Below are 131,088 nucleotides of genomic sequence, written 5' to 3' on the forward strand. Positions count from 1 at the left end.
ATACTTGTGAGGGGCCAATGTCACAAGTATAGTAGAATTTGAGAAACAGACATTGTGGGGGACAATTTAACAAGGCCTCAGAAGAAATGGTTGTTTTATGTTTTTTTAAAAAGTGTTTTATTGTTAGGCTAACATTTGGGAAAAGTTTCAGGTTAGGATTAGACAGTTAACTGTTAGGGTTAGGATTAGACAGTTAGGGTTAGCATTGGACGGTTAGTGTCAGGATTAGACAGGGTTAGGGTTCGGATTGGACAGTTAAGGTTAGATCTGCAAGCTTGCGGATCGTCTTTTTTCGGGGTACAAAAACACATACAATTATAGAAAGTATAATTATATAAAAGTATAAATCACCCTTCGTATTTATGTGAGACACAAAGGCAGTGAGACACAGAGACAATAACAAACGGTCTCTCAGAAAATAACAGACAGCGTTCGTTGGGTGACAAGTTAAGTGTGGGGTTCGCGGCATTATGATTTAGACAGGCGAAAAAGACAGACATAAAGTGATAGAGAGAGACTGAGACAGATGGAGCGAGCAGGCAGAGAGAGGCAGACGGACACAAAGGACAACAGACAGGCGCTTGCATCTCCCTGTCGCCACACTCTTTTTTGTCACTCAAATTCGTGGTGGCTCTGTCTGTGTCTCAACCTCTGTCTAATCCCTGGAGTTATTACTGTATGAGAGTACATACAGTACATGCATACATACATACTGTATGCACTGTATCTATCATCTGCCTGCTGGCAGGCAATCTGTCACAGTGAAAACATCGCTCGTCCTTCTACTGGATTTCTCCTCCTGCTTCTCCTCCAACTGCAGCGCCTCCATTTGTTTTTCTCTATCGACCTTAATTAGTTTCTGTTGCCGCTTTCTTTCCTTGTTCTCCTTAACCACTGTCAACGTGACGTTCCATTATAAGTGCATTTTTTTACAATTTAAAAAAAATTACAAAATCTAGAAGAAATTGCTTGGGGAAAAAAATGAATTTTCAAAAATACCAGAAAATAGCTGATCTACAACCTCAGTCACCACGCATCACAATGCGATGACGTGCTCATACGTTGTGAGCTTCTAGCAGCTATTTGAGCTATTCATCGTACAGTAAAGTTGTATAAGTTAAGTGGTTAAAATATCCACTTGTAGATTTTGGGATTAAGAGATTAAGGTGAAGAAAAGTAAAGCCAGCTCTGTGTCTCCAGGCCCTGCAGGCGTTACAGAGACAACCCAATGCTGCTCAGTACTTCCAGCAGCTCATGTTGCAACAGCAGATCAACAATGCACAACTCCACAACCTGGCTGCAGTCCAACAGGTAAGGTGTGTGTGTGTGTGCGCGTGTGTGTATGCGTGCGTGCGTGCGTGCGTGTGTGTGCACGAATGCTCGCTTGCGTTCTTAGGCCTAAATGCTTGTGTGTGTGTGTGTGTACTGTAAATTGGTACATGTGACTAAAGTAGGGCCGGGCAAATATGACTTCAAATCAACATCACGATTATTGTTATTATTTAAACTTTTGCCTCGATTGTGATTAATGAATGATTATTTCAATAAATAAATGAATAAAAAGTAGCAGATCTACAGCAACTATGTTTGTACGCCGCCACTGTCAATTAAGTGTAATACAGGGGTAAGTGGTTAATCAGACTATTCGATTTAGTAGATTATAAAAAATCTATGAATTTGTTTTCGTGTCGATTAGTTGGAATAAAGGAATAAAATAAAAAAACAACCTGCTTCTCGATGATTTGATGAACCTACATGAGTACGATTAAGTCGGTTAGAGGTTCTAAGTATCGGTCTCGATATATTTTCGGTTAATTGCCGAGCCCTAAAATAAAGTGTTATCTATTGTATTGTATTGTATTGTATTGTGTTGTGTTGTGTTGTATTGTGATGTGTTGTGTTGTGTTGTCCCAGGCCACGCTGGCTGCTAGTCGTCAGTCCAGTCCCTCCAGCAGCACCTCCTCTCAGAGCACCAGCACCACTGCTACAGCTGTACGTACCCTTACAGTACAAGCTCACAACGCCTTGCGCTGCGAGGCGTTGTGAGCTTGTAGATCGCCTATTTTTGCAAAGAGGTATAGGTGTAGAGGGAGCAGACCAAGAGTAGACCAAGTAAAACAAATACGTTTAATCTGAAACACAATTGTATACAATTCTCAGCTAGGGGGTCCTTGGCCTGAAAAACGTTGGAAGACCCCTGGTATACAGTATACTTCTACCACCACATTTACACAGGCATTGATACTTTACTGCTCCGGCATGCTACTGGAAAGTATTATATATATATATGTAGTACTATATATATATATATATACGATATTTCATGAAAGAAAAAGTAAAGGTTAAATCCTCAATCTGCAATTTCTTCAACTGGTTGGCTGTATGTAGAACAGTAAACACATACTGTAGGTTTAGAACGATGATACCTTAACATAGTAATTCTACATATTGTGCTAATTATTTAGGAAACACAGCACTAGTGTGGAGGACTCCTTTAACATCGTTTCCCACATCACAGATTGGGGACTTGGCCTAACAAAAATATTCAGTCGTGAACTTTGTTTTTGCTTTAATCCCTTCATCCTTCAAATTCCAACCTGTACAGTTTCATTCCAACATTTTGCAGGCAAATGTTACAACCTCGGGAGGAGCCAGCACACGTCCTATTGGCCAGGGGACCACCGCCACGTCCACGATCAGCCAATCGGTGCTTCTGAGCGGTACGGCAGGTGGACAGGGACAAATGTACCTGAGGGTAAGGTTATACATCGTCGCTGTCGGACAGAAACCTCATATCCTCAAGTTTCACGCTTGTATGTTTTTGCGTAAATTAAAGCCCTACTTCACCATACAGGAGTGTCACACAAAAGTAGTGAAAATAGCAGATCTACAAGCACACAACGCCTCACGATGTGAGGCGTTGTGAGCTTGTAGATCTGCTATTTGATCTCAAGGACAGTAAAGCAGCAGCAGCAAGGTGATACTACTTCCGCTCCAGACGTCACTGCCTTTAGCATGAGAAATGTAGGGAGCCGAGCGGATTTAGCTGTTCAAACTCGATCACCATAATGTATATAACATATTTATTGTTTATGAGAATGCCAAATTATAACCCAAGGTACATTTTTTTCTTCGTATTAGTTGAATTTCCAATATTTTAAATGATCTGTTGCCATGTCTTTAGAACGACCATTCCTGTTTGTCTGACAGTCAGCTGGGTGGTTGTTGTTGATGTTGATGTTGATTATGGGTGCAACAGTTCATCGAACTAATCAATTTAGACAATGATAAAGGGAGGGGCCCAAATACATATCATTTTGGGGGTCCCTGGCACGAAAAAGTTTGAGAATTAGTTATTTTGAAGGCATTTGTAGAATCAGCCTCAGGTCTTAATGGGTTAATGTTGTTGTTGTTTAGGTGAACCGCTCTCTGCGAGCTCCCATCTCCTCTCAGCTCATCTTCATGCCTGGTAGCACGGCAACCGCTGCCGTTGCCGTCGCCCAGCAACAACCGCAAGCTCACCAGCAACAGGAAGTGACTCCTGCGTCCTCCTCCAGCAGCCAATCAGATAACGACCAGGTGTTTGAACTGAATGTGTGACAGTGGTGACCCAGTCGCATGGTGTCTGGCACATTATTGTTTTCTTTTTTTTTTCTTTGTTAATGAGGTTTTCCACATCCTTTACGTGGAAGAGCTGCATGCTTCACTGTTACAGAAAGCAGAGATCATTATTTGTTTGTGCCTATAATGACATACCCAAACTTGGGATACCAGGGTTAAAGTGTTTAATATCATCTTAATTTCTCTCTCTCTCACTCTGTCTCTCTGTCTCTGTCCCCCCCCTGTCTCTCTGTCCCTTCCTCCCAACCCGGTCCCAGGTGCAGAACCTGGCCATGCGAGGAGTGTCTGCTCCCAAAGGAGTCGGGGTGAAGACTGAAGCGCCAGAGAAGAGTGACTCAGGTGAGGAGGTTATCGCACTATGTCCTGTCACTGGGCTTTTATCTCGGGTATGAAAAGCATGCATGAGCTACGTGTGACATTATGACATTGAAAAATAACGCTGGCGCATAATACTGTATAAGCACTTCCTGTTTACTGTTGGTAAACAGGAAGCCCACAGACCTTTGACACCTCTCCTTCATCCTGTACTTACTGGAGTTGCAAAGTGACTCAAGCTTTGAGCTTTGACATACTGTAACGTGGTTAACATGGTTACAGTATGTCATCCCTACCCACTCACCACATCATTGACGGTATTTGACAGTCATTGACTGTGAAGAATACAGGAAACCTACTCTGAAATTATGTTACTGGTTAAAAAAAATGTCTGGGCACTGTAGCTCTGACCCTTAATGTAACTTTCCTCTTCTAACCCGTATTTGAACCTGGATTCCTGCGCACATGCTGAATTTCTTTTACCATTGAGCTAATGGAGCCTGCCTGCTTGCTCAGGGGATTCATTCAATCTTGACCATCAGGTCAACATTCTTGTCAGATCCTGTGTCTATGTGAGACATGACCTTTGACACGATATAAATGTCTCAATAGAAGAGCAGAGAGACAAAACCCCAATTGTATAAGTTATATTTTATTAACATACTCTACCATACAGATAAGACAAAATTATATTTTATTCATTAAAAAAAAAGTTACATTGTACCACTTTAAACTATAATTGGTTGCATCAACTAATAACTCAAATATAATGTAATATAAAGTACATAGTTTTAATGTATGTGATTGAGGAAGAAGGTACGGCAAGTTTATTTGTATAGTACATTTCAACAAGAAGGCAATTCAATGTGATTTACATAAAACATTAAGCAAAGGAAACATAAACAGACATTAGAATACAATGAAAACAAAACAACTAAAAATAAAACGGAGTAAAATTACAGTGAAGATAATAAATAAAAAACAAAATGAAAGGCAGCAGCAATCAGAAAGGTTTTTTAACTGTGATTTAAAGGAACTAAGGGAAAAGCCAACTGCTTTGCCCAATGGCGTTACAGATGATTGATCAGAAATGTACGTTCCTTTTTTATTTGCCTTCCCCACTCCCCGCAAAGTTGCTGATTCATATTTTCTGCTCTGTGTTTACATTCAAGTATAGGTTGACATCTGTTGATGTTTGTTGAAGAATTCCTTCTTTTTTTTTGTTAGCTGGCGTGTACAGTGCAGAGATATATTGTTTATTTTGCACACCAGCATTTTTGAAGTCACTGTTATGTTTGTTTTGACAATGTTCTCGTTCTTTTATGTTTTCCTATTGGTCCCAGCTCCCTACTCCCTGATCCAGCCCACGCCCCAGTCGCCCACCAAACCCACGCAGCCGCAGCCTCAGCTCCCCCACATCAAGATCCCCACCTACCCGCAGCCCTCCAACCTCAAAGCCCACCACCACCACACCTCCTCCAACACCTCCACCACCTCCTCCATCCCGCTCTCCCAGCTCCTCCTGCACGGGCCCCGGGCCCTGACCACGGTGACCACGGCCGCCACCACCACGCACATCCTGGTGCCCACGTCCAGCGCCGTCTCGCAGGCGCACGGCTACCCGGTGGGCACGGCCACCATCAAGCCGGGGGTCAACGCCCAGACCCTGGTGGTGCAGCCGCTGCAGAAGGCGTCCCTCGGCGCCGCCGACAAGTCGGCCCACCACGGCAACGGACCCATCCCCATTCAGCCCAAGACCCTGCAGGTACTTTATATATCTTCGATCGCAGTTAATTTGTTTTATTTTAGTAAAGTAAAGGGGACGGCCATAGCTGAATGGGTAGAGAGAGCCTGCCTGGAAAGCAGAAGGTCCCAGGTTTGATTCCCGGCCCTGGCAAAGTGTCGAGGTGTCCCTGAGCAAGACACTGGACCCCTAACTGCCCCCCACCCGCCGCGCTCCCCCGAGAGAAGCACTCAGCTGGGTGAAGCTGAAAACTGAATTTCCCCTGTGGGATGAAATACGTCTTAATTCTGTATAATTATTATTATAATTGGATATTGTAAGTAAAAGTACCTCAAAATTGCACTTAAAGGACCACTTCATCCATATAATTGGTTCTCACACCATTTCTGTCTGATTTGTGTCAGTCTGTGTCTCAGAGGAGGGCTAGGGTAGGCAGGTTTTGGTCATTTCAAACAACTTTTATTTGATTTCTTATTAATGCAAGAACAATGGCTTCTATTTCGGTATGCTAACTTCACAGGAAGAGAAAAGCTGTAAAGGTACTTATTTGCTTACCACCACTACTACTACATTGCAGGGTCTCCGCTTGCCCCTGCAGCTGCCCTCCAGGAACCCTCCACCCATCCTTCCCGCCCCGCCTCCCCCCAGCAGCATCAGCAACAGCGGTGGCGGCGGTGGATCGAGCCAGGCCCCGCCCCCACAGCAGCAGCAGCAGCCTCACATCCCCGTCCAGATCGTGGGCGCCAGGCAGAGCTCGCTGGGCGTCAACGGACAGGCGCTGGCCCTGGCGCAGGCCCGCATCGATGCCGCCGCCGGTGGCGCTGCCGGAGGAGTGCCGGTCTCAACGGTAAGGCCCTGTCCACAGTTATTACATACTCGTCTGAGTTGTTTCCATTCATCTGTGCAGACCAGATCAGAATGTAAACCAACATGTTTTTGATTGAGTGATTGAGATTTTTGTGTTAAGGATAACACAAAAAACTCTTGAGGGCTTGTTTCCATTGTGGTCCTATGTATTCAATACATAGGACATATAAAGACACATGCAATACTATACAAGAGACTAGCAGTAGAAGTATATTTACAGAAAACAGTGGGGAGTTTCATTTCTTTTCGCAAGCTAGAAGGTCCAATTGCAAATTGCAGACAGGCCGGTGCTCTTTTAATGGCGGTTTTGAAGGAGGATAGGGAGTCGATAGGGAGACATTTTGGTGACATAACAGTAGAATGAATTCATCCCCATGTTTTCCCCATGGAGTGGAGCTCCCTCTGGTGTTGTGCCTGTGGGCGTTTCTCACTCTTTGGAAGTAGTTAGGTACATGTCCCTTGAGTATCTTGAAAACCAGGCTGTCCTCTGTCCTCTACCCTGAGCCATCCCACTTCAATGCACTTCAATGTAGAGCTGTGTTTCCGGGTAGAATGTCTATGGATATCTACAGAAGATCAAATAGTGTCCGGAACTTTGGCTACTGTATGTCTAACCTCGCATCACCAGTCTTTCCACCTCGGAGGAAAGCCTGGTCTGCGTTCCAGAAGACAACATATGATCCGGTCTAGACCACGCCTACTGAAAAAAAAAAGAAAAAAGAATCCTCTTTCCGGTTCTGCCTATCCGGTTTTGCGGTTTAAATGGAATAGAGTTTCCCCGTGGGATAATACCGACGCTAAATAGTCTCCGGATAGTGCACGCACATTTACATTTAAAAAATAAGCTAAACAATGCCGTATCAAGGATTTTATTAGCACGGACCTATTTTGGGGTGAGACGTCTTTCCGGTTCTGCCTATCCGGCCACTTTTTCTTTTTTTTACTTCCGCTCCCGACCGGATCATATACCCGAAAATGGAATGCTGCCCAGGCTACTGTATGTCTAGTTTGTCAAGCTGTGGATATTTAGAACAAAATGATATATTTCTAATAGTCAATAACAATATCATAAATGTCCTGTTCTTCCACAAATAATACTGTTCCAATGCGACGCTACTGGCGTTACTTATCCAGAAAACAATGTTTTGGTTGTGATGTTGTCATGATGATTTGGTCTATAAGTTTGTCTGTTGAAAAATGTTTGATACATTTTTTTTTAAAGTATTAGATATATTAGATATGGCAGTAACATTTCATGATGGTGCCAGGCGTACTCGTCGGTCCTCAGCAGCTCGTCCAGCCTGCTCACCATGGTGGCCTCCATCGCCTCCCGGGAGGCGGCCGCGTCTGCCGCGGGTCGAGGGACGGGGCTAAAGGGCCTTCAGGAGGCGCTGCCGCTGTCGTCGGCCCAGGTCTCCCACGTGCACCCGCAGGTAGGACCGCAACTGCTGCTTATTTTCTTAACGGTTATTGCAGTGGTTCTCAATCTTTTTCATGTCAACGACCCCCAAACTCATATGTAATATGGACGCAGAGCCCAGGCCCCATCTGAAATTTTTTTTCTTCCAGGGAACCCCAGAAGAGAAGATCTGTGTTCAAAATTATTCATAATTAAAAAAGTATTAAAATTTTTCATTTTGTGCAAATAAAAATAATATATATTTTTTTGAATAGCTTAAGCATAAAATAGGTTAAAAGTAGTTGAATTTGATGCTATGTTAACACATTTTGTTGCCCCCCACGGTTTCCTTTTGTAATTTATTTATGTTTTATGTCAACGAATCAGTGCTAAAAAAATCTAAAATACTTTTTATAATGAACTAAATCGATTCTTAACCACATAAGCCATATTTCACATGAACTTATCGTACAATGCTGTCACACAAACACTAGCTGAAATAGCAGATCTACAAGCTCACAAAGAATCACATCATGAAACCTTGTGAGCTTGTAGATCTGCTATTTTAGTTTGTAAAAGCCTAAATTTCAATTGTTCCCCCAAAATTGATAATATTTATTTATACCCCAACTGCAGGCCAATCAGAATGCGGCTGGCGGCCAGGGTCAGCAGAATGGAGCGCTTGGCTGCAGCCACACCACCTCCTCCTCCTCCTCACAGTCACCCGCTGTCACCGCTCCTCCTGCTCCCCCCACCTCCTCGCTCTCCCGCGCCTCCCTCACACTCCCCCTGGTGGCGGTAGTGGAGGAGCATAGGGGAGGAGCGTCAGCCGTGGCCAATGGAGAGTCAGTGACATCCCAGGTCAGTTCATCACATTAAAGATAGTGTAGGTGATATTTTTTTGATTAAAACAAACGTTTTTATTTGTTTGTTTTTTTCTTAAAAAGTTAAAGCTCTATATTCTGATTGGATAGAATTGGTATCCCAACCAAATGCATTTTCTGTTTACTAAAGAGCTGGAGAGACAGGGAGACTACTGTTACTGAACAAACCCTCTAGCAATGCTTACTGTCAGAATATAGAGATATTTAACTAGTTGGCTATCATTTCTGCACCTTTTTAAAAGCGGAGTTCAAAATATCAATATTATATCGATATCATGATATGAGACTAGATAGAGTATTGTCTGGGATTTTGCGTATCAACATTTTGTAATATGGCATAAGTGTTGTATTTTCCTGGTTTTAATCGCTTAGGCCTTAACCCCAGTCCACACCTGTGATTTGCAACGCAACTAGTTAGAACTTGCAACCAGTTGCAACGGCCTGAATTGACCAGTTGCAGATCGTGCACTTTTGGGATACTGTTGCCAAGTGGTTACAGTTCCAACTTCCGTTGGTAATCATTTGTGTGGAATTTTGTAATATGATTTTATCATCACAATATTGATATCGAGCTATTCAGTAAAAATATCATGATATTTGGTTTATTATTTGACAACACCAGGTATATGAAACATGAATATTATGTCCATAGGGAAAGCAGATGACTGGCTCACTAAAGAGGAAGCTGGAATCAAATTCGGCCAATAGCGAGGATGGCCCCACTCCCCCGCAGCTCCAGCCAATCAGAGACCACCCCTCTGTGCTCTCCGCCAATGCCATCGAAGCAGGTAGAAACCAATCGCGCGCATTGTTAGAAACATTGCTGTGCGATGGTGTCAAGACAATTTTTTTTTTATTCCTATAAATAATTAAATAGCATTTTTAGCAGATATACAAGCTCACGTGCTGTGAGGTTGTACATCTGCTATTTTTGAAAACCTTTGAAGAATATTGAAAACTTTTCCAAATAAAATAATAATTTCGAAAGATATTTTACACAAATCTTCTCTTCTGGGGGTCCCTGACACAAAATATTTTCAGATGGGGGTCCGTGGCTAAATATATATCAATTTGGGGGCCCTTAACTTGAAAAGGTTTGAGAACCACTTGTATATAGACGCTGAACAAAGTCGGATAAAGTTAACTTGACCTTCTCCCTGGCCAGGCCCCGGTGTTGCGTCCCCCTCGCCCTCTCTGTCCCCGGGCCTTGCTGTGACCCGCGTCGGGGGAGGTCACACAGAAAGGGCTCCCCCTCCGCAGGCCGTCGTCAAACCCCACGTCCTCACGCACCTCATAGAGGGCTTCGTCATCCAGGAGGGGGCTGAGCCGTTCCCCGTGAGTATCCCCCATGAGATTGGTAGAGTACAACATTTGAAAGGGTATTATATTTCCTAGTTTCTTGTACAGATCTGCTTAAAACCAAAATTCTTGAGGTCTCATCTTGTTATTTGAGGTTAAGTGCAGTCCCTGAGTCTTGAGTTTTAAGGTAGTATTATTGTAGCACTTCAGGTGCTCAGTAGCTTACTGTTGAATTGGGAGTGCCAAGCGTAAGTTTACAAGTTATATTAGTCCTTTTTTACTTACTAAAGAACAGCTTAAACTGATATATGTCGTCTCCGTCGGGTGGAAACCTCATATGTCTAAAACTGTTACTTTTCAGGATTCAAATTCAAAAGTATCAAAAGTAGCAGATCTACAAGCTCAAAATGAGCTTGTGGATCTGCTACTTTTGATGCTTTTGTGTGATGCCGTAGTGTGATCAAGTAGAGCATTAATTTACAAAGAAACAAAACAACTGCAATGATACGATACAAAATAGATTATACAATCAAGTTTTCCCCTTTTGTGTGTGTGATTGACAGGTGTGTGGTCCAGTGAAAGAGCCCACTGGTGAGGATTTGACCGACAGCCCAGATACCAACCAATCAGAATCTGTCACCCCAGCAACAGGTAACAATCAAACTGCATTGAGAGTGAAGATGCTGCATTTGTTTGCATGTTATTATTATTCAAATGTTATTTTATCACTGTAGAAGTGACTCCTCTATTTCTTGTCTCCATTTCTCTCCCTGTCTCTTTTTCTTTGTCTCTCCTGTCTATTAGTGCTGAAGTGTGAGTACTGTAAGAAGTTGGCCCCGGCCGGTCAGTTCAGAGGCACTAAGCGCTTCTGCTCCATGACCTGCGCTAAGAGGTACAGTATTATCACTTACGTCTGTCTGTAGTGGTGCGTGAAGCTACCCGGTTCTCCTCAGTTTTCGCCTCAGTGGCTGGAGCAATTGCTCTGATTTTGCACACAGCCATTGACCATTACCATCTGCACTTAACTGTGAAGCCCGTTTTTCAATTTCATCAAATCTCAGCTTCTTATTAGCGTTTATGTGTGAAACAATGTCGCCTCCCGGGTTGCCAGATCATGTGCGCATATCCCCCCACGGATGCGTCGACCGGGTATGGTCTAGTTATGTTAGTTCCATTGATCCAATCCGGAATATAATCTGAAAAGAAGATTTTCATGTGGGCCCTGATCCGGAAAAGGTTGAGAACCACTGACTTACACCTTGACATGCATGACCTACAACACGCTACACAATGGTAACCATCTTAAAAGTCACTTAACACTTAAAAACGCGTAAAGTGTCCATGTAATCGCATGGACCGTAGCACCCCTATTCTGTGCATGTCATAATCGGCGAACATTCGGGTGAAAATAGGGTAGCATTCTGCAAAAATAGCTGATCTAATAAGCTCGCCACACGTCACAACACGGTGCGGTGTGAGCTTGTAGATCAGCTATTTTCAGTGAAGAGATTTGGTGAAATGGGAGGGAACCAAGTATAGACCTTAGTCAACAAAGTATATAGGGTTTAAATGGTTAAGTGTTTCTTCTAAGATGGCTATCTGTGCATGTTTTCCTTGCATGTAGTTTTTCTCTGTTTTGTGTTGGTTCTGGGGTGGAAAATAACTAATTACTTAGTATCGGCTATTTTCTTATTTTTTTTAAGATTTATTTTTGGGCTTTTTATGCCTTTATTGATAGTACAGTAGGTACAGATCAGGACTTGAACCCGCAACGCGCTGTCAGGCTGCATACGAGCCTAGGTGCCCGGACTGCCACGTGTTGTAAGCTTGTAGATAGCATATTTTCGGTTGTGCGTTATTTTATGATTAAAGGGTATCACAGATTAGGCCTAACACATATTTGTTTCAGTCATGAGATTTTATTTTGCCTTAATCCATGAGCCTCTTGTAGTGAGTGAATATTCTAGTTGTTTCTCCACCCCTGTGCTTTTCTGTCTTCTGTCATATTTGTGTCATAATGGGTGCTACTGCCTGTGATTCTGGTCCATTTGGTAAAGGTTTTCACATGTTAAGTGTAATTTTTGCACTCGTTTTGTATCAAAAAGCTCTGTCACTGTACATGTCTTTAATGTGAGACATTTACAATCCACAAACAATGCAAAGATTTGCTTTGTTTGAAATGGTAAAACTGTGACAATGTTTTCTTATTGCATCTGTCTGCTTCTGCTTTGCATCAGTGCCCCTTTGCCCACAACACACACACGCACACACACACACACACACGCACACGCACACGCACACACACCCACACACAAAATATATATTTTATTATACTAAACATTTCATGTCAGACAATAACATACGCTGATACCAATATAACTGAGACCCAATGTGGGGCTCTAACACACACACACACACACACACACACACACACACACACACACACACACACACACACACACCTGAGCCAAGCTCAGCACTGTGTACGGCGCAGAGAGAGGAAAGAACTGAAGAAGTGTGTGTGTGTGTGTGTGTGTGTGTTGCTTGCTCGTCCCGGCTTACAGTACCGTATATGTTACCGTCTGTCTACTATACAGTATGTACTGGTTTCCCAGGTACAATGTGAGCTGCAGCCAGCACTTCCGCATGCGGCAGAGCCAGGGTCACGGTCAAGGTCAGGACCAGAGCCAGGGTCACCACCACCACCACCACCACCACCTATCGGCCTCGGACGAGGAAGGGGGAGGAGGCGTGGTGCGGCGGAGGGTGCCGCGCAGGACCAGCTCCGAGATAGCCAGCGCCAAGATAGCGGGCAGGCCCATACCGGTCAAGGTGAGAGTGACCCGATGTTAACACATTGAGTGCCAATCGCGTCGATCTACGCGAACCTAAATAATTGCGCAGCGTGCCAGTCGCGTAGATCTACGCGAAGTGGTCTTTTTTTTTTTTTTTTACTCGCAGGTTCACATTTCATTGTAGGCCTCGTTAGCCACGACACATTTCATTGTAGCACCACCGGAAACGGAATTATCCGTATCCGGAGATTTTCGAGCCCATCCGCCTTCACCCTCTAAAGCGGAAACTAAATCTCCATTTTCTCGGTTGTTGTTTTTCTCATCGCTGATCACTGTTTAACACATTGATTGCCTAGATCGAATTAACTCGTTTTTCAAATCCATCACTTGATTGCCTAGATCGAATTAACTCTTTTTTTTAATTAAATTTGACCCAAAGACCAAGGAGATATGTTTTTTCGAAGATCTAGACTCCTATCCACTTCCTTGTTAACTTAAAACTTTTTGTAAAAATTCTGTATCTCGGCTCCTGAGTACTTTTTTTTTTTCAATGAAAAATCTCTGGCATAAAACTGCAAAAAATCTGAAATAATTCAGGCAGTGAATGTGTTAACATAAACCGCTGTAGCGAAACGGTCTTCGCTGGGCGTCTCACACAGATCCCCTGTGTGTTTACAAACTGTTGAACGCGCGATTTTAAGGTCTGTGGCGACATGAAAAAAACAAAAAAACAACAATAAAACGCTGGCACTGGTGAGGACATTATGATATTAAACTCTGGCGTGGAATGTGTTAATAGAATGGATGTGTTCATGGATTAAAGTTGTCAGTTCTCAGGCACCCTGGGCAAGACCTGGGATGTTGGTTGTCTAGGAAGTTGACAACCGGAAATGGTTCAATTTGGCGGAAGTACCGCCCAAGGAAATGACGTTGATGCTTTACAAATCTGTTAACATTCTCCGTGAATGAAACGAGTGTTGTGATTGGTCAAAAAAATATTGTTTCCGGGGGAAACGCGTACGACGGAAATCCTACCCACTCAGCACTTCCTAGACACTCGCTGCTTTAGGTCGTGACCAGGCTCTTCTTTTCGCAGATAAGTGAGGCTGGGACCGAGGTTAGTTCTCAGGCTGTACTGGAGCAGCCGAGTGGGTCAGGCCTTGCTCAATGGCATAATGCTCTCTTCTGTTTTATTATCTGCACCAAGGTTAACCCATTTAGACCTGAGGCAGATTCTAAAAACGGCTTCTAAAGTTTTCTGGAAAACTTCAAATATTTATTAAGAAATTACCACAAATGTATGTTGCTATATACTGTACATACTGCCCAAAATGGGTTAATATACTTAACTAAAACTAACAAAATAACTAAAACCAAAATTGAAAAAAACATTTTCGTTAACTGAACTAAATAAATAAAAATTAAAACTGAAAACTGAAACTGTATTGTGTGTTTACAAAACTAACTAAAACAAACTTATTATAGAATATTATAGACAAAATGGCCTTTTGTTTGTGGATGGTTGGTGGTTCATCTGTAATTGAATAATTTTAAATTCTATATTTTGTTAAGTTTTTATTACACAATTCTTACCTATTCAATCCTGCACCTTGAATATAACCCAGGGTATAAAAACGATCTAAAACTAATAAAAACTAACTAAAACTATTAAAAAATAAAAACTAGCAAATCCGCTCTAAAAACAAATTAAAACTAACTGAATTCGATTTTTCAAAATGAACTAAAACAAAACTAAAATCCCAAACTATTATATATGTTCTCATCATCCTCTCCTCATCCTCTCCCTCTCCTCATCCTCTCTCCTCCTATCCCTCTCCTCTCTTCTCCTCTCCTCTCTAGTGCCGATCAGAGTCCAGCCACTCGGACGAGGCCTCCAGCGGTGAGGAAGAGGAGGACGACCCCATGTCCTTCTCCCCAGCCTCCTCCATGGCCTCCTGCCACCACCAGCCTCCTCCTCCGCTGGTCCTGTCGGAGGGCTCCACGCCTAGCTTCCTGCCCTCTAGCCCCGCCCAGTGGAGCGTGGAGGAAGTGTCTCAGTTTATTTCCTCCCTACAAGGTTGGAATAAGTTTACATAAATATATCTGTTAAGGGAGATAACTGCATTTTTGAATAGAAATAATGATCTAATATAATAACCATTAAATGTTTTAATATTGGTTCTATAATTTGCATAGTGTTTTATATGACGAAGCGAAAGAAGAAGCAAAGATTTGATTTTAAAATGTCGTTTCAAAGAAATAGATCTACAAACTCAAGCGTGGCACTCGGTACTGTGCTATGAGCTTGTATATCTGCTATTTTTGAATAGCCCAAAGTATAAAATAATGGTTATACAGTAGCTCAAATCTGAAATGAAATTATTGACAAACGAACATTTATTTTTCTGATTTTTTTTCTGAGGATTTAACCCAAAACACCCACCATGGACAGGGACTTTAAGATGGGTACAGTTCACAGAAAGTCCATCATGTGCAAATATTTGAAATATTTTATTACAAATCTTAACCTTTTCATTCTGCCACTCTCTTGTTCGTCCTTGCTCTCCTACTATTCTTCTACTCTTTCTTTTTGCTACCTTTTTTCTTCCCGTCTCCCTGTCTTCCTCTTCTCTCTCTCTCTCTTTCTCTCTCTCTTTCTCTCCCTCCTTTGGTCTCCCTCCCTTCTCTCTCCTTCTCTTCCAGGTTGCGAGGAGATCGCCTCTCAGTTCTTGTCCCAGGAGATAGACGGACAGGCGCTGCTGCTCCTCAAAGAGGAGCATCTCATGTCCACCATGAACATCAAATTAGGCCCCGCCCTCAAGATCTGTGCCCACATCAACAGCTTGAGAGACTGACCGTTAATGTTCTCACAATGCTCCGTTCTAAGCCCGAGTTTAACCCTGAAACACTCATATCCAGAAGAATTAATCCATTCAATCCAGGAAAGCGTCTTTGCAATTTTTGTATTTCTTTGGCTATTCAAGAAATAGCAGATATACAAGTGTGTGCAAAATAAAAACGTGCTATGAGCTTCTATATCTGCTATTTTTTGAATAGCCAAAGAAATCTGAAAATTGCACAGATGCGTTCCCGGTCTTAATGGGTTAATGTAGCGACTGTGTTCTGGGATGCAGGATCAGGCACTTTTTTTCGGTGCAAGAGCAGAAGCAAGGCGTCAGACTGGTTCTAGTGGAAAGTTTAAACCGGTGTGAGATCCACGAAGATCCTAGGACAAAGAACTGCTTTTCTAGAAGAACAACGTGTTGGATGTTATTCTGTGCTTATATCGTGATAATGTGCTTCCATCCCTGTGCAAAACCAGTCGGGGGGGGGGGGGGGGGGGGAATTACCATGCCTTTAGCTTCAACACCACATTTCAAAAAGCCCTGGACCCAGTTGCACCACCTCACACTAAGTTCAAACTTAGTCTAGTTATAGCTTAACCCATTCAATCTGGGGACGCATCTCTGTCATTTTAGATGTCTTTGGCTATTCAAAAATAGCAGATATACAAGCTCATAGCGCGGCACCGAGTGCCGCGCTATGAGCTTGTAGATCTGCTATTTTTGGAAAAATCGTGAAAATGTGTGCAAATCTTTGAATATATATATTTTTTAAAATATATATTTAAAGATTTGCACACATTTTCACATAACAAAACCCCCAAAAATAGCAGATCTACAAGCTCATAGCGCGGCACCGAGTGCCGCGCTATGAGCTTGTAGATCTGCTATTTTGGGAAAAATCGTGAAAATGTGTGCAAATCTTTGAATATATATTTTTTTAAATATATATATTTAAAGATTTGCACACATTTTCACATAAAAAAATTAAAAAATAGCAGATCTACAAGCTCATAGCGCGGCACTCGGTGCCGCACTATGAGCTTGTATATCTGCTATTTTTGAATAGCCAAAGAAATCTAAAAATGACACAGATACTTTCCCGGCTAAATGGGGTAAATGGCTTTTTTTTAAAAGCCATTTAAGCTATAACTAGGCTAAGTTTGAACTTAGTGTGAGGTGGTGCAACTGGGTCCAGTCCCCTACGCAGTCCTTTCTTTTTCTTGACTTTTGCTTTGTCCAAGGAGATTGGACAGTACACTTCTGCTTGCACACACTCCCCCCCCACCCCTCACCCCTCCCCGCCCATTTTCGATAGTGTATAAAACGGGGGACAGCAAGAAGGCACCGGCCGGATCTGACCACCCTAGGCGGCCTGCCATGGGCACATTCACGCCTAGAGGCGGGGGACTATTGACAGCAGGGATGGGACGATATGAACATTTCATGTCACAATTATTGAGGCCAAAATAATTGTGATTAACGATATTCTTGCGTGTATCAAAGTATACTTGAAGCTCTTAAAATGGCACTAAAAATGCTGGAATCACATGACCTGTCATTTGGTTAAATACCGGTAAGTGTGTTGTCTCATAAGACATCATTTGTGAACATCCTTTTTTTTTAAAATCACAATGAGGAATATTCATTTTTATAGAAAAAGACATCAAGCCAATAGGCTATTATTTAGCACCATAGTAGCCGTCTGTCTGTGTCGGTTCTCAGGTGCATTCGGCAACTTTTTTTTCACACCTTCCAATCGACTTCATTCGATTCTGTAGTAGTCTGTTTGGTGGAGAGCTACCTTTAGGAATGTAAACATTGCAAGCCAGCCTACTCCAAAACATTATCCAGTATTATTTTTTTTCACACGCACATACCATCTCCATATCCGATTTTGCGATGATTAGAGTAATATTTATCACGATAAAAGATGATTTTATGTATCGTCCCATCCCTTATTGACGTATACATGTACTGTATAACCATTTCTGATCTGTATGATATAGCATTTACAGGGCAGACCAAATATTAAGGGCTTGGTTTGGATGCAACGAGAAAATCTTGAAGGTAACAATGAAACGAGCTGAAAAAGAAAAGGTTGAGGTGACACTATCTTTTTAATTTAAAGAATCTTTATAACATGCAACGGAGCGCTTTGTCCTAAGTAAAAGAGTTTTGTGAATGAGGCTTGTAGCCTCAATATGTGGACCTAAAAATGTAGGACAAAAAAAATTAATCAAAGCGTGAATGAGTTTGTGTGTTTGAAAAGACCCTACGACTATACTGTAATAATACGTTTATTGTTTGTCTTTATATTTAAATGCACCTTTGTTTTGCTGGACTGCCTTATTTAAGCTTTTTAGAAAGTGTGTCATGTTTTTGTGAACATAGTGGCCTTTATCACTAGTTTCTACAATAACCCTAGACAAGGATTGTCTTGTTTTTAAAACTGCTTTTCATATCATTCCATAAGTGTGTGAGTGCGTGCGTGCGCATGTGCGTGTTCCTTTTTTACAACCGTCATTTCAAGCAATGACATCTGTTGCCTTTCCCGAGAACCTTGACTGAAAAGTGCAGTAGTAGCTTTCCTTTGATCAAGGAACTTTGCAAATAGATGCATATTTGTCTTCCTCATAGCTGTGTCACACATTGTGTACCTACCTACCTACTACGTACATGCCTAGCTAGCTATCTGTCTATCATTGGCTCTCTTATTAGCAGTGACCTGTGGTATTCTTTCTCCGATTAGTTTTAATAATCTCCGCTAACTGTGTCTTTACGTTTTGCCCTCCTGCCAGGATTTCACGAAATTGCAATGACTGCAGCAAATTTTATGTCAAATTTCTGTTTAAAAGTTTTGTTTAAATAACAGCTCCATCCTTATATGAGGCTTAGTTTTTTGACTAAATCCCTGCACTAACCAGCATACAATCATGCTCATGTTTTTTTTTTTAAAGAGCTGCACTTTTTTGTTTTGCTTTTGTAGTTATATGCTGATTACAACGTGTAAAAGAAAATAGCAAGCAGATCACTGCTTGATTTGATCAATCTTGTACATTTCCCACACAGAAAATGGTCTACAAAAGCTATTGCAAACCAATTTTCTTTTTTCTTTCATTTAAATCACAAAACAAAATCCTGGCAGGACTGTTTTTGAAGCATTGAGTTGATGGTCAACAATATCATAATGCAAATATAATAAATAATGTCTACAACTTTAAAAACAGTGATGACACTGCTTGTTATTTGAAAGAGGACTAATGCATGTGCATGTAATGATGGTCTACTGTACTGCATAATGTGTGACTATATTAACCACTTTCTATACTTTTATTTGGCAAATTTTCAGCCAACAAAGAGAAAAATAGGGATGCCAGGGTTAAACACTTAAACACTCCGATCAACACCGTTGATCAGGGTCCACCAGGGGGTTGTACTTGCTCCCCTCCTTTTTCCCCTCTAAGCTAGTGCTGCACAATTAATCGAAAAAAAATCGTGATCTGGATTCAGACACCTATGCAATCTCGATTTTTTTTGCTTAATATTTTTATATTTACAAGAGAATCGTGTGATTATCGTGATCTCAATTCTTATGGAGGAAAATCGTGATTCACATTTGAGCAAGAATCGTGCAGCACTACTCTAAGCCAAATCTCATCGCAGAACATCGCCAATCTACAAGCTCATAACGGTTCATGTTGCGATGCAGGGTGAGCTTATAGACCTGCTAATGTCACAGAATGTTCGCCTATTATGACCAGAATACGAATGCTAGGGTTCATGCGGTTAATGTTGTTAAGATCAGTGCATTTCATGGATTTCATGTATTGACTTGATGCAACATTGCATTACAGAAAATATTAATGTAATGAAATAACTATTTGAAAAATGACATTCTCCTCATGCATTAGAAGGACATTATCAGTCACCAGAACCAGGGGTGTGTGTTTTCAATGAGTGTAACATGGTTAACGTGAAGTTAAATGGGCTTATACAGTATACTGTAGGGCTCTGTGTCTGATCAAGCAACTTATAGAACTGTCTTGGGTGTGGTAGACAAAAAAAAGTGTTATTTAAATTAAAATACATTCAACATTGAATATTTATTAAGCAAGAATTTACAGAAAAAGTGGTCTGTTGCCTGCAATTATAAGTCGGATACTCATGTAGACTCAAATATCATCAAAATGAAAATGATCCAAGAGCTTCTGATTGGAGAAAGTCTGAAGATGGTGTACTGTAAATTCCATGTCATTTGCTGAACCTTATAGGCAGACATATAAAGGCCAATAAACTTCGTTTTTTATTCTGGAGAGTGATTAAGAGTTGATTGGCACTGTGCTCTGCAGTCAAAGTGTGATCACACATTTAACCAGTCCCTCAGGGGTCTATACTAGGACCCCTCCTTTTTTCACTGTACGCCAAATGTCTCTCCACATGAATCTTTTGGATTCATGTGGTCAATGTGTGAGTCAGTTAATGTGAACAGTTTTGTGTGTGTGTGTGTGTGTGTGTGTGTGTGTGTGTGTGTGTGTGTGTGTGTGTGTGTGTGTGTGTGTGTGTGTGTGTGTGTGTGTGTGTGTGTGTGTGTGTGTGTGTGTGTGTGTGTGTGTGTGTGTGTGTGTGTGTGTGTGTGTGTGTTTCCGTCCTGCACTTCCTCCTCACTACTACAAGATTTTGCCAGTCTTGCACTTCCTCACTACTACAAGATTGTGCCAAACAGCCATAGACAGACGTGGTCACATTTTGCTTAACTAGTTAGTATATGTATTGCTTCTGTACTAACCATACTATTGTGATATTGCTAATCAAGACAGAAGACAGGAAAGGAATACAGTCTACTTACTACATAGTACCAATTGTAGTCAATAGTTACTTTTAAAGCCTCTCAGTCTTAAGTAAGATGTCTGCAGATATTTATGCCGTGCCAGACTTGACAAAGAAGGTGAGACAGAGGGATGGAGACAGAGGACAGAGGAGGGACAGTGGACAGGTGGAGGCGACACAGAGGGATGGAGACAGAGGACAGAGGGGGGACACTGAGGACATTGGGCAGGTGGAGGCGACACAGAGGAATGGAGACAGAGGACAGATGGGGGACACTGAGGACATTGGGCAGGTGGAGGCGACACAGAGGGATGGAGACAGAGGACAGAGGGGGGACACCGAGGACATTGGGCAGGTGGAGGCAACACAGAGGGATGGAGACAGAGGACAGAGGAGGGACAGTGGACAGGTGGAGGAGACACAGAGGGATGGAGACGGAGAAGGGACACTAGGAACAGTGGACAGGACGGTGGAGGAGACGGGAGAGCTGGTGGAGCGAGTGGCGCACATCTACGAGAGTGTGGACGATTTCAGAAGCTATGACTTTGTCCTGGGACCACAGAGGGTCATGAGGGAGAACACAGCAGGAAGACGTACTCGGGGTGAGTTGAACAAAGTTGTGAGACTTTGTCAAAGTGATTTCTCTGATTCAACGTTGGAGTAGAGTTTATTGGTACAAAGTATTGTCTTTCCTGCAACATTTTAGGGAGAATGTTAAGTTTCAAGCGCTTTAGGGATATGGTAGCTATGGGGCTTTTATACTCTTGTTTTTGTCAGTTGCTGCACATTAAGTAGCTGTAGTTAATGGCTGTACTGAGTGTGTTCCCTTGTCCAGGACATCGCTCTAAAACAGTGAGAAGGGATCTCAGAGTTGTTGCTCTGTGTCTGGGGATGCTGTGTCTTATGCTGCTGGTTGGGATCATAGTCCTGGCCATGCACTGTGAGTACCCCACCCCATGTCACAACACTACCACATCACTCATTCAAGGAGTTTGTTGCCTGATAATTACTAGCTGTAGCAAATACAAAGGCCTTAACCCAGGCCTTGACTTCTCTTTTTAAACTAATTCTTAATTATTTACTGGAGTTAAGTCTTTTTGTGTGTGTTGTTGCATTGCATCTGAAAAGAGCGGTGAAGAAAGTTGTGTTGACACTTTTCCTCATAAAATAATGAAATAGCTCTTGTGTTTCAAAGAACCAAGGGGGGAACCATCGTGCTTAATATGTGATAGTGTGTATTCCTTGCAGCCTACAGTACGTTATTATTATAATGTGATGAGACCTAATAACATACGTACTGTAGACACAAAATCAGGTTCTTTGGGTTTCTCTCTACTTCTCCTCTTCCACACGGACGGTAGTGACAACAGTCTGTGTTGTCACATTGTTTTGTCCTTTACAGATCATTCAGCCACTGACTGGATGAGAGTCCAGCATAATATCCAGTTAGAGTCTATGGATAAAACCCTGACCCTGGAGAGAAACCGCTCAGAGTCCATATATAACAATCTGACCAAAGCATATGTCCAGTTAAGTAAAATCAACCAGCTTATTGCAGGTGAGAGATGTTACAAACATTTTTATTGAATATTAAATACTTTATTATTATTAATTATTATTATTGTTATTATAAGGGATGTGTGTGACGTTTGTGAACAAACACTCACAAATCTCAATATCATGTTGCTGAACTATGCAAGCTGGCTGCTTGTGTACCTACCTGTCCTAGTGTGGTGATGGTCTCTACGCCTCATTTCACTGATCTCTAAACTACGGATTTGCTAGTAGACGTAAAATCACCTCTTTCTGACCATTTTCCTTGTTTTTTGTTTGTTTTGTTTTTTCACTTTTATGACTGTTGTTCGTTCCATTGCTAAAACTCCTGTTTGATGCTAAAACTCCTGTTTGATGCTAAAACTCCTGTTTGATGTTAAGACAAGACGTGTCCCAATGGATGGAAGAAGTTTGGATGCAGCTGTTATAACAGATCTACTGAAACAAATACTTGGGAGGATGTCCAGTTAAGTAAAATCAACCAGCTTATTGCAGGTGAGAGATGTTACAAACATTTTTATTGAATATTAAGTACTTTATTATTATTAATTATTATTATTGTTATTATAAGGGACGTGGTGTGTGACGTTTGTGAACAAAGACTCACAAATCTCAATATCATGTTGCTGAACTATGCAAGCTGGCTGCTTGTGTACCTACCTGTCCTAGTGTGGTGATGGTCTCTACGCCTCATTTCACTGATCTCTAAACTACGGATTTGCTAGTAGATGTAAAATCACCTCTTTCTGACCATTTTCCTTGTTTTTTGTTTGTTTTGTTTTTTCACTTTTATGACTGTTGTTCGTTCCATTGCTAAAACTCCTGTTTGATGTTAAGACAAGACGTGTCCCAATGGATGGAAGAAGTTTGGATGCAGCTGCTATAACAGATCTACTGAAACAAATACTTGGGAGGAAGGTAGAAAACAATGTCAGAAGACAGGAGCAGATCTGGTGGTCATCAATAGTAAAGAAGAAGAGGTGTGTGTGTGTGTGTGTGTGTGTGTGTGTGTGTGTGTGTGTGTGTGTGTGTGTGTGTGTGTGTGTGTGTGTGTGTGTGTGTGTGTGTGTGTGTGTGTGTGTGTGTGTGTGTGTGTGTGTGTGTGTGTGTGTGTGTGTGTGTGTGTGTGTGTGTGCGTGCGTGCGTGCGTGCGTGCGTGCGTGCGTGCGTGTGTGCGTGTGCACGCCCGCGAGAGAGAGAGACATGGGTGCGCACACGCGCACCTACTGTAGGTGTCCATTACCCACATAGATACATGTGATGTAATTAAATTTTAAAACCTGAATGTAGGGAAAACTAATTACGGTTCAATTGTGCACTAATTATCAGGAATTCATCAGAGGTTTGAGCCCTAGATATTCATCTTGGATTGGTCTGAACAACACTGAGGGAAAATGGACATGGGTGGATGGAACAGTACTGACAACAGGGTGAGACATTATATTATACATTTTCTATTGTAATTCTATCAAAGTCTGTATGTGAGTAGCCTCGGAAACCCATGGCTTTTTTTTTGTTGCAAAAGAAAAAAGCCTGGGGGAAGATCCCAGGAACTGTGGTCTCGGAGCGGGAGTGAACCTTGTTACCTCCTAACCAATCAGAGTGCAGAGGGGCGTCGCTCCAAATTTGGTGACGTCAGTATTCTACAATGTTGCACAGACCAGGGGGGGGGGGGAGTAGGAGGGGGGCGGGGGGAGGGGAGGCGGGGACATAGATTGGTGAAGCAATCGGAGGACGCGCCTTGCTCCAGGCGCCTGGGTTTGGATCCGCCCTTCGAGACCATGGATTGCTCTCGTTCTCTCAGGCTAGTATGTGAGTGACTCAGTGGATGAGGTTAAAATAATGTTGGTTACTCTGCAGGTACTGGCGCAGAGGATGGCCTGTTAACCATACCAAATCGAACTGTGCAGTAATCTGGCATGAGGATGGAAAATGGACAAATGTGGCATATAGGCCTCAATCTCACAAAGCGTGGATATGTGAGAACAACTTCAGTGATTAAACTGCAGGTGGTACAGCTTTACAACAGTCTCCTCCACACTGACTGTTATTGTGTGATGTGTGTTCTGACTCCTACTGTACTCCCTGTCCACTCATGACTGTGTGGCCATGACACAGACACACACAGCTCAAACTCCATCATATTTTGCTGATGAAGACACCAACATCATTGGGTCTGATTACAGATAACAATGAGACAGCCTACAGAGAGGAAGTGAGAGCCCTGACTTTATGATTTCAGGATAACAACCTCCATCTTACCATCAGCAAAAACACCATGCCTACTGTACTTGACCGATCACATCAAACGTGAGGTAGACTCGGGCAAATACTGCGGCATGGTCATGCTGGACCTCCAAAAGGCATTTGACACTGTAAACCACGAAATTCTACTTGATAAGCTGAGGGCGATTGGTTTTGATTGCACATCACTAAATTGGATGAGATCTTACTTGGAGGGTAGAGAACAAGTGGTTGACATCAACGGAACCATGTCCTCATCCCTCCCGGTGAGCTGCGGGGTTCCTCAAGGCAGCATTCTAGGGCCGTTACTGTTTCTTCTATACATTAACGACATGAATGCTGCCTGTAACTGCAAACTGTTCCTGTTCGCTGATGACTCGGCACTCCTGATTTCGGGAGAGGACAAGTTGCAAGTCGAGGAAGCTCTCAGCTCTGAACTCTCAAAAATCCGTACCTGGCTTACCGATAACAAACTGTCACTACACCTTGGGAAAACCGAATCCATCCTATTTGGGACCAAACATTCCCTCAGTAAAATGAAGGTAAATGACTTCAAGGTCAAAGTCGATGACACAATCATCACTAGCAAAGAAGAGATTACCTATTTGGGATGTATTCTTGACAAACACCTGTCAGGTGAAAGCATGGCAACAAAGGTATTCAAAGGAGTAAACCAGAGAACCAGATTTATGGGCAGTGTTTCCTCCTTTGTCAACCCTCAGGCACTCAGGACCCTCTCGGGGGCCCTGATTCAGCCCCTTTTTGACTATGCTAGCTCCTCTTGGTACTCCAACACCTCAGTGTCACTGAAGACTAAGCTTCAAACCTCCCAAAACAAACTGATTCGACTACTTCTCGGACTGGGGCCCATGACCCACCTCTCTCCCACTCACTTTGCCAGCCTAGGTTGGCTCAGGGTGGAAGACAGGGTTATACAACTAAAAATGGGACTGGTCTTCAAAATTGTAAATGCAGATCTGCCCGAAATGCCCCCTATACCCGCATATCTGTATAAGTACCTCGAAAAAGTTAGTGACACCCACAGTCACAAAACTAGAGGGAGCGTAAACAATAATCTGGTAACACCCACCCATAAAACAAACATGGGCAAATTCTCCTTCTATAGCACTGCCACCAAGGAATGGAATAGTCTAACCCCATCCCTCAAAAAATGCAGTTCGCTGGGCTCATTCAAAACAGCCCTAAAAACTCATCTTTCTGGAGGCCTAAAGAGGAGCTAGTACCAGTTTCCCTGTAGACAGACGACCCCCCCCCCTCCCCCTTTTCTTGTACATACTTTTTATTTTATTTTCTAATGTTTTTTTTTTTTGTATATATATTTTTTTGTACATAATGGTATTTCTTTCCCCCTCTGTATTCTTATGTTGATTATTGAACTGTTTGGTTGCTACTATATATGTCTATGAAATTAATTCAAGGACCCCAATGGAAACAAGCCCGCAAGGACTTTTTTGGCCGGACCTTTTAGACAAAAGTATTATAAATGTAACTGTGTTGTTTTACATTCTTTTTGCCTAATAAAAATTTCAATCAATCAAACCTACCACATACATCTCTGCCTGATACGAAAGATGCTCCCCCCATGATCTCTTAACAGATGAAAGGAAGTGGAGACGCCTTTTTAAAAACATCCTGTTACTTAAACTCTCTAAACTTGTGTGAAATTGGCCATTCTGTATGCAGTGGAAATATACTGCTCTGTGTTCCAGTGCTGAAACAAAAGAGAAATAAAAACATAAGGACTGCAGAACCGTTTCAAAGATTCTTCTGAAATTGAATTTGATTCTTGAAATTGTCTAGTGTTTAATCTATCTATCCAGGTAAAATGTTTTGTTTAGCATGTGTAGCAGAGTGGCTCGGAGCCTCTCCCTATAAAGACCAACTGACCAAAAGCCTAATATTTCACCCAGCTAGGGGGGGTTTTCCTTTAGGCTAGTGGTTAAGATGTTTGGCTTTAGTGTTCCTTCCCCCGCGGGAGACCTGACGTTGAATCCTGCGTGTTACACCAAACTGCTTCACATTTGCACATTTACACACGTTCACAAATAAAGAGTAAAATGTTTTCCCTCAACAGACTGTTTAATAAATATTTGGGGTCCAGTGTGTTTGGGTGTGGAAATACAGGCAGATCCCCTGCATCCAGAAGCTGTTCAGTACAACCACAGCTCCACAGCAGATACCTGTAAGTCAAATGCTAAAACATTAACGGGAAAATCTGGTTCTCTTTCCTTGGCATAGACCTCTATACCCACATAAACATATATTACAAATAACACATATAAAATTAATATATTACTCTCTCAATATACAAACAGTTAAGGTGTGTGTGCTTATGTCACTTTCAAGTGCTCTAATGTGGTGTTCTTTTAATCACTTCTACCCTTAGCTAACTGGAGTCACCCAGGGCCCCCTTTAACTCTACACTAAATATCTGACGAAAATAGAAGGTGTACAACCACAATGTGCGTTATATTGTGAGGTGTTGTGACGCAGATCTTGTAGATCTTCTTTTTTTGCTTCATGCGGGTTCATGTGGTTTAACTGCAGTGCATAGTTTCACATCCACTCGGTTGACTTTGCATTGTGATGGGTTACAAACTGAAAATCAAGTAAAAGGGAAGTTGAATCCGGTGGAGCCCACTTGGTTCTGTCCGGTTGTGTTATTTTACGTTCCAACTGGAATCCAACCGAGTAGCTTGCCAAGAAACCGAGAAATGCAACTATCTGAGGAAGATTTTCAGCTAGGTTGTTTTGGACCACCTAGCTGACCACATTTCTTCCCTAATATATAGTATAAAGCCATTCCAATGTATTTGCATGACTTGTTTGGTTCTGACATATTTTGCCTCTGTACATATCAACTCTGGATGAAAATCTTGAAAACATTAAGTAAAAAAAAAAGAGAAAAGAAAACTAGAGAGGAGGCATGAGGCCTCTTGTGATTGGCTGAATACAAAAAAATCCTGAAAACCTTGCTGTGCTCCTCTGTTTAATATGATCAGTCACCATTCATTCAAAGTGCATCGTCAGCAGGGCTTCCCCACCCTGCTGCCTGAAGTTCTGGGTACCAGATTACCATATCCAGCCTCCCTTTTGGTACAATAGTTCCATATGGGTAGTTTTCTGTTCTATCTGCTCAGGTAACCTGAGGACTGTCCTATTATTGGCTGATACGCTTGTAATTGATCACGTTCTCAAGCAATCAGAAGACTGCATAGTTGTACGCCTCTCCGTATCCCGCCTCCCTCAGGTATTTCTCGATGTCCAGTGGCTCAGGTACCCGAAGGACTGTCCTGTCATTGGCTGATCTCTCTCCCGACTGGAGCTTCCTGATGAGTTCAGGCATGGCGGGTCGTTGCTGGGGGTTCCACTGGCAACACGACTTGATAATGGAAAACCTGGAGGAAGTACAACGGATTATAATGAAGCAGTGATTCATTACAAGCCAGTCTTGGGGGGAATGAAGGTTGCACAGGCGCAGTTTTTACAAAACTTATCAGATAGGACAAATAAACCAGAGGTCTTCAATAGGGGGTCCAGGACCCCTAAGGGGGACCTCAAGAGTTACTACAGGGGGGCTGCCAAATCTTTGTGTGATATATTTTTACATTAACCACTTGAATCCTAGCATCCCTATTCTGAGGGGAACGTTAGCTGAAAAATAGCAGATTTACAAGCTCACAATGTGAGCTTGTAGATCTGCTATTTTCAGCAAAGAGGTCTGGGGTAGGGGGGAAAAGAGCAGCCCAGATTTCCAAGTATTGAGGGTGTAAGTGTTTAACTTATACAACTTGTAGAGTAGTGGGGATCCCTGCTTCATCTCTCTCTCTCTCTCTCTCTCTCTCTCTCTCTCTCTCTCTCTCTCTCTCTCTCTCTCTCTCTCTCTCTCTCTCTCAGCTAGAACAGATCTGCAAATTGGATATTTCAAAACTGATCATTATGATCTTTCAGATTAGGATTTGCTGACCCTTCTACCTTTAGCCTGAAGCTTACATTTTGTCCCAGCATCTTTTAAAACATAGATCAGAGTAGTTTTTTTATGGCAAAAATATCTGATATCTTAGAAAGGTGATGATTCATTGTTGATTTATACTATGGCCTTATTTGAAATTGTGTTTTATCTGATGAGGATTTGGGTCAAACACAGCCTCCCACACAGCCTTTATCCACAGTGGATCATTTTTTCTCCCAATATTTTATATATTTTCCTTTGGCTGCAACGTATAGTTATATATATCCTACCTCAGTAACCCAGGGAATACATCTAAATTAATCTGTAATTTTGATACTTCTTTAGGCACACACATTTTCTACACTTATTACTGATCAATGATCAGTAGTGCCATTGTATTATAAACTAATTTCCTACTTGTATTATACCTTGTTTCTATTATTCCTGTAACTTGTTTTTATAGTTTGGACCTTGACTATTTCAACTTTTAAAGCGAAACTGACGCACTTGTGGACATTTAAATAGGTCCTAAAATGAATGATTTAAAGTAGGCTACAAGTGTAACAGGTTGTGTCTGTCTGTGTATTTGGTGGAGGGGTATTTCTAACTCTGCTACACAAGTGTAATGTAAAGAGAAAATTAAGTAAAAGTAATGTATTTTCCTCTTGGGCTAGGCTATGTAATCCTGTTAGTTTTAACTGTTTACATTGCATCCTTTGATTTTATAACACATGACCAAATCTTAAAAAACACCTGTTGATCTACAGAATGGCCTCTAGATGTCGCTCTTAATCCTCTGTCAGGCTAAAGCTGGCTCCACTTCTCGACTGACATGAGTACCAGCTACCTTAGAGCTTTTGTATGACGCTTGAGAGAACATGCACGAGTCGACTTCTGAAGTAACTATTCAATTAAACAATTAAATCATTCAATGCGACGCATTGTGAGCTAGCTATATCGGCTATTTTCAAGAGATGTTGTGAACTTGTGAAATTCTGCACAAGACTTTTACTTTTGGTACTTTATTTTGATGCCGATACTTTTACTCGAGCGCATTTTGAACACGGGAGTCGGGACTTCTACTTGTACCAGAGTATATCTATTGCAGTATTGATATTTTTACTTAAGTAATACATGTATATATGATCCGGTCGGGAGCGGAAGTAAAAAAAAGAAAAAGTGGCCGGATGGGCAGAACCGGAAAGACGTCTCACCCCAAAATAGGTCCGTGCTAATAAAATCCTTGATGCGACATTGTTTAACTTATTTTTTAAATGTAAATGTGCGTGCACTATCCGGAGACTATTTAGCGTCGGTATTATCCCACGGGGAAATTCTATTCCATTTAAATAGGGATTGGGGAACCAAAACAAAGCGGCACCGCAAAACCGGATGGGCAGAATCCGGAAAGAGGATTCTTTTTTCATTTTTTTTTTCAGTAGGCGTGGTCTAGACCGGATCATATGTTGTCTTCTGGAACGCAGACCAGGCTTTCCTCCGAGGTGGAAAGACTGGTGATGCGAGGTTAGCTGGTGAGTGGTGACAGACCAGAAAACGATTACAATTCGTGCCAGGCACCAGCCAATCAATTGACAGCTGTGCGCATTTCGAAGGCGGAAGGCCCCAACTTCTGTTCTCAACCGTTTACTTATCTTTTTACTTTACTGTAGCTTCTTTTCATTATTTTGGTTTTCATTATGGTCAAGGCCTTTGTTCTTTGTTGAACATATGTTGGAGGAACATTGATTTATTTTGATGAACTTCATGAGCCATACATCAAGTCACCAGCTAGCTAGCCTTGGATCAATATGGTCATAATGATGACGGTAACAGGACAGGTGGGCACCAAAACCATCTGGGCACTAGTAGGGACAACTGGGAACCAAAATCTGGGCACTAGGTACATGTGGGCATCTGGACGAGTGGGCACTTAGGGGTGGAGTTAGCCATGGTTCACATGACGCTTGTAATGTTTCAGGGCTGGGGTGGAGTTAACTGGGCACCTGGAGAGGCGGGCACCAAAACCACCTGGACACTAGGCACATGTGGGCACTTAGGGATGGAGATAACTGTGCACCTGGACGATATATGACAGTCACCTGACAAGACAAACCAAGTCACCACCATAACCATTCGGTGAGTAGCCTACTGTCTGTCTGTCTACAAGTGTGTGTCTAAAGTGGCTTTCAGGAAGACATTTAGAAGGAAGCTAAGAATATGTTATAGGCTATTCTATTCTCGTATTCTGCTCTGTGTTATTATTCAGTTCCAAATCAGAATGTAAACAAACTGATACATGTCCTGTTGGATATGCTGCATCCGGTCAGCTAATAGGGCGTAGCAGTGGAGGCCAATTTGTGGTTCCATTCAAAAAAAAAAGCCTATACATTTTTCCCCATAGAGATTTCCATCATAAAATTAAGTATGATTTTTTTTTCTCACAGAATCAAAATCTCAAGGCACATTCTTATCTGTATAAAAGAGACCCTATAGCACTTTATCGTTCATATCGCTGTTGAGCTACTAGATCAGATATTGTTTTTAAAAAAGTTTAAATATTTTAAAATAAATAACAGGTGCTTTTTTTTAGGTTATGTAATTTTCCTCTGTATTAGAAATGAGTGTGCACAAAGTAATGATATAAAAACAAAATCTTAACTATTTGTATAGTTGTATACATTATATTGCAATACTAATGTGTGGTTGTCTGTCTCAAAATCCATATACTGTAGGCACACGTGGACTTGTCTCAGTGTGTGCCTTGGCATTTGCATGCATTGGGGAACGGCTGCCATTTGGCTGGTGTGTTAAGTGGTCAGATGGGTGGACCACAAACACTTTTGAGATTCAAATGGAAAAGTTTGTGAACCACTAATCTAGTCCAGTGGTCTTCAATGTATTTCAGCCCAAAGATGAAGTAGGGACCCCCCCCCTTCCCCCCCCCCCCCGTCAGGTTTTTTAAACTTTTTCATAGATCTCTTATAATAGCTTCATAGACTTGTTTGACAGCACTGCCATTGTAGCGTTGTGTTGGATTCATGTTAATGTGTATTTTCAGACAGTTAACCACTTAAACCCCCAATACTTAGTAAACTTGTATTTGGTCTGCTCTTTTCCCCCCTCTTTGCCAAAAATAGCCAATGGTAAATGTAAGAAAATAAAGAAAAAAACGTCCTATTACACAAACATTTGGCAGCCCCCCTGTAGTAACTCTGAGGACCCCCTAGACTAGCCATGGTTCACATGACACTCGTCATGTTTCAGGGCTACCCCTAGACTAGAGCCCTGCTCTATTCTAAGAAGTTTCTCTATTTAATAGGAGTATTGTAGTTTACAGTATCTCTTCCTTACAGTGTGTTGGAGCAGGTGCTTGGTCTCTTCAACGTCTTGCCTCTCTGGAGGTACTGAAGGAGCTCATTGGCCATGATCTTAGCAAACGGTGGCTCCCCTAAAGACAGAATGATACATTGAATTACAAGGTTTTGTGTGTACACAGCCAAGAGAGGTGATTTTACTGAAAGTTGAACAATAACACAATCAAGCCCCAAGGGAAATCATGTCATTACAACATCAGCCAGTGGCAGGAGCTACGCTATATAGTGCGTGCCAGAAATCCTGAAGGTGGCGTCAACAGGTGTCATTTGGTAGCACTTTTGGTATCTTTGTGGGGTATAAACAGGTTGACGTAACATTGCCCCCCACCAGTATGTCTGCAGCTACTATGCCACGCCCCCCCCCCCCCGTGGTGATGAGACGTTGGCACGCACTATATAGTATGGATCTACACTGTCCACACTAACAATCACTTTGTCAATTTCCACGTGCTTACATACATAAAGAATATGAAATACCGTTCCCCCATCAGACACTTGCAGGGGGGTCCTTAAAGGAGTAGTTCACCCCAAAAATTACTTATTTTCTATCAATTACACACCCCATGAAGCCTTTTTATGTTTCTTAGATAGGCTTGATGTTGCACTGCGAGTGGCTGAGGGGGAACGGTATTTCAGATTCTTTCCCTGTACACAGGGAATTGACAAATAAAGTGATTCTTGATTCTTGACAATAGAGGATATGCGCATGCTTAAAGTGAATGGCACATCAAGTGGCAAATCGAGTGGCAAAGAAACATGCAAAATTAGTTTAACATTGTTTAATGTTGTTTAATGCAATCAGATATGACTTTTCTGTTTGGATGCATGGGCTGTCAAGGCCAGAAATTATTTTTTTAACACTCAGTAGGCATTCCTGCATAACTTCCGGGTTTGATGATGATGTCACACGCATATCCTCTATATAACTTAAACCCAGGATAACACATTAAAGCGTAATGACTACTCACCTAGTGTGACCATTTCATAGAGCAGGCAGCCAAAAGACCAGCTGTAAAACAAATGAAATAGAAGAAAGTCTATAAAGAATGCATTATATGTCCACTTTTCCTTTAATCCCAAATCTTTGGTCTGAACTATAGGCTTAACACACAAAGTCTGCTCTTCCAGCAGGGGAGCGGTGGAAGCGGTAACACTCACACATCACTGCTTGGACTGACGGCCGTCCTGGCCAGTAATTCAGGAGGTTGCCACTTCCTCATCTCCATGGCTTCCATGTCCCCCGGCGCTCCGACCTGAGCTGTCCTGCGGTAGGCGTAGCCCAGTCCCCACAGCTTGGCCGTCAGGTCTCCACCAACCAGCACGCTGCGAGCCCCCAGGTTGCCATGGATGCAGTTCTGAGTGTGAAGGTACTCCTAGATAGTTATTGGACACACACGATTAAATTCAAAGGGCTTTATTGGCTTGAGAAAACATGTACATTGCCAAAGCAAAAGTGGAACAATACAATCAAAACAAAATAATATATGTACAATTAAAAGGGAATAGAAATTATGTGTACACAGATCTGTTATATTTCAACTGAGGGAAGTCTAACTTACAAAACCATACTGTAAGAATTGTGCATTTGCTGTCGGAAATAGTTAGCCTATATCCACATAGGAAAGGTTAGCTTGGGATAAGCTTTTGCAAAGTTGTGCACAAATAGCATAGCAGCTGTTTTTCAAATGTGTTTAAAAAGGTACATTTCTCTGTTTGTATGTATGTACACATTGACCACATGAACCCAAAAATAGCAGATCTACCGTACAAGCTTGGTTGTAACTGAACGTGTAGGTCGGCTATTTTCGACAAAGACATTTGGTGTAGAGGGAAAAAAGAGGGGGCCTAGTAATTGTTTTAAATGAGGATTGGATGAAATGTTCTAATGTTGGACATACTGTGTACTGTTAGCCTGGTAAACCCTCCCTCCGTAAATCTCATTTCCATCAAATGGAAATGAGATTTCCGGAGGGAGGGTTTACCAGGCTAGTGTACTGTAGCCACATTATCCAAATACGTTTATATTGTTGTATATTGTTCACAGTACAGCACAAAGGGCGAACATAGCAAAGCATCACACACATATTGTAGTGCACCCGCTCACACACACACAAATGCAGATAATTTTGGGGGTAAAAATATTATAGCAACATACTGTATGTTTTTTCAGAAAACTGAAGAATTTAGAAGACATTTGCTGGCATTTCGTCTCTGTCGGTGGAAACCTTTCACATGTCCAAAACTATTATTGTTCAGGATTCAAAATTCAAATTCAAAAGTAGCAGATCTACAAGCTCAAAACGTGCCATTCCGTGTTTCGAGCTTGTGGATCTGCTACTTTTTGATGCTTTTGTGTGACGCTGTAGTATGATAACGTAGGGCATTCATTTACGAAAAAAGACAAACTGTTAGAATATGGAGATAAGAGGTTTCTGCCCGACAGCAACGATATACAGTATAAGCTAAGTGAAGGGACAGCCTGGACCAAAGCACAGTCTATCGAACAACCACCGAATAGTTTTTGGTCTAGTAAAGAAAAGAAAATGTCATCAAACACAAAGTGCCACAGATGAGCTTGAGAGACAGATGGTTTGAATCAGTTCATAATCAAGGTGTAACTAACCAGGGCAGAGGCCACCTGTCCTGCCATGATGAAGATCCTCTTCTCTGTCAGGTCACATGGACTCTCACTGCCTGTGTTGTCCTACAGAAAGACAATTACAATGTAGGCATCAGGCCTGGAATTTCGTCATTTTATGGGCAAGGCCACTACTTGGCCTTTGGTGGTGTACATGTTTGTTGTGGGCATAAAGGCCAGTAGCAGGCCAGGCCAGGGCAGTAAGGCCGTCAAATGACACAATGATTTTAAGTCCGCAGAAATAATTAGATTGACACATTTTTCAATACATAGTATTACTATCTGTGCCAGCACAGTATTTATGAACTCTAGTCGAGTGATTCCCAGCCTGTGGACAGATAGGATATTGCAAGTGGGACCCCAAATAATTGGCAAAACACTAATATTTTAATGATAACATAAATATTAAATATTTTATATAAAAAAATAAAAAATCATGGGATTTTTTTCCTTTTAAAACCTTTAAAGATGAGTTTTCATTGTGATACAGATAAATAGGAACTTAAAGTATACTACGTGGGTTCCATAATGATCCAAGGAACACAATCAATACAAAAATAAACATGCTCTGAAAATGCACACGGCACACCCATCTAACCACTTAACATGGCAGCCTTTCAGCTGCCGTGTTAAGTGGTCAGGTGGGTCAGAGGGGAAATAGAAGGTAAATGGTAGAATGGAAATGGTCACAACAATGTAGTGCCTCAGGTACACTTCCAGGTAAACAATGAAACTATCATCTAAGTATCAGTGGTCAGATGGGTCAGGTAATTAGTCACATGAGTAGAGTGCATAGAGAACAATGTAGTGCCTCAAATACACTTAAGTTACCAGGTAAACAATGAACCTACTGTAGCATCTGTCTAAACAACACGCTATCTAAATAACATTCTGCAGATTGAAACTATACGACACCAGGTAAACATTTGTTGTCAAGAAAAAAAAGTTGAGTACAAGTGACCAAGATATACGTACTGTATATCGGCACCGTAAACTAGCATCTATTAACCCATTAAAACCGGTAAAGCGCTTTAGATTTGTCATTTTGTCATTTTAGATGTTTGCGTTGGCTGTTCAGAAATGGTAGATCTACCAGCTCTCAGCGCATCACTTCGTGCCGCGCTGCGAGCTTGTATATCTACTATTTTTTACATTTTTGAAAAATCTTGGAAAGTGTGAGAACTACTGATTTGGAAGGCATTTGTAGTATCAGCCTCAGGTCTTAAAGGGATAGTTCACCCAAAAAAAGACATATCATGGATATTTTTATCGCATTCCTATGCCAATAATTTGATGACCAGCCGGTCATCAAATTATTGGCTTAGGAATGCGACAACAACGAAAAAATATCCATGAATTCAAGTCTCCATGGGGTGACTAATCGATAGAAAAAAAGTAATTTTGGGTCCCCTTTAATGGGTTTAACAAAGGTGACAAGAAGGGATAGAAGGAGAGAGTGTGGGGGGCGAGGCACTGTAGAGTCTGAAGAGGAGGCGAGTCTTAAGACTGTGGTCGGAAAAGTGGGAGTGAGACAGATCCAAACGAAGAATAAATAAATAAAGAATGAAGAATATAATCTCTCTCTGACAGTTTGTGTGTAACGTTAGAACAACTCTACCAGTGTGATTGGATGCCAGCGATGGCTCATTGTTTCTGTGTCCTCGTCCGCCACAAATAGGTTGCGCTCTACCTGTCTACATCTCCACAGGAACCCCAACAGGTCCCTGTGCGGCAGCTCCTCCACCACCGCGACCAGCGGCGTCTGCAGCGACACCACGCCCAGCAGGGCGGGCAGGAAGGCGTGTGGCCCCAGCCCGGACAGGAAGGAAGCGAAACCCAGGAAGTGCTGGCGCTCGCCGCCGTCTGCTGACTCTGGAGGGAAGATAAGACGGAAGGTCGATTCGGTGCGTTGGTTTCAGTAGGTCAGAAGTAGTTTCTATTTTTTGCCGCCCCCACACACACACACACTACGGGAATGCCTGGCACCCTGTCAAAACATTATAGCGTTTCAAAGTGTTTCAAAGTAGTAAAAGGTGGCCGTGGCTCAAAGTAGCTGTGGAAATACTGGTCCAATATAATTTGATATAGTACTATATAGCATATATGGTGCAGTGTTGCATTACATTCACCCATTCATGCACCGACGGTGGAGGAAGCCATCCAAGGCAACAATCTGCTCATCTGGAGCAGTTATAGGGGGTTCAGTGTCTTGCTCAAGGACACTTAACAGAGGGGGAGCAGGGAATTGAACCGGGAATCTTCTCATCTACCTCTTGAGCCGCTACCAAATGCACCATATGGCATACTATTGATATAATCTATATTTTTTCTTCTGAGTTGCTCGACAAGAATATATATATAAAATGAAAAACAAACACATTTTAATTCAGTTGTCATAGTCCACGATAATATTGTTTTGTGTAATATAGTGTAGCACAGGGGTCTTCAACAGAGGGTCCGAGACCCCTGGGGGTCCTCAGAGTTACTACAGGGGTGCTGCCAAATATTTGTGATGGGGACTTACTTTATTTTTACATTTTTTCATTGGCCACTTGAACCCTAGCATCCCTATTCTGTGGAGAACTTTAGCCAAAAATAGCAGATCTACAAGCTTGAAGCTTGTAGATCAGCTATTTTCGGGCAAAAGAGCTTTGGTATAGAGGGGGAAAAAGACCAGACTAAGTACAGAGTACAGAGTGAAATTTCAAATATTGACGGTTTAAGTGGTTCAATATTTGAAAAAAAAACAAAATACACTGAAGATTGTGCTGTCAAACTATGAAACTATATGGAATCTATGAAAAAGTTGTGGGGGTCCCTGCTTCATCTGTCTCTCAGCTTTCCTTGGCCTGGAAAAACGTTGAAGACCCTTGTGTAGCATATAGTATAGTACCTTTCAGGACCCTGAGGATGACATTGCGGTTGTCCAAGAGGGCCCTGTGCAGAGTGACTGTAGTGTCACGTTTGATAGAGAAGGACAGAGGCAGAGGAGTGACCCGGCTAAACTGTCCCTGCTGGAGCTCCCTGGTCTGCTGTGGTGTTGCGGTATTGGTCGGTTTGGCATTCTGCTGGACCTGTTGCACCGTCATTGGCAGTACCTCATGTTCCAATACATTCAGTTCCGCGGGAGCTATAGGGAGAGAAGTACACATATGTGACATATTATCTGGATTCATACTTTACACATTTTATGCACATATTTCTGTACGTACAGTATGTGAGCTCTTATCTTGGGAAATATTGTTTTGTCTATTCTTTGTCATCATAATTATCTCATACTGTAGTATCTCTTCTCATGTTATCTGAATAGAGTAGTGGTAGTAGAAGTTATTAAGGACTGAATGAGTAGCCCTAATTAATTTTAAGTCAGTCTGGACAAGAGTCTCAGCTAAAAGCGTGCCTTAGCCCTTATGCCTAAACTTTGTTGCATTTTTTTTTACTATTTTGAATGAAAAACTATTTAAAATAGTGAAAATAGCCGACCTACATCGACACGTTGTAGATCGGCTATTTGAACTATTTTTAAATCACTTTCAAAATGGTAAAAAGTTTAGGCATACAGTATGCGGGAAGGTGGTGCAGAAGATAGGGCCCTAGGTGTAAATGACAATGAACTTAAGTGTCTAGAGTAATTCAGAAGATATTAACAACATCAACAAGTCGATGAGAAACAATAAAAGTGACGGACGTACTGTAAATAAACAGGGTTGTGAATACGACAGACAAAAGTACATTTCCAGACCGGCGCGTACTCACCATCAATCCCCTGTAGCTCCCGCCTGTGGCTGCGTGTGTGTCGGTGATGTGACCTGTGGTGGTGGTGGTATTGGGGCAGAGGGGAGGTGGCTCGTGCACGCCTGTGCCCGGGGCAACACTTCAGCACCAACACAGCCACCCAGGTGACCAGGAAGGCTGCTAGGAGGAGGGTGGGAACGACAATCACTTCCGTCTCGTAGTCCCGTATCACTGAAAGGGTGGGATGGGAGAATCGTGCTTAATTTATCTCGTCGCTTGCAGAAAATAGCAGATCTACAAGCTCATTACATTCGTCACATCACAATACGTTATGAGCTTGTTGATTGGCTGTTTCCAGGAAGCAACACTGTATGGCGAAGTATAAATGAGGCTTGAATAGTTAAAGACATTGTCTTTAAATGTCTCGATGAATTGAATACACTGGACCTTGATGGAAACAAGCCCTGGGCTTATTTGGGTTATCCTTTTAGCATTCTTTTGTATAAATCTGTGCCACCGTGCCTTTATTTTGCAAACTGTTAAAAATGGCTAGATCAAGGAGAGTGCAGAACAGTCAAAGCCATGAGTGGCCAGACAATAGAAGTAGCATAATGTCCTTTGTCTCCAGAACGTCCGTGCATGAGAAAGGTAGCAATATGAGCCAAGGTAGACCTTTATTTTAAGTGGAAGAATATTTGGATCAAAAGCACATGATTTTGCGCAGTGTTTCTTGGAAAGCAAAGACACACAACAATGCTAAAAACTACAGAATACCATCTTACAAGTTCAAGTTTAGAAACAATATTATACCACTCCAGTTGTTATTGTAATGTTGAAGTAAAGCCTGTCACTTATCTTGTCTATTGCAAAACACTCAAACCCAAGCTCCCGTCACTCTCACAAAATGACTGAAATTAAATGACGACACTGTTGTACTATTTTAATAGTACCATCCACCACCACACCTTCAGTAAAGAACACACACAATGTTCAAACCAGTGAGGAAGCTGGAATGTGAAATGACATTCCCTTTGTAAACCGTACTGTCTGGTCATGAGCCATTGTAGAAGTGTGCTGAGTAATCCACAGCATGGCATAAATTACCTCGTCAATCTCACCAAATGCTTCCTTGAGTTTTTTTAAGCTTGTGTGACTGTTGCTCCACAGTATCACAGTTCAAAAGGAAGTGTCAAGACCAACATCTTAGACTAACAAACCCTTTGAAAGAGTTTATCTTTGTGCCTAATCCTTTACCGTATGCAATATGAAAAACAAATGCTTTTCCGGTGCTCTTGTGAAAGGCACTTACAGTAACGCTGGGTGCATTACATAACGCATAACATGGCATTTAAAGGCATAAGAAGGCAAAAAAGTTTAAATAACGAAATAATTAAACTAATTTAAAACAAGAAGCAAAGCAAAAATGAAGGGCAAAGTGTTTTGGTTTTACTTAGTCTCACACAACCGGAAATAAATTAATAGTAGGCCATCATTTTGTAGGAATTTTACTGGGTAGATCCCACTACCAGATTGTGGTTGTACAGGTCATCCCTGTGTGCCCAACAGCATAAGGGTGCCGTCACAAAGTAATTATTCATCCATTCACTTCAATTCTATGTGAGCAAAGGTGCGGAGCTATCGGTGGGGTAACGTATTCAAATCACATGCCTGCACGTCACGCTAGAATGTGTGACTGTACCCTAAGACTGGTTCTACTGGGAAGTTCCCAGTGGCCAACAATAGAACACGCAGATGGGTGTAACTCTATAAATCAGAAGTATTGTGCTTCTGTAAAGTTTCGTGCTGTAAAAGATCAGTTTCACCTTCCACAAAACAGCGGTTACATAATGGTTTCATTCAAGAATAAATGTTTTGCGCCAAAACGAGAAGCTGCACCCCTCGCATAGAATACAGGAGAGGACAGAAACGACAGATTCAGTCGTGCGTGTCTGACCGTACCCTTAATCAACAACACACGCACGCACGCACGCACGCACGCACGCACGCACGCGTGCTCTGTCTTGTCCCTTCTATTGTCTGTGTGGTGATAGCGACTTTGGGATTTTACTGATACATGGCAATCAGCTGAGTTTTGTTATTCTTGATAAAGATAAAAACCCTGCTGTCATCTGTTCCCTCACACCAAGCCCTGCTACAATCATATCTACTGCACTGCATTGCAGACATTCGTACATACTGGATTACATATAGCTTGATTACAGTAATCCTTATCTGCAAAACCAGTTGTGAATTGAATTTCTTACAAATATTCCAGAATCCATTTGAAGGTAATAAGACAGTGTGATGGTTTGGTTGGATTAGAGAAACAGTCATGGCTTATAATCAGCTTGAAATAATCCTCATTTATAGTTGTACGTGAGATGGTGTTAGTAATGATACCTCAGGGAAGAGCTTATATTAAACACGTAAGCTCAAACGGACATGAGTTTCAATTGTACTTGGTTTTCACTCTACACCAAATCTCTTTGCCGAAAATAGCCAATCTACAAGCTCACAACGCCTTGCAACATGCCACGTTGTGAGCTTGTAGATCTGCTATTTTTGACGACTGTTCCGTTCCCCCTAGAATAGGGATGCTGGCGTTCAAGTGGTTAAATCAGTGAATGCAATATAATCTTCAACTTATACTGGACATTGTTGAGTTTGATGTCATACATGTCAATTTGAAGACATTAAGTCTACTACAAAAAAAGCAATCACACAGAATTAAGTAATATATTGTATTCAGTCCAAAAATATTTCTCCCAGGAGTTTCACTAAAACATGAAGGCATTGTTACTTATTTTAGTAAAGCTAAATGGTGCCTGAACCAGCAGTATCCTAACCATGATGCATTGCATGAACAGCCACAACTGAGTGGAGCCAAATTAAATTAAGGTGTAATGTTAAAAGTGTTTAGCAAATAGGTTATTGGTGTAGGGAGGGCGGTTAGCCATTGAGGTTGTGTGACTACAAACTCCCCTGAGGGTGCAGAATTTGGGTACTGGCTCAGGAGCCATGCCATTTAGTAAAATACTACAATTTGAATTGTGTTGGAAGGAACCACGCTTGATGAATAGGGAAATTATGGAGTGCCAGTGTAAGATCCTGCATCCTTTCTTTTAGGAAAAGGAAGACGTTTACATGCAATCAAATGACAAGTAGCAAGTGACTGTTAATAGTCTTGTTCGTTTTGTAATGTCCTGTTTGTAATGTTGAGGTATTTTTACTTCACTGGAGTGTTTACAATTTTCAGTACTTTTACTTCTACCAGAACATCTGAGACAAATATTGTACCTGTACTATTATTATTACAAAACATACCCACTCAAGCCCTATACATTTCGGCCATTTGAAAATACCCGATCTACAAGCTCGCAATGTGTCGTGATGGGACGCATTGTGAGCTTGTAGATCTGCTATTTTCAAAAGATTTTTTATTTACATTTTTTTATTTTACATTTGAGAAATTGCGAAATGGGACATTCTGAGATCTACTTTTCCCACCTCTGCATTTGAACAGTGACTCGGCAGTTTTTTCCCCAGCTGTTTAACGAGGAAATCCGTAACCATTTCTCCATGTGATTATTTTATCATGCCCCTGTTGCAATGCCATTGGAGCGTTCTGTGTGATATTGTTTGAAGGCTGGGTGGTGTTACTTCAGCCAACACTGCCATTTGGGCTTTATTTGATAACAAATCTACTATTGTGGTGAAGACTGATTACCCTGTCGTGTGTTGTTGACTAGGGACCATGCCATCTACTCTCTGATCTTAGACTTTGTATGTCGCTCTGGATAAGAGCATCTACTAAATGCCTAAATTGTATTCTTGAACTGTGGAGTGATATGGTTGACACACACACAGTACACATAGGTGGTGCTTTGGTGTGGGTGAGCAGTAATAGAGAGAGCCTATCAAACCACAAGAAAAGTGTTATAATGTAAAAACTGAAAAATAAGCTCTGTACACAGGATCATGCTCCCATGGATAATTGCATTGTGGTGTAGTTTTTATTTATATATTTTTTATTTGAGTAGCACATTTTTTTACCCCTTCTTTTCTTCCAAATTAATAATAATAATAATAGTCTTTATTGTACCCTAGGGGATATTCATTAGTCGTTACCTCCTCACACATTTCTGTGTCACCACGACTGTGGTACCCCACTGGCTCCCCTGTCAGTGAGAGCTCCCACTGGGAGGACATAGCGCCTATAGACCCATAGATCGGCTATTTTTGCTACTTTTGTGTGACACTGTAGTATGACGAAGTAGGGCATTAATTTACGAGGAAACATAGAAAAAGTTGTAAAATGGAGATAACAAGGTTTCTGCCCGACAACAACGATATAGGTGGTTAAGAAAACGGCCCCCACTCAAGGCACATGAGGCATATTGGAGAGGAGCATAGTTTAGGACAGTGGTTCTCAAACCTTTTAATTTCAAGGACCCCCCCCATAACTCTTGGGAGTGTACAAATGGAACAAAACAGAGCCTTAGGGGTCTATTTGGTTCCATTTGTACCTTTTTAAAGGACCTCAAGAAAGAACGCTGCGGATCCCTGAACTCTACTTCTAAAACCAATAGTGTGGTGTAGGAGGTGTACTCACCACAGACGGTGTCGCCCGGCAGACACAGATCAGGTCTTTCCATGGAGTGGGTGGAGTTGGATGACATGCTGCCGAGGGGAAGAAGAGAAACACAACTATAAGATCAACATGACCCACAGCCTAGAGGAAGAGATCAGCATTACCACTACTCAGCATCTGCAGCAAATCCTCTAAAGCTTAGAGAGCGCACGGCGCTGAAATCTTGCGTATGAGCTGGGTTAGGTTATACGGGCAGTAAAACCTTAGATGATCCAGGCGTCTTTACACAGTAAAATCCAGAGTGTTAATGTAACTCTGAAAGTGTAAAGAAATGGACCTGTACGGGTAGAAACGGTAATTTTTTACACTTTCAGAGTTACGTTAACACTCAGGAATTTGCTGCTGCGCGCCATACCACAGTGATTTTCCCTGAGGTAGTTCAGATCGAGTGACTCTTAGCTGTCACTTGAAGTGGAAGGCTAAATCCCAATGGAAAATATCACAACACCAAATGTACCACGTGGCCTGTAATGGCCTTTAACTATTTAAGCCACATATACTTGCTCACGTCTAGAGTTCAGGCCACTACGCGGCCCTCACACATACGTCGCACCGCCAATCTGACTGATATGCCCATATAGTATGGCGATCTCTGTATCTGTCAGTCCTTGTCCCCTTTTTGGCTGAGTCATGGTGACATGAGCGTGTCATCAGAGGTCTGCCTGCCGGCCGGTCCTCCCATAAGCCAATTTTAATATAGGATTCCGACAAATAGCAAAAATACGATCTACTGTACACGCTCGCAACATGACGCGTATTACTTTGATCCAGGTCTGTACATCTGGCTCCATACTGATCATCACCTTGGAAAAATAAGTAATGAAGCATTCTTTGACTAGTAATGATAATAATAATATCTGGAATTTATATAGCGCTTTTCTAAGTAATCAGTGACGCTTTACATGTGTGTGTGTATGTGGGGGCCAGGGGAGAGAAGAAAAAACTCAGACAAGCAAATAAGAATTTAAAAGAATAGAATTAAAAGCAATAAAACATTAAAAATAACAGGAGTTGAAATCCTCAAAGTCAACTCGGCAAGACTAGACACTTAAAACTGAAAAAGCATTGGAAAGAACACTATAAAATCATTTAGGATATGTAACCGTTGCCAAACCAGAGCGCTGCAACAGGTGTTTAGCACTGTATATTCAAATGAAGGGATCAGAGGGTCATTATGGGATGGACAGGCACGCTCTCTGAAGCAAGAGACCCTGCGCAATGGCTGCCGTAGCAACCGCTTTGTATGTCTGAATGTCTGCGCTCTTGCCTGCTGAATTTGTTTATCAAATGTAAGCAATATGTAACTGTCAGTCTACCAGGCCCAAATCAGAACCGTAACCCATTCAATCAGGGAATGCATCTGTGTCATGTTAGCTTTTACCTGCCTATAACCATTATTTTATACTTTTGGCTATTCAAAAATTAAAAAAGATTCAAAAGCTTTTAGCACTGCACGAAGTGACGCGCTATGAGCTTGTAGATCTGCTATTTTTTGCAAATCTTTGAATATATATATATTTTTTAGTTCCACTATTTTCAGCTATTTCCACTATCAAAGTATCAAATTATTAAATATATCAGTAATTTCTTTGTATATTTAGGTTATTTGTCTTATTTATTTGCCTTGTGCAACTTCAAAACCTAACACAGAAATGAAATTTGTATTCATATGTTCCAGTGTTCCAACGACAAAAAACATCTGTCTCCTTTGGCTGTCACCTAAAATCCCTGTCGTTGACTGTTAGCCAAGTACTCATTTACTGATTTCATTCCAAGCCGCATCTATGATTTTGGGTGTTTGAGGAAATGGATAAACTGCAAACGCAAACAGATAAGTGGCAAGTGTTGAATGTACTGTATGGTACGCTATCTCTTGCAACAAATTTACACACCATAACCGAACTTCAATAAACAAACACATGCTGTTTAAGAGATCAAAGTGAGAGGGATGTGATAGAGTGAGTATGTTGGCCTTTGCACTGTAGGATTTGAGAGAATGTAAGTTACAGAGAGACACGAGGTGTTCACATCTGGCTGCATACTGATTGCATCTAAATGAAACATTTTGTTTATTTTTAAGTAACCTCGTTAAAATGAGCATAGTAAGCATAGAGCTGGTTATTACAGCATTTATAGCTGGTCCATTTATAGTTAGTCATACCATACAAAGGTATTTCATCTCGTCTGCTTTCAGACCGGCTACTGTGCGACCAAATGTGAACTTCCATATCGTCTCTGTTGGGTGGAAACCTGTCCAAAACGGTCAATTTTCAGGATTCAAATTTGCGTCGTGTTTTTGAACTCGTGGATCTGCTACTTTTGATGATTTTGTGTGAGGCTGTAGTATGATCGAGTAGACTAGAGCATTGATTTACGAAAAAACGCCAAAAGTTAGAATATGGAGTTAAGAGGTTTCTGTCCGACAGCAACAATATATGAACGACAAATCAAACAAGTATCGTTGTTTCCAGGGTTGGATTTGCTCCTCTGCTTTTGGTAATTTTTAAATTTTGTTTATCACCATTGGGGATATGTTATCCCTGCTTCTGGTCAGGCTGAATTAAATAAATGCATTTCCTTTTAGTAAATGATGACCGCCTGATATGTTTGATTAGCCTGGCTCCAGCCCCTGAATCGCTAGCAACGCATTCAGGGTCTGGTGACGCTGTAGAAGACGGGGTTTTCTCGGTTGAAAATCTAACCGGTCCAATAGGGAAGGGGATGATTCGGTATGAAGCAACCGCCAAAGAGTCCCACTTTGGCCATGCCCCCATCTCAGAAAACGTCTGTACTGACAGGGCTTTCAGACTGAATAAGCGAGTGAAAAATTCAGGCCGAGTGTCAGGCTAATGTTTGATATTTACGTTTCATAATATCACCCATGGGCAAATTTTACAAATCTATAACATTTTGTCAAGTAAGAAGAAAGTAGCAGATAAAAAAAGCTCATGACTTGTTGTGACCTTGGTAGAACGACTATTTTCTCTATTTCTTCATGTATGACTTAAAGCTGCACTATGTAACTTTCCTCTTTTACCCTGGATTTGAACCTGTTTTTTGTTTTTTTTACCGTTGAGCTAATAGAGCCTGCCTGCTTGAATTGAATCTTTGACTATCAGGTCAAAATTCTTGTCAGATCCTGTGTCTAGGTGAGACATGACCTAAATGTCTCAATAGAAGAGCAGGGAGACAAAATACAACCACCCCAATTGTGTACGTTATATACTCTACCATACAGATTGGACAAAATTCAAATGTATTCATTAAAAAAAGGTCACATAGTGCCGCTTAAAGAAAATGTACCCCCCCCCCCAATATATTTTTTTAAATATTGGCACGGCTGGGGAAAAAAAGTAAATAACAAAACATGTTCTTGAAACACACCCTCATCAAACCCTGATTGACATTCAGTTTAATTCAGTATCCTGATCTGCCATGACCTGTTGTCTTCTGTTGTATTATGTTAATGAAAGTGCAGTTAGTACAAATAACTCACCGCTCCGCCTGTCAACCATTGAGTTGTGGTCAGCTACTGTGCTGCTGCTCATCTATATTTCAAGCAGACTGCGTGACATCACGGTATTCTGAATGCTGTGCATAGCTTCTTCCAGGGTGTGTTTCAAGAACATGTCTTGTTAATTACTTCTTTTTTGTTTTCCAGCCGTGCCAATACTGCATTGTCATCCTAACCTCTCCCTCAATGTGGTTGAACATGTACACGCACACACACGCACACACACACACACACACACACACACACACGCACACACGCACACACGCACACACGCACACAGTGACATTCTAGAACTGTCACGGAACCAGTTTGTCTACATTGTTCCTTCTCACACACACACACACACACACACACACACACACACACACACACACACACACACACACACACACACACACACACACACACACACACACACACACACACTCACTCCCAAGCATCAACAACACACCCATACTGTGCACATTAACAGTGTACACACAGACGTCCATCCATATACACCGTCAAACACAGACAGACACACAATCAAAATAGTGCAAAGTACCCTCGATAGCCATGCAAGAATATTAACCACACGCATGAGGACACTCTACTGACAACACAGTCAAAATACACTCACTGTATGCCCCCCCCCCCATACACACACACACACACACACACACACACAAACACAGGAGTTCTCAGATTGCCTTGTTCTAGTTAAGTGCTTTGCAAAGTGGAGTCCAGGAACCCTCAGGGTTGCTTGAGGGGGTTCCAAATGGACCCTTACAGATCTGTAACTCATTTGGATAGTCTAGAGCTGTGGTTCCCAAACGTTTTAGCTCGAGACCCAAAAGAGGAATCTCCCCGGGACCCAAAAAGTAGTGAAAATTTGCCGATCTACAAGCTCACAACACGTCTATTTTCACTTTACTTCATAAACTTATTTTTTCTAATTTAGGGAATTTATTTTATTTTTTTGTATTCATGAAAATCGGTGCATTTTTGTGGAATTGTTGTTTATGTGAGTGCAATCCATACGAATTGGGAATGTTCCCAGTGTTTGGGAAACGGTGCTCTATAGAGTTATGGGGGGTTATAGTGTGAGAGAACATTGAACACAGAGAAACGATCGGATTCAGCAGACCTGTCCTCTCCTCACCTGGCATACTGTCCTCAGCTCCAGTCCAGTCGTCTACGTGGCTGCGGGCGGGCGGGTGTTGTTCGCAGTATCCAAGGCGTGCAATATTTCTCTTTCTATAAGCTTCCAAAAAACACTCGGACAAGTGTGAACGTTCATATTGTATGTTTTCTCTCATGGGAGATTCCAGGTGAATGTCACGACGTCCACAGGCTGTCCCATGTCCATCCATTCAGCATTAGATCCATTTCCACTGGAAGCTTCTGTACCTGATTGTAATTAACTCTCTGTTCTTGTGCCTTTCTCTCCCTCTGTCCCACTTCTCTTTCTTTCTCTCTCTCTCTCTCTCTCTCTCTCTCTCTCTCTCGCCCTTGCTCTCTCTCTCTCTCTCTCTCTGGGGCCACACCCTCCAGTCAACAACACCTTTCTCCTTCTTGCCCGTATCACCTGTTGTGTGTGTGTGTGTGTGTGTGTGTGTGTGTGTGTGTGTGTGTGTGTGTGCACGCACACGTGCGTGTGAGTGTGTGCGTGCGTGCATAGGTGTGTCTCTCTGGTTGTGTGTCTGTATGCATAAATGTCCTTGCATTTACAGTATGTGTGTGCGTGTGCACAGGTCTTAGGTCTTCCTCATTTCACTCTGGTTTCTCTGTTCTATCTGTGTGTCTAGAGTTGATCCAGAGCGTCTTCTATACCAGAATATAAAAAGAAAGAAAAGAAAAAAGGTCTATTTGACACCTTTTTATATTTCACTTAGATCACTCTCGTTGCTTTATTTACATACTGGTTTGACTGAACTGGTATAAAAATCACAGAATCACAGAAGCACAACATTCCTTTCCACCTGTGAGGTGTAACCAATGGCAGTGTGTGTGTGTGTGTGTGTGTGTGTGTGTGTGTGTGTGGTCAAAGCAGGTGGTGTTGACTGACCCCTCACCTATAAGTCCTTGACTGCCTCCACCCTCATCATTCTGGCCAAGTGGGCGTGGTTTGACTGTAAGTATCTTTTTACACTACGTTTGTGATCATAGTCACAGACGCCGCCAATTCTGCTCTTATGTCATGCTGTGGTTAGTGTGACACAAGAGCAAAGATTGGCCACCATATGACTATGATCAATTATGAAAAAAATAATAACATTGGATTTTATTTCTTATTGTGCCCTGTCCTGTTGAATTTACTTTAGAATTAGGGCGGCAGATAAGGGACAACTTCTGACATTTACATACTAGTCCATATCTGGACAACAACATCAGTTTAGTTTTTATATATAATTATATTGTTGCTGTCGGGCAGAAACCTCTCATCTCCATATTCTTACTTTTTGTGTTGTTTTCGTAAATTAACGCCCTACTTGATCATACTACCGCGTCACAGAAAAGTAGCAGATCCACAAGCTCAAAGCGCGACACGAAGCGACGCGTTTTGAGCTTGTAGATCTGCTACTTTTGATTTTTTTTTTTTTTTTTTTTAATCCTGAAAAGTAACAGTTTTGGACATATGAGGTTTCCACCCGACAGAGATGATGAAAATGACTTAAAATGTGTTTTTTTTAGAAGCTGACTGTGCAGGTTGCAGGATAGAATTGCACAGTGATGACATCACTAGTGCAGGAAGTTGCTACAGTTTTTTTTTTTTTAATACTTTTTAACAGTGAAATTAAATGTACATTGATGATATAAGTATCCTTGTAATATTTTAGGTTAGTTTACCAGGGTGGATCTCCTGACATCATGAATCTACTCAACACATGATTTATTAGTGAATGTTGAGGGCCGGGCAGATTTAGATGTTCAACTTTTATAAAACATTTATTGTCTATGAGAATGCCAAATTATAACATAAGCACTACAGTACAAGACATCATTAGGATTTCCAGCATTTAAAATTCTCTCACGCTCTTCTTTTTTAACAGCCTGTCAAACAAACTAATACACCATACCATACCGACTGTTGACCTAAGAAATATACATAGATGTTGTGGTGTGACAGTCGCTTGGTGACCATCAGCGTGTAACAGAAAGATCCCTGGTTCAATGTCCACTGAAGTGTGTGTGTGTGTGTCCTGACAAAGTGTCCCTGAGTGACAGTGCAACTTGTAGAATGTTGACGTTGTCGTCGCGGTGATGATGTGCAAACACTCGATGCTGTGCAAACTCTGTCTTCTCTCTAACATGTAACAATGGTCTCCCTAACTACAGGATAGTTAGAAAAGTACGAGAGGAACCGCAGGTTCAGACATTTGGTGCATGTGCTTGGCTGAGGAGCCACTGGGGCGACGCTTCCGTCGCCCCAGATCCACCCTGGCAAACTCTGTCTTCTCTCTAACATGTAACAATGGTCTCCCTAACTACAGGATAGTTAGAAAAGCACAACAATTTAATACCCAAATTAAACTACTACTTTTCTTTCTTTTCAAAATCTTTTTTTACTGAGGTTTACAGTTAACAAAGCATCCCTAGGGGGGTAGGCATATACAGTGTCTAAGATCACATCATTCAAAATAAAAATAAATAAGTAAAGCAGCCATCACACAATCTGAGTTAAACTATACAGAGAGCACTTCTACATAGAAAACGGGAACAAAACGCTTGCTTGAATACTTTATTAAGGGCTTGCAAAAAGTACAGAGGTACAGTTACACAATAATGCAAGGATAACACAAAAAGCACCGAAGGCTTGTTTCCATTGTGTTCCTATGTATTCAATTCATATAAAGACATACAATACAAAACTATACAAAAAAAATCGTCAATACTAGGAGCAGTAAAAGTATATCGACAGAAAAAATGTGGGGTTTCATTTCTTTTGGCAAGCTAGAAGACTTATCTAGGTCCAGTTGCAAATTGCAGACAGGTGCTCTTTTATGGCGGTTTTGAAGTAGGGATGGAGTCACACTTTTTGATGGTTGTTGGTAGGGCATTCCACATTTTGGAGTCATAATAGTAGAATGAATTCATCCCCATGTTTGTGCCGAATCTGGGGGAATGAGATCAGTGGAGCTCCCTCTTGTGTTGTGCAACTTGTGCCCATGGGCGTTACTCATTTCTCTCTCTTTTGAAATAGTTAAGTGCCATTCACACTGAGCACTATAACTATATAGTTCATCACCATTGTATATTGTATAGTCTGTGTGAACTCTGCCATCCACTTGACTATTACTAACTATACTATGATTTTGAGAACTATATTTTTATAGTTATAGTGCTCAGTGTGAATGGCCCTTCATACAGATACATGGGGACTGGTCCCTTGAGTATCTTGAAAACCAGGCCCATTGCAAGTTGCTGTCCTCTGTCCTCTACCCTGAGCCATCCCACTCATGCATAATGAGCAGGGGTTAGGTGAGTCCTAGGTGTGAGCTTTAGACGTAACCTGATCAGTTTGTTTTGAGAGGTCTGAAGTTTTACTTTTAATGCCTTTGAGTTGCTAGAGTCCCATGAGGTGCATGCATAGTCAAAATGACATTGGATGAGTGCTCCAGCTAATAACCTCTGTGCATTCCTGACCAACGAGGAGATCCTGCCCAAAAATCTTTTGTTCTTTGGTTGACTTTCTTCCTTAATTTTGATGAAATCTTTTCACTTGAAAGATTGTTCTCTAAAATACAACCCAGGTAGATAATTTATTCTTTCCTTGTGATAACATTTTCACCCACTCTGACCGTAAAGTCTGTGGCCTTACTGAGGTTAATTTTGGACCCAAAAAGAATGTTATCAGCGAGCCATGTGCCGATTTTACTGATCTCAGACCTAAGGGCTTTTTCAACCTGCAATTTGTCCTTGTCCGAGACCAGGAGTGCCGGGTCATCCGCGAACAAGAGCAAATTGCAGTCACATGCTTACGATGAAATATATAGTGTTTAAGTGGTTAAGTAACTTAGATACAGAAATACGTAACATTGTGTGTATTCCTTCATGCAACAGACACTGCCTGACGAACAAGAGCCCTTTAGAGCCCTCGGGGCTCTCTGCATGAGAGCAACTGGCTTGAGGAAAACCATGCAGTTCATCTAGTTTTAGAAAGAACACTATGCAATGAAGAAAAGGAGAACATAACTGTAACATACTGTATTTAGATAATGTATTATAACCACAACCACGTCACACTTCTGGGACAATTCTGCGCACGTCATAATAGGTGAACATTCATCAAATATAGACAGGTTTCCTGTTAGTAAACATTGAGAGGAATATGACCGCGCAGCTGCGGGGGGAAGCCTATGGGTGCGTTTGGAAATTACGCACCGGAGCACACTCGCCTATTAGTTTGTATTGGCCAGTGCGCTCACTGCCGCTCAGGGCTGTATTTTCGAACGCGCCTTCCACCCCCAGGCATGCGCAGATTGCGCATTCTGCTCTGTGATGACGTCGCTCGAAAACCCGTCTATAGGAAAACATCCTGCAAAAAATCAAGTTAAAGGACGATATTTTTGTTTATCCCGTCTTTGTCTCAGAGGAGGGCTGTGGACAGTTCAGACACCGCCTACCAGTGACATCATCGATGGGGAATCCAAGCTAATACAAACTGCAGGCTGTATATTCCTGGAAAGTTAGCATGCTGGAAGCCATTGTTCTCGCGTTAATTTAAAAAAAAAATCTTGTTTAAACAAATTAATAAAAAAGTTTAATAATGATGTCACTGGTAGGCGGGTTTCTGAAGTGTCCACAGCCCTCCCATGAGACGCAGACAAAAAATTGTACCATTTTTATCATGAACATTAGTGTGGACCAATTATATTAAAATATAAGAAGTCGTCCTTTAACAACGTGCGCTGATCAAAGTGTTGTCAAATAATGGCAGACTTTGGAAAATCTAGAAATGGGTGGACTGAAAGAAATGCATGTTGATTTGCATGTTGCCAGTATATTGCACATGTGCATGTATTTAGTAGATCCAGGGGGTCCCCGGCAATAATTGTAACCACTTTATCCATATATGTTGGCTATTCAAAAATAGCAGATATTCAACCTTGTGCTATTTTTTAACATTTATTAAAAATCCTGACAGTATTAAGAGAGGAACACAAATCCTCTCTTCTGGGGGTCCCTGGCATGAAACATTTTCAGACGGGATCCGTGGCCAAATATGTATCAATTTGGGGGTCCTTGGCATGAAAAAGTTTGAGAACTACTGCTGTAGGTCTATCTCTGTGGTGGGTGTTAATTTGCCTCCATGCGTACACTGTGTGTGTGTGTGTGTGTGTGTGTGTGTGTGTGTGTGTGTGTGTGTGTGTGTGTGTGTGTGTGTGTGTGTGTGTGTGTGTGTGTGTGTGTGTGTGTGTGTGTGTGCTCCTGTGCGGGCCGGGGGCAGGCAGGACATGCTGGGGGGCAGACAGACGGGGGGCTGCAGTGCAGGTTTATTTTTGGGTCAGTGACAGTGTGTCGATGGCCGCAGATGCATCGGAAAGAAAAGCTCTGAGGTACAAGCAAACTCTGGTCAGTGTCCCCCCTCTCTCTCTTTCTCTATCTATCTCTCTTTACCTCTATAACTCCTTTTCGTTTACCTTGTCTCCCTTTCTTTTTGCTCTCTCTCTCTCTCTCTTCCTGACACTCTCCTGTGTGTCTTCTTCGCCGGTGTGTCTCTGCTGCAAACTTTGATCTGTTGACTGTTGCAGACACTCTATTCCTTGATTCGGTCTAGTTAGTTCTGTTCTGCGTGCCGTGACGCACCTGCTGTGTTAGTGCCGTGTGTGCTGCTAGCAAGGATTGTGTGTGTGTGTGTGTGTGTGTGTGTGTGTGTGTGTGTGTGTGTGTGTGTGTGTGTGTGTGTGTGTGTGTGTGTGTGTGTGTGTGTGTGTGTGTGTGTGTGTGTGTGTGTGTGTGTGTGTGTGTGTGTGTGTGTGTGTGTGTGCGCGCACAGTAAAATCCTTGGTGTTATATTAACTCTGAGAAAGAACAAATGGAGTGGACTTAAGTGGGGGGTCCGTTTTCTTTAGGATTTGTGTGTGTGTGTGTGCGCGCGCTCGCGTGTGTGAAGAGGGGAAAGACCTCTTAGCTGCTGGGAACGGGGTCACGCGACAGGTGTCTAAGGAGACATACACACTTCCTTCGCTCTCTGCCACACACACACACACACACACATACACACCAATTTACTGTGCACTTTCTCTGCTGACCACCTGTTTGCTAACCTTTTTCACGACTCATTTCCTAACCCCTGCTTGTTCGCTGTGCTGTCGGAATCTCTGCTATGATACGTGAGAAAGTGTGTCCAATGTGTCTTTATGAGTGAGTGAGACATTGTCCGTTTTCGTGTGTGTGTGTGTGTGTGTGTGTTGGAGGGGAAACTGGAGCGAGCGTTTGAAATGGTGTTAATCTGGCCGGGTCACGTGGTTGGGGTAGAGAGGATGAGTCCCTGTATGAAGGGTTCATCAACACCAGTCCTTCCCAACCTTTTCTGGGTTCACTTGAACATCTTGAAAGTGTCCACCCACCTGACCACTTAACACAGCAGCCCAAAGGCGTTTTCAAATGCATGTTGATTTTAATGATCGATCAATCGATTGCTGATCCGGGCGAATAGGATCATTGGAACTAACGTATTATACATTATTTATTGGTAACACATTTTTCAAGATTTTAAAGAAAATCTACCATTACTTATTTATATATACGTTTATTTATACTGTTATTTTATCATTAACCCATGTAGACCTGAGGCCGATATTAAAAACGCCTTCTAAATCCTAACCTAAAAGTTTTCAGAAAATCTTTTATTCAAAAAGTTAACTAAATTTCCTGTTGCTATAGCAATATCTAAAATGACACAGATGCTTTCCCGGTTTTAAAGGTATAACAACGTATAGGCTTTCCCGGTCAAAATCTTGGGTTAAAATCTTGATTGATTTGGGGGCCGGCCCACTTTGTGGACCACCCTATTATGGGAGACAAAAGGAAAATTTGCAATTTTACATTTAGATCTATTTCCTCTTTAAAAAAAAAAAATGCAGCTATTTCTACTATCAAAACCGTAACTGATCCATAACTTAATAAAACAGATATGCCACACAGTAGAAACCCAGAATGATAACCTGCAGTCCTGCACCGTTTGTGAGAACCAGTGGTGTTGATTGTTTGGTATGTCAGGGCTGCCGATCGGTGTGACCTATAGAATTTACCTCCTGAAACTGGAGACTTGCCATGTGTTGACTTTTAGCTCAATCATACTCTGTGACAAATTGTCGTGGGGGGTCCTGTGTGCGTGGCTGCGTGCGTGTATGTGTGTGTGTTGTTCCATATATTTGCTTATACGTACAGTGTATGCACACGTGCACTTACAGTACATGCTCACATACATTTGGGGGAGGCAGTGGCTCGGGGGGTATAGAGCGCCCGTGTGCTGCGTCTCAAAGTGTCCTTGAGCAAGACACTGAACCCCTAACTGCTCCCGGCGATCAGGCTGGTGCCTTGTATGGTTTCCTCCGCCGTGCAGGGTGTGAATGTGTGAGGGTGGAAATACATTGTAAAGCGCTTTGGAGAAATATCTAAAATACAGTCCATTTACCATTTTACCATTTACAAACCATAGATGAAAGTAAGCCAAACTAGGCCAAATCCAAGCACGCTCCGTAGGAGCAAGGATACATTTTATAATGCCTTTCTGTAAAAATATATAAGCTTTATCCTTGCTCGTCCAGAGTGTGCTTGGAGTTGGCCACTTTGGCTTATTTTAAACAGCAAAATATTACATAGACCCTTTTTATTATCTATACAGTATAAATGCAGTCCATTTACCATTTGTGAATATACTGTGACTGCTATGTGGGGGCCGCTCTGTGCAAGGCTGCAAGCCTGACTGCAAGCCTACGCGGATGTTGTGGATGTTGCGGATGAGTGAGAGTGAGAGTTCGGACAATGGCCCAAGCCACACACAGCTGTGTGTCCATCTACTGGGAAGTGACCTGTGTGTGACTTGTGCAAACTTGTGTGGACTATAGTGTAAACAGCAGGGGGGGGGCAACGTGGGGTGCAGGGGGGTTGCCTGAACACGTGGCGCTGGGTCAACAGCCGTGTGGAGAATTTGTGTAGCTAAAGCCTGTCTATTTTAGAAGACCTTCATGCAACACCGTTGACTTTACGTGAGAGTCTATATAACATCACACCTCCACCGTTACGGTGGTGGCATCACATCACTGCTGCTTTGCCACCACACATCGTTGAAACCTCTTATCTATCTTCATATTTAAACTTTGCGTGTGTTTTCTCCGTAAATTAACACCCCTACTTGAGCATTCTACTGCGCCACACAAAAGCATCAAAAGTAGCAGATCCACAAGCTCAAAAGGCGGCGCGAAGTGACGCGTTTTGAGCTTGTAGATCTGCTACTTTTGATAATTTTTTATTTGAATCCTGAAAAGTAACAGTTTTGGTTTCCACCTGATGGAAACAAAATGAACGGCTACAACTATCAAGTATTTAAAAACCTGTAGAGTATTTTTTTTTATCCTTTATCCTTTCTCCGTCCGTAGTGTGCTCGGAGTTTGCCTCTGTGGCTTCCTAAAAATATTACTACAACCCTTTTCACAGTAGAGGCATTTAGATGTGTAAACAAACACGTCTGAAAGTGATAACGTTAATTGTAGGTGTGCTTCTTGTTAAGTGTTACTGTGCCAGCATGGACAGCTCCTGTATAAATAAACAATATTGTCTTCAGCTGCATTTAACCTAACCAAAAAAACTAAAACTAAATGTTAACCAATTGTTTCTCACCCTGTGATTGTTACCCTGTAAAATCCTCAGTGTTAATTTAACTGTGCAGGCTAATTACACATGGATGAATTAACACTTATACAATACAAAATAAGCCTGCACACTGCCAGTATCCACGGTACAGGAGCACAATTGTTAAGAAGAGACAAGCAGCAGCAACGTTTCACAAATGACCTTTCTTCAAGGAATCTGAGAGTGAAAGAATGTGTCCGTAATTCAATTTTGTAGCCCCTTCATCTGCATCCTTCTCCTCGGTTCGCTGGCACCCAGCACTTCCAGTTATTATAGAGCTCCAACAAGATTAAAGTGACCATGGTTGTCACATATACTGTATTACCAGTGTCTGTTTAAGTGTCCTTAAGCTCTACCAGAAGTATGTATGTTCCATTTAGATTTAAATGGAACATGCCTTATGCCTAAACCTTTTACAAATGTTTTACTATTTTGAAAAACATTTTATAATAGTGATAATAGCCGGCTATTTGAACAAGGCAAAGCTCTAACTGTGATGAATTGAGTTTGGCGATCACACATTGATTATGTAGGTCAGGTGAGCTCTGCAGGTGTTTAATGGCCTATTAATTGGGCTCATCTCATGTATCATCTATCTACTATCTTGATGCAGTTGGGAAATGTTAGCACAGCTTATCAGAACTGAACTGCTGAAATCACCATATTGTTCTACCAGAAAGTATATCAGTTAGAGAAGTGGTTCTCAAAGTGGGGTACGGGGACCCCCAGGGGTCCTTGAGGGGGTTCCCGAATAAAATTTGTTCAGTTTAACCACTTAAACCCCATTTTATATATTTGACTAGAAGCTCTACTACAAGCTCACAACATGCAAAATAATCCATTCATAATCGATCCCTGTTTTGGACATGTCATCATTATACAGTAATTAGTGGAGCATTGCTGATCTAAAAGTGGCTATTTTCACAATCTGCACAACGCCGATTTGTTGATATACTGTATATAGAATGTTTTAGAATACGGTATTCAAGGACCCCAATGGAAACAAGCCATAGGCTTTCCTCGGTTTAAAATCCTCTTAGCAGACCTTGTATTGAAGTGTACTTTCCTGTGCTTTTTTTTGCGAACTGCTATTTGTATTCAATCAATCAAAACAATAATAAACAATAAAAGCGCTACTACTACTAAAAACACCTACTTTCTAGTGGATTTTCAATTTGTTCTAATGATGGTGATTGTGTGATATTTTGGTGTTTTTTTCGTACTGCCATCTACTACTCACTATCTTGGAACCTAATGGTCTTGACCCAGACCTCTTGCCAAACCTAACGAATACTGTTGTCACCGTTCTTAGATTTCACTCCACCCAACTTATCGTCACTGTGTGCACGCATGTGCGTGTGTGTGTGTGTGTGTGTGTGTGTGTGTGTGTGTGTGTGTGTGGGCCGCGCGGCTGTCTGACGGTGTTTGCAAAGGTATGCATGTATACACATGCTTGTCTCTGCATCTTTTGAGTATATGCATGGTATTCTGTGTATGGTATTGGTATTTGTGTGACTGTGGGTTTTACGATCTCTCCATCTGACCATCAAGATCGTGTGTGTGTGTGTTTGTGTGCGCCTGCCTCTCTGCCTCAATTGTGTCTACATGTTCATCTTTTGAGAGAGAGAGATTGTGTGTGTGTACATGTGTTTGTATTTGATTTTGTATACTTTATAATATAATTAATACAGATTTTGCTCTCATTTATTTATTTAAAAACAAATTGAATAAAGTGATGGTTGAAGATAGGCCATGCTTATTTAAAGTTTAAGCTTATCGGATGCAAATGCATAATTTTATTGAGTCTTTGCTTTGCCAGGGAAGATTTGCTCAGCATTCCTGCTTTCTCACAGCAACACCCAGTTCAGTCAGATAACTCACAAATAGATTGAGACCAATAATAGCTTGACAACATGGTATTTATAAAAATGTAAATAGTAGTGTGAATATTATTTTGAGCTAGTCGTTCAGGCTCTGCTATACATCACTCCTTGCTCAGCACATTAGAAAGCAACCGTTTAAGAGCAGGGAGATGTACATCCATAACAAATGCCCCCAGGGGAAAACAGAACGCCTTAGGGAAAGCAGAGCCTACTGGTGGTGCTGTGGCGGTGGTGGGAGAAAACAAAGTGCATGTAACATTCAGTGGCAGCACTGATAGCAAGAGGAAGTACAAAGAATCAGCTGAGCTTAAAGGACAACTTTGGTTTTTTACAACCAATGTTTATGTTTTAGATTGTAATTAAAGTAAATAAAAGATGAGTGTTAAAAATTTTACATTTACTGCTTTCTATAGTTTTAGCAATTTTCACAATCTTTTTTACAGTGTTTTCACAGTGGGCGGGGGCATTCTGTCCGGTGGCTAAATATGTATTTTTTTAACACAACAACCCAGCGTTTTCTTTATTATTATTTACAGTAGCTCTTCTAGCCCCCAATAACTCAAATCTGGCCATCACAGACAGCCGGACCTTTTTTATTGTGTAAAAAAGGCATATTTAGCCACCGGACAGAATGCCCCCGCCCACTGTAAAAAATATCGCAAAAAATGCTAAAACTATAGAAAGCAGTAAAAGAAAAAAAAATTACACTCATCATTTATTTACTTTAATTACAAGCTAAAATATAAACCTTGGTTGTAAAAAAACAAAGTTGTCCTTTAAGTAGACCACTGATTTGGTCAGCTGCTTGACACATACATCCTCACATAGAGCTGCACATGCGTGTAAACATCTCGAGTGTATCTGCCTGAACTACTGTAGCTTGCTGGCTACGCATCATTTAGACATTTTCACACCTGTTGTACCACTGGGAGCTGACCAGTGCAACCACAGTCTGTTACTGTTGTACCTCTGGGAGCTGACCAGTACAACACAGTCTGTTACTGTTGTACCACTGGGAGCTGACCAGTGCAACCACAGTCTGTTACTGTTGTACCTCTGGGAGCTGACCAGTGCAACCACAGTCTGTTACTGTTGTACCTCTGGGAGCTGACCAGTGCAACCACAGTCTGTTACTGTTGTACCACTGGGAGCTGACCAGTGCAACCACGGTCTGTTGAAAACTGGGAGCTGACACTATCAACAATTCTTTTTCAGAAAACTTACGTTAGGATTCAGAACGCGTTTTTAAAATCAGCCTCGGGTCTAAATCGTCTAGAAGGGATGGACAGAGAGAAAGAAAGGTCACAGAGAAAACTCTTTAGAATTTATTGTACATTTTGTTATTATAATAAAATATTTCACCTGTTTACATGAGGATGGGGAGTAACGATTATTTTTAATACCCAATTGACCAAATTGTCAAATATTACGTAAGAAAGAGGCAAACATTGAGAAAATTAAATATTTATCTGTGGAAGCGAGTCAAACGAAATGCAACGCCTACAATTCCAAGTGACTTATCAGGGTGGGGGGTCCCCAGTTCAAATAGGATTATTTTGTTGCGGCCTGAAAAGTTTCGAAACCCTTGCCGTAAGCGACAGCGAGACAGACGGAAGGAGACCGAATGGAATAAAAATAAGAGAGTGATAGGAGAGAAATACTTTGGGTTGGGAGAGATATTGAGAGATACGACCGGTGGGGCGAGAGGAGGTGTAGAGAAGTGTAACGGTGAATGTTGGGTCATGGCGGTTCTAAATATAACCAAGAGTAGAGTTACACCCGCATAGAAAGAGAGAGAGAGAGACAGAGAGAGATAGACGACGAAGGGAGGCAGATGAAGGAAAAAATGTAGGAAATGAGAGAGACGGCCTAGGAAAGGAACAAGGCAAGCAAGCATATGAGAGAGAGAGTGGGGGGGGGGAAGTAACTTTTGGAATGGTAGGTACAGGAAAGAGAGAGGAAATAATGTGTTATGGAGAGCAAGAGAGAGGATAGGAGAGAGAAATCAACTTTATCTATTGATACCAAGTTACCTGTCATAATTATTACAATTATTTGAGACGATTGAATTTATTTTTGCATAGTCGTCAAAATCGTTTCCATTCATCTGTATGAATTAATCTCTTGAAAAACTGCGTAAATAGCCGATCTATAAGCACAACATGATGTGAGCTACTAGATCGGCTATTTTTCCTTTTTTTTAAAGTATGAAATAATTAAATACACAGCCTGTTTTGGCCTTTTTATATTATTTATCTTGATTACTGATACAATTACTTAAATGTATAGTCAACAAAAAAATCATGATCATGACAGCCCTATGTGCAATCATTGATTGGTCTATTTTGTGAGGGACATCCATCCTAACATGGTAACGCATAAGAGAAAAGATTGCTAGACGAAAGATGATTTATTTTCCAGTCCTGGATGATCTGGTCGAAATATTGATTGTAAGCTTGTATGCTCAACAATTGGGTTGTTTGTATTTTGTCTCCCTGCTCTTCTATTGAGACATTTAGATCGTGTCAAAGGTCATGTCTCACACAGGATCTGACTCGGATTTTGACCTGATGGCAAAGATTACATTTATCCCCTGAGCAAGCAGGCCGTATTAGCTCAATGGTAAAAATGTCAGCTCTTGCGCCAGGAAAACCGGGTTCAAATCCAGGGTAGAAGAGGAAAGTTACATAGTGCAGCTATAATTGAATTAATCGATAAAGAAAAAAGAAAATATATATCTTTTTTTTGCATTCTATGGCGCGGCATTGTGAGTGTTGTGAGCTTGTAGATGGGCATTTTGGTAGGCAACACTGTAGATACATCTAATACTGTAGATGTCTTTAAAAAAAACGTCCTCCTTGATTATTTGATTAATCGTAAAAGTAATCGATAGAATAATAAACGCTTCAGAAATGATCGATAGTTGCAGCCCTAATGATGTTCAACACAACACAGCACAGCTTATGGCCTGTATGCCATGCCAGGTCAACCCAGCCCTACAATAACTTTTACTTAAGACAACAGTCAACACACATACACAGGATGTGTGTGTGTGTGTGTTTTCAGAACTGGATACTGTGTCTGTCTAGCGTTACCCTATAGGTAAAGTGATACCTCTCCTTTTTTCCATGCCTTTTGTGTGTGTGTGTGCTGTGCCAACGCCCTCGCAGACGTGGGACCTGTCTCATCTCGAAGTGATTTACGATGAGAGTGCACTCTCCCCTCCTCAGAATGTGCTGTGATACTCCTGCCATGACCTCCTGTCATATACCACAACAAAGGGGAAATCCATTTTGCACTGCTTCACCACACACAACTGTAGTTATTTGAAACTTTTGGGGTCAGGGGCCACAGAAATGGGCCATGGGTAAAAAAAAGAAAAGGGGGGGAAAAATACATTTTGACTCAGTAAGTAAGTCAATTTTATTTGTAGAGCACCTTTCACAGACATTAGAGTCACATCACAAAGTGCTTCTCAACAAGTGCTTATGTTGTGACACAGAATCTGTAATCATAAAGGGCTACGTAAAGCATTGGTTCTCAAAGTGGGGTCCGGGGACCCCCAGGGGTCCTTGAGGGAGTTCCAGGGTGTCCCCAGCTAAATGATAGATTAGGCACCAAATGGACCCTTATGGGTCTGTAACTCTGAGAGTGTACAAATGGAACCAAATGGACCCTAATGGGTCCATTTGGTTCCATTTGTACACTCTCAGAGTTAAATTGACATAGATTTTACAATATAAATTGCGGTCCAAGTGATAGAAATGCCATCAAATGGGGGTCTGTAGCCCTAATGCATGTCAAACTGGGGGTCCTTGAAATTAAAATGGTTGAGAATCACTGCTAGAGCCGTAAAAAATCTTCTCTTATGGGGGTCCCTGGCATATCTTTTGAAATGGGGGTCAATTTGGGGGTCCTTGACATGAAAAAGTTTGAGAACCACTGACGTAAAGGACTGTTTGAATAGGTTAGTCTTTAAACGTTTTTTTAAAAAGGTCCTCCACTATCTAAAAATCTAATAACCTGAAACACAAATTTAAAATCCACTATCATTTAAGAGTCTGCACATAATGGGATTGGTGATTTCTTGTATCTCTCAATTTCGGCATTTTTGGAATGTCCAGTGCGTTTCCATTCCTTGTTTCGCGACCAGGGACACTGGTTTAGTGTCGAAATGTCCTTGAGCAAGCAAGACATTGAACCCCAAATGCTTCCTATCAGGTTGATGCCTTGCATTGTTGTCTCTACCATCAGTGTGTGTGTGTTTGAATGGTTGCATGTAATCTACATTGTAAAGCGCTTTGGAGAAACTAAAGGCACTACATGTACTGTATGTAAATGCCTATTTACCATTTATTTAACTGAGAGACAGGGGACTTTTCAGGATTCAAATTCAGTAGGGCGTTAATTTACGAAAAAACACAACAACTTTGAATATGGAGAAAAGAGGTTTCTGCCGACAGCAACGATATACTCTCTCCTTCACCCTGTGGTAATGAAGAAACCCACTGGAAAACAGCTTGATCCTGCTTGTTTTTGGCCCATTTATGTCAGACACGTCAAAGGATGTAGGACTATTTATTGCAACAAAGATTGTTATACAGTTGGTGGCACAATCCCTATTCAAATAAGAATAAGAGTGTAAAAGCCTCACCATCAGATCTCCAGAGGCCCATGCTGCTCCTTACACCCAACTGAACCTACCCCCATTGCCAATTGCCACAGCCCTGCCCTTTCACTCGGGCAGGGCTACAAATTGATTTTGATTTGATTTTGATCAAATATAAACGTAATATATAAGTATAATCACAATCATCATCATCGTCCTCGAAGCTCTGTGCGCTGTGCCCAAAATCTCTTCTGCCCGGTTCTCCTCAGTGGCTGGAGTAATTGATCTGCATTCGCACACAGCAATTGCCCATTACCATATGCACGGAACACCAAAGCCCGTTTTTCGCGTTCCCCAAATGTCAGCTGCGCTTTTGTGTTCGCTGGCTCCCGGGTTGCCAAATGTGCGTGAAACAAGCAAGCTAGCAAGCGTAATGAAACACTTGTTTCCAATGTGGTCCCGCAGATTTTATGCTATTTTTGACAAAGAGATTTGGTGTAGAGTGGGAAAAGAGCAGTGCAGAGCCAAATACGTTTATTAAGCGTTGAGGGTTTGAAAATACACATTAACATGAATTAAACATATTAATAGAAACATAATTTATAAACGAAAACAAACTAAATATATTAATTTACACAACACTGATGATATTGCTGTCAAAAATGTCTATGAAGCTATCTATGAAATGTTATGAAAACGTTTAATCTGCAACACATTTTTATACAGTATGTATAAAGTCCCTGCTTCAGCTCTCTCTCAGCTAAGTGGTCCTTGGCCTGAAAGACTTTGAAGACCCCTGGTCTAGAGTTATGGCTCGCCAGGCAGCATATTTTTTTGCCATTGTCTTTGTAATGATGGGACTTGTGGGTCATGAGATGTTTCTCAACCTCAACAGCTAGTCTCACAATGCTCACAATAGACAGTGACAGCCTGAGGTGACAGAGGAATTGATTGATTGATTGATTGAATACTTTACTAGTTAGAAATGTAAACAGCACATGTAACAGTTTGACATAAGGCTAAAAGGATAACACAAAAATGTCCTGGGGACTTGTTTCCATTGTGGTCCTATGTATTCAATTCATCAACATAGCGTAACAAATGTACACAATTATACATTATCAACAAATACAAAACACTATATGTACAATGGAGAAAGGGGAAAAACAGTGAATGACATCCTTTCGATGGGAATTTACATTTACCTCCCATTGTGGTCTCCTGATAGATGTTTTTTCAGGCCAATTTTGAAAGAAACCAGTGTTACACAACGCATCCTTTACTCGATGGTGTCAGGGCATAGAGTAGTTGACTGAGAATTTTCCCATGTTTGTTCTACATTTGGGTGGTTCTAGATCATGATTGCTCCCTCTAATGTTGTGGCTGTGGGTGTCACTCACTTTGGAGACGTAGTTATAGACAGGTATGAGTATCTGGCAGATTGGGCGCCAATCTGCCATTGGCGCCCGGATGTCCCGAAAGGGGCCAGGCTGGACAGTGGCGTGAATTGAGGTGGCACTGGGTGGCATGTGGACAGGGTGCGGCCGTGCACCTAGCACGTGGGGGTTGTCCATCGGACAATGAAAGGGTTGATGCACGTGTTTGGCGACGACGTGTTTTTGGCTTGACAGTTTTTGGGGCGAGTGCCAGATGGGCTTTTGAAGTGTTGAGTGCGAAGTCCAGGGTGCAGTGTGTTGTATTGTTGCAGACTCTGCATGGGTGTGTATGCTGACCAATTCAACTGTTCATGTGCATGTGTATCGTCACATTGGGCCTACGTGTGCGTGTGTCTGTGTGTGTCTTAATCCATTGCGCCATCCATCCATCCATCAATATGTCCCCATCAAGCTGCTAAATCAGGAAGAGATGACAGCTCTTTGAAAGAAGACCCCACATGGTCCTAGACACCACTTGCCTTTCAGTCCCTCCCTAGTATTCCTGGAGTGTCATTGTCATATCATATCCGTGCCGTGTGTTCCAGGTATAAAAACATTAAACGAGTCGCCGGCCGCACGCTCGTCGTAGCTTCCGATGCAAAAATATATTTATTTAGGAGATGGAGAACGATACAAAGACCGACATTATGACTGCAAGGCTGCCTTCTTGAGCCCTATGGCCTAATGAAGGCAGCCTTGCTGTCATAATGTTGCTCTTTGTGTTTTTATTGTTGGCTGGTGGGCACCTCAGAATGACTGGTGTGCGTTGCACCTCTTTGAACTGTGTTCCAGGTATCCCTTGGCCAGTGGTTTTCCAAGTGGGCGAACCTGTCTGGTGTAGCGCTACGCCCAATGTACACTTCACCGAATGCCTGCGTTGTACAAGAAAAAATGCATAATTCTAACTAAAGAAAAAAAAGGTTGAAATTGTGTCATGTGGTTAAGTATAAATGGGCCACTTGAATTACATCCTTTTCAAGTGCCAGGCTGGTTGCGGTGGTGGGTGTTCAGTGGTTAGAACATGACCTTCTCCTGTTCCACCCCTCTTTTTCTTTCTCTTTTCTTTCTTTTCTTTTTGTTCCCTCTCTCTCCTTTTTTAACACTTTTCTTTTTTCTTCTTTTTTTTCTTTCTCCTTTTTTGTTAAATACAACTTATCCCTATTTAAAACTGCCTTATTTAACTCATTTCTGACAACAGTGTAGACATTCCTCAGTAATTCTTATTTCTCTTTTTACTACTATACTTAGGTCTGTGAGTACCTGTATGACTACAGTATACTGTACATACTGTATACATTTCTTTTTTCTCTTTTCCTTTTTTTTATATACAGAGACAATGTGGGGTAAAAAATAGAATTGTTCATGCATACAGTATGTGCACCTGTACCTCTGTAACATTGCATTGAATTCCCTAATACAAATATATAATTAAAAAAGAAGAACATGAGCTATAGCTCCATGTTGAAGTGGCCTTGAACAAAACCGTTTCACCTAACTGCTCCGGATGAGCAGGTTGGTTGCCTTGCATGATTTCCTCTGGTGTGTGAACGTTTGTGTGATCGCTTGAATTGACATTGTAAAGTCCTTTAGCGAAAGGTGCTATATAAATGCACTATTTACCTACATTATGGCCATGTAACTACAGTGCTAGCTGGGTTTGCAGTTTTTTTTTAGGTGTAAACTATAGCAGCTGGTATACTGTATAATGCACATTAGTGCAAGAAAAGTATCAGTGTGTTGCTTTACTGGTATAATCCACGGGTAGGTCCATGAGGAAAGCAAAAGTCCTGATGACAGGCGGTGGTCATGCCTTGTTCAACTAGCCTGGTTCCAGACAAATCTGCCATTGCAAAAAAAGAATTATTTGCCCTCGGCAGATTAGGTCTGGCCCCTCTCAATAGAGATTTTATTTCTCTCCCTCCGAAGTTGTGAGGGACCAATCAGAGCCCAGTATGCAAATATGCGGCGGGTTTATCACCAGCGGCATTTTTTTTATTTGCCCCTCGGAAATGCAGGTTCCACACAGAGATTCCAGACTAATATCTACGCAGTGATATTAGTCTGGCCATGCCAGGCTATTGTTCAACAGTCTGATGGTAGCCGGGTGGAAGCTGTTCATAAACCTGGTGGTCTAACCCCAGTGATTAGCTCCTGACAGACAGGGACATGGACACACAGACATAACCTCCCTCCCCAGCGCTCAGACTGGCAGAGAGACTAATATTATTGTCAAATAAAATTTGATTATCGGAAATGCTGGGTGCAGAAAACTCATAACAAAATAACACTTGACTCCTCCCGGGGCTTGGCCCGATTATCGCCTTTGTAGGCTGTGGGTTTTCTCTTAACTGATCCAGGAAGCCCGTTGCCAACAGAAGATTACACGGGCTGGCGGGCACAGGGGGCAGCAGGTGTGAATGTGTGTTTACAACTGCATGAATGCATAATGCAGTGCAGGGGAAACAACACGCGTGCCTGACACACCTTCCTAATACCCCTTGCAGGAATCTAAAAGGTATTAGGATTACGTTGTTAACAATGCAACCACGGGGTACAGTAAGTCCATAATTATGACAAATATATGAGCAGCTTATGTACAGGAAGTATGTGTGTGCTACATAAACAGTAGTATATACAGACAGTCAAATTGACATTATCATTATCATTATCATTTGAAAATAATAACAAGTTTGTTTTAAAAAAAATCTAAATATCAAAAACTAAAACTAGTAATGTCCATGGAATGGATCAGAAATATTCATAAATTAAAGTTCTCTGTCGCCACGACTGAGTCCAGTCATTTTGACTCGTGTCATTATGGAGTCATTATGGAAGCGTGTCACTAGTCTACAAGCTACATCTACAAGCTTAAAAACGCGCCTGCGACGTTGTAAGCTTGTAGATAGCCTATCTTCGCTTATTAGTTATTTTTAACATTAAAGAGTATTTGAAGAGGTCAAACTAGCGATAGAATACATGTCCAATCATCCAGAAATCCCTAATGATCTCGGATATTTCATAAAATCAAAGCCTAAATCTGCAATTTCTTCAACTGGCTGGCTGTATGGCGGCCAAAATAATAATAATGTTACATATTTTGCTTGTTTATGAAACACAGCACTATAGTGTGATGGGGGGGGCTCCTTTCATGCTGTTTCACAAATCGCACATTAGGACTTGGCCTAACAAAATGTTTCAGTCGTGAGATTTTATTTAGCTTCAATCCATGTATATTGCATCCTCCATCTGTGCAATGTCAGATCCTCTGTGCAATATTTCAGTGTGGTCACGTAATATTGTAATATTCCACCAACTACACTGGAATATCTGTCCACGGTAATTTATGATGTGCAGAGGAGGGGATTACGATACACTTTGTAATCCCTCACAATGCACTGCACCTGTGGCCTGTCAACATCCACTGTGAAATGGCTTCGGGGTGAAGAGATGCCTGCGAGCACTGGCAAGAAATCAATTCACAACCCCACCCCGAACATAAACTTAATCCATTAAGATCGGGAACGCATCTGTATCATTTTAAGATATACAAGCTTGTAGATCTGCAAATATTTTTTTTTATCATGAAAAATGTGTGCAAATCTTTGAATATATTTTTTAAAGCGAACAATTGTAACTCAAATCGTATTGCTTCTGGGGATTCTACAAATGTCTTCTAAATCTAATCTATTCTAAACAGTTTTTTGAAAAAAATACGTATGTTGCTATATATCTGTGGTGCAGTGCTCAAATCTTTTCATATCAAGGACTTCCCAAAATGATATGTATTTGAACGCGGGCCCCCATCTGGAAATATGTTGTTCCAGGGACCCCTCAGAAGTTACAAATGTTCGCTTTAAAAATATATTCAAAGATTTGAGTTACAAATGTTCGCTTTAAAAATATATTCAAAGATTTGCACAAATGTTCACGATTTTTCTAAAATAGCAGATCTACGAGCTTGTATATCTGCTATTTTTGAATAGCCAAAGAAATCTAAAATGACACGGATGCGTTCCCGGATTGAATGGGTTAAATATTACACGTGTGCACGTGCATGTGTGGCAGCTGGGTGCCACACAAGATTTGGTGCCCAGTTGCTATTGTTCACGTAGTGTATGTGCAGCTCAGTGAGTTGACCATGGCATCCCATTCTTTCATGAGTAAGGCTTGGCTGTAACACCACCACGGTGCATGGTGTTCCATTCCTTCTGACGTTACCAGCTCTAAAGTATTTGCAAAGGCAGTGCTGTCAGACATTTTGGACTACACTTTGACCCCTTTGCTGTTTTGTGTCTCGTAGAGTGGAGGGAGGGCAGGTTCATATTCTGCCCTGTCATAGCTCCTCTATCCTTGCTCCTAAAAGGGTTACGTAAAGAAGGAAAGGACATCTATATGAAGATTCAAGATCTTATAGATTTGATTTTAACACTCGTAAAATGCGATCTACACACCTGACCTGATGATATACATTTGCTTTGATAGTTGACTATAAAAAAAAAATGAAGAGAATAACATTGAGTCTAGTAGTGTGTGTGTGTGTGTGTGTGTGTGTGTGTGTGTGTGGATAGAGAATATAAGCTTATTTTTCAAACGTGTGTGTTTGTGCACCCAGGTGCTCACACCTGCACGGCCATCTTTAAGATGACTTTATTTCACTGAGTCATCATGAACTACGACCTCACTATGGCACTGGGTTAATCACCCTACCATATGGTACAGAGTAAACTTGTTTTGGTAGGCTGTGTTAAGCCCGATTTATACTTCGTCATACACCAATGTCGACGTGCTGAAAACAGCCTAGCTATGAGCTGACAACGCATTAAATACACAACGCGTTTTCATCTTGTAGATTTGCTATTTCTGGGGTGAGACACATCATACGACGGAGCATACATTAGGCATCCGTCGACATGGAGGAGAGGGATTATTTGGTTCTGTACACTTGTTTAGAAGTTTGTTTTAGGAAAGTGTGTGTGTGTGGGTGTGTGTGTGTGTGTGTGTGTATGTGTGACTCTCTAGTTAGTTAGTTAGTTAGTTAGTAGAAGTTTTATAAATATATAGGTCTAGAGAGAAACATAGCGGGAAGGCAAAAGAGAGAGAGTGTAAAGAAGAGGTGCAATAGTATTAGATCTAGGGAGAGACTGAGAACTAGTAACTGAGAAAGACTTAGAGAGAGAGAGACAGATAGAGAGCGAGAGCGTGCCTTGGAGACAGTGAAGTGAGTGAGTGCGGCTGAGGTCTAATCTCTTCCCCAGATGTCCGGGCTGATGGTCATGGATGGGTTCCAGCCATGATAAACCTAGAGGCAGAGCCCATGTTTCCCTTTCCATTAGAGCTGTTTTGGTCAGCGCATGCATGGTCCGTGGCTATTTTTAGAAACGGTTCCAGCCACGGTACACTGCCAACAGGAGAGTACTATCACACTCCTACACTCTCCCAGGTACTAGACCAATACACTTGTAACTCACAGATAGTATTCTGCAGGGAGAGTTATGGATTTATAGTTCCGTTAAAGTTATCTTGTCATGTGAGCCTTGTTGATTGTATAGCACTTTACTCAGCTTATGGCAAAACAATCTGATTGCCTTTTAGATTTCAAACACTTAGTACATTATACATCTTAAAAGAGTTAAATTAACACTATTGCTAATTAGGCTACTGTTAATATTGCATGTACAGTACTGCTGCTAACTATGAAAAATACTTTCTCAAATAATGAAGCTCTTTGCTACGGTTGTTTTGAAATTTGCAGAAGGTGCTTGAGTTCCATGACTATAAGTTTATGCACTTACTCCCTGTGAGCTGTTGTAGCTTGTAGATCTGCTTTTGTTATTGTTGTTAAAACCATCTGGAGCACTCATCCAATGTCATTTTGATTATGCATGCACTGCATGGTACTCTTGCGCCTCAGAGGCACTACGATCAAAACTACAGACCTCTCAAAACAAACTGGTCAGACTACTAAACCTCACACCTAGGACTCACCTAACCCCTGCTCATTATGCCGGGGTGGGATGGCTCAGGGTAGAGGACAGAGTACATCAGCAACTTGCAATGGGCCTGGTTTTCAAGACCAGTGCCCATGTACCTGTCAAACTACTTTGACAGGTGAGAAAAGAGTGAGAAACGCCCACGGGCACAACACCAGAGGGATCTCCACTGATCTCATTCCCCCCAGATTCGGTACAAACATGGGGATGAATTCATTCCACTATTGCCACCTACCCTCCTTCAAAACCGCCACAAAAGAGCACCTGTCTGCAATTTAATTTAATTAAAATATTTTTTAATTTAAGTCTTCTAGCATGTCAAAAGAACTGACCCCCCACTGTTTTTCTGTAAATATACTTTTTACTGCTCCTAGTATTGATGATTTCTTGTATAATATTGTATGTCTTTATATGTCTAGGTTAATACACAGAACCACAATGGACTCAAGCCCTCAGGGCTTTTTTGTGTTATTCTTCTAGAATTTTTGTATAACCGTACCTCTGTACTTTTTGCAAACAGTTAAACGATTCAATCTATCAAATATGACACTCATTTGACTACTGTCATTTATGTCTAATGAATGGATGATGCCTGACTGAGATTGACTTTATTGTCTGGCAGCACAAGGGCTGTCAGAGAATGTGAATATTAGGGGTGTCACGATTCACTTACCTCACGATTCGATTCAAAATCGATTCCTAGGGTGCCGATTCGATTAAAATTGCGATTCTGCGATTAATTGATATTCGATTAGATTCTGCGATTTATTGCGATTTTCTAGGGTGCCGATTCGATTAAAATTGCGATTCTGCGATTAATTGATATTCGATTCTGCGATTTATTGCGATTTTCACCATGAAAAGTTGAATCATACACTTCAATGCAGCCAGATCATGTCAGGCAGTCTTTCTGACATTGATTTCAGACAAATTGCCAGTGAAAAAGGTACTAACTTATAAAAAAAAATTAAAAAAAAAAAAAAAAAAAAAAAGGTTTTTTTTTTTTTTTTTTTTTCAAAAAATCGATTTTAATATTTTGATTCGATTTTTAAAATCGTGGCATTAAGAATCGCGATTTATTCATGAATCGATTTTTTTTGACAGGCCTAGTGAATATATGAATGATGCTTGGTATGTGGGTTGGTGGATTGGTCGTTTAGAATCAACAAGGTTTTATTTGTCACTCACTCTCTCCTACAGGCACAAGTAGCGGAATTCTAATTCACAGTGTATAAATGAGTCTAGTTTAATTGATTGATTAATGGATGGACTGACAGTGGTTTAGGGAGTCCCACATGCACTAGCTCAGTGGTGGAAAAAGTACTCAATTTTTTTACTTAAGTAAAAGTATATTATATTCTCTTGTCTCTTTCTTTTCTCTGTCTGCAGACTGGCCCCCGGGCCAGTGTAATAACTGGAAGGGTAATAACACTACAAATCCCGTACCTATAAACCTATAATTGATTGATTGAGGTGAATGGATGATTGGTTGATTTATTGTTGTTCTGTTGTTTTCGTTCAGTTTTCTTACCGTGTAAAAAAACATTATTGATTGATTGACTGACCTATTGTATTGATTGCCGTGACTGTGTTTTCCAGCTATATGGCGAGTACCAGGAGCACCAGGGGGGGTCCGGACGACGAGAGGCCACCCGCCTGCTGACAGAGAGACAGATCAGAAGACATGGAAACAATCACCACAGTAGCCACGGGTAGGCCTGTCACAATTATTACATAATCGCCTAATCGCAATTATTTGAGATAATCGCAATTATTTTGCATAATCGTCATAATCGTTTCCATGTTTCCATGTTCATACATTTTCTAAAGTTTTCCAAAAATAACAGAAATAGCAGATCTACAAGCTCACATGCTTGTGAGCTTGTAAATAAGCTATTTCCCCTATTTAAGTATAACATTATTAAATATGTCAGTAATTTCTTATTTTGTCATATCTGCCCTGTGCAACTGTTGATTACGAAGCCTAAAAGGCAAACAGGTATAAAAAGTTCAATGGCAAAAACACAATTAAATCGTTAATCACAATTATTTGTGATTAATTATTCGTCAACTTGAATGTTTAATCGTGACAGCCCCAGCCACGGGAAGAACCATTTACACCACGGACACAGTCGCCACAGACATGGAGAGAGAGGCCACAGAGAGAGGCCACTCACCAGACACAGAGGAAGACCACCACCTCCTTGTCCCTCTGACACAGAGGTGGGCCTCGAGGAGGAACCCGCGGCGGAACAATCGTCTTCTGTAAAGAAAAGACGATCCTACTCCAAATGCGGAGGTAAGTAAATCCCCACAAAACACGTGGAAGTCCACACAGTAAGTAAGTAAGCCTTGCCGAGCCATGTGGCCCATAGGGCCCCTAGCGTTAGAAGGAGTTCTCCTTAACGCTATGGTACTTTCGAGCCGCAGCCTCTCGTCTTTAGTAAAAATAAAAAAATACATTTTCACTACTCACCAAGTCGCACATTAGGACTTGGCCTAACAAAATGTTTGAGTCGTTATTTTTTTTGTTGCTCTAACCCATTCAATACGGGAATGCATCTGTATCATTTTAGATACATTTGTCCAAATCTTTGAATATATAATTTTTAAAGCGAACATTTGTAAAATATTTTATTCCAGGGACCTCCAGAACCAAAGATTTGAGGTACAAATGTTTGCTTTAAAAATATATATTAAAATATATATATAAAAGATATATACACAAAATGTTCAAGATTTTTCAAAAATAACTGATCTACAAGCTAAAATCTAAAATGACAGATGCTTTCCTGAGCTGCAAAGTTAGGGTGCATTTGTGTTTTTGCAGACTGCATACCTCGGGTGCAGAGGTTCATGGTGACCAAGCTGGGAGAGGACTGGATCTTTCTGGTCCTGCTCGGCATCACCATGGCTCTGGTTAGCTGGACCATGGACTATGCCAGCGCCAAGAGCCTGCAAGGTAGGAAGGACTACAGATCCCACAATGCAATTCTTCTCACCACAGGAACGCTTGATCTGCACAATTCTTCCTTCTCTCTGTCTGTGTCCCTCCTTTCCTTCAAATGAATGTAGGGGTGCAACAGTTAATCTAACTAATCGATACAAATAAATACTTCATAATTTACAAGCTGTGTGAGCTTGTACATCTGGTAAAAAAAAAAAAACGGCACAGTATAAAGTGAAGTATAAACAAAGTATGAAATAATGATTAGTGGTTAGGTGAATTGATTTGTTGATACAACATATAGATTTACAATATTTAAAACACGCTTCTTGATTATTGAATTAATGAAAGTAATCTGTAGTATAATCGCCAAAGAAAATAATTGATAGTTGCAGCCCTGAATTAACTTTCTTTTTTCCTCCCTCTCTCTCCATCCCTTCCTGTACTCTTCCTCTCTCCTCTCCGCTCCGCTCCTCTCCTCTCCTCTCCTCTCCTCTCCTCTCCGCTCCTCTCCTCTCCTCTCCTCTCCTCTCAGCCTATAAGTGGATCCATGGTGAGCTCAGAGGGAACATCCCTCTCCAGTATGTGACCTGGGTTTCCTACCCCATGATGTTCATCATGTTCTCCTCCCTCTTCTGTAACCTGGTGGCGCCGCAAGCCATCGGTGTGTACCCCCCTCTCAATCACACACACACACACACACACACACACACACACACACACACACACACACACACACACACAGAGGTTTATATTGCTATACTTGTGAGGACATCACATGTTCCCCTCAATCTCTCTCGTCTCTATCTGTCACTTAATTCTTCCTCCATCCATCTGCCTCTCTCTCTCTCCCTTTCTCTCTCTCTTTTTCTCTCTCTCACACTTTTTCTTCACATAAATCTTCTCTTCTGGGGGTCCCTGGCACAAAAAAAAATCAGATGGGGGGGGGGGGTTTGCAGCCAAATATATATATATATATATATATATCAATTTGGGGGTCCTTGACATGAAAAAGTTTGAGAACCACTGCACTACAGTATCTGACTATCTCTACGTACATGATCTGTATGGCCTTTACAAGCTTGCAGCGGAATAACAACTTGTTGAGCATGCAAATCGTTGCTGTCACGTGGATACCTTGTATGTCCAAAAAATGTTCCTTTTGTATTTTGTAAAAATATTTTTAAATAGTGAAAACAGACGATCTACAAGCACTTTTATATGAAGTATGGCATTCATTTTGTGAAAAGAAGTTGAATTATGGAGATACAAGGTTTTCCGCCCGACAGTAACAAGCCAAGCGAGCAAACAAGCAAAGTCCCAGCCTGTTGAGAATGTATTAACTCTTTGACTGCCAGAGTATTTTCATAAAGTACTCCCCCAGTGCCAGCGATTTTCGTGTTTTTTTTTGTTATTTTGTAATTTAATTTTCAAATAGTTTGTCTTTCTGCGGGTTTAAACACATACATAGATCGACCAGCAGAGAGCAGTACATTGACACCTCAATCACTCGCTGACTCGCTCGACCACCCCCAAACAGAATCAAACAGTCACTACGTCATAAACCGGATGTGACGTTTTCGACAATCGCTGATCGGGCTTAAATACGATGTGATACACGACGCCGATGACTGATCGTCACCCAGACTTAAGAAAATAGAAGTGGAGCTGTCCGTTCGTTTTTTATACCATGTGAAAAAACACGTTTTTCCTATTCTGGCCTAAAATGACCGGGGGAAAAAATGAGAACCGGAAACGGAATCTGCGTCATGAAACCGGAACCCAGTGAGTCTGAAGGAATCAGGAAGCGAAAGTGATGACTCGGCTTGGCACTAAGAGAGTTAAGAGTGAATTGTAGAGTAAATTGTACTCTACAGTACTAATGCAGGTTTCTTGTGCTGTTCATTCACTTGTATCTTCTCCCTGTCCTCTCCCATCCCTTCCTCTCACCCTCCAGGTTCTGGTATTCCAGAGTTGAAGACCATCCTGCGAGGTGTGGTGTTGAAAGAGTATCTAACTTTCAAGGCCTTCATCGCTAAATGCATTGGCCTCACTGCGGCCCTTGGCAGTGGCATGCCTGTTGGGAAAGAGGTGAGTCTTATTCTTATTATTATTCACATCATATTTACTGGTTGTTGTTGTTATCATGTGTGCCACCGCAGAGGGCCAAATGACATGTACTGTATGCACCACATTTTAACGCATCTGTGTCATTTTAGATTTTAGCTATAACCATTATTTTTATACTTTGGCTATTCAAAAATAGCAGATCTACAAGCTCATAGCTCGGCTCATACAAGCTTGTAGATCTTTAAATACATACACTTTAAGTACATTTTTTTGAAACAACATTTTTAACTCACATCTTTGCTTCTGGGGGTGTCCCTGGAACAACATATTTTGATGGGGTCGGCGGCCAAAAACATATTTAATGTGGGGTGGTCCTTGACAAGAAAAAGTAAGAGCACCACTGATATAGCAACAATAGTTTTTCTGAAAAATGAAGTAATTTTTTGAGACATTTGACAGTTACAAATGCACGATTTTTCAAAAATAGCAGATCTACAAGCTCATAGCGTAGCACTCGGTGCTTGTATATTTTTGACAAGCAATGCTATTTTTGAATAGCCAAATAAATCTAAAACTAGAAAAAGTGCTCCTCGGAGCACAGGTCTCCGCCAGTTCAAGTAGGTTATTGCGCCATCATGAGGCTGATTTGAAAATGTTCTAGTGGCATTTCTTCCTCGGCCTTGTGGGAATGTGCGTGCAAAGTTGCGGTGCCCAGTTCTCCAGAACCGCCGATCCAACCAATATGGGCTTCCAATATATGGGCATACACTGATGACATCAGGGATCTCCACATATGGGCATAAACAGGGACAAGGACCGACAGATACAGATATCTCCATTTATGGGCATAAAAGGCACACAGGTAGACAGACAGGTCCAACGGGTACTCTGACAAAGCTCCCTTTACTATGACTCAGACATATTGAATAGGCAGTGCGACGTAGGTGTGAGCAGTTTTAGAAAATGATGTAGGACATGGTTATTATTCTAAATCAACGTGTATCGCGTAATACATATCATATTGGGACCCTTTTATTGCGATACGTATTGTATTATGAGGTTTTAGGCAATACCCAACCCTAAGAGGAACCACTGAGATGGCCACTATATGGCTGATTTTACAGCTTTTTTTTACCCATTTCCCCCCCCAATTTAGCTGTTATGCCAAGTGATTCCTCCCCACTTACATTTGTGAGTTGTCTCTGCTATTGCCTTCGTCCTACTCCGCCCCGCCTAACACTCCCTGCTAACAGGTGCCACACCAGCCTATAGGAGTACGTGCATTGACAAATATCACCTCCTTTGCCCAGCTTCCCTCCCCAACACAGGCCAATTGTGTTCGTATACAGACACTCGACAGAGCCGGATGCACCACGGTGGATTCGAACCCACAACTTCCGTGGTGGTGGGCAGAGACTTTATCACTGTGCCACCCGAGCGCCTTTCTGGGGTCATTTGATCAAGATGTATCTCTCAGATTTTCCAGATTCCATTCTAATTGGCTATGACTCTGCCTTCTGAAGTTTGCATGCCCTTGGTAGGCAACCCGGCCTGTCTGAGACCCGCGCTCCTAGAAGCACACTTTTTAAAAAAACTTAATTTCATACTGGAAGACGGCAATTGAGGTTTGAATGGGCTGAGACTTTATCTCAGTAAATGACATGGAACTCCATATTTGGGCATGGCTGACACCATAGTGACAACATAATGATGACGGGAGCTTTGAATCAGCTGAGCTTAAAACCAGACTGCACAGTGTGAATGACACACATGGAGAGAGACATTGAGGAAGCCTTTATCGCCTACAAGAGGAACTATTCCAGCAGAGTCAGGTGATTGCCCCGTAACCAATCCTGGAGGTTCGTAAGGTCACACATCATTAGTTACATTCTTGGACCATTACAGTTACAGCCCATGCATACTGTAGCAGCAGCTTTGACGATGAACCCACTGTTCCCTACAACGAGCCAGCAGCAAGAAAATTCAGCAGAATCAAGTCCTTACAGTAGTCAACAGTCTACCAGGACTTTAACTCAATGGCAAGTAAAGACACATTGTCTGACTGAAACAGGAAAGAAAACTCACATCTGCAAACAATGTGACAAGCGTTTCAGTTCCAATTCTAACTTGAAGACGCACCATGTTGTCCACACGGGAGAAAAACCTTTCTATTGTAAACAGTGTGACAAGAGTTTCGGTCTGTTAGATAACCTGAAGAAACACCAGCGTGTCCACACTGGTGAAAAACCTTTCTACTGTAAACAGTGTGACAAGAGTTTCAATCTGTTAGATAACCTGAAGAGACACCAGCATATCCACACTGGAGAAAAACCTTTCAACTGTAAACAGTGTGACAAGAGTTTCAGTGAGTTAAGTAAGTTACAAAGACACCAGCGTATTCACACTGGAGAAAAGCCTTTCTACTGTAAACAGTGTACAAAGAGTTTCAGTGCGTTAGGTCACCTACAGAGACACCAGCGTATTCACTCTGGAGAAAACCCTTTCTACTGTAAACAGTGTGACAAGAGTTTCAGTCGGTTAGATCACCTGAAAAGTCACCAGCGTGTCCACACTGGAGAAAAACCTTTCCACTGTAAACAGTGTGAAAAGAGTTTCAGGGAGTTATATAAGCTACAAAGACACCAGCGTATTCACACTGGAGAAAACCCTTTCTACTGTAAAGAGTGTCACAAGAGTTTCAGTCGGTTGGATCACCTGAAAAGTCACCAGCGTGTCCACACTCGAGACAAACCTTTCTACTGTAAACAGTGTGATGGAAATCTATAGGGACCCCGTCCTGCAATCTGAAGCATGGTTCCAGGTCGTTCCTAGTCCAGAAACCGTCTAGTCCTCCTAAGCGTTTGGGATCCAGAGTTCAGAGCGCTCTTTCTCCATCCACTCAGCCAGTCCATCCCCCGTTGGGAACACCAGGGCTGAAGACTCCACAGGACCCTTAGCAACACCATCATACGCCATTCTTGAAAAAGAAACACAAAACTTGTATAAATAATCTCATCTTTACAAGGGTTCGCAAAATGTAAAATCACAAAATTCATTAAAATCACATACAGAGCCGGAGCCGGCATACTTTCAACATTTAGCCAACATCTATTATATACAGGGATATATAGGATTAGATGATCTTTTCAAATAGTGTAGCTATACACATAATGTACCCATATACATATCATATGATATTTGACTCTGCATATGGAAAAACAAATATCAATGTGTTATAGCAAACCACAATACTTAATACCACACAAGCCGTAGAGATATTTAGCACGTTGTCATCATCTCTTATTCCTCCTCTCTCAGAACAGTTCCACTGCAGTTCATAAGTGGACCTTAGAATAAACACTCACAATAACATTATTTAACATACCCTAACTAAACCACATGTATGGCATTTAGATATGTATGGCATTTAGCTATAAAAGGCAGATGTGAAAAATGCAGGCTGATGAGGCTGATTTTTAAAAAATCAAGTGGCATTTCTTCCTCGGCCTAGTGGGAAATGTGCTTGCTAAATTGCACATATATTGCATGCTTTGTTCATGATTTGAGGCATTTTGTTCAAAACGGACCAATCCTGCAAACTTTGGAAGCCAATCTTAGCCAATCAGGATGGAATAAGGAAAATCGGACAGATCCGCGTTAATCACGTGACTATAGAGAATACTGTGTACCGATTTGCGTGATTTTTGGACAAAATCTGTAGGAGTAATATAAAGAAATGTGTTTTGCAAAAATGGGCCTCATGGTGGTGCTATGACAGGCCCATGTGAAATATTTGGGGCAGAGGTTCGGAATTGGCATCCAGGGAGTGTGTGTGCAAAGTTTCTCTGCGATCAGGCCAACGGTGCCGGAGATTAGCTGCTCGCAGAGAGACGGACGGACGGACGGACGGACGGACGGACAGACAGACAGGGTGCAAAACATACTCTCTGGCGGAGACAATGACAGAGATGCGTTCCCTGATGGAATGGGTGAACACGGCGGCCAAATCGATGTGTGTTCAGAATCAGATGTTCAGTGGACAGACGGGTGGGGGCCGGCAAACACTTTTGAGATTTTCAAGTTCCGAAGTTTGGGAACCACGTGCATTACATTACAGGCTTTCATTTCAACCCGTGGTTGTCTCTCCAGGGTCCCTTCGTGCACATCGCCAGTATCTGTGCTTGTGTTCTGAGCAGGTTCATGTCCTTCGTCTCAGGAGTCTATCAGGTGAGCAGAACATCTGAGTCAATCATTAATGATCAATTCTGTACAATCACACAAATATGTTTTTTTCCCTTTACATTGCGTTTATTTGTTTCTGTTAGCGTCAGTCTGTCTGTCTTTCTTTCTCTCTTTCCTTCTTTCTCTCTTTCCTTCTTTCTTTCTTTCTTTCATTGTATTCCGTTTCAATACTCCGTTTTCATACTCCCTTTTCTCCATGCTCCCCTCCCGTGTGTGTGTGTGTGTGTGTGTGTGTGTGTGTGTGTGTGTGTGTGTGTGTGTGTGTGTGTGTGTGTGTGTGTGTGTGTGTGTGTGTGTGTGTGTGTGTGTGTGTGTGTGTGTGTGTGTGTGTGTGTGTGTGTGTGTGTGTGTGTGTGTGTGTGTGTGTGTGTGTGTCAGTAGAACCCATACTGTTACACAGACATCCTAACAGTGGGCTGTGCGGTGGGGGTGGGTTGCTGTTTTGGTACCCCTCTAGGAGGTACTCTACTCTCTCTCTCTCCCTCCCTCTCTCTTCCTGCCTTTCTACATAAGTGGTTCTCAAACGTGTCATATCAAGGACCCCCATGTTAATATGTATTTATCCGAGGACCCCCATCTGAAAATGTTTTGTACGAAAGATGTGTTGTTAATAGCAGATCTACAAGCGCACAACGGGCCACGACGCGTTATGAGCTTATAGATCAGTGGTTTTCAACAAGTGGTCCGGGGACCACCAGTGGTCCTTGAGGGGGTTCCAGGGGGTCCCCAGCCAAATTAATAATTAGGAACCAAATTGACCCTTATATGTCTGTAACTCTGAGAGTGTACAAATGGAACCAAATGGACCCGAACACTGATGATGATACTACTGTGTAGATTGGGTCCCTGGGCTAATATGTGTCAATTTGGGGGTCCTTGACGCAAAAAAGGTTGAAAACCACTGTCATAGATGATCGGCTATTCTCAAATAGTCAAGGACCCCTGGGGGTCCCCCGGAACCCACTTTTGAGAACCACTGTTCTTCCATTTTCTCTCTTACTGTAATACATGCATTTAGCCCTTTGACTTCACCTGCTAAAAAAAACAGTACAGTATGTTTATGAATAAAACATAACAATTTACATACATGTACAATACATTTCATTGATGTTGAAGACAATATGCGATTTACAGTATACTGTAGCAATACTACGGAACTGATGCTTGCGGGGCGATTGGGACTATGTATCCCATAGGTTTTGTCAGTGTTCAGATTATATTCACACATATCTGGTGGCTGCTTTTCATCTTTAACTCTGTGATTTTGTCATAAAAAGCTTATAGTCACACATTGTATACACATTACACACAGTGTCATTGCTGACCTGTATCTCAGAACCTCAGTGCATTTATGTACTTGTTTAAACCCAGTTTAAATGTATACACACACACACACACACACACACACACACACACACTCGCACACACACCTTTTAATATCATTCTTCCCTACCAGGTGTGCTGTTCAGTATTGAGGTGACGTCCACATACTTTGCGGTGAGGAACTACTGGAGAGGCTACTTTGCTGCCACCTTCAGTGCCTTCATATTCAGAGTGCTGTCTGTCTTCAATAAAGATGCAGGTACACATACTCATATTCAATAAGCATGCAGGTACACATACTCATATTCAATAAGGACTCACAGGGACGTGCACAGATAGACTCTAGGTGGAGCTAGAGCACCTGCCCTTTGCCCTCTTGACCAGAAGTGCCCTTTTGAAAAAAAGAAAAAAAAAGTTTTATTTTTTTCAGTTTACAGCAGGGGCTTCAACAGGGGGTCCGGGACCCCTAGGGGGTCCTCACTCAGAGTTACTACAGGGGGTCCGCCAAATCATTATGTGATATGATTTTTCTTTTTACCATAACCACTCGAAACCTACTGTAGCATCCCTTTTCTGAGGAGAACTTTAGCCAAAAATAGCAGATCTACAAGCTCACAACGCCTCGCGCTGCGAGGCGTTGTGGGCTTGTAGATCGGCTATTTTTGGCAAAGAGGTATAGGTGTAGAGGGGAAAAAGAGCAGACCAAGTAAACAAAAAAAAGTATAATTTACTTGAGCACCTGCCCCTCAAAATGTCTGTGCACGCCACTGAGGACACAGGTACACATAGTCATATTCAAAGTGCTGTCTGTCTTCAATAAAGATGCAGGTGCACATACAGTACGTATACTGGCCCAGGTGGCCATTTCCTGTCTGTATGCCCTAACCTTGAAACAAACTGAATGGAATGATAGAGTGGATCTTGCATAATATCGTTGCTGTCGGGCAGAAACCTCTTATCTCCATGTAGCGTAAATTAACGCCTTACTCGATAGAGACAAAATATAAAGTACTTGTTTTTTTGTATTTATATTGCTTAGCAGTCTATATAGGATCGACATTCGACACCCTAATACGTCCATAATGGTGCAAATGTGTATCACACTTTATGGCCCGTTCACACGCCAAGCACTATAACTACAGTATAAAGATGTTGTTTAAATTGTAATACAAGTGGAAGGCAGAGTCCATACCACAGCTATAACACAGACGAGTTATGGTTATAGACTATGGAAAATATACTGTGCTTGTAGTCATTGTTATAGTTATAGTGCTTAGAGTGAACAGCCTTTAGAATAATAATTCTGAATTCTAAACACATCCTTCTGATTGTCGTTAATTTTATTTCCATTCATTATTATCATCATCGTTTCTATATTGACTGTTAGTATTAAAAAAATATGTAAATATTATTGTATTTTGAATATATCTGTTCCCCCCATGTTTGCATTGTCCCAATCACTGCCAACCCCTACTTATCCCCTACTAATTCATGTATATTTAATTGAGTTTATGTATAGACGCATTTACTGCACACATAAGAGGATGCACTAGGCGGCGCCATTTGTCCTCAGAAACCGTGGACAAGTGAAACGGTAGTACATGAATTACCTTACCTGCTAGTCTGCCTACCGTATCTCCCCTCTGTCATTAATCTAGCAGCAGTGCACCTAATGGGAAATCACAATATTTATGTTCCATGAGACCGTACTGTATACAGCTGTATTTACTGACTTTGATAGGCTGCACTAAAAGATCAGCAATTATGTCTATTTGTCTTTTCCTTTATCATTCTTCCTCCTTTTCTCCTCCTCTTCCTCAGTCACCATCACCGCTCTCTTCAGGACAAAGTTCCGCATGGACTTCCCCTTTGACCTGCAGGAGCTGCCTGCCTTTGCTGTCATTGGGTGAGAGATGGAAAAACAATGTGTGCTGTATGTAGGCCTGAACCCTGCGTGTGTGTGTGTGTGTGTGTGTGTGTGTGTGTGTGTGTGTGTGTGTGTGTGTGTGTGTGTGTGTGTGTGTGTGTGTGTGTGTGTGTGTGTGTGTGTGTGTGTGTGTGTGTGTGTGTGTGTGTGTGTGTGTGTGTGTGTGTGTGTGTGTACATGTATGGGTGGGTGTGTATTAGCCTGCTGGGAGCCATTCTTTCTCGCAAATAAACATTATTTATATATACTTGTGTGATGTAAGTAAGTAAGTAATTCGGTCGGAGATGCTTATAGTCGGTATCAGCGAGAGTTTATCCCCGTTACAATGCGCTAGACCACCTGGAGATGGATCGCTGAGGTGGAGCGTCACTCTTACCATCAGCTCCCAGTACTTAACCGCACGACTTGCCGCACCCAAACCGTGCTACTCGTTGGTGGTGCCCGGAATCGAACCCATAACCTTGTGGTTCAAAGGCGAGAACTCTACCGACTGGGCTACCCGGACACGTGATGTCTGAATTGCATTGTAACTGGGGCATTCTTTCGGTCCCTCAGTGGAACGCAGCCCCTAATGGTTTCCATAGTTGATGACATGATATAAAGGCCGTCGTCACTAGCGTTGTTTATTCACGAAGACGAGAAAATAGCACTTGAACAACACTTTGAGTTAATAGCTTAACATTCCTGTAAATGAGGAACTGGTTACGTCCTCCTGGGAAGCCAGTTGGCTCAGAACACGGAATGTGTGTCTCATCTGTATTGGTACGCAGCCGTTCTGTGAACGGAGGTCGAAGGTCGCCGTTTTCCACTTTGTGCCCACATAAACTCCAGTGTCTACTCAGCCGTAAATTCAATAATTACCCCCTTTTCTGCCCAATGTAGTCATTAAGCCAATTAATTCCTCCCCACACACATTTCCGTGTATTGTCACTGCTGTTGTACCCAGTATTGCAAGATTTTGTGAGAGAAATAAGCAACCAGGTCTATGAAAACAACCCCAACAGAAATGACTATAGGCTACATGAGCTCTCTAACCCTATACTGTATATACATTATATAGTATATACAAGCTTGTAGATCTGCTATTTTTAAAAGAAAGTCTTGAAAAAAGGTCTGGTATGGGGGTCCCTGACTTTAGATGGGGGGGGGGGGGGGGGTCGATGGACAAATACAAATTAATTTGGGGATCCTTCACATGAAAATGTTTGAGAACCACTGGTTTAAACGACATTAGGAAATAAGCCCAAAAACAAGCGGCTTTACAGAAAAATAAGCCCAAAGTCACTTATATTAATAAGCAGACATGGCAACACTGAATATTCCCTACTGACAAGCGCCACCCTCCAGCCTGTAGGGGTACGTGCAGTGACAAATTCACCCTTCCCGCCCGGCTGGCACTGGGAATAGCAACGTTCCAGCGTGTCTTTATCATAGAAATGCATGGTGGCAGAAAGGTCTTCACCATAGAAATGCATGGTGGCAGAAAGGTCTTTACCATTGAAATGCATGGTGGCAGAAAGGTCTCTACCATAGAAATGCATGGTGGCAGAAAGGTCTCTACCATAGAAATGCTCAGTGGCAGAAAGGTCTTTACCATAGAAATGCATGGTGGCAGAAAGGTCTTTAGAACCACTGCTGTAGACCCTTAGTTTGCACTGATTGATCAGCTATTGTTTCTTTTTTTATCAGTCCTCTTACCCAGGGTTAAATAAAGGCAACTTTGAATTTGACCCACAACTCCTCCAGATTAAGGCTCAAAGGTGAATTTCGCTGCCTGTGAAAACCAACCAGCCTCTGCATGGCTCTCAACACTAATCCAACTTATCCTCACTGTGCTTGAACTAAATGATCCCCGACACTGGCTGCATGTAGACTTTTAATTGAGCTGTTAGGGAGGAAGAGACACTTGAGTTACAATTTGTTTCATTAAAATGCTGTTCGCCTTGGTGTCCAGGATCTCCTGTGGGTTCTTGGGGGCCTTCTTCGTCTACCTCAACAGACAGGTGGTTTTGTTCATGAGACGACCCAACGCCATGACCCGATTCCTCACTAAACAGTGAGTGTGACTGACAGTGTATGCACAGTAAAATCCTTAGTGTTTGATTTAAAGCTAGGGTAAGTGATTTTCTTTGGTTAAAATAATTCTAAAATATTCTTTGTTAAATAGCTCTATATTCTGATAGTACTCATCGATATAGTGTTTTGTTCAGTAACAGGAGTCTCCATGTCTCTCCAGCTCTTTAATAAACAGAAAATACATTTTTTAAACTCAGTCAGGATACAGATTAAACAAGTGAAATTGGAAGTGATGACACAAAGAAATGAGCAGATTAAATTGGAACTGGAACACTATAAAAATGAAGATGATAAATGGGTACTCTCTCCTGATTGGCTGAAATTTTGTCACCTACCAGAATTATCTTTCCCTGTTCCCCAGACAGGGCGACTCCTGTTACTGAACAAAGTAACACTCTATAGTCTATAGCAATGAATACTATCAGAATATAGTGCTTTAACCTTGTAACATAAACGTTTTGTTTTAACCAAAAAAATAGCACTTACCCTGCCATTAACCGAAAGTTTAAACTCTGAAGAGAGCACAAATGGAACCAAATGGACCCATGTGAAGTACAGGCTTCATGGCTGAGGTCTGCTGACATCTTCGTCTGTCCTTTTCCTCCCCATGCAGTCGACTCATCTTCCCTGCTGTCGTCACCTTCGTGATCTCCTCTCTGACCTTTCCTCCTGGGTTTGGACAGTTCATGGCTGGAGAGGTGAGAGGTGACGTCAGACCGTTTTGCAGTTCTTATTAAAATCAGCGTGCATTATTATTATTGTTAGCTGGGAGGGTAGATAGTAAAAAATCATAACAATTGTGCACTTGATTTTTTGGCGTGGTGTTGGGTATGGGCATAAGGTTTTTCAGAATCCATCGCATACAAGTTGGGCTGGCCCCCTAGTTGCCGGTATGCAAAACCAAGTGTTAGACACCAAAACTACCTTTTCTAGGTTGAAAAACAATTGAGATATAGCCATTTTAACCTACCGGCAGCCATCGTGGAAGCCATCTTGAAAATGATGCCTTTCCGGAAGTTAGATTTTCCTAGATTTTTAGTATGCTATTTAGCATGCCCAATAGTAACAGAATCCATTGAAAAACATTATGTATAACTTTTTTGGGGGTTCAATCAACCATATACTGACCTGTCTAATATTGGAGTTTCTGCATTGTCCGCCACTAAGGTTCAAGCCCAACTTGCGCAGAATGGTTTTTGAAAATGTTACGCCATGAAAAAAATAAGGGAAAAAGAATTGTCACAAAGTGCACAATCGTCATGATTTTCCCTCCCCAGTGATATGGCTTATTATTATTTGGCTTGATTGACTAGTGAAGAACTCCAAGTGTGTTGGGCCATGTCCAGCTCATCTCCTCTATGTCCCGTTGGGAGAGTGTCAGCTAAATGCCTAGACTGTTTTGATCGGCGCCGAGAGGCCCATTGAGCTGGAGAACTGCCAACATCCAAATAGAACTTAACATACTACTATGGAGACGGCACTGACCCAGAATCAGTCAATGGCCTAAGGTGTTGACGGGCAAATCCAGTGGTGTAAAGTAAGTACATTTTCTCAAGTACTGTACTTAAGTACAATTTTGAGGTGATTTTACTTTACTGGAGTATTTCCAATTGGCTATACTTTTACTTCTACTCCACTACACCTCAGAGGAAAATATTGTACACCACTACAATTATTTGAAAACTTTAGTTACTAGTTACTTTGCAGATATAAATGATTTCATTATAAAACATACTTTAACCACTTTAGCCCTATTTTATACCTAGGCTATTTGAAAATACCCGATATACAAGCTCACAATGCGTCACATTGCGACGCGTTGTGAGCTTGTAGATCTGCTATTTTCAAACATGTTAGTACTTTTGGTACTTTAAGTACATTTTGATAACAATACTTTTGTACTTTTACTCAAGTAAATTTTGAATTCCGGACTTTTACTTGTAACAGAGTACTTCAACATTGCAGTATTGATGCATTTACTAAAGTAAAACATTTGAGTACCTTTTCCACCACTGATTAAATCACCAGATGTCCCGATCCAAATGGTCAGTGGACAGTGCACCCGTTTTCAATTAGTGTTTCTAATTAGTGCCCTTTGCTCCAGTTAATGGGAAAACTTAATACTAAAGTTACAATGACAGTCTAGACAAAGTGGTTCTCAAACTTTGTCGTGCCAAGGACCCCCAAATTGCTATGTATTTGGCCGCAGACTCCCATCTGAAAATGTTATCATCTATCAAAAATAGCACATCTACAAGCTCATAGCGTGGCACGAAGTGACACGTTATGAGCTCCTATATCTTCTATTTTTAAATAGCCAACGTATAAAATATTGTTAAAGTGGTTCAAATGATTGTGACGCTATATTAACACATTTTGCTGAGGACCCCCCAAGGACCCCTGGGGGTCCCCGGACCCCACTCTGTGAACCAATGGTCTAGACCAGTGGTTCCCAACCACTTAACACGGCGGCGATTCTGCTGCCAAAATGTGAGGCAGGCCTAATCACCAAACATGAAGTGTCCCACCTCATTAATGCTCTGGTGGCAAAATGGGGGGCCAAAATAAATCATGTGCATTGGTATGCAGTTGGTCCCCCCCATTGGTGCTATAAAATTCTCCTCTATTCGTGGCTTGGGATTTTCACTAAGTGCTGCAATTTGCTTCCATTCAGCCACACAGGAGCATTAGTGAGGTCGGACACTTCATGTTGATACAAGTCCTGTCCCTTCTGATGAGCTGGAATTGGAATGGTGATGTGAATGCTGTCAGCACTGTGTATTTTGGGGGCATTTTGTTCAATGGCTATTTGTAAAAATGCCCAACATGTTGCTGAAACGTTGGACGTGGAGAACTATTTGTCTGATAGAGATCTTCTCTGTCTGTCTGTCTGTCTGTCTGTCTGTCTGTACACACAGACAGTAGAGGTGAAAGCTGCTCCAAGGCCAACGGCTCATATTCAGACAGCTGTAGATTAACAATGCTTTCAGCTCATCCAGCCATAAATAAGACTTTACACACACTCAAAATAGACCACTTAGTGTCAGCCAGGTGTGTGTGTGACGGGTGTGGTTTCACGGCATAATATAATTTATGCCGTGAAATATTATTTGAGTGTGTGTTAACGTGTTTCCCCAGTGTACTGTATATGTGGCTGTGTGCATTGGGTATGCATATCGTTGCTCTCGGGCAGAAACCTCTTATCTCCATATTTTAACTCTTTGTGTTTTTTTGTAAAATTAGCGCCGGCCCTACCCTCACACAAAAGCTTGTAGATCTGCTACTTTTGCAACTTTTGAAATTTTGAATCCTAAAAAGTAACAGTTTTGGACATGTGAGGTTTCTACCCGACAGAGACTAAATATGCTGTAGGTCTGTGTGCTTATATGCAATTGTTTTCTTGCGCGTGCGTGCGTGCGTGCGTGCACGCTTGCCAGTAACACCTGAATGTGTGTGAAACCTTATCGTCAGTGTTTTTTCTAGCACCCTTCTCAACACAAGCACTGTTGTTTGAACACGGTGGAATGGATTTTCTTCCAAATTGGTCTCATTAGAACAGAATCCTAGCCTTTTTAAGGTAATTAAATGGTCACAACTGTCACGTAAAACAATAATAATGGCATGGGCTTCCCTGTGCAATCTGTAGTTATGAATAGCAAGTTACTAGGTGTGTGCAGTTTGTGAACAAAGCAGCTAACGTGAGTTTGAGGTGAGTGGCATATAGTAGTGTTACCTGAGTGAGTAGTGATAAGCATATATCTTTAACCCATTTAATCCGGGAACGCAAACCGTATGTTGCTATAATATCAGTGGTTCTCAAACTTTTTCATGTCAAGGACCACCCAAAATTTTATGTATTTTGGTATTTGGTCATGGACATCTCAAAATATTTTGTTCCAGAGACCCCCCCAGAAGCAAAGATTTGAGTTAGAAATGTTTGCTTAAAACTATTTGTATTCAAAGTTTTGCAAAAATGTTGATGATTTAAAAAAAATAGCAGATCTAAAAGCTCATAGCGTGGCACTCGGTGCCGCGCTATGAGCCTGTATATCTTCTATTTTTGAATAGCAAAAGTATAAAATAATGGTTAAAGTGGTTACACAGATGCGTTCCCGGTTGTAATGGGCTAACGTTGCCTCTCGCCTTTTGTCTTGGTGACATTTATGCGGGGACATACAGTACAGTATTGAGACTCATGTAGCAGTAACATAAGAACCTAGTGACAGTACAAGGACACGGTGGGACAATAATACCAGTAGACAAAACACAGCACACACAGTGTGTGACCCTGGCGTATGTACACGTTCCTCTGCTGACCAAACCAAGTTTGTGGTTGTGTGTTGTAAACAAACACAACACAATGTCCTTGATCTTCTGACAAACAGTACAGTACAGTAGAGCATTGGTTCTCAAAGTGAAGTCCCCCAGGACCCCTACCCAGTAGAATTAGTTAATATAGCATCACAATCATTTTAACCACTTTAACCATATTTTATACGTTGGCTATTCAAAAATAGCAGATATACAAGCTCATAGCGGAGCACCGAGTGCCACGCTACGAGCTTGTAGATCTGCTACTTTTGAAAAATCCCTAGCACAAAATGTTTTTGACATGAAAAAGTTTGAGAACCACTGCAGTAGAGTATATCATCAGACACAGAAAAAAATAATCTACTCGCACTCTTTCGATTTTGATTTACCGTTTTTTCACTAAGTCAAAACGACACTGCCTTGGACTCCATCACCAGTGCAACATTCATGCACGTGAACAAATACGCGCGGCCGTTACACAGCTGTTGTTGTAATGGCTGATCCTGCCATCTGTGCCAGTGAGCTTGCCAGTGTTTGTGACATGAATGACTCACTGATGACTCATGTTGTGGACAGAACCAGTCAGTACATCTCTAAACACCCAATGTCCTATCAATTATAGACCATTGATCCCCTTCTGTGTGGCCTCTTTCTCTTTTCTTTTTTTGTTTGTTTGTTTCTTCCTTTCCATCCATCCCTCTCTCTCTGCCTCCCCCCTTCTCTCTTGTCCTCCCTCCTCCTCTCCTCTCCATGCCCTCCTCTTGTCTCCTCAGTTGATGCCCAGGGAGTGCATCAACTCTCTGTTTGATAACTTCACATGGACTAAGGTGGTGTCTTCCTCCCCTCCTGCTGCTCTGGGTCTCTCCACCGCCTGGATGCATCCCGACGTCAGTGTCTTCATCATACTGATCCTCTTCTTCGTCATGAAGGTGTGTGTGTGTGTGTGTGTGTGTGTGTGTGTGTGTGTTAGTGGTGTCAAAAATAATCGATTCATAGATTAATCGCGATGCGGACATGGACCATTATGAATCGATTCACAAATGTCAAAAATCGATTAAAAAATGCATTTTTCTTTTTTGGATTTCTTTTGGGAAAAGGTTTATCATTTTGCTAATTGCACAGAGCAGCAGCCAGATTTATATGTTGTTCAGTATATCTGACTGCTTGTATTGACTGATGAAAAAGTTGCCATGTTGTGCAGTAATATAGAAAAGTGTGATGCATCACGATGCATCGTCTAATCGAATTTAAGTGGTTAAATTCTAAGTGTTAATAACAGTTAAAATAATGTACATTACCGCTCTGTTAATTTAAATCTGAAGGTTGTAAAAGGTGACCAGAAGTAAAAAATAATTGGTACAAAAAAACAGACAGACAGGGAGGGAGGGAGGAGGGAGGGAAGGATTAGAGACGGTTAATTAAAAGCTGTAGCTGTGTGTCATCAGCGGTACAGACAGTCCCCCTGTGAGAGAAACACACTAATGCTGTTTGTTTTTCATGGCGTTCTCATTATGCTGTCTGGGATCATGAGCAAGTGACACCACTTCTCTCTCTCTCTCTCTCTTTAGTCTAGAACAGTGATTCTCAAACCTTTTCAAGTCAAGGACCCCCAAAATGATATGTATTTGGCCGTGGATTTGACCCCCAGGTGTCCTTGAAGGGGTTCCAGCAAAAGTAGTTAAAGCAGCACTATGTAGTTTGGGGTACCAGTGGCCACTTTGGACACAAATAACATGGCAGCCAACGTCTTTGACTTAACTCTCTCACTGCCAGACTTATTTCTGGCCGCGTTTGCCCACTGCCAGTGATTTTTCGATTTTCTTACCTTTTTCAAGTAGTCACAGAATATTTATCTCCATTATGATCGATCCCCTGATGATTGCTAATCACTGAGGGTTATACTGCGTGGTGATGTTATCTGGTCTGTGCTGATGTCATAACTATGGGCTTACCTTGCTACTAGCATGTTCTGCGTCAGGCAGGAGAATTGTATATAGTGTATACGTCAATATATTTATTGACTGTGTATCTTGTTCTATATAGATCTCTATCTAAATCAGTTTAACCACTTTAATCCCATTTTATACTATTCTGAAATAGACGATCTGCAAGCTCACAACGTGTCGGGATGCAACCTTCTCTTATGGGGGTCCCTGGCACAAAACATTTCCAGATTGGGGTCATAGATAGATAGATAGATACTGTAGATAGATAGATAGATAGATAGATAGATAGATACTGTAGATAGATAGATAGATAGATAGATAGATAGATAGATACCTTCATTGATCCTGTGGGGAAAATTCAGGCGCCAGAGACAGCACAGCAATAAAAATAACAGATACAGATACATAGAAGTGCAGCAGGTACAGAAGTGTAACATCACAATAAGACATCCTCAAACACATTAATTAATAAAAGTGTATCTTCTCTGTCGGGTGGAAACCTCATATGTCCAAATGTGTTATTTTTCAGGATTCAAATTCAAAAGTAGCAAATCTGCAAGCTCAAGACATGTCGCTTCACGCCGCTTTTCAAGCGTGTGGATCTGCTACTTTTGATGCTTTTGTGTGACGCTAGTAGTATGATCAAGTAGAGCGTTAATTATTTACGAAAAAAAAAAAGTTAGAATATAGAGATAAGACGTTTCTGCCCGACAGCGGCGATATACATAATTATATATATATATATATATATATATATGTCACAGTACGATTGAAAAACCAGTCAGATTGAAAAAGGTGCACTTGTTTTCACCGACAGAGTCGCGCTGTCTGAAGGTGACTTGAGCCACAAGAGGCACCGCCGAGCGAGCTTAGGCAAGTTGCCAGTCGCCGTGCCGTTGCAAAGTCACCTTCAGTCGACTCAGCGCCGTCCGAGTTATGATTTACCCACGCTCCCGGGGGAGAGCGGGAGCTGAACTCGAAGAAAAGCGCTCCTTTTTCAATCTGACTGTTATGTTTTTTCAATCATACTGTAACACATATACACTCTACTCGGGGTCCATGGCATAAATACATATTCATTTGGGGGTCCTTGACATGACCACTGTCCTCTCTCTTCCTGTGTAGTTCTGGATGTCTGCGGTGGCCACTGCCATGCCCATTCCCTCTGGAGCCTTCATGCCAGTCTTCATCCTGGGTAAACAGTAAACACCACCAAGGATGGACACTAACTAAAGTATATCGTTGCTGTCGGACAGAAACCTTGTATGTCCAAAAAACGTTACTTTTCAGGAAATGGAACTGACATTTTCCCAGAAATAGTAAAAATAGCCGATCTACAAGCTGAGAGCTTGCTATTTTCACTACTTTTTGCTTGACACTCAGTACGGCAAAGTAGGAAAAAACATAATGGGAAATATGGAGATAGGAGGTTTCTACCCTACAGCGATGATATTTACTCAATTACTGTACATATAGTACTTTTACTTTACTTGAGTATTTCCATTTTATCATATTGGAAAATTAACAAATATATAACAAAATACTGCACTTTTTACTCCAATTATCTGACAGCTTTAGTTCATTTACTTTGCAGATTTAGATGAACATAAAACTTGCATTAACCATTTAGCCCTATTTTATAAGTTTCAGCTATTCAAAAACAGCTCACAGCGGTATGTGACACCCCCGCAACGATACGTGTAAAAAAAAATAAAAAATAGTGCTTTTACTTTGGTGCTGTGAAAATATTTTGATGACAATTTACTTATAACAGAGTATTTCTACATTGTGGTATACAAATGTTAAAAAATAGTGCTTTTATTTTGGTGCTGTGAATATATTTTGATGACAATTGACTTATAACAGAGTATTTCTACATTGTGGTATTGCTACTACTTTTACTTGAACCACTTAAACCCCAGCTTTCGTACTGTGGGGAAAGCTATTTTCAGCTAATACAGAAAATAAACTAGTATAGAGCCCTGAGGGACTCCGCTGAACCATATGGGGTTTAATTGGTTAGATTTTGCTTAGCCTTTTTTCCCTTAGGTCTTTTACTCTATGCCTTAATTCACCTTTAACCTTTAATCTACTTTAAATCCCACCCTTCTCACATAAGAAGGGTTTGTTTTTGCGTTTTTGTTTTGTTTTGCCGTTGCATTTTTTTTGCCATTGTTATGCGTTATAGATAAAATGTATTATTATTATTATCATGCAGGTGCGGCGTTTGGTCGTCTGGTCGGGGAGATCATGGCCACTCTGTTCCCTCACGGCATCGTGTTTGACGGCATCCTGTACCGCATCATACCTGGAGGGTACGCAGTCATTGGTTAGTCCCCCCTCTCCTCCTCCTCCTCTGCTTTCGCTCTCTCCCTACTCCTCTTCCTTTTGTAACCCCTTAACTCCATTCAATTTGGGAAAACTGTGTCATTTTAGATTTGAGCTATAACCATTATCTTATACTTTGGCTATTCAAAAATAGCAGATCTATTTTTTTTTAAATCTTGAACATTAAATGTAATGTGCAAATCTTTGAATGCATATATTTTTTGAAAAACATTTTTAACTCAAATCTTTGCTTCTGGAGGTCCCTGGAACAAGATATTTTACTATGTTCGCTTTAAAATATATATATTTAAAGATGTGCACACATTTCCACGATTTTTGAATAGCGAAAGCAATCTTAAAATTACACAGATGCGTTCCCAGATTGAATGGGTTAAACCCAGTGGTTCCCAAACATTTACCGGATCAGGGCACTATGAATGGTAAATAAATGCTGCATTTATGTAGCGCCTTTCATCCTAGGCGCTTTACAATGTTACATTCACCCATTCACACACAGACAGCGGAGGAAACCATGCAAGACAACAACCTGCTCATAGGGAGCATACTAATGCATACCAAACCGGGGGTCCTCCAAAATGAAAAAGGTTTGAGAACCACTGTTCTAATGACTCCTCCACACTGCTCCTCATAATCTGCCTTCTCCTCCTCCTCCTCCTCATCCCTCCTTTTTCCTGTTGTGTGTTTTGTTAGTGCTGCGTTCCCTATCATATGGGTTTTTTCATAAATTAACACCCTACTTGATCATACTACAGCGTGACACAAAAGCATCAAAAGTAGCAGATCTACAGACTCGAAACGTGGCGCAAAGACACATTTTTATATATATAAAATATATATAAAAATATATTTATATTCAAAGATTTGCACACATTTTCACGATTTTTCAAAAATAGCAGATATACAAGCTCATAGCGCGGCACTCAGTGCCGCACTATGAGCTTGTATATCTGCTATTTTTGAATAGCCAAAGTATAAAATAATGGTTAAAGTGGTTACACAGATGCGTTCCCGGTTTTTAATGGGTTAAGATGCATCCTGCGGGTAATCAGGGTGTAACTAATTCGACATCACTGGGGGGCAGCAGTGGCTCTAGAGGTCCGCTAGGGAAGCGGAAGGTTCCCTGTTCGATTCCGGTTCCCCCTTCCTTTGAGCAAGACACTGAACCCCTAACTGCTCTTGACGAGCAGGGTGGTACTTTGCATTGTTTTCCTCTACTGTCGGTGTGTGAATGGGTTCAGGTAATGCACCCTTTGGATAAAGGCGCTATATTATGTAAATGTACCATTTACCATTTATCGCCATTTATTTAACACATCTAATCCTGGCATAAATGCACCCAGTTGAATATTTAAGACCCAATTTTGGAAGATCTTTGAAGATCTAAATTCAAGCTTGGTGTTCCAGGGCTGGCCTTTTAATGCCAGATGTGAATCCAGATGTGATCCAGGTGAGGCGACGTCTAAGCCACCAATGCACAAGGAAATGTCAGCTGTAAAAGGAGTGTCGGAGGTGTGATGGCGAGATGTCATCGTATACATTCCCTCGCCTGTCTGTCAAATATGACCCTCTATACTGTAGATCCATGTCACCCTGTGTAGACCCACCTGCACACCTCTCCTCCATCCCTGAAACCTCTCTCTCTTTCCCTCTCTCCCCTATCCTTAAATCTCTTGGCCGTTCCTGTCTCATATTTGACCTTTGACCTTTAGGCTCCCTGTCCGTTCTCATTATAGGTTTGTTATCGGTCTGGCGTTCGTTCCCCTCAGAACTTCTTCAAAGAGCTTCTCCTCCTTTCATCACTCCTTTTTTCTCCCTCTAACCTTGGACCAAGACTCGTCAGAGATTTATTTTATCGATGACATCTGTGTATCTCTGACATTCATGGAGACTTCCCCAAATAGTGTTTGGAATTCCACGCTCTTTGTCCGTGCTTTTTCCATATGGGATTAAAACACCTATTTTTTAAACAATACGGAAAATAATCTAACATATGTTTACCAGTGATAGAATATGACCTTCTCACATGGTTTGAAGATAAAGATAAAGTGAACTGACCTACTGAGGAAGTTCAGAGAAATGTATACGTGTTGAGTATTGTAGGTCATTGGTTCTCAAAGTTGGGTCCGGGGACATTTTAACCACTTTATTCATTTATGTTATGTTGGCTGTTAAAAAATAGATACAAAAGCTTGAGTTTGTACATCTGCTATTTTTGAAGATGTATTATTATTTTTTTCCTTTTTACATAAATCTTCTCTTCTGGGGGTCCCTGGCACAAAATATTTTCAGATGGGGCTCGGCGGCCAGGTACATATCGATTTGGGGGTCCTTGAAAGTTTGAGAGCCACTGTTGTAGGTCATTGTGAAGTCGCTAAATCAATAAGAGAGATATCTGACGGTGTTGGTCCAAGGCTACTATTACTGCATGTCTCCTCCACTGTTCCCTTCCTTACTTTGCCTCTTCTCTTCCCGTCTTTTCTCTCCATCCCCTAACCTCCCTCCTCTTCCTTCTGTCTGTCTCCCCTTTCTCTCTCTCTCTCTCTCTCAGGTGCGGCGGCGTTGACCGGGGCGGTGACCCACACCGTGTCCACGGCGGTGATCTGCTTCGAGCTGACGGGGCAGATCTCTCACATCCTGCCCATGATGGTGGCTGTGATCCTGGCCAACATGGTGGCCCAGGGCCTGCAGCCCTCCCTCTACGACTCCATCATCCAGGTCAAGAAGCTGCCCTACCTGCCCGAGCTGGGCTTCGGACACATCAGGTCGGTGTTGTTTTAGTATTTTTTGTGAAGTTATTGTTACTCTGCTGTACCTTACAGTTACTTCTCTTGTACTCTGTATCTGTACCTTAACTGCTGTGCTGCCTTTGGCGACATAATCGAACTTATCAATTTAATCAATTATTTAAAACATATATATTTGGAAGGAAAATCTTGAAATTATTTTGTCGTGATGGGACTCATTGTGAGCTTGTAGATCAGCTATTTTTGCTAGTATTAAATAGGCCTTGTCAATAATCTTATACAATAATAATAATAATACAAAATCTATAAAATGTTTTTATGTTTATTGATATATCAAAAAACACGCTTCTCAAATGTTCGAGCAATCGAAAAAGTAATTGATAGAATATTTTCAAAGAAAATAATGGATCATTGCATAATGTGGAGGTGTGTGCACGTGTGTAATCCGTGCAACAAAGACGAGACCAGAGTTACTGACGTAACTCAGACTCAATGAACTTCTCTGCTTTCATTGTCTGTGAAAGGAGAGAAGTTCAATGAGCCTGGGTCCGTCTGACCCCAGCCTGATCTATTAATAACAGAACTGGCCCGAGCCTAGCCCTAATAAACCCATGTTGTTGGGTCTTGCAGACCTCTAGCGTGTTCCAGCCCGGTATATATATTGGCATTTTCAGCACCCTCTAGTGGACAAAGGTGTGAGGCGTGTCATACGTACTCTACTACTCACACTGAACAGAGACAGAGAGACTAATAAACAACCTCATTACAGTAGTTTTGCATCTCTTTCACAGCTCAACTGATAATAGGGGTAAAATGTTAGCCTTTTAAAAAGCCTACAGTATATCTGTGTATATATTAAAGATACAGCACTGTTGAAGAATTTGCGGAGATATTAAACTGAATATATTCTGATCGATTAGGATTCGTGTGTGTGTGTGTGTGTGTGTGTGTGTGTGTGTGCGTGTGCGTGCACGCTTGTCATTGTCCACTCAACATATTTGGATTGATTGATTGATCACTTTGATTGACAGTTGTGTCCCGCCCCCACAGCCAGTATAACATCTTCGTGGAGGACATCATGGTGAGGAAGGTGAAGTTCATGTCCTCCCACACCACCTACAGCGAAATCATCCACCTGCTGGAATCCACCTCTCTCAAAACCATACCCCTGGTGGACTCTAAAGGTACACACAACCTTACCATTGGTCCACTCTAAAGGTAGCTTAAAGAAGACCCACAGCGCTGCTGGTTTTTCAGTCAAGGTGTCCTTGCTAAAGCCTGATTTATACTTTGTTGTGTACCAGTGTTGTGCACCGAAAACATCTACAAGCTCACAATTACACTTTAGGCATTTAGCTCTTATCCAGAGTGACTTACAATAAACAAGGTCAATAATCATATAAATAGAATGCCGCTAACATTAATCGAAAGAGAAGATGGCAAGAAGGGGTACAGGGAGAGGGAAGTGCTAGGGGATGAGGTGGAGTCTTCAGATTATGGCAGAAGATTGGGAGTGAGTCTGCAGTTCTGACTGCTACTGTTCCACAGTTTGGGAGCCAGGAGGGAGAAAAGCCTAGTTTGAAGCATTGTCCAGGGTTTTAGGGACAGCTTGGTCACCATTCCTGTGTTAGCTGATCTAAGTGAGTGGGAGGGGTTGTAGGGTTGGATCAGGTATGGGCCGGGTGCCATGCCTTTGGTTGCCTTGTTGGCCAACATCAGTGTTTTGTTACGGGCAGCAACTGGGAGCCAATGGAGGGAGGGAGCGGAAAAGGGAGGAGACATGGCGATTTTGTCAGGTGAGCATGATGCCGGTCAGGAGGGTCAGGAGGGAGTTACAGTAGTTAAGCTCTGAGATGACACGTTGCAAGCATGTAGATCGGCTATTTCCGGCTTATGACACATCATACAACACCAGCAGATAAATGAAAGTAATTACTTGGAAGAAAGAGTAGAAAACTAGCAGTAGTCTGAAGTTGAGAACTGTCTGAAACCATTGATTGCATGGATGAAAGAATAAAAATACTGTTAAGATCTGAAGGTTCAGCCACCATTAAACTCTTGTGTAACCGTCTGTGATTTTACTTCCTGGTTCCCAGATTCTATGATCCTATTGGGTAGCATCGACAGGGTGGAGCTGCTGGCCCTCTGTGATTGGTGGCTGTCAGCAGAGAGGCGGCTCATGATGCAGGTAAAAAAAAAACTGTCTAAAACCCTATTCGGGTTTGGTTCAGTGGTTCTCAAAGTGGGTTCTGGGGACCCCCAGGCGTCTTTTCCCTCGTGGAACGAATTAGTTAATATTAATATTATTAGTTACCACTTTAACCCCTATACAGTGCATTGGCTGTTTGAAAATAGTCGATCTACAAGCTCACAATGCATAATGACGCAATGCGTTGAGAGCTTGTAGATCTGCTTGTAGACCATTTTTAACATTTTAGTGACACAAATCTTGAGTGTGGGTCCCTGCCCCTGGCACAACATATTTTCAGATGGGGGGTCCACGGCTAAAATCATATTGATTTGGGGAGTCCTTGACATGAACCAATTTGAGAAGCACTGGACTAGATTGATAGGGGGAGGTGGGGTAATAATGTACTGTAATTAATACCAAAGCATCCATGTCAGTTATGCAGCAGTGGCAGTTATGCAGCAGTGGCAGTTTTGCAGCGGTGGCTGTTGATGGATCATCCATTGGCTGTTGTAAAGAGCTGGAGAGACGGGGAGACCCCTGTTACTGTACAAACACTCTATAGCAGTGATTCTCAAACTTTTTCATGTCAAGGACCCCAAAATGATATGTATTTTGGCTGCGGACCCCTATCTTAACACATTGGGTGGCAGTTTTTTTTGTGACGTTGAGTGCCAGAGATCTCACCGTTTGTAACGCTACGCTGTTTACAGCTGCAGACTCCATGACAAGCACCAGATTGTAAACAATATATGCGTGCACGATGGTCGATGGTCCTGGCTAACGCCTGGAACAATAACATCTCTCACGCGAGTCACCAGGGCGGAGTGATCTCGGATCGAACGGGACTCGTTTTTCCCAAGGGGCAAGGCTTGGATATTTACGATGAGGCCAACACGGAAGCTTATGAATGGCCAGAGTGAGGCACTGTTTTACCCTGCGCCGACCTGCAGTGTCAGAAAGAATTTATTTTAACGTAAGTGAATGGGTTTTTGACAAACTTTAGACTAGATTTTCTTACCGTAATAAAATTTAAAAAAAAAACATAAATTCTATATGCTTCCAGTCGCTAGTTTAAAGTCTCCTATCAATCATCATGATATGCGTTTTGCTAAATTATGGTCCCATTTATTCTAAAATTGACGATAAAGTAGGCTATGCTCCGGGAGGGGCGGGATGATTTGATTGACAACCTACACAACCAATAGCATTCATTCCCCGCCCCCGCTCTTGATTGACAAGCTACCCAACCAATAGCATTTTTGGGGGTTGTTTTCCGGTTCGCTGGTCACGTGTCTGGTCTCAACCAATAGCGTTTGAGTTCCGACGTGGCCAACTGTATATATTAACGATGGAGGAATGCATGTTCCTGAACTATCGGCTTCATTTTCGTTCTGTAGAAAGCAGGGGAGTGGCATTGTCCATTCATTTATACAGTCTATGGTTTTTCCCCACTGTAAAAAGTTAAGGAAATATGTCTTTTTTTGCAAGGAGATAGAATGGGAGCGGATGGGAGCCAGTTTTTTTGGCACGGTGATCCATCTGTCCCTTCCTTCTCAGAGTCCCCATGGGTGATTCCAGAGCTGCGCTAGCACCCCCGTTGTGGGAAAAAACTAAAAGATTGACTTCACAGAGAATCCCGGTTTTGGCACTCAGAGTCACTTTTTGCAAAACCGGGAAAACCCGGTCTGCGTGCACGTGTGTTTGTGTGTGTGTGTTGGTGCAGGGTGAGAGTCAACAGGAACCAAACCAGTGTGCCAAACACAGCTGGGAGTCGTTGGCCTTCGTAGACGAGGAGGGAGAGGAGGAGGAAGAGGAGAAGGAGGAGGAGAAGGTGAGGATTAGTCTGACCATCACACATCTCTGGGGAAATCTAAACTCAATAACATAGAGGCTGGAACAGCAGCGAGAACAGCCGCTTGCAAACAGTGCTCTGTCTAGACCAGGGGTCTTCAACAGGGGGTCCGGGACCCCTAGGGGGTCCTCAGAGATACTGTAAGAGGTCCGTCAAATCTGTGTGTGTCTGAAAAACGTTGAAGACCCCTGGTCTAGACTATTTTGACTGTGACGGTGGCCCATATGAGGCACATGCAGGGCTGGAATGAAGTATAAGCGCGAGCACACGCATATGTGTCGGAATAACATGAATAATTATTTTTGTATCCTCTACCCCAGTGGTTCTCAAACGTTTTCATGTCAAGGACCCCTAAATGAATGTGTATTTGGTCGCGGACCGCCATCTGAAAAGGTTTTGTGTCAGGGACACCCAGAAGAGAAGATGTGTGCTAATTATTTTTCTCGAAATTATTCAAAATGTTCCAAACATTTTCAATATTTTACAAAAATGTTCAAAAATAGCAGATGTACAAGCTCACAGCGTATTGCAATAAAATATGGAACGTTTGGAATATTTTTGAAACATTCTAACACCACAAATGCTCCCTTGCATAAAACATTTTCATGAAAATATTTCAGAACCACTGGTTTAAATCATTTTAAAAGCCTAAATCAGCAAGTAGACGTTAGAAACGAGCCCAAAAAACACAACCCGCAACTACCAAGACAGAAAAACAAGCCCAAAGTCGCTTATAATAAGCCATAGCAACCCTGCCGTAGAACCACGCTGCATTGGTGTATGTAAACAAACAGCTGTGATAGGAAGTAGAACGAGAGTGGTTCGACGCATGCGTGACTGGTCTATCTGGCAGCGCGTCACCGCCACCTAGCCACCTGGCATGCACACTACAGCGTTTTCAATCACTGTTGCGTCTCTGTCTAAACGCAGAATAAAAAGTGAGAACGCAACAGCACTTTTTTTTCTCTAGAGACCGTTGACGTCTAAACGTGGCCTGAGTGGTCACACCCTGCTGATCTGTAATGGGTGTCATCCTTGTATTTAATGTCACACACACAGCAGTCTTCTTCACCCTGAAGAAGGCAGCTTTGTCTGTTCGAAACGTTGGTGATTTTTCTGTCTCTGTGTCCACAATAAACTGACATCGGCAGCTCTGTGTGTGCGGCTTCACTCCCTTCATTATTTAGTGTTTAATCCTTTGGCTGGCACCTCGCAAGGAAAGGACCGGTGTGCACCTTTGGTAACCAACCGGTCCTTGAAATTAAAACATTCGAGAACCATTGTTCTGATAGTGCATTAATAATGATGTTGTGGTTGTCCTCGCCATGTTGAGTTGTACTCCAGTATAAACAGATTTTCCATATTAAGATGTTCTCTACAGTGTAATGTGTTGTTGTTCTCTGTCTAGACTAGTCCAGTACAGGAGGAGAGGAACGGCCCTCTGCCCTCACCTAAACCTCCGGAACCCTCCTTCAACCACACGACAACCCCAGCAGGTCTGTTCCATGCTCCCCTTCTCTCTCTCTCTGAGACATGCACACGCCACACTACATGTTAAAGGGATAGTTCACCCCCAAAATGACTTTTTTCTTATCGATTAGTCACCCGATGGAGACTTGAATTCATGGATATTTTTTTTGTTTTTGTCGCATTCCTAAGCCAATAATTTGATGACCGGCAGCGGTTCCGGTAGGAGACACAAAAAGTCTCCTTTGTGTGTCGTACTGGAACCGCTGCCTACTGGTCCGCTGGTCATCAAATTATTGGCTTAGAAATGCGACAAAAAAAAAAATATATCCATGAATTCAAGTCTCCATCGGGTAACTAATCGATAGAAAAACAAAGTACGGGAATCAAAACACATTTTCAGATTTTCGAAAAGATCCAGGATTTTGGTTTTACGAAAAAATACCATGACTTTCTTTATATTAATGTTTTTATATTAATGATACATTATCAATAAAAACTTGGTGTTTTGCCAATTATTAGGGGCCCAGTTGTTGCAAATATCCAGGCCCCACCGGTTGGAGGAATCATTGAACATGTCAGACAGTGACTAGTAGCAGCAAATGGAGACCAATAACAACCATTCACTTAAACGGTTATTTTGTCCCTGGCCCGGTGCTCTGACAGACTACTCTAGTGTCATTACTCTCGGGGACCTGGCATTGAAGAAGCCCATAAATGGGGTGTGATATCCCTGTGGGGGGGGCGTGCTGCTGGGGCTGTTAGTACAGTTCATGCTGGAGAGAGAAGAGAGAGTACATCCACTCTTCTCTCCCAGAGATCAGCCAAAAACGTGTCCGAAGGAATCATTTCTTCCTCCAGTTCCCCACAGGGATGAATGTGTCACACGTAGTGACTAAGCTTTTAGTCACCGCTGCCCCCGGCGGGGCCATAGACAACCAGACGCTTTGTCACGTCACCCCACAGCATTAATGCCCTACTTGATCACACTACAGCGTCACGCAAAAGTATCAAAAAAAAGTTGCAGATCTGCAAGTTCGAAACGCGGCGCGAAGCAACATGTTTTGAGCTTGTGGATCTGCTTTGAATTTGTTTTTTAATTTGAATCCTGGAATGTAACAGTTTTGGGCATGTGAGGTTTCCACCCGACAAAGATGATAAATGCCTGATCGGAATTATTTGAGACCTGGCAGTCCCCAGCACAATGAGGAGCAGTTTAGGCACTTTATTACTTTTACTTTAAGTTTATTGTATACTAAGATTTGGAATAATTTTTTTATGACAAATCTTGTATGGGGGTCCCTGGCACAAAACATTTTCAGATGGGGGTCTGCGGCCAAATACATATCAATTTGGGGGTCCTTGACATGAAAATGTTTGAAAACCACAGATTTCAAAAGCTACTACTGTAGATACTTTCCGTATAATGTATTGTCCTCAACATGCTCTCCAACCTCTCTCTGTCGATTTCCTTCTTTCTCTCTCTCTCTGCCTGTGTCTCTCTCTCCTCAGAAAAAGGCCCTCTCCAGTCAGTGAGGAGAACATTGCAGAGGCTCTTCTCATCTAAGAGCAGACAGACGGAAGGGCAAACACAGGTGTGTGCGTGTGCGTGTGCGTGTGCGTGTGCGTGTGCGTGTGCGTGTGCGTGTGCGTGTGCGTGTGCGTGTGTGTGTGTGTGAGAGAGAGAGAATAAAAAGCTGGTCTTCGGGTCCGACGAGACCTGTGGCCGAGGAACAATACTTTGGACCCTTCTTGGTTCGGGGCTCTGGTCTGAGGTTCAGACCTGTGCTACCCTCTACTGTACGTTCACATCTTTGTGCGTTTCCCTTCCATGTACATGGATGTACATGCGTCTCCCACCCATGCACCACCGACATGATGAGCCATTTGAATGTAAATCCCATCTAAAGGACCAGGAATAAATATTGATCCATTTCTTGTGAATGATTTTTTTATCACACTGGTCTGGTTTCCTTTCAAGCCCCCATTTGAACCTATTGATTAATGGCTACACATGAATACACAAACCGATTGATCTAAGTAAGTGTTACATCTGAGTTGAGGGTTGTTGTAGTCTAGTAGACAGTATGACTTACTGTTGCCACACCAGCCCGTTTGGCATTACCAACCATGCCACGTTCAAAGTCATTTAAACTACCTTTCTTCCCCATTTCTGTTTTTAGCGGTGCCAACCGCTCTACACTTGACTTTGTCCGTATGTCCGTCCGTCCGTCCGTATCAGCACGGGATGATGAGCACGGGATTTTACACAGCTATAACTCCAGTTTGCAGCATGCCACCAAGTCCAAATATGGTATGTGGACTTAGACCACCAATAGGGACGAGCATGAATTGCTGAAGTTATCACAGCGGGGTCCAGGGACCCCCCGCGTATGTTCTGTCCGTCCGCCCGTTTAGGGCACGGGATTTAAAACAGCTATAACTCCAGGTTGAAGCCTGCCACCAAGTCCTAATTTGGTATGTGGACTTACACCACCAATAGGGACGAGCATGAATTTCTGAAGTTATCACAGCGGGGTCCAGGGACCCCCCGCGTATGTTCTGTCCGTCCGCCCGTTTAGGGCACAGGATTTAAAACAGCTATAACTCCAGTTTGCAGCATGCCACCAAGTCCACATTTGGTATGTGGACTTACACCACAAATAGGGACGAGCATGAATTGCTGAAGTTATCAAAGCGGGGTCCAGGGACCCCCCGCGTATGTTATGTCCGTCCGCCCGTTTAGGGCACGGGATTTAAAACAGCTATAACTCCAGTTTGCAGCATGCCACCAAGTCCAAATTTGGTATGTGGACTTAGACCACCAATAGGGACCAGCATGAATTGCTGAAGCCCCGCCCCCTCTGTCTTCCCATTGGCTGGCCTTTAAACAGCCATAACTCACGTTCGCAGCATGCTACGGAGTACAAATTTGGTAAGTGGACTCAGACCACCAATAGGGACGAACTGAAATGAGTTACGCCCCGCCCCAAAGGCACCGCTTCCTTCACACAGGGTGTGATTTTTCTTTTAATGATACATTATTTGGCTTTATTGATAGGATAGGATAGTAGGCTGACAGGAAATGGGGAGAGAGATGGGGGTGACATACAGCAAAGGCCGTCGGGATCGAGACTCGAACCCACGACGCGCTGTCAGGCTACTTAAGAGCCATTTCTGATGCTCGGTTTGACTGCAGTAGATCATCTTGACCATGTGTACATGCTTAAATGCATTGATTGACTGATTAGAAATGTGTGTTAAGAAACAGTTGGACAAGTGTACCTAATACCGTACAAATGATTTCATGTTCAGGCTCCTGCAAAGGGTGCCTACCTCTGAAAGGTATAAAAATGTATTTTTTCTGTTTTTGCTGTTTTATTTTGTCCATTTCGCCCAGCCATACTGTCGAATCAGTGCACAGCTGTGACGCACCAACTTGGGAGAGTCCGTCCGTAGGATATAAATACATGTGTCTGCGCTACGTTGAGCCATTGGTACAGCTCCACCCTTAGTGAGACCGCGAGCACCGGAACGGGAACTTTGTTTCTGCGTTGGTATTGTGTTTGGCGGTAAACGCATTTAGCCTTGGTCACGCTTGGAAAATGCAGAAAAGAGGAAGACGCCAAGAGAACACCACCCTCTTGGAGAGCTTTGCCCTCTTGGAAAAGGAGGGAATAAACCAGCTAACCACCTTCATCAAGGAGAACGAATGTGAGGAGACGAAAGGCAAAATGATCGAAAGGCTCCTCCTGCAAGAGGAGAAGATCAAAGACATGGCAGAGGAGAGGAGGGAGGAGAGGAAGACATGGGAGGAGGAGAGACTCGGACTGATTAGAGAAAAAGAGGCTTTGACACGAAGGCTTCTCTTTAAAGAGCAGAAGAATGAAGACACAAAGGTGATGGAGATAAAGACAACAGAGAGCACGGTCCTGAGAACGCAAGAGGACACAGAGGACATTATTGAGGAGAACGGGGCCCCGGAAATTGAAGAAATTGAGGATTTTCTAGAGGAGGAGGACATGGAGTTTTTTCAAGAGAACAATCTGATAATGCAAGAAGAAATAGAGGATGTTCAAGAGGAGAACGGTCTGAAACTGGAAGAGGAGGAGGAGGATTCTCTAGAGGAGGATGTTGTAGTATATTATATCATACATATTATAGTTGGGGCGTGCTTCATGGTGGAGATTTATGCTCTACTGATTGCACCTTTTCTGTGGTGAGATTCACGATTGACCACGTGAGCCCTATCCGTTTTCCGGGGGGAAACGTTCCTGCGACGTGTTGTGAGCTTGTAGATCGGCTATATTCAGCAAAGAAATGTGTTGTAGAAGGAAAAGTACAAGTACAGAGCCAACTCGGGTCCGTTTTACTAAGTATAGAGGGTCTAAGTGGTTAACTAGAAGTACAGCATCACAGTTGTATGCCTCCAACCGAAATGCAAGTTGTCACTTATTGACATGCAATGTTTTGTGAGGTCACTATTGACCTTGACCTTTGATCACCAAATTCTAATCAGTTCATCCTTGAGTCCAAGTGAACGTTTGTTCCAGATGAATGATATTCCTTCTAGGCGTTCCTGAGAATGGGACGGACATAATGTCACAGTAACCTTGACCCGTGACCACCACAATCTTCACTTCATCATTTTATCTTATTATTAGACAATAATTAGCGTATTCATTTTGAACCACTTCATTGACCGAAGGTCCCCAGGATCAATACTTGGTCTCCTTTTTTCCACACACCTTTTTTCTCCACCAAATCTCTCGGGTGTGGAGAAGAAGCTATAGCCACTAGGCCAAGGAAGTACCTCCAAGCACATTTTTTGTTAATGTTTTATATTTTTTGAAATATTTAACTTTTATAATAGAAGTCAAAGAAGGTCGGATTGAATCCTTGGCCAACTTTGGAGTCATACGTCAGAGATATGTCATAGATCAGCCTTTTCATTGGAGCACACCTGGCACAGGCTGAGAGGCATCTGGCTCAAGCTGCATGAGGCCCCCTTTTATCTTTAACCTCACTGTAACCGTCTTTGGGTACTTAAAAAAGTACCCGCTATATAAATCAGAGATATTATTATTGTTATTATCATCTTTCACAAGCTGAGGCCCCCCACACGTGCATGCACACACAAACATGTTAACCATGTTTGTGTATATGTCTTCTCGTTCGGTGGATAGTGAAAATAGCCAATATGCAAGCTCACAAGTGCCTCACGAGTGCCGCGCTATGAGCTTGCAGCGTGCCACGCTATGAGCTTGTAGCGTTTAGTTCAGGTGGCGGGGTCCCAGGAACTAAATACTTTGATATGGGGGTCGGCGGCCAAATACATATCATTTTGGGGGTCCTCGACGTGAGAAAGTTTGAGCACCACTGATGTAAATAGCAACATAAACTTTGGCCAAATTGGGAGATGACTGACGTCACAGTACTGATGTCATAGACTGGCCAGAAATCCACAAGGAAACCATGCCACTAAATAGACCCCATCTTATTCAAAACATTTAATTTCAACGACTCACAGCTTGGTATATGCATTACTCCAGTCCACGGAACTCTTGAGAGTGTACAAATCGGCTACGTTGGGGATCCATTTGTACACATTTTGATTCAATCCTAACTATCAATAGTTTTGCTGGGGACCCCCCTGGTACGCCCTCCAGGAGGACCCCCTGGCGGTCCCCAGACTCCGCTTTGAGAACCAGTGGTTTAATACACAGTGTGTGTTTCACAGGAAATGCATACACATTACACAACATATCACACAAGAACATTGCAGACCTTTTGCTGTTGGCTTTGTGGTGAATCAGTGTTTTTTTGGCTGTACAATTAAATCTATCAAATGACATTTAGTTTATTGTTTTATCCTGCCATTTGTGCTTTTCTAATTTGTTGTCCATACTTTCCTTTAATGGTTATTTTATTGTGAATGCCTTTGTAAAGTACTTTGTGTTTTAGAAGTGCTGCTTAGATGAAGTGCTGCTTCAAGGACAGCAGCAGAAATGTTGTCTAGAATGAGATGAATGAGACAATTATGTATTAGCCATTATACTTTTGTTCCTCATTACACAGACTAATAAGAATAAATGTGTTATTGACCACATGTTTGCACATACTGTAATAGTATACAGAGGAGTTTGACTTTGGATAATCACACAGTTCAACATAACGTTGCTGTCGGGCAGAAACCTCTTATGTCCATATTTGAACTTTTTGTGTTTTTTCGTATGTTAACTTGTAGATCTGCTACTTTTGCTATTCTGAGTAACAGTTTTGGACATACTGTACGTCGGAGACGACAACACAAGTTAACGCTGTTGGAAACGTAAAGCACGTTTATTTAGCAGAAAATGGTTTTCGGTTACAGTTTTGGTTGGATGCATTTCCAGACATTCTAACCTCATTCCAAAAACTCCAAAGTGCGATCCCCCAAACGGTAAAAGATATTTTCTGATAATAACACTACCACCCGACCGTGCAAAAGAAAACTTTTGTGAGCATTCATTCATCCAGACTGATTCTAGATCAGCCTGACCTTTCTGTCATGTCATGTTTCTTAAGTGACATTCTCCGTCCTTTTTTTCTGTCACTACTGTTTCTGAGAGCTGAGAGCTTGAAGCGATTGGCATTGCCCTGAAATAAGTCCCTAATGTCTCTCTCTCTCTCTCTCTCTCACTCTTTCTCACCGTCTGTCTGGCTCTCTCTGTCTCTTTCTCTCCGTCTCTCTCTCTCTCTCTGTCTCTCTCATATTATCTTGCTGTATTCAGGAACCCTCACCTCCACCTCTCTCAGATACAATGACACCAGATGAGGTACAGTGATAAAGACTGGATGGATGAGTGGATGGAAATCAAACTAATCCATTTAATCGATTACAAAAAAATATTGATAACCGTTGATTTCGTAAAATGACCAATTAAGGGCATGTCATTATATGCTATAAGTATCACAAAATATTTACACATACGCACGTAGATATTCATCCATTCATTAACCACCACATTGGTGTGGATTTCACAATAATTCACACATACCTAATTTCACATAATTAAATAAAACTAAAATTAAATGGAGAAGACTGGTCCTTTGGACGCACCCCTTACTTATAACTTACTCCAGTGTTGCCTGTGTTATTGCACGGGTGTAACAAGCACAAAGCACCTACAAAGCTCCATATTTGGGCAATGTGTCAGCCCAAACCCACCTCTCCAGTGCAATATTAAGGTTTTAATATCGCAGAAATAAAATCACGTAAAGAATGTATTTAGGACATACTGTAGGCTACTGTATTATGGGGTTTCAAGGTTTTGTATACAGGTGTGAAATGCTCTCACCACACACACACACACACACGTTCCTGCACATCTTGCCAGCTGTTTCATCTTTGTTGCATTGTCTTGGCCATTATAGTTTCATCATTCACATTTATTAATATAGACACATTTTAAAGATTGATGTGATTGAGCAATGTCAGCTGTCTGACCTTGTTTCTCATTGGCTGCTTGCAGATCAAAGCGTGGGAAGAAGCAGAGATGGACAAGCCATTGGACATCGATCAAATCCGAATAGACCCCTCCCCGTTTCAGCTGGTGGAGAGAACGTCGTTACACAAGGTTGGTTGAGGAGACAGTAGAAAGCCTTCACATTCTGTCAGTGTCTCTCAGCCCGGGGGCGCCGAAGATCACAGGGCCCTTACTGCCACCCGATGCAATCACTGGTTCTCAAACATTTTCAAGTCAAAGACCCCCAAATTGATGTTTTCCGAGGACCCCCGTCTGAAAATGTTTTGTGCCAGGGACCCCCAGAGGAGAAGATTTTTGAAAAATATTATAAATTATAAAAACATTTCCAAACATTTCCAAGATTATATATATATATATTTTTTTTAAATAGCAGATGTACAAGCTCACAGCGTGTGCTTGTGAGCTTGTACATCTGCCATTTTTGAATAGCCAACATATAAATGGATTTGAAAAAGTGGTTAAAATGATTGTGATGCTATGTTAACTACTTTTGCTGTGGACCCCCTGGAAACCCTGGGACCCCACTTTGAGAGCCACTGGTCTAGATAACAAATGAATTTGTGCCAATTTTGGACCTGGGGGTGTGTTTGTTAGAGAGAGATAGAAGGATAGATAGATAGATTGATAGGTAGCTTTATTGTCATTCAACAATACCTAAAATGCACAATTAAATGAAATTTCGTTCCACTGGCTTAGAAAAATCGAACACTAACTCCTTATACTTGTGTTTGTCTTAAAATGAGGTGTGGTCTGGCACCATCACAGCACAATGCTATTTTCCCCACCGACTTCACAACTTCAAGTTAAGACCAGCTCCAAGCGGGTCTTATCAGCTGCCGCAGTTTATTTTGACAATTTAAAAACAATGTCAGTTCAGTTGGGTTCAGTTTTTTTATTTTTCATATTGCAACATCACCCCAAGGGGTCTCTAGTACACTTCACAACAATAGTAAAAATACAACTTCACCACATGAAAAAACATAGTAGCATAAAAATACAACTATACATGTAATGCACAAAGATACACAAAATAATGTACGTGTGCACATGAGTGATCAGACAGTAAATGCTTTCTACGGTTCCGGCAATTGGCAGAAGTCTAAAAACAAAGCATTAAAATCAATTAAACTGGGGGGACCAATCAGACCAATACAATCATTAAAACTATAGGGGAGGTGGGAATAGTGCAAAGAAAAGATGTGGGTTTTAAGCAAGGGGCAAGGCTGAGATATTTACTATGAGGCCAACCCGGATGTTTAGTAAATGTCCAGCGAGAGGCGCTGTTTCACCCGTGCCGACCTGTGAGTTCAGAAAGAATTTATTTTAACGCAAGCCGATGGGTTTTTACCAACTTTCAGACTCGATTTTCTTACTGTAATAAAAATTGTCATAAATTCTATATGCTTCCAGTCGCTAGTTTAAAGTCTCCTTTCAATCATCAGGATATGCGTTTTGCTAAATTATGGTTCTATTTATTATAAAATTGACGATAAAGTAGGCTATTCTCTAGGAGGGGCGGGATGATTTGATTGACACGCTACACAACCAATAGCATTCATTCCCCGCCCCCCGCTCTTGATTGACAAGTTACCCAACCAATAATGGTCTGAACTCATTCTGACGCGTAGTGAAAGATGGCGGAGCCACAGTCTGCAGCAAAGGATTCATTTTCGGTCTGTAGAAAGCAGCGGAGGGGGTTTGTCCATCTCATTTATACAGCCTATGGTTTTAAGCCTGGGTTAAAAAAATGTCTACAGAGTCGGCTTCTCTGACAGTTGAAGAGAAAGCATTCCAGAGGCAGGGGGCACGATGAGCGACTACTCTGTCCCCGACTGTTTTATCCTTGAACTTGATGACCGTGAGGTATCCAGCGTTTGGGGAGTGTAGCGACCGTCCTGGAATATGCAGGTGTATTAAACTGGACCTGTATGATGGCGGTGCAAGTCCGTTCAGGCCTTTGATAGTCAGGAGGAGCACCTTGAAGTCAGCTCTAGCCTGTATTGGCAGCCAGCGTAGGGCTGTAAGTAGGGCTGTAATATTACACCAAGTGTTGGTGTAATTATGATCAAAGTTTTATTGATAGTTTTCGTTGCTACTACTCCTACAGATTTTGAGACTGTCTTTCGATATTGTTTCTTCACCTTTTATTCTTAGTTACTCTTAGCTGTAAGAGTGGTGGTTGAATACTTTATTAACAAAACTGCAAATAGTACAGCGTTACAATTGCACAAGTTCATGCTAAAAGTATAACACAAAAGCCCTGAGGGCTTGTTTCCATTGTGGTCAGACGTCAGCTTGTCAATCTGAGATGACTGACGTCGTATTGATCATAGAAGGGGTCCCAAAAAATACGACGTTCCACACAGCTCCAGACTGGCCTCCCAGTACTCTGATAACGGGTACTGCACTATATAGCAGTGGTGGGAGAACATATTGTGTAAATCCCTCACGCTAAACTGGACTCTTCCTCTAAACCTCATTTAGTCGTAAACACAGGTTCGCTTTGCAGCCAGAATACATGAATGGAAACGCACTCAAGGACCTCGACGTCCTGGCACCCGGTGCCAGATTGAAGTTCCACCCTCTCTCTCTCTCTCTCTCTCTCTCTTTGGTGACATGGCGTCTAGACGCAGACGGAGCAAGGCGCTTGTAAATCGTCTCGACAGAGAGCGAAGCGAAGGCGGACGTTATAAAAAGGCCAGAATACATGTCAGCCGTAATTTGACGCTTGACCTTTTCCCTCTTTAGACGCACACATTATTCTCATTACTGGGCCTCAGTCACGCCTACGTCACCAGCATCGGCAAACTGGTGGGGGTGGTGGCACTCAAAGAGGTAAGCGAGCGCACGACCTCCTCTACATGCAGTGGTGGAAAGTAATGAAGTACATTTACTCAACTACTGTACTTACACTGTAAGTGCTTGAGTATTTTTTGACATCTTTAGTTTAGTAGTTACTTTGCAGATTTAGATTATTATTAAAACATATATTTACCAATTAAGCTCTATTTTATACTTTGGCTATTAGAAAATAGCAGATCTACAATACAAGCTTACAAGCTTGTAGATATGAGCTTGTAGAAGAAACTGTAATTTAAAAAAAAATATTTTACTACTTTTACTTTGGTACCGCAATTATATTTCAATGCCAACACAGAGTATTTGTACATTGTGAAAAATGTATCTGAGTACTTCATCCACCACTGCCAACTGTACATGCACGTATGAGTGTGTGTGTGTGTGTGCTTGCTTGAGCCTGATTGCACGTGGGTGTCGTGCACTGAAAACAGCCTTTAGCCTTAGTGTGATATTTATTTCTGTTTTAATTTGAATCTGAATCTCTCTCTATTGATGAAGGTCAGTCAGGGAAAAAAAAAAAAAAAACCTGAGCAATACATGTAATGAAATCCACATAGCAGACAAAAGATCTGTGTTCTTTTCTTTTTCTTTTTTCATACACTCCCATTCATCTTTAGAAGTAATGCGTCAGGCTGGCTGGCTTTGGAAGGGGGGGGGGGGAGGACAAACAAACACACAAACAAACATTAATTTAGTTGCCATCTTAAAGGGACTTTGGTGAATTATGCATGGCTTGTAATATCCGCTGGCGTGTGTTCGTGACTTGGCCTGAGCTTTCATTTACTCCACTCACTTTCATTCCTCCTTCTCTGTCCCCTGTCTGCTCCCTCCCCTCTCTTTTTCTTTCCCGCTCCCCTCTCTCCCTCCCCTGTCTTTCTCTATCTCCCCCTCTCTGTCCCCATCTTCATCCCTCCCTTCCCCATCTCCTTCTTCACCCTCCGCCCTTTTTTCCAACACCCCCGACCACCCCCCCCCCCCCCTTCCCTCACCCCTCCCTCTCTTCCTCTTCCTCCTCCTCCACCACCAAAGCTCCAGAAGGCCATCGAGGGCTCCACGCGCTCGGGCGTGCGCCTCCGCCCGCCTCTGGCCAGCTTCCGCGACATAAGCAGCCGCGCCTCCTCTAAGTCCAATCATCCTCCCCCGTCTCACCCCCCGCCCCCGGCCCCCACCTCCTCCCCCATGGAAGAGGAGGATGAGGGGGAGGAAGTAGAGGAGGAAGAGGAGAGCGTCTGCAGCTCCAGCTCGGGAGACTCCGAGGGCAGCTGTGGCAGCGGCAGCAGCTCCGGCCTGGCTCCTCCTCCTCCTCGCTCCCCTTCCTCCACCCCTCCGTCCCTTCTCCCCTCCTCCCTCGCTCCCACATCTCCGCTTCCTCCTCTTCCCTCCTCCTCCTCCTCCATCCCTCTGTCCTCGCTGCGCCGTGGGACTCAAGGCCGCCTCGCAGAGGAGGAGCAGGAGGACTCGAGTGATAAAGACGATGAGCTCATGGTTTAGATCAGTGCTTCTCAAACTTGTTCATTTCGAGGTAGAGCTCTTCACGTGTCCATAATGACGGACCCGAACCCTATTGAACCCGTGAATTTTGTTCAGAGACCAGAATCGTTCCGAGATTTCTTTTCAAATGACGGACCCGAACCCGGATGTTCAGAGATCTGAGTGGACCCGACATTATTTTAAAAAAGACGGACCCGGACCCGCGAGGCTCGTTCCGAGATCCGATTTGTTCCGAGATATTACAGATTGTATTATTATTTTATGGACCCGACATGCCTAAAATGCCTTTCTAACAGGCTGGCTGTCAGTTATACTCCATAATGAAACCTAGCTGCTATGTCGAAGCTTACAATTAAATTGCATGTTAACGCACTGGTTCTCAAACCTTTTCATGTCAAGGACCCCCAAATTTATATGTATTTGGCTGCGGACTCCCATCTAAAAAAAAACCTGGGACCTCCAGAAGAAAAGATTTTAGTAAAAAAAAATCACTTTTAAAATATGTATTCAAAGATTTGCCAAATCTTCACGATTTTCTAAAAATGGCAGATCCACTCTGGTATTATACATGATGATAAACAGACCCAAGGTCCGAGATAATAGAACCTGAACCGATCCGGTTCCGAGTGATTATAGTAAAACACGGATCCGCACCCGGGTCTCGGGTCCTGTCGGGTATTTTTGGAATCGGGGGACTCGTGAGGAGCTCTATTTCTATTTTGGTACTGTATACATTAGGCCAGTGGTTCCCAACCTTTTTCTCGATTAGGGTTGAAAATCTTGAAATGACCCACGCAGCCGAATGGCTGCCATGTTAAGTGGTCAGATGGGTGGGCCATGTGCATTTTCAGAGCATGTTCAATTGTGTTGGATCAAAAATGGAACCAACGTAGTATACTAAGTTCTTATTTATTGGTAAGACTATGAAAACTTTTTTTTTTACATATTTTTTTATAATTTGTTATATTAGAATTAAATTGCCAATTATTTGCAATATCCTCGTGGCCCACCAGTGGGCATTAGGCCACAGACCCACGTAACTCTCATAGTTACAGTCAGATCTGTAAGGGTCCATTTGGTTCCTAATTACTGTATCAATGATTTAGCTGGAGACCCCCTGGAACCCCTCACGGACCCCCTGGGGGTTCCCGGACTCCACGTTGAGAACCACTGGTTAGATATAGGGAGGGGCGATTTTATTTCATTTTATTATTATTTTTTTATAAAGGGGAAAAGAAAGATCCTTTTTTTAAAACAAAAAACTAAACCAAAAAAAATAACAAAAGTTGTGACTTATTCTCATAGTTTTGTTAACTCTCTTGCCAATCTCTTGTTCTTAATTTTGTCCGTCTTGCCTTCCCGTCCCGTCCACCCTCACCTCCCAACTTTTCGTGCCATGGCTCGCCGCCATGGCTGGCGAGAGAAGGAAAGCGGAACGTATCTCAGTGGATACCCAACAGGTTCTCCACTGAAGAGTTTGATTCCTACTGTGGTGGAAAGTATATTTTACTACTTTACTACAGTAAAGTACATTTACTACAGTATCAGCATCGCAGCTGTCAGGCAGATACCTCTTATCTTCATATTCTTTTTGTGTGTTTTTACATAAATGAACGCATAAATATACTTTTATACTTTAAAAAATTGTCAGAAATAGTGAAAATTGCCAATCGCTATTTTTGAACACATCAATACGATAATCACAGTATCGATTTTGAGGTAAAATAGTCCAAATTATGGTGCTATTTGATTTTGGCCATATCGCTGAGCTCTTAACGTGACCTCCACATTGAAATCCATAATTCAAGGAGGATTTTACGGTCTAAAGTTGAATTGAAATGTGCAAGGGGCTTCACTGTCATACCACCCATGATTTGCTTTGGATCAATTTGGAAAGAAACTTCAAGTGTCCTTACCTTCTCTCCTCTTTCTTTGTACTTAATCTCTGTGAACGCAAGAGAAGGAGCTCAGCATTACTTGAGTCTTTCTTCTGTCTGTAAAGTACTGTAGTAGAAAAGCACCAAAAAGACCCCCCCCCCCCCCCCCCAAATGAGCCGCATGTTACCCTTCTTGGCACTATGATTGAATCCCACCTCCGGCCAGGATTCAATCATAGTGCCAAGAAGGGTTACAGTATATGATCCTCTAATTGAGCTGCTCAGCTCACTGTGTTAGACCGGCCAAGGCCCTGGGACGACCTCAAAATCCTCTTATGACCTTGTGGGGGTGGTGGCCGCGGCTCACAGCGCATCACATCACAACCGGCTTGGTGGTACAGTAGACGGCACCGTGTGAGGCTGTGTAATGCTGCGTTCACACTGGCAGCTACAGAAGATACAAAGATACGAAGCGACATAGCCTTTCTGTCGCTACGGCGCTGTTTAAGTTTTGATCAACACGTTGCCTCCGACGGCCGAGAAAAATATAAAGCAAAATTTAAGGCCTGGGCTTAACTCTTTGACTGCCAATGATGATCTCGTCATATTTTGCCAAGGCTCACACTGCCAATGACGAGAATGACGCGATTTTGTTTCCATGGTTTTACGCTAGATGGCGCTGTTCGCTAACACATGAGTGACCATTTCATTCTCAGTCACACTGATCTGAGTTCCTCTGCATTTGTGACGAGACATGCTATATTCAACTGCCAATAACTAGCGAACGGGGGGTCACGATGAATGTTTCTTTTTTTCTTTTAGCGGAAGCACAGAGAAAGATTCCGTGTTTAGCAACGATCGGGGAATCGATCATACTGGAGATAAATACTCTGTGACTAGTTGAAAAGGTAAGGAAAACAATTGCTGGCAGTGGCTTAGCGAACGATAATAACGTTAATAAGAACACGAAACTGGCTGACGGAAATCATTAGATTGCCACATAACAAGCAGGAGTTGTGTGAAGAGAATAGGTGAGTGGAAATGGTTAAACAACACTTGGTCATTTGGTAGATTTGTAGCTGCAGTTGAAGAAGCCAGCTCAACTTGTATTGTATCTTTGTAGATTTTTTAGCAGCTACAGACGTCTGGTGTCGCTTTGTATCTCCATGTCACTGGCTTCCATTGAAAATTAATGGTAGTTTTGTATATCTGCCAGTTGGTTACATGGCGCCTTTCCGACGTTAACGAACCCTATACCTAACCCTAACCCTAACCGCACGCGGAAGCCACTAGTCGGAGTGGCGAGATGTCGGGATGGAAGACGGTTACCCTGCCAGTGTGAACACAGCATAAGGGATGACGAAGACTAAACTCAAATCAACACACAGCGGAGCTGGAAGAGGTTTATCTTTTTATAACTCCCCCAACGACAACGGCTGGCTCAGAGACAAATAAAACGGCACTAAATAAACCCCTTACAAGCGTTTACTTCACACGCTCGCATTCCAGAGTGACTTAACGGTGTGTGAGCGGAGAAGGGGGTCAATGTTGACGGGCTACGTTGTCGTCGTTGACAAACAAATCTGAGGTTGCCGGGGTTGAACCTTTGAATCATATGACAGTCTCTCTAACAATTTAGTTACTTTTCCACCACTGTCCTTGTGCACATACTATATATATATATAAATATTATATATATAAATAAAATAATAATATTATGAGGTTTCAGGTTCAATCCCCACAAAAGTCAATGTGTCCGTCCTGTGTGAAATCACCCTTGAGCAAGGCACTGAAGCCCGGTCGTTAAGTCACACTGAATATAAAGTGCCAACCGCTAAATATTGTTCTCCCTGGCGTTCTGCAATTCCTTCTCTCGTCCCCACGTGCGCTCTTAATCACTTACCTTTTTTTCTTTTTTTTACTATTTATCTCATACACACAGTTTCTCAGGGGCAGCCCTAAAAGTCTTTAAACTTACAAATGTTATGAAGAGGATTTTACAGTGTCAGTTTGATTTATAACAGATTTTAATGTGTTGTGCGAGTGCGCGTGCGTGTACGTGTGTGCGTGTGTGTGTGCGTGTGCGTGTGCGTGTGCGTGCCTTTGCGTGCGTGTTTGTGTGACGGGGATTTTCATAATGTACAGCTCTAAGCTCACAGTCTATTTTGTGTCCCATTTTCAGTATACAGTGTATGTATTTATTTATTTATCTTTTGGTAGAGTTGAATATTTTCGCAGAATTTATAAAACTACGAATGGTGTAGTGAAATAAAGTTTGATAAAGTGACCTGCTTTAACGTTTTTTGTTTTGTTTTGTTGCCTTCAGTTCCATCATTACATCATGAAGTCATTTTGGTGAAGATAGAGGAGCAAAGGTGGCCAGGTATTGAAGTACGAACCTTTACAATTATGCAATTGTGAGACAGTTTGGAACAAGTTTTGAAATGTCATCTAACCCTGAGCGGGATGGCTCAGTTACCACTGTTGACTCACAGCAAGAAGGTCCTGGGTACTTTGAACCTGACTGGGGCTGCAACTGTGCATATCGCACAAAAATAGTGGTTAAAGTGGTTTTGATGCTATAATTAACACATTTAGCTGAGGACCTCCCTCGGACGTCCTTCAAGGACTCCTGGGCGTCCCCGGACCACTGCCTTAGAGCTGGAGTTTCTCCCCTGGCACTGCTCACTGTCTGCCCATGGGCATGGCTCCTAAATAGTTCAAATGGGTTAAATTCCAGGTACAGTACAACAGCGGTTCTCTTTTTTTTTGTGCCAAATGAAAGCGCACCAATGGGCAAGTCAAAATTTCAAGGCAGAGAAACACCGCAGTGAAATATCGTGGCTGGGATGAATTTAGCGTAACCCCTGGCAGTGTATATAGTACTCATTACCATTTTATGTAGACTGGCAATAACCTTGTCAGTCAGAAGATAGCACAACTACTACACAGGATAGCACTATCATCATGACCACAGGGCCACTGTGGTCACCGGAGGAGCCTCCTTCATTAATCAACCCGGTTCATGTTAATGACCAATAAAATGCACCTGGACAGCGCAGAGTGGCATGGGGCGCAATGACTATCAAAGCAGATTGATGTGAAACTAGAGGGCAGCATTGCTCATTAGCGTCTATCCGTGCGTGAGTGTGTGCATGCCCGTGTGCACTGGGCCATTTAACTAGCGCTTATCGCTCACTCACTTATAGGCGAAACAGGAAAACAAGCTTGCAATGCGTTGTGAGCTTGTAGATTGGCATTTTTTGCTATATAATTTTGAGGAAAGTATAAGCATAGGGTGCTCCATTACATAGCATTGTACATGTAAGTCTGGCTCCTAATACTTTGAAATCCTGCCTTATGTTGTCTTCTGTTTGAGTACCCAGATACAGCTGACAATAAAATGGGGTTTACAAGGTTTTGATAGCAGCTCTGCAAAGTTAGAGGAAGAGACGGAGTGAGCAACAGCAGCCCGCGCACACGCGCACACACACACACACACACACACACACACAGCTTCACACACCACTCTGTCCTTGATTGCCTCGATAATCATCTGTCCTACATGAAAGGGGTGGGGCGGTGAGGAGGAGGGGGGGGGGGGCCTGTTGCCTGTTGCTTGGAGACCGTATCCAGCGATTCACAGAGCCTCGATGAGCCAGATAAGCATCATCGATCTAAATGTGGTGCTGTGGCCCTGAAGAGGAGACCATTGAGTTGTTAGTCATTTTCAATAATGCCACTGAATGTTCAATCATATAACTTCACAAAGCCGTCTGTCCCCTGCCCTGACTGATGAAATGGTACAGTAACAAGTGGATCCTCTCTGGCGTGGTCTTTCTCAAGTGGCAGGTGGTGTCTTTTACAACCTTTCACTAGCATAATTGACCTGTTGTTTGCTGCACAAAATCTTGTTATGGTTCAGCTTGTCCTTGTAGCAGCTAGTATAACTATGGTTTGAGACATGTGCTCTTTGGCAGAACTACCGTACCACCGACCTGAGTGTTATTGTATTTCTCCCCAAGATATCATGTACATTAAAGCATAACCATCACCACCTAGAATATTGACTCCTATTGCCTCATCAACAACTGATTGATCCAGAATTCCACGACAGCGCTCAGCATTAAGGGTTGGATTGGGGGCAAGTCCTTGCGACATACTAGCGTCATGTCCAGGGGATGTAGTTGTCTCTGCCAGGCCGAAAGGCATGACGAGACTATGTTTTGCACCATGTCCGTCCGTCCGTCCGTCCGTCCTTGGTTGCAGCACCGCTGGCTTGATCGCAGCGAAACTGTGCACACACTCCCTGGATGCCAGAGCAGAACCTCTGCCCCATATTTTTCACATGGGCCTGTAATAGCGGCAACAGGAGTCAGATTTTTGCAAAACACAACAGTACTCCTACAGATTTTGTCCAAACATCACACAAATCGGTACATAGTATCTCTATAGTCATTAAACGAAACGGGTCTTTCAGATTTTTCATATTGGCTAAGATTGGCTTCCAACGTTTGCAGGAGTGCTCCGGTTAGAACAAAATGCCTCAAATCATGAACACAGCGTGCTATTTTCGTGAAATTTTGCATGCACATTCCCACTAAGAATACATTTTTCAAATCAGCCTCATGGTGGCGCTATAACAGGCCGTTGTGTTTTTACCCATAACCGCACCGATCAGTGTAAAACTGCTCCCATGCATGCACACTCCCTAGAAGCCAAATCAGTACACATGATCTCTAAAGTTATGTGATCAAGACAGATCCGTTACATTTTTCATATTCCATCCTGATTGGCAAATTCCGAACATGGCTGGCCCACAATAGTAGCCCTTTTCCTAGTTGTACATCAAGCTGTCTCATGCTACAGAAACAGGAGATAGTATAGGCTCCTGCCCTATGGGCCACATGGCTTGTCAAGGCTTATTTACTCCCAACATGAACTGTTCGAAGAAGTAATCCAAGCAAGCACGTTTTTTTGCTGAAGATCAGCACACAATCTATATTGGACTGTGATTATCTTGTAGACCATTTCTTTCTCGCTGATATTTTTGGTATTGCGTAGTTTAACAGATCACGTCTCGCGTTTGTTTTCGTAAATCTGCCGAACGGAGCGAATCTGCCTGGATTCCAGGCTACCAGTAGGGAGCAACACAGAAATGTTTGGGATAATGACAACATTGGGAGAAAAAAATGTGTTAAAAGTCTACTCCAAAAAACAAAATCAAACAAACAAACAAAAAACTAAACAAGATAGACCAGATAGACTTGTGGGAGATGCCTCCAGCATGGTGAAAGATCTCGTGTGACCCCCCTGTCACCGATCAGGCACGTAGTGTGCTAGGACAAGACAGAAAAGTTGTGTAGTGTGAACTGGAACAGCGATCTGACGACTTTGAAAGTGGCGTAGCAGTGGGTGCCTGCCTTAAGAGCTTTCCTGGCAGAGAGACTTGTTGTCCTTGTCTCGTCCTTGTGTTTACAGGATGAGGCCTGTAATCAGCCCAGTGGAGGGTTATGGTGGGAGAGCTGGCAACCAACCAGGTGAGGGGGGGGAGGAGAGAGAGAGCAGCGGGATGGGCTGCTGTGGCTGGAGGGGAGAACCCTGCCAGTGTTGCCATGTCTGCTTATCATACAGTAAGTGACTTTGGGTTTGTTTTTCTTTGAAGTTGCTTGCAAATATTGGTGGTTGCGGTGGGTTTTTGGCCTTGTTTGTCGTGTAGTCACTTATTTGGGCTTTCTTGTTGTTTAGACCAGTGGTAGAACTAGCCGATCTACAACCTCACAACGCGACTAGATCGGCTAGTTTCAAATAGCCAATGCATATAGGTTTAGTGCTCATAACGCTGAGACCTGCGTTGGTTCTGGGGGATGTTCACTCTGTTATTTAATTGCTTCGTTAGTTGGCTCATTCATTCATTTGCTTAAATTACTCTAAATTGATTGGCTGATTGGATGAATAAATTAAAGGAATGAAAAATTGTTTAATCGGTCGGTTGATTGATAGACAGACAGGCCACCTCGCTTGCTCGCTCGCTCGCTCACTCACTCACTCGAAAGCACGTCCATAATAATCCCAGAAGAATTGCAGAAGGGAGATGCAATAATAACATGAACAGAGTCCGCTATGTGTTATGATGACCTCACCTCATGAATCTGATTGGAGGAGAGGAGTTTCAAGGTTAGAACCAGACTGTATAACATGAAGGGTGTGAAGAAATATAAATTATGGAACACACACACACACACACACACACACACACACACACACACACACACACACACACGCTCTTGTAAGTTGCATGCTGGTGGTGTGTGGAGTGTTGGCAGGTCAGGGCCCGGACAAAGAGTACTGAATGCACCTTGCCTGCCAGTCTGTGCCAGAGCCTATTCGTTACACTAACAGGCAGTAATGGAGGGTGATATCACTGCACGTAATCCTTACGGGCTGGGGCGGAATCTTTCAGCGGGAGGAGTAGGACGAAGGCTCTACGTCCTCCCGGTGGGGGCTCCTGAGTCAGTAGGGTGCTGAGACACATAAATGTCACCAAAAAAAGAAGAAATTCTAAATCTCATAACATGGGAGTCAACAGAGTTTTTTTGGGGGGCATGACGTCATTTCTGCTTCTATCATTCTCTCGCATTGAGATTTGTTCTGTTGAAATATATGCATTCTTGGCAGGCAAGCGTTGGATTTGAAAGAACACATGTGTTGGCAGGCAATGTGTTAATGAAAAAAAGTGAAATTCCAGTATCTTTAGCAGAGCCATGGAATGGTGAGATGGTGCATAATGCCACATTTCTTCACTTGCTGAATTGGTAGCTGAATGCTCCGTAACGTCTGCTGGCCAGATAGTTATTATAGATAGCTTTAATAAGGTCCTTAGAGGCCTGTTTGTGTCATGAGCACATCCACACAGAACGCCAATATAACAAGGTGATAAAGCAACGAGCGCAAATATAAGCATCAAATATAATAGTTTAATGTGAAATATTCACAAGCGCATTTTTGGATTGGTTTTTTTTTGGATTGTTTTTTTTTTTGATTTGTCACACTCCCGGTGTGTAAGGACCTGTATTGTTAAATGGTTTTGATTTAGAGCGTTATAAAACATTTCATCTTTTTTTTCATCAGGCTCTGATGAAGAGTATTAACTTGAAAGGTGAATGTGCAATATGTTGCACAGGGTGCTACAATGACCTTATTTTATGTGTCATTGTTATATTTATTTTGGTCCAGCTTGTCTTAAAGTTTGAAGTTTAACCTTCCTCTTGACTCTTAAGTCAATGAATCAACAGTTACTTTTCTTGACTCTTAAGTCAATGAATAAACAGTTACTTTGCAACTATAATGCAATAATTTCTGTCTTATCGTAGCAATATACTGTAACTGCAGCTCCGTTGAATAACATGGAATTGAACACACAGGACCACAAAGGAAACAAGCCCTCGGGGCTTTTTGTGTTATCCTTTTAGCATTATTGCATAACTGTACCTCTGTACTTTTTGCAAACTGTTTATAAAGTATTAAATCAATCAATCAATGGATGTCATGCATTGGCACACAGTGTAAAATGGACCTTTTCAAGTTTCATTTTTCGGAGTTAAACTTAACACAGAGGATTCCGCTATGCGTGGATGGAGATGTATCGAAATGCTGGCTTTTGGGTATTGATTGAAAGTCTACAGTTTCAATGACCTCTTTAACCCATTAAGATCTGAGGCCGATTCTACAAATGTCTTCTATATCCTAACACTTTTTCTGAAAAACGCATGTTGCTATATCAGTGGTGCTCATGTCAAGGACCCCCAAAATGATTTGTATTTGGCCACGGACCCCCATCTCAAAATATTTTGTTCCAGGGACCCCCCAGAAGCAAAGATTTGAGTTACAAATGTTTGCATTTATATTGAAAGATTTGCAGATATTTTCAAGACTTTTTCAAAAATAGCAGATCTGCAAGCTCATATCGCGGTACTCAGTGCTGCGCCATGAGCTTGTAGATCTGCTATTTTTGAATTGCCAAAGTATAAAATAATGGTTTAAGTGGTTACAAAGATGTATTCCCGGTCTTAATGGGTTAACTCTGTTATGCAGGAAGCTCATGGCTGGATTAGGAAGTTCTTTTGAGACGGTTCCATAACTCAGACACCCCGTCCTCCATCTCTGCCTTTACGATTACATTCAATTATACTGTAGATATTTAGGCAATAGAGACGCATTTCAGGCATTTGTACCGTTCTTGTAAAGAGTGAGTGCAACACTACATGTGTATTGTGTACATACAGTACAAAGCTGCTCCCACCCTAGAGAAAACATGCTTAAGACCCACCTTTTCACTCTGTGTGTGTGTGTGTGTGTGTGTGTGTGTGTGTGTGTGTGTGTGTGTGTGTGTGTGTGTGTGTGTGTGTGTGTGTGTGTGTGTGTGTGTGTGTCTTCCTGTTGTGACTGACTGCCAGTGGGACTGAGTTCTTGTTGTCCTGTCTAGTCTTCTTTGTCTTGTCCCATGTTTTTTTCACCCTCTTTTTTTCTCTTTTCTCTTTCTTCGGACTGCGCACCGGGCCAGTGTAATAACTGGATGGGGGGGGTGGGGGTGGGAGGGGGGGGGGGCACTGCAAATACCAACCTACATTAGTATCAGCATAACCACAGGTCACACAAACCTCCAGAGCAACCAATAGTAAGGCTTGATTTATGCTATGCTGCGCACCAGTGTTGCACACTGGAAATAGGCAGCTTGTAGATCTGCTGGTGCATGAATTTTTGACTTTGTCCAAACCAGGGTTTATCAAGAATTCTTCCTTTTAATGACCTAAATCTGTCTCCTATAGCAGTATCAGCATTCTGCACTGAAAGATACCGAGATTACATTTAAATAGCTTCTTCAGAATAATCCTCGGTCATAATTATCCCTCAGCATGCACTATTTGCTATTTGTGACGTCATGCATTTTCTCCATTTTAGGGAAATACTTTGCAACATTATCCAAGCAGAGAGTCAGTTATCCAAGCAGAGAATCAGTTATCCAAGCAGAGAGTCAGTTATCCAAGCAGAGAGTCAGTTATCCAAGCAGAGAGTCAGTTATCCAAGCAGAGAATCAGTTATCCAAGCAGAGAGTCAGTTATCCAAGCAGAGAGTCAGTTATCCAAGCAGAGAGTCAGTTATCCAAGCAGAGAGTCAGTTATCCAAGCAGAGAGTCAGTTATCCAAGCAGAGAGTTAGTTATACAAGCAGAGAGTTAGTTATACAAGCAGAGAGTCAGTTATCCAAGCAGAGAGTCAGTTATCCAAGCAGAGAATCAGTTATCCAAGCAGAGTCAGTTATCCAAGCAGAGAGTCAGTTATACAAGCAGAGAGTTAGTTATACAAGCAGAGAGTTAGTTATACAAGCAGAGAGTTAGTTATACAAGCAGAGAGTCAGTTATCCAAGCAGAGAGTTAGTTATACAAGCAGAGAGTCAGTTATCCAAGCAGAGAGTTAGTTATACAAGCAGAGAGTCAGTTATACAAGCAGAGAGTCAGTTATCCAAGCAGAGAGTTAGTTATACAAGCAGAGAGTCAGTTATCCAAGCAGTGAGTCAGTTATACAAGCAGCGAGTCAGTTATCTGCATAAGTCAGTCAAGCAGAGAGTCAGTTATCTATCCAGTTACTCAGGTAGCCAGTTAGTCAGTAATCCAGTCATGCTCTGGCCTCATATTACACTACTGTTCCAGCAAAAGTATCATTTAACGCGTAATAACGACACAACAACATTGTCATTCTGGTTATTTCTGAATATTCCTATCGGGAATTTAGAGTTATGATAATAGAGAATATTGTGACAGTCGTGTGTGTGTGTGTGTGTGTGTGTGTGTGTGTGTGTGTGTGTGTGTGTGTGTGTGTGTGTGTGTGTGTGTGTGTGTGTGTGTGTGTGTGTGTGTGTGTGTGTGTGTGTGTGTGTGTGTGTGTGTGTGTGTGTGCAGTCTGTGCGTGCACACAACACTCACTACAATCACACATAGGAAGACACACATGAGTGCACACATGAAAGCAGGGACACACACACACACACACACACACACACACACACACACAGTTAACCAGCTGTACAATAATGTATTCATGCATTCATGTCCACATACAAGCATCAACACACACACACACACACACACACACACACACACACACACACACACACACACACACACACACACACACACACACACACACACACACACACACACACACACAGAGTTATAAATAGCCTGTGTGTTTGCGTTTGTATGCAGACACACAAGCATTTCTCCCTTGCTGTCAGCCCAGCCCCCCCAGCCCCCACCCCGTCTCTCTTATTATAGCCCTTTCTCTCTTCTCCCTGTTCTGTATTTCTCTCCCTTCACCCCTTATGTTGCCTCCCTCCCTCCCTCAATCCCCCCTCTCTCTCCACAGTTCCTATCCTCCTCTACTCCTTCTATTTTTCCCTCTGTCTCTCTTCTCCCTCCCCTCCTTTCCTGTTGTCTCTCTCTCTCTCCTGTTGTCTCTCTCTCTCTCCTCCACCTGAATACTAATTGACCTGTCTCCCCTGCTCATCCCACCATAGCGTGACTCAAGCCCCCCCAACACACACACACACACACACACACACACACACACACACACACACGTCTGTCTGTCTCTCATTCACTCCCCATCTCCATTTCTCCATCTATTTCTTTCTGTATCTCTTTTCGTCTATCTCCCATCTGGGCGTCTCCTCTGCTGTCTTTCTGTTCCCTCTCCCCCCTCCCTCTCTCCCTCACTCCCTCCCAGTCCCACACTCTCTCTCTCTCCGTTCCACCTCTTTTTTCTCTTTTCACCTGTTTCTATTGTCCGTCCGTCTCTCCGTCCATCTCTTTCCCTCTCTAGACATCTTTTTTTTACCTTTCATTGTCTGCCTGTCATCATCTCTCTATCTCTGCCTCCCTGCCTCCCTCCCTCCCTCCCTACCTCCCTCCATCCCTGTCTGTCTGTCTGTCTGTCTGTCTGCCTGCCTGCCTGCCTCTCTGTCTGTCTGTCTGTCTGTCTGTCTGTCTGTCTGTCTGTCTGTCTGGTCTGTCCAGCCATATATTTTGTTCAGTTCAGTTCAGCTCAAGCTCAGTTCAACTCGGGTTCAATTCAGGTCAGTTGACCTTTTTTTTGTACTTTTGCCATGGCACTTTAATTATATTTTCATGCAAATAGTTTTTGACTTTTACTTAAGTACAAATTTGAAAACAGGCGTTTTACTTGTAATGCTTTATAATATTTTCATGTTCCTCCGAGTACTTCTCCCAACCAGTGGTCCAGCTTATACAGTAGATCGGCTATTTCCATGTACGACAGAGCATATTAAGTTAAGCATTACAAATGCTTGCACGATGAATTGAAAACCGAGAATTACTGCATGGCGTTTGAATGCCTCCACCAAACAGATGCAGCTTACATCCATCTCTGTGTATTTTCGGGGGAACGTGTTTTTATTTTATTTATTTTTTGTCACAGCTAGTGAGTCTACAAAATTCTAACCACATCATCCTTGAGCCCAAGTGGATGTTTGTTCCAAATATCATTGAATTCCCTCAAGGCTTTCCTCAGATATTGCGTTCAGGAGGTCGGAACGAAAACCCCGACCAAATCATAAACGCCCCCGGCCATGTCTGTCTGTCTGTCTGTCTGCCGACGGAGGCATAAAAATTGTTCAGAAATTACTATCCACTCAGAGAAGTCCAACATCCAGTATTGCAGATTTAAGCAGCATTCCAAAGGCAGCACCATGACCTAATGTATATCGTCGCTTTCAGGCAGAAACATTCTAACTTTTTGTGTTTTTTCATGATAGGGCATTCATTAATGCCCTACTACACTACAAAGTCACACAAATCATCAAAAGTAGCAGATCTGTAAGTTCTTCGCGAAGTGTTTTGAGCTCATAGATCTGCTACTTTTGCTATTTTTTTTATTTGAATCCTGAAAAGTAACAGTGTTGGACATATGAGGTTTCCACCCGACAGAGACGATATGGAACGTATTGAAGGGGAAGAGTCAACAACTTAAGCCTCCTTAAGACCTACTTTATTGTGTTTTATCCTTGTGACAGATCACAGATCATCTAAAAACATTTGAATATCGTAAAAAAAAAAGTATTTTTTCCCCCCGTAATATAATTCGAAAAGTGAAACTTTCATATATCCTAGATTCATTGCGCATAAAGTGATGTATTTCAAACATGTTTTCATTTGTTGGATGATCCTGCATATATGTACAGATTTATGCAATGCGTCTTGTCAGTAAATATGTCAATCAATCAAACAATTGATAGAGTAGATTCTGTATACATAATATGTACCTCTGTACTGTATGTGTTTTTGGTTCAGGCTTGTTTGACACATAGCCTTGGCCTTGTCAAGTTCTCAGCTCTCCTGTGGATTCACCCTGGTCAAGGACAACGGCAGTCCTCATCATTATTGGTGGCTACACCCTCCCCACACCAACAAGTAGGGGCTGGCAGTGACAGGGACCATACAAACAAGGGGTAATTGGCAAATGACTTGGGGAAGAAAACGGAAAAGACAACAACACCACAACATCAGGAGCACTCATCCAATGTCACCTCGACTACGCATGCACCTCATGGTACCATAGCGCCACAAAGGCCTTAAAAACAAGGCTCCAGACATCCCAAAACAAACTGGTCAGGCTACTGCTTGGCCTAACACCTACAACTCATCTAACCCCTGCTCATTTTGCTAGGGTGTGGGAAGGTGATTCTTCAGCCAAGGCTGAAAGTATCATCAGGGATATTCAGCACCCCAACCATAGTCTGTTCACACCACTGTTGCATCCACGGCCAGGCAAACAGTTTTTTTTTAATCTACCAGCAATCAGACTGCTAAATAAGAGCTAAGCCTGTTGCCACTGCACAGACTGAACTGAACTGTGTTTTTAAATTGACTCTTCTTTCACATGCATTTCATGACACTTCATTTATTATGCAAATGTGTTAAATAGGAAGCATTTCCTTAATTTATTATGCAAATTGGTTACAATATTATGCACTTTAGTACTGATGCACCAATGAACCTGCGTAATTAAGAGTTTCACAGTACCTCACTTGTAATGTGATTCTGAATGCAAGAACTGACTTTTCAAATGCGTTTGAAGCAGTCGCTTCATTGCCCCGTCACTTTATTTAGAACACAAGAGTTGTTTTCATAGTCGTATTGTGTGACGGAGATGGAGCGAGGCAGCTGGCAAAGAAGAAAGGAGGGAAAGACAGAGGGAGATGGGGGGTGGGGGAAGAACAGCTGCACTGCTTTGTAAAACACAGACAGACAGAGCGAGAGATGAGAGAGAAAGACAAAATGAGACGCAGACGAGAGAGATGGATAGATATAGAGTGAGAAAGGAGGTTGAGAGAGGGAGAGAAAGCGACCCAGCTGCAGACTACATCACAACACAATGAAACGCAATACATATTATTACATGCATACTGCTTGTATCAACACATGCTTGGCTCTGCTCATGTGTAATAATAATAATACTCCGGTGCTGATGAGTATCAGAATGATTAAACAATAGAAATCAGCAATTCCCCAACCTGAGGGCTGGGGCCCACTGGTGCCAGTGGGCCCTCAAATAAAATTGCAAAACACAAATAATGCTACTGATATAACATTGATATTGAAATATTTATGTAAAAGAAAATGTCATGGTGTTCTCTAAAACCTTTAAAAAAACAGTTTCCATTCTGATGCTGATAAACAGCTACTTAAACTACTGTATACTGTATCTTTTATCCAAGCCGGAACACAATACTGTAGATTGATTGATTACTAAAATGAAAAATGCTCTGAAAATGTGCGTGGCCCACCCATCTAACCACTTAACACGGCAGCCAGTAATAATGACTCTTTAGGGTGGGGTTTTTAATTATCTGTTGAAACTACAGTTAATTAAAGAAAAACATCCCTTGAAGAGAAAGAGAGAGAGAAAGAGAAAAGAAGAAACCTTCTGGAAAGGTGCAAAATAGTTAAAACGGTCCCAGTGAGTGAAGAGCAACAGAAACACAATGGAAGAAACCAAACGCATTATATCTGCTGTTGATCTGATGCAATTCAAGGTGTATTAAAGGTAGGGTGAGTGATATTCCTTTTGCTAAAATAAGTGTTAAATATCTCTATATTCTGATGGTACTAATTGCTATAGAGTGTTTGTTCAGTAACGGGTCTCCATGTGTCTCCTGCTCTTTAATAAACAGAAAATACATTTTCAGGTTGGGATATTAATTTTATCCAATCAGGATAGAGACCTCAAACAGGATACAGACAACATGTGAAATTGGAAGTGATGACACAAAGAAATGAGTAAACAACATTGGAACTGGAACACTATAAAAATTAAGCTGATAAATGGATACTCTCTCCTGATTGGCTGAATTTGTGTCATCTACCTAAAAAAAAATATTTTCTGTTTATTAAAGAGCTGGAGAGACAGGGAGACTCCCGTTACTGAACAAATGCCCTATACAGTAGCTATCATTACTATCAGAATGCAGTGCTTTAACCTTTGAACTAATCACTTTGAGTTTTAACCAATCAATATCACTTGCCCTACCTTTTCTTATTTTCTCACCTATGCCAAACATGGGGACATCAGGGTTAAAGTGGTTAAGTGGTGTGGCAGACATGGGTCCAAAAACCAAAGACAGACACAAGGTTAAAAGAAAAAAACAGGTCGGGTAGCAGAACAGAAACTCTGTTCCAGAACCTGATACGGAATACAGGCAACTAGGAATACGTGGAAAACAACGGTTAAAGGCTAGAGAGTTAACACATGATACACATGGTAACAATGCTTGACAATGGGCAATTAACAGAGGCAGTGAGCTGTAATGACTGCCCCAGTCATTACAGAGACTTAATGAGACTTAATGAGGGAATGAAGGAGCCTTGTTTGATAGGTTGAGGGAAGGTGTAGGTGTGCAACAGTTAATCAACTTAATTGATTTAATAGAATCCTTTTTTTAATCGATAATCGATAATTTACTAAATTAATCAATTCATAATTGATCCCTATCTTGTGCATGACCACCTCAGTGGCCTTGTGGTTAGAGTATCCTCCCTGAGTGTCCTCCCTGCCAAGCAGGTAGTGTCCTCCCTGCTTGGCACTCAGCATCAAGGTTCGGATTCGGGTTAAGTCCCTGAGACATACTGGGTCATGTTCAGGGGATTAACTTGTACATCATGGCTGCGGGATGTAGGCCTACTTGTACGTCAAGTCGCCTCACGCTACAGAAACAGGAGATAGGCTTGTGCCCTATGGGCCACATGGCTCGGCATGGCTTACTTACTTACTTTATTTTGGGCATGTTGTTATTGGTGTAAAGTTTAAAAAAAAGATAACTAGCCCCATAATCTCACTGTGGAGGGGGTGTGAGTGCTTTGCCATAATAGCATCCAGCTTCCTTGCTGTGCGGTCTTCCGCCACCTGCTCCACTCTGTCCAGAGAAGCCCCAACAACGCAACCAACCAACCTTCCTATAACCAGCCTGTTCAGGTTGCTTTTGTACCCAGCAGGTAATCGCAAAGAAGAGGGCACTAGCCATTACAGACTGATAGAACATCTGCAGCATCTTGTTTCACCTCAGAAAGAACAGCCTGCTCCGTCCCTTGCTGTATATCAGAGTTCATCAGAGTTGTCTGTTCAGTCCTGTTGCTTGTTCAGGTGCACTCCCGGGAATTTGTCTTTTGCCACAGATCTCCACCACCTCCCTGTGTATGATGCTGCGGGACCAGTGGGACTCTCTTGCTCCTGTGGTAGTCCACAACCATTTCCTTGGTCTTGCATGCAGCGTTGAG

General features: G+C 42.1%; 3 protein-coding genes across 6 annotated transcripts in view; 2 read left to right on the forward strand and 1 right to left on the reverse strand.

The window, feature by feature from the left end:
* LOC311061936 (polyhomeotic-like protein 1) overlaps nucleotides 1-16,108 on the forward strand; it is an 18,732-nt gene extending 2,624 nt beyond the window's left edge. The window contains exons 3-18 of one of the 2 annotated variants that reach the window (XM_084080642.1): nucleotides 1,201-1,311; nucleotides 1,915-1,992; nucleotides 2,627-2,755; nucleotides 3,418-3,579; nucleotides 3,879-3,960; nucleotides 5,280-5,701; nucleotides 6,258-6,527; nucleotides 7,816-7,980; nucleotides 8,583-8,807; nucleotides 9,483-9,618; nucleotides 9,996-10,165; nucleotides 10,693-10,780; nucleotides 10,934-11,021; nucleotides 12,745-12,961; nucleotides 14,785-15,001; nucleotides 15,628-16,108. In XM_084080642.1, coding sequence (XP_083936768.1) covers nucleotides 1,201-1,311; nucleotides 1,915-1,992; nucleotides 2,627-2,755; nucleotides 3,418-3,579; nucleotides 3,879-3,960; nucleotides 5,280-5,701; nucleotides 6,258-6,527; nucleotides 7,816-7,980; nucleotides 8,583-8,807; nucleotides 9,483-9,618; nucleotides 9,996-10,165; nucleotides 10,693-10,780; nucleotides 10,934-11,021; nucleotides 12,745-12,961; nucleotides 14,785-15,001; nucleotides 15,628-15,779 — 2,712 coding nt within the window. In that variant the 3' untranslated portion in view covers nucleotides 15,780-16,108. The remainder of the gene's footprint in view (nucleotides 1-1,200; nucleotides 1,312-1,914; nucleotides 1,993-2,626; nucleotides 2,756-3,417; nucleotides 3,580-3,878; nucleotides 3,961-5,279; nucleotides 5,702-6,257; nucleotides 6,528-7,815; nucleotides 7,981-8,582; nucleotides 8,808-9,482; nucleotides 9,619-9,995; nucleotides 10,166-10,692; nucleotides 10,781-10,933; nucleotides 11,022-12,744; nucleotides 12,962-14,784; nucleotides 15,002-15,627) is intronic. The other variant, XM_084080643.1, reaches the window with a different exon arrangement.
* A 10,963-nt stretch (nucleotides 16,109-27,071) lies between these two features.
* Nucleotides 27,072-47,748, reverse strand: styk1a (serine/threonine/tyrosine kinase 1a). Of its 3 annotated transcripts, none has more exons than XM_084080646.1 (10): nucleotides 47,422-47,748; nucleotides 42,728-42,795; nucleotides 38,137-38,346; nucleotides 37,274-37,510; nucleotides 35,999-36,252; nucleotides 34,366-34,446; nucleotides 32,901-33,115; nucleotides 32,711-32,751; nucleotides 31,720-31,816; nucleotides 27,072-27,814 (listed from the first exon to the last, which is right to left on the reverse strand). In XM_084080646.1, the coding sequence occupies exons 2-10, from the start codon at nucleotides 42,792-42,794 to the stop codon at nucleotides 27,619-27,621; spliced, it is 1,398 nt and encodes a 465-aa protein (XP_083936772.1). In that variant the 5' UTR covers nucleotide 42,795; nucleotides 47,422-47,748; the 3' UTR covers nucleotides 27,072-27,618. The 3 variants fall into 3 exon arrangements, with proteins under 3 accessions (XP_083936772.1, XP_083936774.1, XP_083936773.1); XM_084080648.1 differs by having other exon boundaries at nucleotides 36,071-36,252; nucleotides 47,422-47,747; XM_084080647.1 differs by lacking the exon at nucleotides 47,422-47,748 and adding an exon at nucleotides 46,263-46,571.
* Nucleotides 47,749-52,705: 4,957 nt separating this feature from the next.
* On the forward strand, nucleotides 52,706-115,464 carry clcn1a (chloride channel, voltage-sensitive 1a). The gene is made up of 25 exons (XM_084080640.1): nucleotides 52,706-52,835; nucleotides 71,638-71,750; nucleotides 72,132-72,337; nucleotides 72,869-73,000; nucleotides 73,521-73,649; nucleotides 74,943-75,076; nucleotides 79,205-79,282; nucleotides 79,679-79,757; nucleotides 80,754-80,879; nucleotides 82,442-82,526; nucleotides 84,502-84,603; nucleotides 85,237-85,321; nucleotides 89,708-89,863; nucleotides 92,006-92,075; nucleotides 93,099-93,209; nucleotides 95,778-95,991; nucleotides 97,024-97,157; nucleotides 98,070-98,161; nucleotides 99,888-99,995; nucleotides 101,425-101,512; nucleotides 102,996-103,078; nucleotides 108,257-108,301; nucleotides 108,998-109,102; nucleotides 111,761-111,847; nucleotides 112,901-115,464. Exons 1-25 carry the CDS (start codon nucleotides 52,785-52,787, stop codon nucleotides 113,360-113,362), a joined length of 3,075 nt encoding a protein of 1,024 aa, XP_083936766.1. The 5' UTR covers nucleotides 52,706-52,784; the 3' UTR covers nucleotides 113,363-115,464.
* The last annotated feature ends 15,624 nt before the right edge of the window (nucleotides 115,465-131,088 follow it).

The sequence above is a fragment of the Gymnoscopelus microlampas genome (genome assembly GCF_963454915.1).
Source record: "Gymnoscopelus microlampas genome assembly, chromosome: 15".
Classification (NCBI taxonomy): Eukaryota; Metazoa; Chordata; class Actinopteri; order Myctophiformes; family Myctophidae; genus Gymnoscopelus; species Gymnoscopelus microlampas.

Excerpts from the sequence above, each read along its gene's own strand:
- styk1a (XM_084080646.1), bottom strand. The coding sequence starts at position 42,794 with ATGTCATCCAACTCCACCCACTCCATGGAAAGACCTGATCTGTGTCTG. Across the intron at positions 38,347-42,727 it reads GCCGGGCGACACCGTCTGTG|TGATACGGGACTACGAGACG; the intron begins GTGAGTACACCT and ends CCACCCTTTCAG. Across the intron at positions 34,447-35,998 it reads GCTGGCATCCAATCACACTG|GACAACACAGGCAGTGAGAG; the intron begins GTAGAGTTGTTC and ends GTCTTTCTGTAG.
- clcn1a (XM_084080640.1), top strand. The coding sequence starts at position 52,785 with ATGGCCGCAGATGCATCGGAAAGAAAAGCTCTGAGGTACAAGCAAACT. Across the intron at positions 73,650-74,942 it reads GGTGGCGCCGCAAGCCATCG|GTTCTGGTATTCCAGAGTTG; the intron begins GTGTGTACCCCC and ends CTCACCCTCCAG. Across the intron at positions 85,322-89,707 it reads GACAGTTCATGGCTGGAGAG|TTGATGCCCAGGGAGTGCAT; the intron begins GTGAGAGGTGAC and ends TTGTCTCCTCAG.